General features: G+C 47.7%; 2 protein-coding genes and 1 non-coding gene across 4 annotated transcripts; 1 reads left to right on the top strand and 2 right to left on the bottom strand.

The window, feature by feature from the left end:
• The first annotated feature begins 3,900 nt into the window (after positions 1-3,900).
• Tbc1d2b (TBC1 domain family member 2B) lies at positions 3,901-71,073 on the top strand. 2 transcript variants are annotated; one of them, XM_051207308.1, is made up of 13 exons: positions 3,901-4,278; positions 28,413-28,566; positions 38,149-38,317; positions 47,251-47,414; positions 48,754-48,989; positions 49,968-50,351; positions 54,734-54,844; positions 55,789-55,982; positions 58,246-58,740; positions 61,066-61,183; positions 65,676-65,861; positions 67,713-67,834; positions 70,578-71,073. In XM_051207308.1, the coding sequence occupies exons 1-13, from the start codon at positions 3,919-3,921 to the stop codon at positions 70,771-70,773; spliced, it is 2,889 nt and encodes a 962-aa protein (XP_051063265.1). In that variant the 5' UTR covers positions 3,901-3,918; the 3' UTR covers positions 70,774-71,073. The 2 variants fall into 2 exon arrangements, with proteins under 2 accessions (XP_051063265.1, XP_051063273.1); XM_051207316.1 differs by lacking the exon at positions 3,901-4,278 and adding an exon at positions 5,343-5,427.
• LOC127213558 (U6 spliceosomal RNA) lies at positions 16,678-16,781 on the bottom strand. The gene has a single exon (XR_007833651.1). It is a non-coding gene; the product is annotated as a U6 spliceosomal RNA (small nuclear RNA).
• Positions 71,074-75,552: 4,479 nt separating the features above from the next.
• Adamts7 (ADAM metallopeptidase with thrombospondin type 1 motif 7) lies at positions 75,553-114,169 on the bottom strand. Its single transcript, XM_051207366.1, has 24 exons — positions 113,843-114,169; positions 106,069-106,424; positions 104,062-104,227; positions 103,435-103,604; positions 101,225-101,308; positions 100,804-100,928; positions 99,725-99,874; positions 98,431-98,577; positions 89,309-89,453; positions 88,689-88,781; positions 88,192-88,337; positions 86,904-87,073; positions 86,467-86,600; positions 85,562-85,682; positions 84,302-84,546; positions 83,921-84,056; positions 83,466-83,592; positions 82,842-83,055; positions 81,206-82,543; positions 80,130-80,282; positions 79,579-79,752; positions 79,349-79,495; positions 78,320-78,482; positions 75,553-75,962 (listed from the first exon to the last, which is right to left on the bottom strand). The coding sequence occupies exons 1-24, from the start codon at positions 113,910-113,912 to the stop codon at positions 75,805-75,807; spliced, it is 4,932 nt and encodes a 1,643-aa protein (XP_051063323.1). The 5' UTR covers positions 113,913-114,169; the 3' UTR covers positions 75,553-75,804.
• Between the last annotated feature and the right edge of the window lie 28,729 nt (positions 114,170-142,898).

Below are 142,898 nucleotides of genomic sequence, written 5' to 3' on the forward strand. Positions count from 1 at the left end.
GCAGGGAATAGGCTCAAGCCAGCACAGGAGCCGCCCCACCCTAGCCAGAGGCACAAAACAGAGACTGGGAAGATTTGCAGAATATCTTAGCCATTATGTTGACATTTAACTGGGTGTCAGGGACCTGCCCATGTTTGCATTCATTAACTCAGGTAACCTCAGGACAGCTCACTTCAGGAGGGCCACTGAACTTACTCTGCTCCATTGTTCAGATGAAGAAGCTAAAGCACCAGGAGATACCTTATTTTGGTACCACCCTCCACCCATCTTTCTCAGTTTCTCTACCAACCTCCTAGTTGGGCTACAGGCTTGTAGAATGCTCCTTCAGAACAATGCAGATAGCATGGAAAGTCTGGGAGCCACTTAACTGCAGCCAAAGAGCTGTTACATTGAGAAAGGCTTTCCCCACCCTACCACACATCCAGTCTCCCAGCCTTCTGCTCCATCTCTGAGAGCTAAGCCATCTCTGCCTCTCCCTGTTTCAAGAACAGAGGCCTTAACTATGCCCCAGTGGGGTGAGAGTAAGGATGACTTCACAAGAAGAGCACAGGGACAATGCCAGTCTGTTACCACAAAGTAGTTGTGGTTGTCCTGACCAGTGGGCAGCGAGGTCAGGGGAAGCCAAGAAGGCTTTAAGCACAAAGACTTGAACTGGCCTGGAGAGCTGCAGAAGGATAACCAGAGCTTCCTGACAATGTTAGGTTGCAGAGCAGGGAAAGTAAGTCCTGGAAGAGTATTTATCCATCTATTTCCAGAATATGGGAACTGTGGCCCTATGCGGGGGACTTGCTATACAAGTGAGAACTGGGATCCTATATAGGGGACTTACTATATAGGTGGGAACTGGGATTCTGTGCAGGGGATTTGCTATATAGGTAGGAATTGGGATGCTATATAGGTGATTCCTATGCAGGTGGGAACTCAGGTTCTATTCAGAGGACGTGCTTATATAGGAGGGAGTTGGGGTCCTATTCAGGGAACTTGCTGTGCACATGGGAACTGGGGGCCTGTGCGGGGGATGCACACATGATTGAGAACTCCTTGTGGCAGGTGAACACCTTGAGCAGCTCAGGGACTTGACAGGTACAAAGGCAGTATGTAGTTTATTTACTGCTTCCCTGGAGCCTCTGGGCATGCTGTACGTTCGCTGGAGAAATTGACTGGGGATGAGCCCCGGGTGTATATTCCCTGGGGTTTGCCCGGGCACTAGCCTTATGTGAGTAAGTTCATTTCCCAAATTTCCTCTTTTTGGTAAGAGTGGCTACTTCCTTCTGGGCAGCCACTTCCTCCTGGTCACTGGGTCCAAGAAGCTGGCCAGGGTAGAGACTCACATGGCACAGATGAGAGGCTGAATCTACTTTGTTTGGTTGCACTTTACATAAACTATAAAAAGGTCCAAATTGAAGGTAAAAGGCAGTGCAGGGACGAAATAAACCTAGTTTTGCAGAGGAGACAAGGAAATAATGAAATCAGCAGCAGCCTGGGGTGGCCTTACCAAATAGGTGGAGGTCAAGTTGAATTCAGAGTTGATCACCTCCCATGGTTCAGGGGGATGCTGACTTTGAAACTTTTTTATATAACAATTCTGTTGCTATCTACTATGGGACATGAGAGCACTTCAGTATGTTTACTGTGACATAAGGTGTGGCCTCCAAAAGGAAGAAGGCAGGGCCCTGCAAGCATTACCGTGGGCCCTGGTCATCAATGCAAGTGTTCAGGGAATTCAGGTGCAGCAGGGTCAGGCCAGGACCAGCTTGGGGTCCCTTGTCCAGTACTGTCTATCTACCTACTCCAGCCTGCCAGCCCAGACTTGCTACCAGGGAGGAGGCTTTCTGCCTCTGCCCAAAAAGGATGGCATCTTTATTTTCACCAGACATCTATTTCCAAGTGATGTCTACAAAGCTTGAACTATTGGCCAGCCCCACTCTCTGGAAGCTCACTGACTGAGCTGAGGTGGGCTGTATCCTTCTGTCTGTCACATCTCCGCTGAACAGAGCCACTTCTCCCAGCAGCTCTTCCCTTTCCTACAGTATTTCAGGGTCACACCCCATCCTGACTGCCTTCTCCACAGCCAATTAGTCACAGGCCCTTGTATCCACAGAGTGAGGCTCAAATTGAACTTGGTTCTCCTCACTCCCCACGGAAGTCCAGCTGGCACGCAGCTCAGAAGCCTCTACTCACCTGCTGTCCCTCTCAGAATCTGCTTACTGAAGGGGCGGAGCTAATGGCACAGCAATAATAACAGCAATGGAGTAAACAAAAGACTGAAGCAAAGGGGGTTAAATAGCCTGACATAAGCTCTGAATAAGCTCTCTCTCTCTCTCTCTCTCTCTCTCTCTCTCTCTCTCTCTCTCTCTCTGTCTGTCTCGTGTGTGTGTGTGTGTGTGTGTGTGTGTGTGTGTGTGTGTGTGTGTGTGTAAAAGATGAGAAGGTAGACAGGGGCTGGAGGGATCGCTCAGTGGTTAAGAGCACTCACTGACTGCTCTTCCAGAGGACCCACATTCAATTCCCAGCACCTACATGATAGCTCACAACTGTCTGAAACTTCAGTTCCAGGGGACCTGACATGCTGTCACAGACATGCATGCAGGCAAAACACCAATGTACATAAAATAAAATAAATACCTTGTGAGGTTGTGATGGTTCAAATGATGTATTATAGAAAATACTGGGAAGCTGGGTGGGGTAGCATACTTCTGTAATCCTAGGACTTTGGAGGTGGAGGCAGGAAAATCTCTAGCCGAATACCAGCTTAGGCTACACAGTGAGGAACTGTCGCATTTCCACTCATCACTGGTGAGTGATATCTTAGTTCAGGTTTCTATGGCTGTAATAAAGCACCACGACCAGAAGCAATTTGGGAAGGAAAGGGTTTATTCCACCATACAGACTCTAGTCCATCATTGCAGGATTCAGGGCAGAAACTTGGAGCAGGAACCTGGGAGCAGGAACCGAAACAGGCCATGGAGGACCACTCCTCATGCTTGCTCCTCATGACTTGCCCTTATGGGTTTTCCGGGCCACTTTCTTATGCCATCAGGGAACACCTGGCCAGGGGAGACACCATCCAGAGTGGGTTGGGCCCTCCCACATCAATCATCAATCAAGAAATCCTATGGAGGCATTTTCTCAATTAAAATGTCTTCTTCCCTAAGGATCACAGCTTGTGTCAAGTAGACAAAACACTAACCAGCACAGTGATATTGTTTTAAACAGCAATCAATTTACAGGTCATGACATTCATGCAGCAAAGCAATTGTTCTACTTATCTTCTTTTTAAAATGTGTGCATTATTGTTCTGCTTTATTAGAATATAACATGCGACCAGGAAGTCATTGGCTTGTCACTGCTTAGTCTGCCAGTGTTTGAACCCTACACAGAACGCCCTCCATAAATATTTTTCTGATTCAGTGAACAAACCAGGATGTGGAGAGGCAGTAAATACTTTGGCTTCCATTCACAAACTCTGCAAATATTTACCAAACACCCACTCCCTACCAGGCAACACGTGTGCTCTAGACTGTGTGGTATCGCCTTCGACTACTGGCTGGGCATAGATTTTAAAATCAAAACTTTTTTGGAGTTCCGGGCAGTGTTAAGAGGACCCACCACAAGTTTTAAAAAAAAAAAAAAAAAACCCTCTCTTGGAATCTAACGCTTGCATAAAGAAACAGAACTTTCCTTCCCGGGATAGGGAGAACGTTGGAGTCCTAAAATGAGCTGAGCCCTGGCTTGAGCAATCTCTGGTCGCTGGGGAACCTCTTCTCCTCATGCAGCAGGGGGTGGGGGCGCGGCGGGGGCGGGACTACAACTCCCAGGCTGCTCAGCGCGCCGCGGCCCGGCGGAGGGCGCAGCGCGGGGAGGTGGGCGCTGCGGCGGCGGCCCGGAGGCGTGGGGCGCGGGCGCCAGCGGCGGGCTATGCCGGGGGCCGGGGCCCGCGTGGAGGAGGGCGGTGGCGGCGGCGAGGAAGCGGTGCCGGGAACTGGCTCGGAGGCCGGGGCGGTGGCGGGGCGGGAGCCTTCGCGGCTGTGCGGCTACCTGCAGAAGCTCTCGGGCAAGGGCCCGCTGCGTGGCTACCGCAGCCGCTGGTTCGTGTTTGACTCGCGCCGCTGCTACCTCTACTACTTCAAGAGCCCGCAGGACGCTCTGCCGCTCGGCCACCTGGACATCGCTGACGCCTGCTTCAGCTACCAGGACCGCGATGAGGCTGCGGAGCCGGGAAGCGACCCGCCCACGCACTTCCAGGTGCACAGCGCGGGTGCAGTCACAGTGCTCAAGGTGGGACAATCGCGCCCTGGCGCCCACTCGTGTCCCGCCTGCAGATTTTACTCCTTCCACCTTCCTTCCTTGCCCAAAGGGCCTCCTCCTATCCTGCCCAAGCCTTCCTTCGCATTTGCCCACTCTGATTCCTTACTCATTCTTATCTTTTGCCCTTTACCTGTGCTTAACTTTTGAGGCTGGGGCAGGGTTGGAGTTTTTTCTGTCTGACCTTTGACACTTTGACCCATTATCTCCCTCTATGCCTGTCCTCGGTTCCTTCCCGTGTCCACCCTCCCCGTCCAGTGGATGCTCTGGGAGTCCCTCCCACAGTTGTAGGCTTCCATCCTCCATCCTTCACCCCTGCCTTTACAACTCTGTCTGTGACCTTGGATAATTCCTTTGTGCCTCGGTTGCCTGCTCTGTAAAGTGGGGACAGCAGTTATAGATACCTCATAGGGGTTCTGGGATTAAGTGATATCCACTCTAAAGTACTCAGTAAGTGTGGTGCGTTTAGTTCTCTAGCCAAAGGCAAGTGATAGCAGCCCCTCCAGAGAGGTCGAGGATGCTCCAGCCATACTCACTCTGGCAGTGCCTCTTGCTCCTTATTTTGGCTGGGAGCGGTGGGAGGGATTGCTTCAGTTTATTGGGGGAGGGGGGGAGGGGGCGCCTTCCTTTGGCCCTGAGAGATGAGCGTTAGAGGCTTGACAGTAGTCACCAGTCCTGGGCTGCTTTTCTTGTTGCTGTGAGTTCTGGAGGCCAGGACCTTGACATTTCCTAGGGATTGCCCTGGCCTAGAGCTGGGCTGCCCCCCTCCCCTCCCCCCCCCCGCCCCCTCTCCCTATGCTTGGTTCCCTGAGTCTCCACCCTTTCTCTTTCTGGCTCCTCTTCCGTATTGCAAGCTGGGCTTTCTCCAGAGCTACAGGGCTGGGCTTGAAGCAGCAGCTCTCAAAGCTGGCCAAGTGTCGAGCAAAGTGGCCTTGTGAGCTGCAACTGTTCCTGAGATCTGCAGAATGTACAGCAGCTGGAGGTTCCTGGAGCCGTTTCTTGGAGCTTTGTCCACTCAGCAGAGTCTGAATCCTAGGGTCTCTTGGGTCTCAGTCTCTGACTGAGTAGGTGCATAAAATGTTTCTCTAAAGGAAGCCAAACAAGCCTGCAGTTCAACTTGAGGTAACTTAGTGTCTGTGTAGACTTGGGGCTGACTCCAGAGTGTCCACAGGGACTTTTGTCAGAGCAGATGCTTGTCCTCAGTGTACATGTGGACACTGGTGAATTTCCGGTGGAATTGTTTGTTAAGAAAGAAAACTGAGCTTCCTGTTTCAGATTTTCTCAGATAACTTTAGAACCCTTTCCCTACCAGCTCCTTCATTTAAAAAAATATATATATATATAAATACTGGCAGTGTCTTTGTAAATGGAGTTACAGTGCTTTAATGTTAGAAGTAGAGCTTTAGACTTGGATGGGTTTGAACTTGCAGCCTGAGTCATCATCAATCATGTGTATTGGACACATTTTATCACTTCTCTGTCTAGTTCCTGCTTTAGTATAATGTGAATTTTCCCTTCCTCCTTGAGTGGCTGTGAGGGTTCTAGAAAACATGGAAAATGCCCGGTACATTGTAAGCCCTACTGGCAGGCATTTAAAACACCAGGCACTCTCTTTGGCCAAATATGTGATACAGTCATTATATTCATATAATGGAATGTTATGGGTAGTGAATATAAGGGAATTAGAGTCGTATGGGTCACTCTGTGTGTATCCCAAATGTAAAATTGAGCAAGAAATAAAAAGTTCCAGAGTGATACCTTTTATGTGACAATTAAGAAGTGTGTGTGAAGTATTACATACTAAGAGGATCTCTGCCGTGCCCTGTAGGGAGTTGGGAAGGTATGTGACAGTGACAAGCCCTGGCTTCAGGGTGTTAGATAACTGATAGAAAGAGGGTTCTGGAAGGGGACGCATAGCCTAGGGTGTCTACTTCAGTTTTGCAGTGGTTTCCATTTTAGACTGGGGCTTAGCTGTACCAAGATTTGTTGTGTTCTGCTTATCTTGTAGCCCTGGCTGGCCTTAAACTCTGCCTCCTGGAAGCTGAGGTTAAGGGTGGGCACCACCATACCCAGCTCAGAGTTAAACATTTTTTTGATGTGTATGAGTATTACGTATATGTACCTGGTTCCTGCAGGGCCTGAAAAGGATACATGAAAATTGGAGTTACTTATGATTGTGAGCTGCCATATTGGTGCTGGGAACTGAGCCAGGGTCCTGTAAGAGCAAGTGTCCTTAAGTGATTAGCCACCTCTTTGGTCCCTGATATTGTTTTGTTTGGCATCTTTTTAAAAGGTGGGGGAAGGGCACACATTCACACCCACCTGATTTTTCATTCAGAATTTCACAGGCTTCATGAATATTCATGCGATTTTTTTTTATTTTATACCTGCATTTATGTAAGTATGCCGTATGTGTTCTGTGCCCCGTGGAGACCCAAAGAATTAATCAGATCTCCTGGAAGCAGAGTTAGTTGGGAAGCACCAGATAGTTGCTGAGAACTGATCCCAGGTCCTCTGCAAGAGCAACAAGTGCTCTTAATCACTGAGCCATTTCTCCAGCCCTTCTGCAAGGCCACTTTTTATGTAAAATTGGAGAACAGAGACAGGATAGCTGAGTGTTGACTTGGTAGAAATGATGTGGAAAAGGGAAGGGTTTCCAAAAGAAAAGATAATAGAGAGGTAGGGTTTCAGAATCAGGGTGTTTTTGTTTTATGTGAAATTTTAGGGGCTGGGAATATGGCTCAGTTAGACAGTGTTAGCTTGAGGGGAAGAGGACCTGAGTTTGATCCCCAGCACCCAAGCAAAAGCTGGGCATGGTACTAACCTACGTGTAATCCTGCTGAGCTCCCAGGCTAGCCAGCCAGTCTAGTCATTTGTTGAGGTCCAGGCTCAGTGAGAGACTGTGTGTGACTGTGTGTGTGTGTGTGTGTGTGTGTGTGTGTGTTTTCATATATACACAAGGGCACAAGGGCACAGTAATTCCCTTTGAGCTTCTGGAGTAAACTTGTTATGGACAAACTGGGAAGGAGCAAGCATCTTCTCATGAGACCTGATTCCCATAAGTATGGATGCTTCCCACAAGGGCCAACCCCAGGGCAGGATGCTTCTCAGGAGGGCCACCTACAAGGGAGACCCTGGCTTCCAAAGAGCTGGAGAGGATTTATACCTGCTTCAATTCAGGCATGACTGTCCAGATGCCATTTCTCCTGAAAAAGATGGGTTAAAAGGAAGAAAAGTGGCGGTTTGCTTTTTATATTATCATGTGTTTCTTATTTTAAGCGTCTTTCAGCCTTCTCCAGAGAAGCTGTGGCTTTGTGGGGCTTTTTCAGAATGCCTTACTGCTTAAGTCTTAATGAAAGCTGATACAGGAATTTCTTGGTAAACTCCTCTATTCTTAAAGTCAGGGATCTGGTCCAGAGCCCTATTTTACAGATGAGGGAAAAGAGGCCCAAGAAGGGGTTGTGATTTGCCTGAGATCACGGGGCTAGACTCAGACCATCTGAAAGCAGCGTTAGTCTCCGGGAACAGGGAGTGTCCGCAATGCATTATCAGTTTTGGCAAATCTCTCTCTCCAGACTCTGGGCACTGTTTGTTTTGGATTAGGTAAGGTGTAATGGCCTTTCCTCCTTTACTGCATTTCGGTCTGTTGTAAGTACCTGGAACGTGGACCTGCCTTATTCTACTAGGATGGATGCACATTACTTTTGAGTAGACATTTGGAAACCGCTGCAAAGGCCCAGAGGAGGCATATGCTCCCTATGCAGTATATCCTGTGTGCTGCTAGAGGCTTCTTTCCCAGCTTTCCTGGGACCAGAGGCATGGAGTTATTTCTGGATTGAGTTGTTACTTGGGGATAAGAAAGCATGTGACTGAATGTGGGTAAAGTTTGGATGACCGTGTCCCAGCTGATCTCTACAGTTCTCGGAGCAAGATATATCATCAGACTGCCCCACAAATGAATTCCCCTCCCTCTCCTCCTCCCCCCCTTTCTGGGAGGCATGTGGTGCTCACATGAACGTGTGTGTTGCATTTTGGTTTCCAAATCACACGTAACTGAACAACTATGCATCCCTAGTCTTAACCCTGTTTTGTGGGGGAAATGCCCATTCCCTCATGTTCAGCGGCTCTCAGCTTAATGACAAACATTTGTTATGATAATAATAGTGTTCTAGACACAGAATAGATGTGGTAAACCAGCCTGTCTTGGAGAGTGGCTCTGCTAAGCTGTTCTGCACTAAGGCTTCTGTGTAGGGTCTCGAAGCATTATTTAAATCTTCAGTTGTGGGGACGTGGCTTTTCATAGATTTGTTAAGTTTTCTCCAGCAGTCAGTTCCTTGAAGTTCAAGTTTATATTTGCTTTCTGCCCCACTGCCTTTCACATACTCCTGTGTTGGGGTATCTCTACCATGCAGTATCCAGTCTAGCTCCCTGAGAACTTCTCAGTACAGTCCCTGGCATAGAGTAGTTGTGCTTGTAGCCTGAGTATTCAGTCATTGTCTTCCTCAAAATTTCTATATCAAAACCCTGCCTCCAGAGTGTCATGGATTTGGGAGGTGGAGCCTTCAGGAATAAGACTAAGCTCCATAAAAACAGATTCCAGAGAGATTACCTGTTTCTGTAAAATCATAGCTTAAAAGTTCCCTTCCTCAAACAATTAGTGAAAACTAGTTGTATGTTAGACTCAGGCAGTACCAGATCTTAGATTCATGGACCCTTGCCAGGAACCAGATTGGCCAGCAATTTGATTTTGGATGCCTTAGCATTCAGAACTGTGAAAAGTAAGTTTCTGTTTAAGCCACTCAGTCTATGAGAACATCATTGTTGTTATCGTTTGTATGTGGTGTATATGTGTGAATGCCACATGCATATGAGTGTTTATGTAAACAGCAGCCAGAGGACATTGGGCATCTTCCTTTATTGCACTCTGCCTATTCCCTTGAGACAGGGTTGCTCACAAAAGCCAGCCAGTAAGTTTCTGGAATGGGCCTTTTTGTGCCACCCCACCCTGCCCCAGCATACATGCATGCATGCATACACTCGCACACACACACACACACACACACACACACACACACACACACGGGGTACAGACATATACAGCCATGCCTGTGCCCACCTTTTTATGTGGGTTCTGGGAACTGCATGCACAGCAAGCACTGGGCCATCTCCACAGTCCCAGTTTTTTTTTGGTACCTAAACTAAGACAAGGAGCCCAAGCAAAACGAAAGAATGGAGAGTCATCGCTTGTAAACGAATTGTATGAGAGTCCGTGAGAGACCAAAATAAAGGAATAGCAAATATTTATTTGGGGAATACTCACCAGTGACAATAAGGAAGAGAGCTACCACAGTCTTCTGTCCAGACACATAGCACCTCAGACCACTCCCAAAAGGGCCAGCATTCCAAAAGCTACTGGCTGAATGAATTCCCACAACAATCACCAGTCAGCAAGATTTTAGTGTGACCTCTGGCCCCTTAGAAATGACTAGCACTCTCAAATGTACAGATATTATGAAATTTTTTTGCCAAATGTCATAAAAGTGGCTGCCATTCAATAGAAGGCCAGTAAATTTCAGAGCCATCAGGAGTCCAAAAGAAGGCTTTGATTCAGCCTCCTCCGGAGGAGAGAGTTTGCTGTCAGCCCTGTATGTGAGAGTTTATGAAGTGCTTCTTGCCCAGAGTTTGGACTCTGAGGGCCGTGTTCTAGCAGGGGCTAAGTTTTTATGGAAAGGGCCACATAATAAATACTTGAAGTAGCCAGACCATGCCCTCTCTATCACTACTTTATTCTGCTGTAGTAGTTTAAAAGGAATTATTTGCCGAGTACAGCTGGATTCCCAAATTTGAATTTCGTATAATCTTATGTCACAAAAGATTTCTCTCCTGATTTTTCTCAACCATTTAAAAATGTTAAATTTATACTTTTCATTGCTCTTAGGCAATACAAAACTACAGGTCTATATTGAGACCCAGCCATGTCTCCTTAACTTGAACCTGTGGTCCTTGGGTTTATGGCAGGATTTTGGTCTTTGTTCCTAAGAGCTGAAGGAATCAGTGAATAAGGAAGAGATGAGCTGATTATCTTAGTCCGTTTGGACTGCTGCAACAACATGCCATAGACCGAGTGGCTTATAAATTCAAGAAATGTGTTGCTCACAGTTCTAGAGGCTGGGAAATCAGAGTCCAAGGTATCAGCAGATTTAGTCAGCTTTGTGGATGATGCCATCTGGCTGGGTCGTCACATGGTAGAATTTACTAATTTACTAACCCCTACAGAGTTTCAAAACAGTCCCATTTAACCCACCTTCTTCGGTTTTTCCTCGAGATTGGTCCCCCACCCCCAGTGGTGGTGGTGGTAGTGGGTGTCTCATGTAGCCCAGGCTGTCCTTGAGCTTCTGTGTGGTCCTGAACTTCTGATCCTCCTGCCTCCTTTTCCAAGTGGTAGGATCGTGAATGCACACGTCTGGTTTATGTGATGCTAGAGACTGAACACCAGGCTTCGTGCATACTAGGTAAGCTCTCAGCCAATTAAACCACATCCCCAGCCCTAATTGTCTTTTAAAGACAAGGAAATTCAATTCTTCAAAGTCTGCTTGGTGGATCTGGGGGGGGGGGGTAGGGCAGAACAGTACTAGGAGCAGGGAGATGTGTGATGTATGAAGATTCCATTCCCATGAGAAAGTACATTCTTGGCTCCATCAGAATGGGTGCACTCTTTCCAACATGGAGCTTACTTTGAAGGAATTCTTTATTCCAGAAAGGTAGACATGAACCCATGCCCAAAGGCATAATAACAGCAGCAAAGACAAAGTAATTCTTGAGCCCCTGAGACACAACTGAACTTTGAGATGGAACCAGGCACATCCTAGTACTTGGGGAGAGGGCATTTGCTGAACCTCACCATACATAGTATCGCTGTTGTGCCAGTGAAATGGTATTCACTTTTGAAACACAGTCTTCTGATTCCTCCTTCTGCCTCAGTCTGTAAACATAGGTGGAGGCTGGAGATACAGGACGTGAAGAAGGATGTTTCTAGGTAATAAAACCTCTCAACCCAGGAAGATGACAGTACTACCAACAAAACCCTGAGTGTTTCTCTTATGTGTGCCAATAGCATGACATGGGATCTTTTTTGATTATTTAAACTTGGTGTAGTCTGACTATGCAAAGGAGGGAATACAATAGATCAAGCATTTGGAAACCTGTGTTCTGGGCTCAATTCAGTTTGTTCTTTGATTCCCCCAGATCATTGGAGAAAAGGCAATTTTCCACATGCTGGATAAGTGAGCTTCTCTGATAACTGCTAGCCACAGGATACTTGGACTTTAGTTGTTGAGGAATTCTCCTAAGATAAGGAATCTGTTAAAGAGTCAGGCCTCCTCTGGGTAAATTCCTGCCTCACCTTGCTCTGTGATGTTGAGCAAGAGACTCAACTGATTCCTTCTTCATAAACTGTCGTTGAAGGTCAGATAAGTTAACTTTGGGAAGTGTTTGAACAGGACTTGGGGTATTACTGCCATCATCATAAAACAAAATGTTAAGTGTGTGTGAATGGATAAAGAAAATGTGTCACAGACTGTGAGCTTTTGTTCAGTCACGAAGGATTAAATTATGTCATTCATTTGCAGGAAAACGGGTTAAGAGAAAGAAAAATGTTGCATGTTCTCTTTCCTGTGGAATCTAGAGTTAAAGGATTGTGTGTGTGTGTGTGTGTGTGTGTGAGAGAGAGAGAGAGAGAGAGAGAGAGAGAGAGAGAGAGAGATGAAAAAGGAACCACTTGGGAAGAGGAAGGGAATCAATGAGAGGGGACAAAAAAGAGAAATGGATGATGAGAATACATGTTCTACATATATGAAACATCATATAATAAATCTCACTATTTTTATTATACAATAAATATGTGCTAATGTAGAAAATGTAATTTTTAAGTCGATAAATGCAGAGTTGGAGATAACCTCCAACAGTTCCCTTTGCTTTGTCGTGGCTAAGAGTGCTGACATCTGTTATGAAAGCTTTGGAGGGACCTGCCCTGCCCTGCGTTGCTAGACTTCCCCTCCTGAGGCATTCCTGAAGGCCACCTTCACTAGCTGGCTATTTCACATTTTATTTTCCTTCTGTGTACATTGCCAGTTCATTTTCCCTTCTAAAATAACAGTTTCCTGGGAGACGGAGGGGGATCTATGATGGTTTGAATGATCATGGCCTCCATTGGCTTAAATATGTTAATGCTTGGGCCCCAGTTGGTGGAACTCTTTGGGAAGGATTGGGAGGTATGGCCTCGTTGGAGGAGGTGTGCCCTTAGGAAACTTTGGGGTTTCAAAAGCCTGTGCCATTTCAGTTAGTGCTCTCTACGCCATGGTTGTTACCACAATGCGTTCATTCTCAATTACTGCTCCAGTGCCATGCCTTCCTGTCTGCTACCCTGCTGTCCTCCGCGATGGTCATGGCTATAGCTGCCTTCTGGAACCCCGAGCCCCAACTTAAATGCTCTCTGTTGTACCTTGCCTTGGTCGTCACGCTTTGTTACAGCAATAGAAAATTAAGGCAAGCACTAAGAGTGGTCAGTACTGATTCCCACCTGGCCAAGGGATCCGAGGGGAAAGACAGGTGTCTTGACTGGAGCCTTTAATGATCAGCCACTGGTTGCAGCCTTCCCATCTCTAGTCAGAACAGAATATAAATGGTAGTTCTCTCTTCCATCCAAAAGGCGAGAACAACCCTACTGTTGTAGAAATGGTTTTCAGACTGGGAAAGAGAAGGATTTTTTGATTATAAATTTGGGGTTCTGCTATCCAGGGACATCTGAGTGCGGGGTTTTCCCTCAATCTCATAGGCCAGGGCTCTGCTGGGTTTGCTTTGCTTTCAGAGTACCTACACTACAGTATGGGAATGGGGAGTTAGGGCGTGGCTATATATCTAACTAGTTTTCTGTAAATCCCCTCTGCAGTGGTACTCAGTTTAGTTAATGTCCTGGGACTGGTTGTATGAGGACTTCTGAGAACAAGCTGAGAAGGCCCAAGGGAGGCTCCAGTGTTCATGACCTAATTATAAGCACAAGAAACCACTGCTGTACTGGAGAGTCAGATGGTTTTACCCCTGATGCTATCAGATCCTTTCCTAGCCTCGGAAGCACCTGATACTGAGTCCTCCAGGAGCACAATAGTCTCCTGTGTAGTTCATCACTGTGTTTCTAATACTTTATGGGTTGTCCGGCACCCAGTAGCTGTCCAGGCTCTGTTTTTGTTAGCTACTGCAGTGCATTGAGCCCTCAGCTTCTCCTGTAGAGAGTGAGTATGGGTGTGATGGTAGGTGATATGCTCTCATGGCAAATGGAAGTTTAGTAGTGTCCATTTATTTAGCAAATGTTTTTGTATACATTACCATGTTCTAAGCATTGTGCATCCATTTTAAAATTTTCTTTATTTTATGTATGTGACTATTTTGCCTGCATTTATGTATGTGCTGAGACCAGAAGAGAGCACCAGATCACCTGGAATTAGAGATTCAGTTGTTTGTGAGCGGCCGGCGTGTGGGTGCTGGGAATTGAACTCAAGTCCTCTAGAAAAGCAGCCTGTGGTCTTAATCACTGAGTCATGTCTCCAGGCCCAGTGTTGTGCATCTTGATGCAAACATATCAGTGGAAACTTTCCATTGCTTTAAGAAAATATAGTGGCCAGGCAATGGTGGTGCACACCTTTAATCCCAACATTCAGGAGGCAGAGGCAGAGGCAGGTGGATCTCTGTGAGTTTGAGGCCAACTTGTTCTACAGCGTGAGTTCCAGGACAGGCTGCAGAGCTATACAGGGAAACCCTGTCTCGGGAAGGGGGAAAAAAAAGTATAGCATTAGAATTTAAAAAGTCATCTGTACCTGTTACGATCCAAGAATTGCAAGAATGTTGGAAAGAGGCCATATTTGTCTACATATGTCAGTACTGGGAGGTCAATTTTTTCTTTGGTTCTGACAGAATTCTGGCATTTCTCCATGATAAATGAGGGGAATCTGTGGGATCTTCCTGTGTCCGTCCCCCAGCACTAGGGTTACAGGCATCCATGTCACACCTGGGCTTTACTCAGGTGCTAGGGATCTAACTTGACACTGAGCCGTTTCCCCAGCCTCTGTCTCATTTCTCCAGGAAAAATCCCGGGAGAGGATGAGCCAGGAGAGGTAGGCTCTGGAGTGATTGTGGAGCTGTTCCAAGACATAATTAGTACCTCCTGGGTCTGCAAAAATGTCCCCAGCAAGATGTGAGTCTGCACCTTTTAATGAGTTTTCATCCTGTGTTTTGCTCAACTTCTGCTGGAATTGTGTGGAGAACTGGAGTTTGGCGGGGGAGGGGGGGGGGCTTCAGGACGTGGATCTTTTGGCAGCCTCCTCCTCTGTTGTCTCTGGGCCAGTCCCCTGGGAAGAGCAGCCTTTCTTCCAGCAGACTGCCCCAAACCAGACCTGCCAGGCTGTGTCCCCTGGCTAGAGGAAAGCAGGCCAGTCTTATCAGGATGTTGATCTTGGATTAAAGGAATTACTTCCAGGCAACCAGCCCAGTTTTATTTCCCTTTGCAGCTCTCTGATGTCCAGGAAGACTGCTTATAGGGAAGGTGACCTGACTTTTTGAATGTGAGGGCAGCCAGCCACTTACCCAGCTGGCCCTGTAGGGCAAGGCCATGATGGGTATCCAGCTGGAGTCAACTATCACTTCTGGCCTCAGGGAGATTGTCCTGTCCCTGGAGTGTGATCAGGGAACTGTCATTAAATAAATGGCTCTGTGATCTGGAGGAGGTCGGTCCTTGTTGGTGCTCTGCCCATTACCCCAAAATCAGAACTAGAGAGGTCTCCAGAGATCAGCCTGCCCTTCCCCTAATACAGCACATTAAAATGGAAACTGATTCCCACTCTTAGGCTTAGAACTAAAATCTCCTCCAAACACATGGTCCAAGCTTTTAAGACAATACTAGCGCTATATATATATATATATATATATATATATATATATATATATGGATATATATATGGATATATATATGGATATATATATGGATATATATGGATATATATATCCATTATTAGGAAAGCAGGCTTATGCTCTCATGGTTTTATACAGACACAACAGTTGTGCATGTTACCATTTTATGTTGGGCATAAGTTGAAGACGTTTGATTGCATAAAGTTTGGAAATGGACAGCGTAGATTATAAACTTCCACTGGGAGCTGACTAGACAGAAGCAGTGGTCTCTGTTTATCTCTGCCCTCATCCTCAGACTCCTTCATTGTAAAGTATTCATTCACCAAAGGAAGCAGGCCCTTGGCCGTGTGGTGGAGTGAGTCCTCTAGCCTTCCCTGAGGGGGGAAAAAAAAAAAAAACTTGACAGTTTACCCAGCCCTCACATGGGTTCTGTAACAGAGGTAACATGCTAGTAAGACTTTTCCTGTCCTCTGAAGAAATGTGTCTTCGTCAGAACAGTGGCTCTGGAAGTGACTGCACAGAAGTCTAGGTACTGTGAAAGTGCAGTGCAGGGGTCCCTGCCATGCTCAGGAGGCAGTGTGGGTCTCCAGAGTCTACATTTCCAGTGAGCATCACTGCCCTTCTGCTGTAGATCCTCTGGCCTCCTCTCTCTGCTCTTTGGTTCTGAGTGACTCTTCTTGTTGGTACTGTTTGATGGTGGCCATGATGCAAGTGTAGAGGTCACAGGAAAAGTATGGAGCATCGGTACTCTCCTTCTACATGTGAGTTCTGGGGATGGAACTTGGGTCCCCTATGGTTGGACAGAAATAACAGAATTACATGGGTGGGAACCAGAGAAGTACGAGCCATTTACGCTCAGGTTAGCACTCTGTGGTTTGTAGCTGCAATTGACTTTGCATTCTGGGTTTCTATGCTCTAGAAGGAGGCAGTGTTGGAGCAGATCTGTCTAGCAGACCCCTGGCTGAGGCCACAGTTCTATTTGCCCCGGTCCTGGATGACTTCGTGGTGGCAGACCCCCCTGGAATGTAGCTCTCTGGTCACTGGGAGGCCTCCAGTGCTCCCTTTCTCTAAAAGAGAAAGCATTTAACAGGCTTTGCCATTTCCTGAGAGGAAGAGCAGGCCCAGGGAGTGGCCTTGTCCTTCTTGCCTGCATCCTGATGAACCTTGCTGTGTGGGCAGCCTAGGCTTCGAGACTGCGGTTCGGCCAGCCCCTCACAGGCCGGCCATGTCCATCTCCAGCACTTGCCTCTACTCCCCACAGCAGGGTCCCACTGCAGCCCAGGCAGGCCTGAAACCCATGTTGGCCTCAGGCTCAAAGCAGTTTTCCTGAATGTTGGGATTACAGGTATGGCCCCTGATCCTGGTTGCCATCCCTTACAGAATTAAGAAATGGCTTCTCTCTCAGGGTTTTTTAGAAATATAGAATGTCTCACAGATAGACTTAGTTATCCTGTCACAGAGCCATACTATTCTTCTCTGTGTCTGTCCGGTTTTATTAGAGTTGCTTTAAAAAGTGACTGTCCCAGCGCTAGAGACAGCAGCACACACCAGCTGGCCACCAGAGCAGGTCAGAAGCATGGAAACCCTCCAGCCCCCCAAAAGGAATTGGGTTAGAGTTCAGGTGGTTATTTTCATAAGATATATGAAAATGCTAATTTAAGTAGCAATTTAAAGACTTAACAAGTGAGAGTTTTTAATGTTCCCTGGTTGTGTGGCGCTTGTGAAATTGCATTCAGTCTTCTGAGGAGCCAGAGGCCCCAGCATGAGTTGTCTTGGCCTCTCACATGGGCTCAAACAGATTTCTTAAAATCTTCCAAGAGAAAAACACTCCTTTTTTTTTCTTCAGTATGAAGCGCCATCCCTTGAGATTGTTTCTAGACCCGTGCATGACTTTGGAAAGGGAAAGTTTCTTAGATTTGGGGTGTAGTCTGCCATCCATCTGAACTTTGTTCTATATTGTCAGGCTGTGTACAGTTTTTATTGCTTATGGGCAGAGTACCTTAGACATTCCATGGAAATGAGTGTATCCTTTCTAAGTTTAAGAATTGAGCTGAGTTTTTCTGTGTCAAGGTTACCTCACTCAGGATGTTTTTTCTAGTTTCATCCATTTGCCTGCAGATTTCAAGATGTCATTGTTTTTTCCACTGAGTAGTACTGCATTGTATAAATGTGCCACATTTTCTCTATCCATTCTTCAGTTGAGGGACATCCAGGTTGTTTCCAGGTTTTGGCTATTACAAAGAATGCTGCTATGAACATGGTATATACTCACTCAAAGTCATTATTAGACATAAAGCAAAGGATAACCAGCCTACAACCCCAGAGAAGCTAGGTAACAAGGAGGACCCTAAGAGAGACACACATAGATTTCCCCTGGGAAGGGGAAACTGACAAGATCTCCTGAGCAGATTGGGAGCATGAGGGGAAGTGGGACAGGAGAAGGGGGAAGAGGGAGGGGGGGAGCACATGAGGGAAGGGAGTTGGGGGACAGAGGGGGAGAGTGAAGAAAGAGGTATCTTGATAGAGGGAGCCATTATGGGGTCATCGAGAAACCTGGCACTAGGGAATCTCCCAGGAATCCACAAGGTTGACCCCAGGTAAGACCCTAAGCAATAGTGGAGAAAGTGCTTGAACTGGCCTTCCCCTGTAATCAGATTGTCATCATAGAACCTTCATCCAGTAACTGATGGAAGCAGATTCAGAGATCCACAGCTAAGCACTGGGACGAGCTCCCAGAGTCCATTTCGAGAGAGGGAGGAGCAATAATATGAGCAAAGGGGTCAAGACCATGATGGGAAAACCCACAGAAACAGCTGACTCTGAACTGACAGCTGGAGAACCTGCAAAGGACCAAACTAGGCCCTCTGAATATGGGTGATAGTTGTGTGGCTTTCGCAGTCTGTGGAGCCACCACTGTCAGTGGGACCAGGATTTATCCCTAGTGCATGAACTGGCTTTTTGGAGCCCATTCCCTATGGAGGGATACCTTTCTCAGCCTCACAGTGGGGAGAGCCTTGGTACTACCTCAGGTAATACAACAGACTCACCATGAAAGGCCTTACTTTCTCTGAGGAGTAGTTGGGAGGGGGGATGGGGGAAGCAGGAGGGGAGGGATAGGGAACTGGGATTGGTATGTAAAATAAAAATAGATTGAGCTGGGCGATTATGATGTACCCTGTAATCCCAGCACTCCTTATGCAGAGGCAGGTAGATCTCTGTGAGTTTGAGGCAGCCTTGTCTACAAAGCAACTTCAGGACAGCCAGAGCTGTTACACAAAGAAAACCCTGTCTCGAAAAACTGGAGGAGAGAGAGAGAGACAGAGCAGCCATTATGACTTTTAAGAACTGTGGGTAAAACCTTTCATGTGGTTTATACAGCTTCCTATGGGGTGCGCAGACTTAACCCATCTGTATGTGTGTTCTGTCTGTGGCTCCTGTGTTACTGTTGGCTCTGCTGTTACAGCTGATAAATGTGGTGGGACTTGATGACCACCTGGGAAGGAAGTCAAAGTCCAATCTCTTAAGCAGATCCAAAGCCAGCATCTCTCTCTCTCTCTCTCTCTCTCTCTCTCTCTCTCTCACACACACACACACACACACACACACACACACACACACACACACACACACAGAGTTATTTGGAGAAATGAATGGTTGGCTCTTCAGCGGATGTGGAAGGCCTCCGTAGATGGGTGTCTCTGGAGGTAGTTAGGTAGGAGGTGTGTGGTGTGAGCAGAACCAGTCTTGCTCATCCATTGTGTGAGAAGAAGGTCATGGTCCTGTGGAGGGTGGCCATTGTGGGCCCTATACCCAGCCAGATGGCTTGGCATTTAAAAACATCCAAGGATTGTAGACACAGGGTGGGTATAACTTCACTGACTAGGGGTCAGAAGAGGGTTTGGAAAGGGAAGGCCAGGGATAGCTAGCTGTCCAGTCAGAGGGCTTGCTGCAGAGGCCTGGACAGAATGAGTTTGAGAGCTTGGTCAGGGCGCCAGCCCAAGTATGGCAGACCTGGTGGACCTGCTCTGCCTGGAAGCTGTTACATCTTCTGTGCATCTGTTTAAATGTGACCTTGTGAATGCTTACTGCTTTCCATTCCTTGCTATTTTATTTTTAAACATGTTTATTTTATGTATATGAGTATTTTGCCTGTTTGTATATCTTTGTACCACATACATGCCTCATACCCTAAGATATCAGAAGAGGGTGTGGGATTCCCTGGAGCTGGAACCATGAATGGGTTTGTGCTGCCATGTGGGTACTGGGAATGGAAACCATGTCCTCATTAACAACAATGAGCACTCTTAACCACAGCCCTACTCCCTGTTTTTTATTTCTAAACAATGTCCTTAGAGTAGAATTCTGGTTGTGAATGTCCAGTAAAAGCACATTGTGGACTGATAGATGATGGTCTTGCTCTCTCAGTCTCAGGGGACCACACTTGTACCCCAGAATTAAGGCCCTGTACACTGATAAGTGTGTGGTTTCTGGTGTTCCCCTAAAACCAGCACCCTCATGGGGTTTTTAATTGATCTTCAGCATTATATGAGGTCATCAGCCTTTCAACATTTTGGGGAAAGCCATAGAGGAACTTCTGTCTCCTGCTGAGGTACCAAGAGTGGAGTTTGTCTTGGGCATACTCTAACCCTCCTACTCGAGAGTGGGGTGTGCAGACTCGGCTTTGACCATGAAGCCAGCTGTGAGAGCTTGGTAAGCACAGTGCAGTAGAAAGTCAACTGAGAACACCAGCCTGAAGAGGGTCCTGGTGTGATGTCCATTCACCTAGGAGGCATCAAAGGCTTGGGTAAATGAGTTACTTGTCACACGCTGCTGTCATGTGGAAAAGCCAGGTGCTTAGGCTCCATGGCAGGTAGATGATTGTGTTTAGGGAAAGTATTGTGAGGGTTAGATGACTGTGGAACAAAAGCTCACTGCCTGGTCATTGTCTAATTGACAGTGTGTGAATATAGATGGCTGGAGAGCCTAAGCTTCATTCCAGTTTTGTAAAGAAAATTGGTGTATGTATTTGTGGGTAGAAAAATATTCAAAACTAAGTACACCAAGGCTTTGTGAGGGAGCATTTCTGGTGATGTGGTTATGTGCAGTTTATTTTCTTTTTTTGTTTTCCAAATCCTCACAGGAGTTGTTTATGTGTTGTCATTCTTGCTTGACATTCGAGTCTAAGATTGGGGACAGAGAGATGGTTTAGTGGCTAGGAGCACTTGTTGCTTTCCCAGAGAACCAGGTTTGGTTCCCAGCACACACACGGCAGTTCATAACCATCTATAACTCCAGTGCCAGGTGATCTGACACTCTCTTCTGACCTCCACAGGCACCAGGCACATACTCATACAAACAAACATAAATCTAAAATACTGAAGTCTAAATATGCTTTTAGGCTAAGACTTGGGAGGCAGAGGTAAGTAGATCTCTTAAGTTTGAGGCCAGACCAGCCTACATAAAGAGTTCCAGGCCAGCAAGGGCTACATGAGGAGACTCTGTCCTGGAGGATGGGGGTGGGGGTAAAATGTACTTGTATAAAGGTACAGAAGAACAAGGTCTTTTCTAGGTAAACAGGATGCCCTCCAGGATCCCCCTTTAAAGCTGAGGCAGCCCTAGGCCCCACATCAGACTCAGGTTAGGAAAATCCTCAGGCTTCTCCGGGCCTGGTTGCTTTTAATTTTATTTCTGGCATTTTTTAGTCATGCAGACTTTTTTTTTTTTTTTTTTTTTTTTTTTTTTTGCTTGCTTACATTCTAGCTTTAGAAAGACTTTCTGTTCCAAGAAAATAGAAATGCAAGGATATTTCTTCCGTGTGGCTAGGGGAGAGACTCAACCCTGACACTGTCAGCCTGGAGCTGGCCCTCTAGAGCTGTAGTGGGGAAGTGGCCGGTGGCTGGGATTTGAAGTCTGTCCTTCCAGTTGTCATTTCGGGGCTCAGTCCCAAAGCAGTGGCTTGTTTCCCTTAGGCCCTGTATCACACACAGCTCACATCTGGGCAGGATGGTGTCCTCACTATTTGCTATTCAAGATTTCTGCCAAGCCCTTCCCCATGAATTTCTGCTCTGCTGTGTATGTGGCTCTGTAAACCTAGCCATTCCCTCATCTCCTTAAAAATGCAGTAGAAAACTAAATGTATCTTGCCTCAAGAGGCAGAATGGGGACAAATAGTCTTATTAATTATATAGACATTTTCTTGTAACTTAGTGGAATTTATTCCATTCATTAATTTGTCATGTTCACTATCTTGTTTATCTAATTTGTATTCAGTTTATTAATCTTAAATCAGATTTGAAGTAATTTTCCACGGTGACAGGTTTCTCATGTAGGTAATAATTTGTGGTGATTTTATTTCTTTCCAGATGTTGACTGTTGTCAATGTCATTATTCAATAGTTAATCCTTTGTCCACTGGTTTGATTTGAAATATTAAATATTCTTTTATATATTTAACCATGTATTTTGATTTACTAGCAATATATTCTCGTTTTAATTATTGTGGCTTTCTAACATGCTTTACTATGGTAAGACAATTCTATCCCCATTATTTCAGACTGAACTTTAAATGAATTTTATTATCTCTTTGCCACACTTTGAATTTGGACTAGACTTTTTCAGACCATAAAATGAAGGTTGTCTTAGTTACATAGCTGGGCTGGCTTACTTGCTTGCTTTTTCCTTCCTTCCTTCCTTCCTTCCTTCCTTCCTTCATTCCTTCCTTCCTTTCTTTCCTCCCTCCCTTCCTCCTCCTCCTCCTTGTTTTTCCTCTTTAAACCTGCTTTATTCAGAGAGCCGACACTCTGAGAGGACAGTGGGTTTACATTGCTAAGGGAATCTGTCTTTTGTCTCACCTCCAAATAGCTGGGCATTTGTGTTGATTGCGGTGAACATGTGTCTCAATGTTGTTTGCTAAGCAGAAGAAAACATTTGCCTTCCCCAAGTCTCAGCAACAAGAATCAGCTGGTCTCCTTACAGCCTATGTCCCTACTGATGACTGCTAGCATGTAGTCCTTGCTAGTCTCCCATGTACATGCCATTGTCCCCTTTTCATCTTTAGCAATGCTTGGGGTCAACTTCTAGGAATGAGGTCATGGGTCAAGAATTATTATGGTTTCTAAATGTACTGAGTGAGTGAGTGCGTGCGTGCGTGCGTGCGTGTGTGTGTGTGTGTGTGTGTGTGTGTGCGCGTGTATGCGTGTGTGTGCGTGTGTGTGTGTGTGTGTGTGTGTGTGTGTGTGTGTGGAGATGGGCAGAAGAGGAAGGGAGGGTGGGGAGGAGAAGAAGGGAAGAAGAGGAACACAGGCATGTGAACCACTCTAACCCAGGTCCTCGCACTTTCCCAGCTGAGCCATCTTCCTAGCCCCCTGCACTGAGTTTGATAGGTGACCATTTTGGCCTGGAAGGCTGGAGTCCCAGGGAGTGAACAGCCCAGGCGAGGCAGTCCCAGTGGAGACTGTGCTAGCTGGTGAAGCCCAGCTCCCTGGCTTTGCTGCTAACCAGCCAGGCTCCCCTGAAAGGTCTGCTGAAAAGGTTTGCGCATTCGAGACATAAAAGTCTAAGACAGGCAAAGAGACCAGTAAGTGTTGTTTCATACAATATGCATTATATCTGGACTGCCAACATATAAAATGGCCAATACTTTTGACACTTCCTTTTTTTTAATTAAAAAAGGAAATTTCTGATGATACCAACAACCTTGGGTTAAATGATTTAGTGTAGTATTATTTTGAGCACTGCATTGAAAGCTGACTAGGTTGGAGGGAGGACAGTCCTTGGGTTCCAGAGAAGTAACAGAGGGCCAGGGCCTGACTCGTCTATGAGTTAGTGGGCTTCTGGATTTGATGTAATAGTGGCCTAGGCATAAGAACTTGTGACAGCAGCTGGAGCATCACATGGTACTTCTGAGGTAGCTGTCAAGAACAGTTCCTCCTCGACTGAATGCCAGACTCCATTCTCTGAATAGGTATTTCATATCATGGCTCTGAGAGCATTAGATAGCTACCATGTTAGGATTGTGCCCACACAGCCCTTGTCTGCCCCTACCTCTCACATCACATCCACTCTGGAGACAACCAGCTGGTTTCCAAGATGTTTGGTTTGGTCTTTTATGTGGGGCTCAGTGCTGTATATCAACTGGCATTTGAGCATTCTTAAGCCAGCATAACAACTTAACATAAGAAACCAGGCACATATTATCAAGGCACCAAATGCTTAGATCTGAGACCAACAAGTTAGCTTATGTCTTAGAGAACAATAGAAAAGTAACTCACACTTCGCCCCTTCTGGCTCTTACATTCTTTCTGCTCCTTCTTTTACATTATCCCCTGAGCCTTGGAAAGAGTAAGGTAGATGTTCCATGGATGGCTTTGCATCTTATAGTCATTTGTTTTCAGCACTTGGACTGGTTGTGAGTCTTTGAAGTTACCGCTGCACACTGCAGTTACCGCCGAACGCTGCAGTTACCGCTGCACATTGCAGTTACCGCCGCACACAGCAATTAGAGCTGAACGCTGCAGTTACGACTGTTCACTGAAGTTACGGCTGTTCACTGCAAGGGAAGAAGCCTCTGTGACCTCAGCTGCCAGCAGCACTGTGGACATAAGCAGACACATCATATCCACTTGCTTCCTAGATTGTTTGTGAATATGTGTATATGTACATGTGTATGCATATTCACATGTGTGTGTTTGTACATGTGTGAGCATATGGAAGCTCAGGGTTCAGTCGAATGTCTTCCTTGATCGCTCTACTTTTATTTATTGAGGCATGGTGTCTCACCGAACCCTGAGCTCACAGACTCCAGCTAGTCTGGTGAGCAAGCCTTCTCTGGGAAAGGGTCCTGTCTCTGCCTCCTAAGTGCTGGGATTACAGCAGCTGCCACACTTTACATGGTTTTTACCTGAGTTCTGGAGGCCCAAACCCAGGTCCTCTTGCTTACTTGTTTAATCCCTGAACCACCATCTCTCTGGCTCTTGATTTCTTTTTGAAAGGTAGCAAGCATTTGAAATTATTGCCTCAAGGTGGTTTTGATGCCTGATTGGCCAGAGTTCTGCAACCTGGTAATATGGCAAACACAAAGGGATGTAAGGTCTTTTGCCCCAGGCCTTCAGTGGGGGATGACCGAGATGTTACTGATTGTTCCTAGTTAGATTTAGTCTTCAGAGTTTGAGGGAGAAAGGTTTTCCTGAAGAAAAGCAGATTTCCCCTGATGCCTACAATGTAGGGGACACTGGAGAGGTCAGTGATGGGACACGGTGTGTCCCAAGCATGCTGAGCAGCCAGTGTATCTGAGCCCAGATCCACTCACAGTCAGTGTACAGGCTGGAGGAGGGACATCAAGCAGGTTCCTGTCCTGTCCCTGACTTGAGGTGCATTCCTGTCCTGGGTCTTTCCAGAGCCAGCTTGGTCTTAGGGAGGCTGGGCAGGCAGGGAGCAATTGGAGGGCCAGGTCACCTGTCTTAGGGTGTTGCTATGAAGAGACACCATGACAACAGCAACTTTTATAAAGGAACACATTTAATTGGGTGGCTTATAGTCCATTACTGTCATGGCTCCCAGGGAAGCAATGCAGCAGGCAGGCAGACATAGTGCTGGAGAAGGAGCTGAGGGTTCTCACTCCTTGACCAACAGTCAGCAGGAAGTGGTCTGAGACACTGGGCGTGGCTTGAGCATATATGAGACCTCAAAGCCCACCACCACATTGACACACTGACTCCAACAAAGCCATAACTCCAAATAGTGCCGTTCTCTGTGAGCTTGTGGAAGCCAATTGCGTTCAAACTACCACAGCCCCTAAGTGCATGCCTGTCAGTTGGAGTGACATATGGGGTCTCAGAGCTGACCCTGTCCTTGCCTCGCTGTGTGATTTGGCAAGTCACTTCCCTTCTAGATCCTGAGGGAAAAGGACTGGGGGCTTTAGGCTCTGACTCTGGCCACAGTTCTTTCTCCTAGTAGCTGACTTGCTCTGTGGTTCCTTTCTCTCTCCCATAGAGATTCTTGTGTTTTCTTGCCTCATGGTCAGGCCCAGCCCTCGACATCCAGCCTGAAACCAGCTTGCCACTCAGACCCCAGACTCCACCTGTTGGTCCCTCAAGTGGTCTCAGCTTCTGGCCTGATGAGTCACTTCCTTCTCCTACCCAGAACTGTTTCCTAGCGTACACAACTCCATTTTCACCAACAGTGTGTTGACTAATATCGCCATTGCCTCTGCCAAAGCCCCTTGTCCCGCTGCTCTAGGAAGTGAATGCGTGAGTGAGTGAGTGAGTGTGAGTGAGTGAGTGAGTGAGAGAGTGAGTAAGTGTGAGTGTGTGTGTGTGAGTGAGTGAGTGAGAGTGTGAGTGTATGAGTGCATGAGTGAATGAGAGAGTGAGTGTGTGTGAGTGAGTGAGAGTAAGTGTGAGTGTGTGTGTGTGAGTGAGTGCTTGTGTGTGTGAGTGTGAGTGAGTGAGTGAATGAGAGAGTGAGTGAGTGAGAGTGAGTGCAGGAGTGAGTGAGTGAGTGTATGTGTGAGTGAGTGTGTGTGAGTGAGTGTGTGTGTGTGTGTGAGTGAGTGAGAGTGAGAGAGAGTGTGTGTGAGTGTGTGTGTGAGTGCATGAGTGAGTGAGAGTGAGTGAGTGCGAGTGAGTAAGTGTGAGTGTGTGTGTGTGAGTGAGTGAGTGAGTGCTTGTGTGAGTGTGAGTGTATGAGTGCATGAGTGAATGAGAGAGAGTGAGAGTGAGTGAGTGAGTGAGTGTGAGTGAGTGCATGAGTGAGTGAGAGTGAGTGCATGAGTGAGTGGCCTGGCCTGGGCCATGCTGAGCTGCCTCCCCTGTCTGCCACCTCTGCTGGCCTGCCTGTAGGCTTTTACACATGCCCCTCTGCCTGGTGTCCCTTCTCCCTTCAAGACCAAGCTTCTGAGTCACCTCCGGCTTTGCTGCGTATTCCTTCACTTGGTACCTCTCCTGCTCAGGGTCTGTCACTGAAGGACAAAATGAACTGAAGGACAAAATGAACTGAAGGCGAGAGACAGTAGCCTGCTGCTGTGCGGGCTAGTAGTCTGCCTGCGACAAGCAGACATAAAACTAGAAAGACAGTTCCCAGCCAGACTGGCCAGTGGGCAAGCTTGTGGTGCATTTTACTGATTGATGATTAATGTGAGAGGGCCCAGCCTACTATGGACAGTCCCACCCCTAGGTGAGCAGCGCGCCTCCATGGCCTCTGCTTCATCCCTGCATCCAGGTTCCTGTCCTGTCTTTCCTCACTGATGGACTGTGATCAGAAACATGTAAGCTGAGGAGGTTCTTTCCTCCCACGTTGCCTTTGGTCATGGTGTTTTATCACTGTAGTCAAGACACTGCATTTGAAGCTCTCAAGCCTTTGGGGGATGTGTCCTAATCTTTGACTTCCTTTCCCCACACTTTACCTTTGCTGTTTGCCTGGGGTTCCTTCTGCAGAGCCGTTGCCTTACCCTGTTCCCTTTCTCAGAGCTCTCAACCTCTGGTAGAAGCATGTGATTTGTTTTCTTTCTAATGGGCCGGGCTCCGGGTTCCAATAGCTAACAGGTGCTCAGTAAAAGCTGCTGAATGGGAGGCTGAAATGAGTGCTTGGCCGATAGTGAAGCATTTTCCATAAATGCTCAGAGATCCTGCAGTACTCATTTTTCTTTACCTTGGGCCAGGTATGCAGATGTTAGCACAGAAGAGCCCAGGCCAGTCAGAGTGCCTGAAGGTTGTTCTAGATGTTAACATTTTGGTGTCTAAACCGATTACATGCTGTCAGACATGCATTGCCTGTGATCTGGGAAGCACTGTGTCTGAGGTCTGCACACTGCACTGTTTGCCAGCATTGACCAAGTCCCCACAGTTATGGCATAGCATTTGTCTTCTCGGAGGGGGGTGGCCTGGAGCTATGTGACCAATATTGTTTGTTTATTTGCAACTTGGTTCATAATTTGGTTCCCTTGTATCTTGGTTCATTGTATGTGCACATCTATATGTTTAATGTGTAGTATATGCATGTCTATGGTGTGTGTGTGTGTGTTCACATGCTTGTACATGTACCAGAGGAAGACACTGAATGTCTTCCTCTGTCATACTCTAACTTAATCACTTGAGAAGACAGGTATCTTGCTGAACTAGATTAGTAGCAAGCAAGCTCTCCTGGTTTTCTGTCCCCACTCTCACAACCCTGGGGTTATAGGCAATCCTAAGTGACTATTCCTGACTTTTTACATAGGTTCTAGGGTTTTGAACTCAGATCCTCATTTAATGAAGCAAGAACTCTTACCCACAGATCTCTCCCTGCTGCTCTTGGTTGATCTTTTCTTTCTCTCGCCCCCCCCCCCTTCAAATGTAGTTGTGTTACAGAATGAAATTCACTCTTTGGGTAAATAGTTCTGCATCTTTGCATCAGTGCTTAGAATCATGACTACCATAATGGTTGTGATAGGGGATAATCTCATCATCCCTGTCTGTCCAGTTTCGCCCTTTTGTCAGTTCCTGTTTCACCTTCAAGCCTAGAAACCCAACACTTGCTTCTGCCCTTGTAAGCTTTCCCTTTTGGGTTGTTTGAAGACATATAAAATGCTGCATTTGTGACGTGGCTTCTTCCACTTAGCATATGCACATAACCGTCATGGGTTCTATGAGTCCATAGTTGCTGCTTTTGTTGTGTGGGTACGCCAGACCATTTATCCATCTACCAGGTGGTGCATATTCTGGGTTACTGACTTTTTTAGCAGCTGTGAATAAAGTCCCTATAAATGTTCACGTACGAACCACACCTTCTAATAGTGCCACTCCCTTTGGGGGCCATTTTCTTTCAAACCTCCATAGTTACTCCCATCACAATCATGGCAACCACAGTACACATACTGTGGTTCGTGTTGTGTCTCTAAGGGCTCACATCTGGGTAATACTGTTGATGGCTTTTCTTCCCTAACAGCCAGATAACAAGGAGGATGCTTCAGCTCAGCTCAGCTTCATTTCTCTGTGTTCTGTGTCTGAAGTGTGTAGTTGGTTGGTCTTACCACCATGTTCCCCTGGGCAGCCAAGTTGCTCTTTTCTTAATGCTTCTCTCTTGCATATGCACAGACTGTACACAGACATTTTTTTTTTTTTAGCTCTTTATTTTACTGGTGGCTGTAACAAGGTTTCCCCTCCCTCATTCTAGGCCCCCAATCGTGAGCTCATGACTTACTGGCTGCAGGAACTTCAGCAGAAAAGATGGGAATACTGCAACAGCCTGGACATTGTAAAGTGGGACAGCAGGACTTCTCCCACCCCGGGGGATTTCCCTAAGGGCCTGGTAGCCAGAGATAACACAGGTAAGACCCAGGGAAGGGGTGGGGCTCCATGTCTGCTCTTTCAGGGCAGCCATTTGACAGAGCAACTCAAATTATCAGTAAGTGAAAATGAGTTCAGAATAAAAATGACGGCAATCCCTTATGATGGCAGTCAACAATGCCAGGTGAGGTGCTCCAGGGACAGAGCCATTTTCAAGCTAGCACCGGCCTGGGTGTCAGGCAAGGCTGATGCCAAGCATATGGCAGAGATGACAGAGGAGAACACCTGTGTATAACTGAAATCACGACCCACAGTATATACCTTCTGATCTGGCTCCAAGGCTAGCCTGCCCTCCACCATAATTAAAGATGAAGTCTACTCACTTATGTATCCATGCTTGTGCCAACTTACTGACGGGTTGCATTTTTAATGTGCCAGAAAAGTAACAGCATTGCACTGAATATTTTCTTCCTATTTCTTAGGAAGGCCTTAAAAGTCATGGCATTTTCATAGATCCTAGTGAGTCCTGGCTGTTTGCACCTTAAAGAGAATGTGCTTTTGTACTTGAAAAGCAAACTGAAGCCCCATGATCTTCTTGTGATTGTTGATTGTACTGAGCACTGGAAAGAGTGGGCTAGTTACTTGCAGACCATCTTGCGGATACCTCTCCCCCTCTAAAGGCTATAGGGTGAGGCTGTTTCTCATGGCTCCCCTTTTCAGCCTGTTAGAATAAACCTGGAGCTCTTCAACTCTGAAGTGAGCTCAAAAATAGCAAAAATATTTGCGCGGGCATATGTGTGTGTGTGTGTGTGTGTGTGTGTGTGTGTGTGTGTGTGCGCGCGCGCAGCTGTATGTACTACAGTAAGTATGTGGAGGTCAGAGGACACTTTCTCTCCTTCTACCATGTGCCTCCTGGAGATGGATTTGAACCAGGTCATCAGCCTCAGCAACAAGCTCCTTTACCCACTGAGCTCTCTTGCCAGCCCTGTCCTAGCATTCTTAGTTAGGTATTTTCAGATAGGGTCTTACTGTGTAGCCTTGGTTAGTCTGGAACTCACTATGTAGACCAAGCTGACCTTAAATCCTAGAGATCTACCTACCTCTGCATCAGGTTCAGTAGTTAAAGGATATGACACCATGCCTGGGCTATACTAGCTCTTCAAAGGAGTGCACATTAAAATTGAAACCAGTACAGGTTTATCATGCACTTCCTCGAAGAGCTATGGTCTGCGCTCTGTAAAGCATATGGGACCCTCTGCTCAGCAGAGCAAGGGCAATGGCATCTGAGATCTGTCCACAGATTGGCTGTCTTTTTCTGGAATCACCATCTTAAGACAGGGACTTTCCAGCCTGGCTTTTCCTGGTTGGGCGATTTTCAACAGACTGTCCATGCTAATCAATGAGAGGACCCGCCTATGTTTGTACCTGCGGATGATTTTCTAGGAGCCTTGTCGTGGGGTCTTAGAACTTTGAGTCTCCTCAGCAGATGGGAAAGCCTTTCTGTTCAAGTGCATGCCCATCTCTAGTTTAGAAGTGGCTGCCTGTCACCTGAGGCTTAGTTTTGTTTAGTTTGATTTGATTTTATTATTTAATTTTTATTTTCATTGTTTTGAGTCAGACTCTGTAATCTAGGCTAACCTTGAACTACTGACCTCCTGCCTCGACCTCCCCACACTGGATTACGTGTTTGCACCACCGTATGAGTTTATAGGGTCCTGGGGTGTGGTAGGCAAGCACTTCTCGTTGAGCTGCTTCTTTATCTTTTTGGTTTTTGTTTTTTTGAGACAGGGGCTCATGTAGCCCAGGCTGGCTTCAAACTCATTCTGTAGCTAAGGATAGCATTTTACTCCTAATCCTCCTGCCTCTGCTCCTAACCCATAGACAGAGGTATTCGGAAGCCACCATTATCAGTCTTTTCCATGACAAGAAGCTCTATATCAGTTTCAGGGTCACTCCGGACACTGGGAAAAACTATAGGGGCATGGGTAGCCTGCATACTAGTGGCCTTTGGCACTGAAGACACTCCCTTTGCCTCCACCCTGGGGACACTGATCAGTCCTCTCTAGCCAGAACCCGGGGGTGTAGCTAAGGGCAAAGGAGTAGTGCCTCGTCCTGGAGTCCCTCTGTCACGTCTGTCCTGCCTCCTTGCCGACCAGATGGTGAGGTTGGGAAGCAGAGCAGTCATCTCCAGCTCACATCCAGTTCCTCTTCTCTGCTTTGAACATTCCAGGTATGGGAAATAAGAGTTTGTTCACTCAGCAAGTGCCTGACATGAGCGCCAGTCTCGCCCCTCAAGCAAGAAGTGCAAATGAGGGAAGTGCAGGGCAGCCTGGGCCCTCGTGGGCTGAGCTCAGCATTGGGTCGTGGGGCCTCTCTAAGGGCAGGACGGCCAGCACTCACCCAGAAAAGAGACAGACAGGATGGCGGAGAGCCAGAGAAGGGTCCTTCCGCATTACCACAGGCCAGTAGGGCTGCAGGAGCCAGCAAAACTCAGCCTGGAAACCCACCCAGACCTAGAACAGACTGGGAAAGCCTTAAAAACTGAGGTGGTTAGCTAAAGCGCAGTGAAGTTTTGAAAACACTATGTATAGAAATAACTAACGTTAAATGTCTTATAAATTCTAGATAGAAATTACAAGGAAGGACAGATATTGAAACCTTGAACCACTGATCCATTGTCAAAACCATAGCTCTCCAGGAAGAAAAACATTCTGTCTAGAGGAGAAAGTCGCGAAGACCAGGGATGGGAAAGATGGCTCAGTTGGTTGAGAATGCTTGTTCCTTTTTAGAGGACCTCAGCCTGTAACACCAGTTCCAGAGAATCCAGTGCCCTTTCCTGGATGTACATGGCACATACACACATGGGCATATACACATAAGAAATTTAAGGAGAACTGTATTTCAGACCCATTAGTTTCATCATCAGAGGGAAAAACTGGTTAACAGATAAAATTTTGGATATACGGCAATATCCTTTAATATTCTGTAGTCATGCTATGGCAGCCCACCTTAACCGAACTGTGCTAACTCTAACTTGACTAGAAGATGACTGTTTTTCATAACACTGGTTTGCATGAAAAATAAAACTTGCCCTATGTTGTTTCCTAGTCATCCAGTCACCTCCCCCAGTTGAACCTTGTAGTCTGGAGTGCCCACCCATCATGACTCTCCAGGGACCTAAAGACTGTGGAGAAAGACAGTCAGAATTGATACTTTGCATGGAGAGCCATGTGTTTGTCTTGGAAGGCAGTCCTGTCCGGAAGCCTTGTGGGCCTGACTTAATGTCTTCACTCTAATATTTACTGGTCATCAGGCTCTGAGCAGGTCACTTACCCACGACTACAGGAGTACACACTGAGTTGTGAAAACAGTTTGTCCTCTCTCCTTCACAAGGATTAAAAGGAAAAGCACATTGAATAATTCCACACCTGTGCGTGCATGCACTCGTATGTATGTGTATACACACATACACACATGCACGCACACACAGGCATATACAGCACACAGCCCTTCTAATGTGATCGTGAGTGGGTGAGGAATTTATTGCATTTACTAGGAAACTGGATTAATAAGAACATTATTCCCTTTTCTCACTTATGGGCAATTCAAAGCTGGAGAACCGACTCCTCAGCCACATCTTGTGGGTGCTATATTATTTATGATTTAATAAAGCTTGCCTGAGGGTTCAGAATGCAGAGCTAAAGTAGCCACAAGCCACAGAGACCAGGCAAAGGTGGTACACACCTTTAATTCCAGGGAGATATAAACAGATGGATCTCTGTTAGTTCAAGGCCACACTGAACTACACGAAATTGATCCAGTGTAAAAGAGAAACAGCTCACACAATGGAGATCTCAACACTTGGGATCATGCGCCTTTAATCCCACTTCTGGGGGGGGGGGTATATAAGATAGGAACAGGGCATTTAGTATTCAGTCTCAGAGATTTATTCTCCAGGCATGTTGAAGAGTGCATAGCAGTCTAGGATTGCAGTCTGAGGTTTTCTGGAGATCATTGCACTCTGGGGATTCATGGAGACAGAATACACCCATTTCAGTCTGAGGTAGAGGTAAGAGCTACTGACTTGGCTGTTTCGGTTCTCTGATCTTCAGCTTGAACCCTGATATCTGTCTGTTGGCTTTTATTATTCATGTTGCAAGTCTAACTGTTCCATGATTAGCAATAAGTTCCTGACTCATGCTTACTGTCTCTGGGATGGCACTCATATATCACAGAACTCTTTCACAGAGACTTTCCCCTTCTCTTCAGCAGTGACTCTCTTATGGCCATTCCTCATGGCTACATCAAATGGTTAGAAGGAAATGTGGGGAGCCAAGTAGTTTGGCTGAATGTATGGCTGTCAAGACCACAGACTCTTAAGAGAAATGGGGATGGACAGTTGGTTGTGAACTATCACTGTCCCATAATTAATTGCCTGTGTTTCTGTGTTCTGTGTCTTCTCTGGAGTAAGAGACTATTACCTGTGTGGATGTTCAGTTTTTCAGTCAGGAATTAGAAAGGGGGTGATTTTGTGCCTCTTTGTGTGTTCCGTCTGTTATTCCTTCCCAGCCTGGCTTCTTAGGTGTGTGCCTCAGACACCATCCCCCACTCTGCTGAATTTGGTTGGATAAGGACCTCGTTTCAAATTATTACTTCAGAAAGATTAAAAAAAATCAACTGTCTACATGTTGAGATCTTTTAGCTATTAAGAATCAAGGGTATACCGCAGGTTTCCATATTTGAGAGTCCACATACTGAGTACAGCTTTAAGGTAGATGTCCAGGCCGCCTGTTCATTCTTCACAAGACCTGAAGAGAAAGAGCAGAGTTACTAGGACCTTGTTCTTGGCGAGGCTTCCTGAGAGTCAGGCATATGGAAGTACTCATTGCCCTACCCTGCCCTCCCTCCTTCCCAGTCCCATGCATTACTTCAGGGCCAGGGGCTCTTATCTCAGGCTGGAGGTTTTAGTGGGCTGAGTGCTTCTACATGGTTGGTATTTCTTAAGAAAATTGTATTGTGAAAACAACTTGAAGTAACCACATTTCCTCCTCTACAGAAGTGTATCACCTCCTTCAACGGTCACACCTTCTGCAGTTTCCGTATGAGTGTGGGCAGGGGACCCTCTAGACCAGTAGTTCTCCACCTTCCCAATGCTGTGACCCTTTAATACAGGTCCTCATGTTGTGGTGACCCCTAATCATAAAGTTATTTTCATTGCCACTTCCTAACTAATTTTGCTACCATTATAAATTGTAATGTAAATATCTGCTATACAGGATCCTGTCCCCCAGGTTGAAAACCACTGCTCTAGGACTTTAGGCTGCAAGGAGGCCTGTGGGTGGAGCACAGAGCTGGCACTAGTGCCACAATAGTCACGTGCCATCTTTGAATGCCACAGTCCTGTGCAGTGATCACAGTGTGTGTGGTACCCTGTTTGTGAAATGCTGTGAAACCCCGTGCAGCCATGGTTAATAGCAGTGTTGTCCCTGAGAGGCTGTGTCACTGTGATTCGGCATATCTCAGCATCCCCTTCTGAGAAACAAGATGTCTTTGGAAGTCAGGCTGTGGGAGAGAGGACATGGGGGAGACGATAATGTGGAGTGAAAATTGAGCTCTGTGTGGCCGAGCCTCTAGCAGCTATGGAGGTGTTCTGACCCTGGCTCTAGGCTTGAGTCTGTACAGGTGAAGAGGGGTTGCTGTGACTATAAATGACAGCTGGACCTGAGATTGCTGAAGATCAGGGATGAATGGGAGAGCGGAGTGGGGAGCTGACTCTGGTGAACCCCTGCTAATCCAGGGAACTTAGCAGGGAACGGCAAGAAGAGGAAAGTCGAGAGGAACCATGAGTGTCAGTCCATTGAGAACTGTGGAGGCCTCTGTCACCTCCTGCATCATTTCCTCAGGCTACAGGAAGCCCTTCTTGCCTCATAGCCACATGCGGTCATTAGCCGTTCAGCCAGCCATGTTACCCATTTCAGTTAAGCCCTTCTGCTGCTCCGTGTTTGCTGTTAGTGAATCAGTCAGAGCCCCAGGTCTCAGGCTGAGTTCTTCGTGTGAATCATGAACAGATAGACCAGCCTTAACTTAGGCACATAGGCTGGTCCGCCCTCGGGGCTCTTAGAACCCTGTGGCTGCTTGGCTCCCTATGGGAACTACAAGCCTCATGAAGGTATCCCTGCTCCTTCTGACCACTCACTCCTATACAGTCTGGATTGAAACTCAGTTGGATGCCTTTTGGAGGCAGGAATTGTAGCTCCATAGTGGAGTACTGGTCTGTCAAGCACAAGAGCTTGATCCTCATTAAGCAAGTGTATCCAATCCTCCCCCACCTATATGGAGATGCCAGTTCCTTGCCCCTCACCCCCAACTGGCGTGGGGAGAATGGCCATCTTCCAAATCTCTGGGTCATGCATGATGCCCTTTGCTGTCTGTGGAGGTTTCTGGCAAGGTGAGAGCAGGAAGGGAGGGTACAGACTCACAGAGGCAGGCCAGTTGAGTGGAGGCACTTTTCTGGGACAGCTGTGACAGGAAATGGGCACTACAGGGAAGCTAAAACTATCTGAGTTGCTGAAATCCAGGGTTACCCTAGAACAAGCCCCTGGGAAGTGCAGATGTTGCAGTCTAAGCTCTCTTTAACGGTTCTTCAGCATTGGAAATGCCTAAAGAGAATGGAAGACATCTGGGGCAGATGTTTTCTTCCCACTGCAGTTGCAAGACAGAGGGCATGCTCAGAGCAGACCCAAACCCGGTTCTTCCATAGGTTCCCTGTCCCCTGCTGTCCTTCTAGAGGCTTCCTAAATGCTACTGTCAGGGCACACAATGAAGAGAAGCCAGCAGCTCTACTTTTGGGTGAAGGGTTTTAGAGATCAAACCAAACCAAAAACAGGCAAAAGTCAACTGAAACTGCACTAACCATAAAAATGTACTCAGGGCTGGAGAGGTGGCTCAGCAGTGAAGAACACTTGCTTGAGTTCTTTTCCCAACACCCACATGGTAGTCTACAACCATCCATAACTCCAGGTCCAAGGGATCTCACACCCTTTTCTGACCTCCATGATAAACATATACATATACACATACACATACATATAGCACAATGCTCAAACATGCAAAAGTTAATAAGCAAATAAGTAAATAAGCAAGCCCAGCTGGGAAGGTGCTTCTTTTCCAGGTAAAGTGATGAGCCTTGAAGATCATTTCCACACAAGACCCCAATAGAAACCATTTCTGCAGCATGGTCTTCCATGGTCTCCCTGAAGACCCTTTGTGTCCCTGCACCCTCCAGTTCTAAAGCCCTTCTTGGGTGGACAGTGGTTTGCGGCAAGCCCTAGGGTTTTCATGGTAATAAGATACCTTGCCACACTGGAGAGTGACAGCCTTTTCTACCTGAGGGGCCTCACCACCTCGCTGCCAGCCCACACAGGAAAGAGTATTGCACTTGCTGATAGTAGGGGTGGATACAGCTGGTTGCTTGTTTCCTGGCTAGGCTTAGAAGTGCCATGCTCTTACTCAGGTTGGGTCTGTGAGAGGCCAGCCTTCAGGAAGGCTGTAGGACAGCTCTGCCTTTCTCTGAGGTGAAGAGTAGAACCTCCATCCCTGTGTGCCCATGGACTAACGCAGGAACTCACAGGTGGTAAGTGCCTGCTATATTTTGGCTGTCAGGTCAGAACAATGTCTTCTTTGCTTCCTAGCCATGTGTGTTACTGCCAAAGCAGGTGACTGTTTTATCCCTGGCTCAGGCTTTTAGTGTCCTGTCACAGTAGCTAGTGACTGGGCTGAATTAGTGGTGCCTGAACTTTTTTCCTTTGCTCATTAGATCCTCTTTCCAAATGAAATCTTGAGGGGAACCCCAACATTTAAGTGAAGAGAGCAGCCACAATGCTTACCCTCGTCTCCCTCCCACAGTCCCCAGGCATCTCCTGGAACCCTAAGACCCAGGACTCCTTGTGTTCTGTGGTGACTGGGAGCTTGCCATGTTAACCTTTAAAGAATTCGCCTTTAGGATAACAGCTCTGTGTCACTGGTGCTTAAGACATGATAACATATGCATAAGTTGTGGGTTGTTCCCTCTGACAGCCATCCCTTATTCCTGTCACACTCAAGACACTTTTACAGGGCGTTCTTGGAGCCTTTCCCACTGACACTGACAGTAGTCAACTTAGTGAGCTGCCTACAAAGTGCAAGCCTGCAAGAAGACATTCCCAGCTAGGACATCCGTCTCCAAGAGTTGTTGCTGCCCAGGATTCCTGAGCCCTGCTGTCTTGACCAGCTTTTTTGTAGAGACCAATCCTAAGCAGCCCTGGGGGATGCTGGTCCAATTAGAAACTAATTTTCTTCTTGGCTGTCTGTGGTTAACAGTTCTATTCTAATTGTGTTTTTACATTAATATTGTGAACACTTTATTTAAAAGACATGTAGTCAAAACTGATAATTATGAAATTACATGAAGTTCTATTTATAAACATTCCTCATTCTAAGCGTTACCACTAAAAAATAAGTACAAAATGTTTGGATTGTTAGGTTTGTTTCTTTAAACATGATACAAAACAAGTAACAGTATTGTCTTTGTGTTTATTAGATGGCTTCATCTGTTACTATTTTTGTCATTTTTTTGACACTTTTTATTTCCTAGCCCTACCTGTTTCTAATTTTGAGACAATTAGCAGGTTGCTTGAAGCAAATATTATTCAAGCTATAAATATTATTTTCAAGTAATCTTGGGCATCATATTATTTTAAGCTGGAACATCTCCAGAGATTACATTTTTTTAAGTTGTTTTATTGTATTTATATGTATGAGTGTTTGGCTCTGTGTGTGTGTGTGTGTGTGTGTGTGTGTGTGTGTGTGTGTGTGTGTGTTGTTTGTAAATGCTCCACATGACGGCAGTACCTTTAGAGGCCAGAAGAGGGCATCACATCTCCTGAAACTGGAATTATACCCTGAGCTGCCACATACATAGGTGCCAGGGAACTGAACTTGGATCCTTCACAAAAGCAGCTAGTGCTCTTAATCCCTGAGCCAGCTCTCCAGTCCTCAAAGCTTACATTATAAAGAAAAGTTTTGAACCTGAACCATGTCTGGGCATCATTGTTTTTGCCTGTGAGCTTGCTGAGCCCCTATACGGTGAGAAAACTTATTTTTTCACTGTCACAATTTACAGATACTAGAAAACATGTTCATATCTGTAATCTCCGTTTTCCTAGAAGAAACAGAATAAATAAGTGTACAAAGCTGATCCTTGCTTTGCTATTTTCAAATAACAGTTTAATCCTGGAAATTGTTCCTTGTCGATACAGGTAAGTAGACCATGTCACACGGTTACTGATCTCAAAGACTAGACGGGAATTCTAGCCTTTTCTCTCTCCCTGAACAAGCAGTTAATTTTGGTGGCCCTGAAACACTTCGTAACCTTTCTATGAGAAGTGTGACTCTACTTTAGGTGAAAGTAGCTCATGAGCACAAAAGCCACCTACAGACTATGTTTTTATTCAGCATGTATCAAAATGTGCTACCCCACATATGGTCGATATTCTTATGTAGTGTAGCAAGTCAGTGTTTGATCTGGGATGACAGGTTCCCTGTGAAAGTTTGGGGTAACTGACAATTGTTTACCTTTCTTTCAGATATAATTTTCCAGCACCCAAATCCTTCTGCAGAAAAAGCCAGAACTGTGCTCGCCGTGGAAGCTGCCCCCGGAGAGCTGGTGGGAGACCGAGCTGCTCGCCAGCCAGCCCCGGGGCATCCAAATTCCATTAACTTTTACTCTCTGAAGCAGTGGGGTAATGAGCTCAAGTAAGTCTGGGAAGTAGCATATGCTATTGAAGATGGATTCTCTTGGATAATGAGTTATAATGTGGGTTATATGTTTATATGTGACATTATAAAGCCACTTTACATTTATGAAGGGTCTTTGTGCTCTGCAGCTCTTTCACATAGGTCATGTTTTAAAAGCTTTAAACAGTATGCCTGTTCTGTTTTTGGGGCCATGCCAAGAATCATCACATGGTTTCTTCTGATTGCCTGGCTCTGTGTGGTAGATCAGATGGCTGACATTTTAGAGACTGAAACTGGCTGAAGGGGGTGGGGCGGTCTGAGATGACAAGGCTTCCAGATGCGGGGCCAGGTTTCTTGCCTCCCCAGCTTCACCCTCTTCCCAAACCTCAGGGCTGGCCCAGAGTCTCTGCTGTGGGCTTTTGTGCTCTGTCTGTGCATGAGAATGGAGGTGGGTTTTTGTTTGTTTGTTTCATTTGTTTTATTTGATTAGTTTTTAAGGAAGGCCTTGTTGAGATATATGTATGTGTGTGTATATATATATATATATATACACACACATACATACATATGTATATACATACATACACACACACACACACACATACATATAATTCACCCATTTACAATATAGTATTTTGTGGGTTTTGGTATGTCCAGAGTTATATAATCAAATTTAGACCGTTTTGTTGTTATTGTCTGTTTGTTTAGCCAGGGTCTTGCTAAATGGCCAAGGCTAGTCTTGAACTTGCAACTTTCCTACATGTATGAGCCTGACTCATTTTAGAATATTTTCATCACCCCCAAAAGTTAAGCAGTCCTCTCCAGCCTCCCTTGCCTTCTTCCCTCTCTCTCTTCAGTCATAGGCAACCACTAATCTGCTGTCGGTTTGTATGGGTTTGTTTACCCTGAACTTTTCATGTAGCTGGGATTGCACAATATGAGCCCTCTGATATGTGGCTTTCTTCACTTAGCATAATGTTTTCAAGACTTAGCAAGGTAGTAGTATATAAGTATCTCATTTTCTTTAGGACTAAATACTGTCTATCCCCTTATATACGATCCTAGTTCCATTTCCTGTTGCTGAGGTAAAGTGCTCTGACAAAAGCAACAATTGTAGAAAAGTCAAGGTGGCAAGAACCTGAGAGAGCTAGGCAAATCCAGACAAGAGCAGAGAGGAAAGAATCTGTGCATGTTGTGCTCAGCTCACTTTCTCCCCATATATATATATATATATAGTCAGTCCAAGGCACACGCAGCTCTTCCCATATCAATTAATGTCATCGAGAGAGTCCCCCACGAGAGAGTAAGCACTCTTACCTACCATCATATCTCCCCAGCCCCAACTGTCATCTGTTTGATCCTAGCCACCCTACCTAGTGCAAATCGGCTGGTGTCTTATTGTGGAATTGGTTTGTATTTCCGTGATGACTAACAATACTGAGCATCTTTTTTGGCCATTTGTGCATCCTCTTTGAAGCAGCATTATGTTGGATCAGTTCAGATCCTTTGCCTGTTTTAAATAGTATTGGCTTGTTATTATTGAGTTGTGTGTGTTATTTGAATGAAGGAGATTCATCGATGTTGGCAGCAATACACTACACTTAAGAGACTTGGCTTGTTAGGAATGGGAGTTAGCAGGACAGTTTGTATTCTGCATTTGTGGAGCACCTGGAAGCTTTCTGCTCTACTGTAGGACCCAAGTACTGCCAGCCAGCTGTGCTCCACTGGACATTCAGGATGCCCTAGAAGCCACCACCTAAGGGCTCACTGCTGCAGCAAGTGTCCTCCCATATCTCTTTCTATATGTGCCTTTGTGATTGGTTACATATAATAAAGTCATTTTTGTGAGTGTGTTTTCTGTTCTTCAGACATAACTTTGTATTGAAACTGAGTAGACTGTGGCAGGGGTCTCCAGACCTCAGAAGACCAGCACATGAGAAAGAGGTCACTATGAGGCCTGGCCACTCTGCCTCTGGCCTGAACAGTGGCCCTGCCCTCCTGGTCCTGCTCTACTCCATTCCATCCACATTCTGTCCCCTTGCTTCCAACTACATGCTGGCCCTGCACCAAAGAGTTACACGGATAGCAGCTGCACCAGATCTCTTCATTTGACACTCTAGTCTGTCTCCTGGGTAACTGTTTTCCAAAACTCCCTTTGTCTGGGCCTCTGCATGCCGGCCATTTGCTTCCTTCCTCTCCATCTGAGAGCCCCTGCCTCACCGTGTAACATCTTTCTGCCAGGGACCCTGTTTCATCTCTTGGAGCCCCACTTGCCTTGTGGGTGTCTGATGGAGCCCCACCTTTTATCTCCCAACCCCCAAGGGAAGGGGGTGGAGGAGGCAAGGGCAGGGCTGGTTCCCCACACCCTGCACCATATCATACTTCTCAGTAAAGAGAGCGCTCTGTGTTCCTAAAAGTGTCAGGAAACCACAAAGAAGACTCTTGCTTCATTTTTCAGGTTAAAAAGCTGAGGCTTAGCGAATTAAAGTGACTTGTTCAGGGCTGTGTTACATGAGTGTGTGACAGAACTGAAAGGCACACCCAGCCTGGGTTGCCCGGCACGATAGTGTCGATAAAATAACAAGAATGTGATGGAGGACTGTTAATTAGCCAGGTGTTTACACTTGTGCAGCCCCATCTGCCCTCGGAGTTAGACAGAATGAGGTGGAAACAGGCCTACAGCATTGGGTACTTCCCATTTCCTTGAGCTCAGAGTGACTGTTTAACGTCTCTGCCTGGAAAAGAGAACACATGTCACTTCTTGTACGTGACAACTCTCCAAGCAAGATCGGAGTTAATGTCGGCAGGAACAGTGCCAGCTGCGCTCTGTTGTAGTATTGCGGGGTGTAAGAGGCAGATTCCTTGAAAGGGTTCTCAGCCGTGCCTCTGCATAATTGGCTGTCTCCAGCAAGTAACAAGTCCCTTACCATTTCTCATTTGTGAGTAATTATGCATACCACATGTGATGGACTGGGTGATGATAAGTTAATATGAACAGACACTGTAGAACAGAGCCAGGGACTCCATTTTAAGGAAAGTGAATGTTCACCATGTTGGGTCTTGTGACAAAGCTCTCTCTATGGAATTCCAGAGTGTTCTCTGTATAAGTGAGACGTTCACAGAAGTGGGATACTCAGACAGATCTCAAGTGTTTATTTCTTTCGTTTCTTTTGGCTTGTGGGCATGCTTTAGGAAGTTGAGATTATCTGGGTGGAAGGAGAACCTTTGTATATAGTTCCAGGGGCTGGAACATGCTAAGCAGGCTGGTGCCCTCTGAGCTACAACCCCAACCTGGAGAGAGCATAATGACCTTAGAAACAGTAAAGCTATTTTTCCCTAAAGGGAATGGCTCAAATGCTGTATTTTTGAAATGGATTCAAATTAGTGCTAAACTTGAGTGTGATCAGGATGTGAGGACACCATGTGCTGTGTGTGCATGTTGTACTCGTCAGTTCAGTTGGGGCCTTCGATAAGGCTCACCTGGTGAACTGAGAATTTAAATTCCACACTGTTGTACAAGACTTGAGGGCCCATGCTCTGCTCCCACAGCTGAGCTATCGATTTGCCAGTGTCTGATGGCTGATGCTGTTTTAGTTACTGTTCAGTTGCCGTGACAGTACCATGACCAAGGCAACTTAGAAAAGACAATGTTTGATTTGGGGATCATAGTTGCAGACATTTAGAGTCCCCCATCATAGTGGGAACTTGATAGCAGGCAGGCAGGCAGGCAAGCAGGCACTAGAGCAGTAGCTAGGAGCTTGCATCCTTATCTCCAAGTTGAAAGCAGGAGAACTAACCGGGAATGACCTGGGCTTCTGAAATTTCAATGTCCATCCCAATGACACCTCTTCCAATAAGACCACTCTCCTAATCCTTCCCAAAGAGTTCCACTCACTGGGGACTAATATTGTAATATCTGAAGGACAGTCTCCTTCAAACCACCACAGATACTCATTGTGTTATGTGATTGAATCACTTAGTAATCCCTTAAAATATAGATATATTTTCTATTAAAAAAAGTTAGATGCTTAGTGAGGAAATTGATAAAGGTGATCATGCCATTAGAATATTGTTGAGAAAATGTGGATAACATGGTGAGGAATCAGGAAAAAAAAAAAAAAAAAAAAAAAAAAAAAAAACTTGTTAAAAGCCTGTAAGATTCTAGGCCTACATTGCAAGTGTATGTCTTTTATTCCATTGCAGCAGGAAAACAGGATTGGAAAAGTCAGGTGACATCTTGCAAGTGTGGTTTATCCAGGCAGGACAGACTGCAGCCAGCAGCCCTGGCAGTCGAGTCCACACTCACTCGTGCATACGTACCTCTGTCGTAGGTGTAGTTATTTTTACTTGGTTTCCTGCTATAATGACTTTCTCCTTTAACCTGACCCTATCCAGATCACACCAGGTAACAGAGCTAGACCCCATATGAACTTCCAGGTGGTGTGAATAATCACTGCCTCATAGAGCTGGCTGTTAGTGCTCAGCCAGTGGTGGCTAGAGGATGTAGAGCCGTAGGCATTGCTCTAACTCTTTGGGGCCATAGACGTAGAGGGTCTTCCCTTCATGTCAGGAGAGCACCCCTCCCCCACCCCCATGCATGGGAAGGCGGAGCTTGCTGGGAAGGTGTGCTCACCTTTCACAGTTGTCTCTGCTGGGTCTTCTACTGGTTCTGCTGCTGCTGCTGCTGCTGCTGGTTGTGTCCTGGGCCCTTTGTTTCTGCTTTTCTCGTGACCACTCAAGCCTGGCAGCAATGTCACTTGTATATATGACTCAAGTTCCCAGGAATCCACTGGTTTTGCCATCTAGGGCTTTGCCTGGTGACTCATCTCTTTCAGAGTCCCATTTCAAAGAGAAGGCCACCCCAACCCAAACCAGTGCCCAGTTATCTGGTGCATTTGGGGAAGTCATCCGTGTCTGGGCTATGTGCTCCTTGCTCATATTTTCCTTGTTTGAAGGCATAGCTCAGTCTTTGCAGTGAAGTATGAGGATTGTAGTCATGGTGCTACCTTGTGGGTGTTTTCAGAACTTGGCCTTCTGGAGGGGAAGCACAGGGATGGTGGCTGAAGGAGTTGGCCAGGCTATGTGTGTTGCTGTGTCGATACCCAGTCTCTGCTAAGAGCTTCCTGAAGCATGAGATTGTTTGTACTTACCACTTCTTGCCAGCCATCCTTCCCATCTTGATTGGAACCATGCACTTCCAGGGCCTTATTCATTAGCAGGACTACTGTAGCTTTAGAGCAATCATGTTTATGGCCTGCAGACTGAAAGACCTTAGCCATGGCTGGGATGACACATGACTCAATATAGGAAACCAGACCCCAGAGAATATCAGTCTGTTCCTTACCCAAGACCATCAAGCAGTTAACCAGAATCTCCTATTTTAGTAGAGTTGGGGAGTAAGCGGGGAGGAACAGTTGGTGTCTTCTGCTGAGCCAGCTGGATCCACTTGTTGCAGGAGCCTGGCTCAATTCATTCTGCTGTTAGCCTTGCAGAGGCATCTCATGGACTCAGATAACCCAGCATGACCTCTCCAACTTAAGATCCTTCCTGTAATTACAACAGAGTCCCTTTCCTACAATTTAGATGTGGACATCGTAGGCAGTCGGCACTATTTTTCCCATCGTGATGGCTTTCCCCTGGTTCCTACTTTCTCTGTCTCTAGCCTCCTCAGCACTTCTCCATCTCCTGTTGGAGCCCTGCATTGTGATGGGGGCCATCGGGTAGACCCAGTGGTGGAAAGCACAGCCTGGGCCCTCGATCTTCTCTGAAATACTCAGAATTTAGACCCTCTGGCCTACATAAGACAAGAGCTGCCTGGCTTGCATGCTGCCACCCACCAGCTTCATTCAACCTGTCCTTTTTCTTAGTCACATGTTTCTACTTGATAGTGAAAGGCATGCTTGCTTATAAGAAAAGAGGCCTGCTCATGCTGAAGAGCTCAGAGCAAAAACTGAGGCCTTTCTAAATCCACATTCCAGAAGTAGCTACTAGAAATGGAATTATATATGTAAGCACTCTGGAATTTTCTCTGCCTGTTAAAGGAGACCCTGCAGTACACATTGTCCCGGCACCTTGGTGCTCTGACTTTTCCTCTAGACGTGCTTTCTCTGTGACAACCAAGCCATGAGGCCCACTTAACCAGAGCTGTGCTCTCCCTTGTAGAGTGAGAGCCTTGGCAGTGATAAGCAGTGATAGGATATGGGTGACAGCTTCAGGATTCTTGGAGTAGAGTCTGGAATGGCCCAACTCAATAGCTCTGCCGGGGCCGTTGTCCTACAGTTTGGGTGTACAGTTTGCATGTGCCCTTTAGTTAACCTGTTCCCTGCTTGTGGGTATCTGCTCATCAATTCAGAGGAAGAAATGCTGAGTCACCTGCAGTGAGAGGAGACCTTCTGTATTGTTTTCTTCTGACCACGGTCTGAGAGAAGAGAGCTGAGTGCTACCCCTTGGGGTAGCCTGCTTCCTGCTGCCCCCCCCCCAGCCTTCTATAAGTCCAAACCTCCATCTTAGCCCACTTGTCATCACTGAAAGAGGTTGGGGTGCTGGCCACAGTGGCTGTGCAGGCAGTATTCCAACTGTAGGCTCAGGAGAGATTTGATGGGACATTTCCAAACCTGTCTCTCAATTTCTGAGATTACAGTGAGTATTAAGTATATAATTACTGTGCTGTTTGAGTATCTTTAAATTATATTTATTTATTTGAGAAAGTATGACACAGTGTGTTGCACAATAACAGATTAGGTTCTGCCAAAGCACACTTGCCTAGAGTTTGGTTAAATGGTACTTCAGCTAAAAGAGACTCGGCTTTGAAGCCAGTCTCGTTTCTCATTACACAAGCCTTGGCAGTTGTCACAGCACTCCAAAGCTGTCCCTCCGCTACAGGACTTTGCGACGGCCTGGAAACAAACCCTGGGAGGGAGACAGAGTACATGGAAGTTAGTTCTTGAAACTGCCTTTCTTCCTGCCCAGGCTGGGTTTGGGTCTTCTCCGCTCTCGTTTCCCCTTTTCCTGTGGACTTTAAGAACGAGAGCGGCAGGCAGAGCTTGTTACTACTCTGCTTGCCACTCATCAGCAGTGAGCCCTGCACACCACTCTTCAAGAAAAGAACAACGACCACACATTGTGAAGCTGTGGCAAATGGCAAGGAGGTTTTGTGGGAGAGCAGGACACAAGGAGTTTGGGGCCTGGAAAATGTCACCAAACTGTTGAGGCAGGATCACAGGTTCTGGGAATGTACAAGGGTAGAAAAAAGCATTTGTGGGACTTCCTTTTCTTCCAGAGCAACTATTTTGAAATCATTTTCTCTCCAGTTCCGGGGTGTTAAGAAGCCAGAGTTGACCATGACAATAGTGTGATCATTAGGCTGCCCTGAGTGTTGACAGAGCCCCTCTGTGTATAGAGCCAGGGACCAGAAGAGATTAGGCTTGGGTACCATGCAATGTGCTTACTTTGTATTTACCTCTGGTCTCAGTCCTTAGTAAGGAAAGGAAAAAAAAACAAAACAAAAACAAAAACCACTGCCAGGACTTAGTGTAATCACCAGGTTTTAGGGACTCCATCTTAAAACTCTGTGTGTGTGTGTGTGTGTGTGTGTGTGTGTGTGTGTGTGTGTGTGTGTGTACTACAAGGCCAGTTCCAGGTGTTCCACACTCTCCTGAATACTGGAAATTACTTTTGTTCTTAACTTTAGCTGTTGTGGCTGTGATACATTTTTTAAACTAGTATATGCTAACTAACAATGCTTTTTTTAAATTATTTTATGTGTGTTTTGCCTACATTTATATCTATGTACCACATGGATGCCTGTGGGCAGCCAAAAGTAATTGTATGCCTTGTAACTGAGAGTTATATATGGATGTGAGCTGCCATTGTGTGCTGGGAACCAAACCAGGGTCATCTGTAAGACCAACAAGTGCTCCTAATCACTGAGCTACCTCTCCAAGCCCAGTGTTTTCTTTTTAAGCACTTACTGGCCATTCATAAACAGATGCTTCTGGGCTTAGGATGGGTTACATGATAGGGCTATACCCTAATAAGCCTAACAGACATTGAAAATGCCAAAAGGCAAGCGTGCATTTTATATACCTCACCCAGCAAACATTGTAACTTACCTACATGTACTCTGTAGAGTACCTGTTGTGTACCCTTGAAGTCATGTGGTTCCCTGGAAGCTACTCCTGGCTTGAGAGCATCTTACTGCGTATCACTAGCCCAGGAAAAGTCAAGCTTCAAAGTCTGGTTTGCAATGTATGTATATTGCTTTGGAACCATCATTAAGTTTAAAAAAAAAAAAAAAAAAAAATCTTAAACCCAACATCAGAAGTTAGGAAACTGCCTGTATTTTTCTTTTTTCTTTTTTAATTTGCTTTTCTCCTTTCTTGATCAATTTTAAATTGAGTTGTTTATCCATCTTATTGGGCTTTAAGGGTTCTTAAATAGTCTAGACATGAGCTGGTGAATCTTTTTACGCCTTCGTGGAAGATTGGTTCACCGTAAGTGTGAGGAGCGGCTGACATGAATAATGCCTTGTGTGTTTTAGTTTCTCCCTGTATTTGTGCGTAGGAATTTCATTTAGGAAATGCTGTCACTTTAATGAAAATATATTTGTTGATGAAAGTATAAAATCCAGTGTGAAGCTCTACAACTTCAGAATAGCTCATCTAACGGTACAGAAATTCACTGAGATGGATAGACTTTGGATCTGGCTAATTATGGTGTGTGACTTTTCTTTAAGTAAGGTTTTTTGTTGTTGTGTGTTTTAAAGAAAAAGAAAGGTTCTTCTTCAGTTTAACTTTGCTCTCCGTGACACTGCTGTCAGTGGGTACTCACTAGCAATGTATGTTTTCTAGTTGTCCATACTCTCAACATCACTTGGTGTTATCGAGTCTTCATTTTTATCAGTCCTGTATGCAATTGCATTTTGTTTTTTGTGTTTTCTTGTTTTTAAACAGAAATTCAATGACATCCTTCCGTCCTGGGAGAGGGCACAGTGAGAGTCGCAGGACTGTGTTTTACACCAATGAAGAGTGGGAACTTTTAGACCCACCACCTAAGGACCTAGAGGAGTCCCTGATACAGGAAGAAAGGAAGAAGCAGACGCCTGAGGGGAGCAAAGGTAACGAATGCACCTGTGCTCTGCTGCTCTCTGCACTGCCACTTGTCTCCTCCAGGGACATAGTAGACGTGTGTTAATGGCCAATTCATAAAGGTTTGTAAAGTGCTTCAAGGAATAAATGTCCGTCTAGCCCAGTGACTGCAAACCGTTCCCAGGAGATAGAATACCTGCCATGCCTCTATGCACAGAAATGCTGCCTGAAGAAACTTTGTACTTAAGCCAGGTGTTGTCAATGTAGTTCTGGGGCCTGAGAGGCTGAAGCAGGGGGATTGTACATTTAAGAGCAGACTGGGCTGTGTAACAAGACTCTGTCTCAGAAGTTCTCTCTCTCTCTCTCACTCTCTCTCTCTCTCTCTCTCACATACACACACATACCACTTTTATATACATACTTGAGGTGTATTTTAAAAGAACAGAACATACTGTCACAGATTCTAGAGAACTGGTTACATTATTTATTCCCATTACTGTAATACATAACCTGAGGTAAACTTACTTACATAGAGAAAAGGTTTACTTTGGTTCACAGTTGTAGAGATTTTAGTCTATGACCAATTGAACCCATAGCTTTAGGCCTATGAAGGTGCATCATGATGGGAACATGTGGCCAGGAAGCAAAAACGGGAGAAGGAAGACTGGGTACCACTATCTAAAAGACTTCACATTAACCCCCAGTTCTCATCACCTTCCAGAATCACTACCTTAAGCTGGTGACTTAAGGCTTTGGGGAGACATGCTAAACCCGAGCAAGTCCCCAAGCCAGAAACCTGCCCCTCTGAGTTGTCATGAAGCAGGCACACTAGGTATCCAGCGCCACTTAGGTGCCAGATGCTGGTGCCCCTTCCAGTCTCTGCCTGACCGACCACAGAGGGCCACTCTGTGCTCCTAACAGCATAGATGCCTTTGTCTCCCATAGCTTTAAACAATCAAAATTCCATAGTACTTTTGTGTCTCCTGTTTATATTTTTTAATATACTTAACATATATTTGGATCATTTAATATGTAAAGTCACACTTTAAAAATGTATTTATACTTAAAAAAAAATTCATTTTAGTTTTGTTTTTATCCAAAAACAAATGAGTAAAAATAAGAAGCCAACAACTGTCGAGTGCATCTTTAAAGTGTTCATGTTATATAGTCTTCTGTAAAGAGTACCCCAGCAAGGACTCCCTGCTGGCTCTAGATCTATTGGGTGTTCTCTACAATGAGGTGGGACAAAGTGACATCCAACTGCCCTGCTTTCTTCATGGGTTGAAGAGTTCACACCCCCTCAGAGGGTGATCTGTAAGGATACCAGAAGGTTTGACTTGCTCAGAAACTTTTTTTTTTTAAATATAGGAATCACTAGTTCAGGATTCCCCTTCGAGTTTGGACGGAACCCTTACAAAGGAAAGCGCCCCTTGAAAGACATAATTGGATCATATAAAAATCGCCACAGCAGTGGTGATCCTTCAGTTGAGGGAACATCACTGGGTGGTGGAAGCCTCACTAAGCCCGTCTCTGAGATGCAGCTGCAGATTCAAAGCCAGCAGGAGGAACTAGAGCAACTCAAGAAAGATCTGTCCAGTCAGAAGGTAACTGTGTCTTGATTTCTGTGCATCCCTTGAGCAGGGCAAAGACCAGGGAGTAAAGTGCTTGCTCTGCATGGGCCCTTTCTTGAAGCCCATGCTGCTGGGGCCTCCATCCTGTGCACTGAGCTATGCCCATCATTAATTCAAAGACCCTAGACCATGTGGAGGGAAGGAAAGCGAGGTTGCAGGTTACTGCTGTCGGCACTCACACCCAGTTCTTCAGCCTAGAGGTCTCTGAAGTTTCCATATCCTGTCAGACAGTACTATTTTTCTAAGCTGTTCAGACATTCTTCTACCTAATTGCTGGACAATTCAGTGAATCCCAGTGCCTGGATTTTTTTCCTCCCCCCCCACCCTGTTTTATTCATAATTATGTGTGTGGGTATGTGAATACAGGCATCCATGGAGATCAGAAAGGGTGTCAAATCCAGTAGGCCGCCCAGCATAGGCTCTAGGAATGACACTAAAGACTCTCTGCAAGAGCGGTATATGCTTTTAACTGCTGAGTCACCTTTGTAGCTTACACACACACACACACACACACACACACACACACACACACACACACACACACACACACAATGTTATTTATTATTTTTGAGACAGCATCTCGCTGAGTAGCCTAGAACAATTGCTCCTTCTCCAACACTGGGATAACAGGCATGTGCCACACGGTACTTCACAGATCCCTTAGTACTGATAAACATGTGCCAGGGACCAATGCTAATCACAGCACGCACATCCTTTATTTCCAGCTTCCTGCTATTGTTCTCTGCAGGCTGTATTTGTGGAGGAAATTTTTTTCCTGTCTATTTTTGAGATCTTTCAAGAGGAAGTTCAGTATTAAATGTTTCCAACAAAGTTTGTTTCTGCGTTTCCTCAAATTCCAGTGATTACTTATGTAACACTGTTCTGATTTCTGTCTTTGTCCCCCACACCGTGGTTCTCTTACCCTTCACCTCATCATCTTCTTGGCTCTAGGAGCTCATTCGGCTGCTCCAGCAGACAGTCCGGTCGTCTCAATATGACAAGTATTTTACGAGCCACCAAATCAGCCAGGGGGTCCCCAGGGACACCCTGGAGCTTCTCCATCAGAAGGACGAGCAGATCCTGGGCCTCAGTGGCCAGCTGGAGAGGTTCGGCCTGGAAAAGGAGAGTCTGCAGCAAGAAGTGAGGACGCTGAAGAGCAAAGTGGGCGAGCTCAATGAGCGGCTGGGGATGCTGATGGAGACCATCCAGGCCAAGGACGAGGTCATCATCAAGCTCAGCGAGTGTGAGGGCGGTGTGTCTTCGCCCACCATGGGACCCACCTCTCCTTTGGCCACCCCAACCAGCAGAGACCAGCTGGAGCTGGACAGGCTAAAAGTAAGGGCAGGGTGTGGGCTGGCTTTTTAAACAGAAATCTCAAACTCCGTTAGCTCCATCAGTTTTGATCCCTAGAGGTGTTGTCATCGAGCTAATCTGGTAAGGAGCAGAGCTGGGGGCAGGGCACGCGGCTCTATAGTCAGTTTAAGGAACTTCCAACACTGTTGCCACTGCTGCTCTTGCCTGCCTGGGACACTTTTGGCTCTCCTGTCCCTTGTTTAGGAGTATTTGAAACACCCCTCCCCTCTTATTTATCTCAGTGTCAAGACTTCATTATGCCATGGAACATATGGAGGTTGTCAGTTTCCCCTTCTGTGTACATGAATGCAAACACAGACTTAATTTGCACAGCCTCCCATGGGTAGTCAGAGTAGGGCAAGCTGGAAAAATGGACACAGCTCCAGGAGTCCAGAAAAGAAGCCTGGTCCGCCGATCCGGTCAGTGCCGCCCTTTGAGATGGTCCAGGGATGGGAGGCTGGCTCCTGAGTAGAAGGGAACTGGGATGAGAAGCAGCAGATGAGGCGGGGGGGGGGGGGGGGAGCACTCCCCCTCTGGGAAGCAGGGGCAGCCTGCCTCTTATGCCTGTAGAGAACCCTGCTGGTCTAGACTGTTTGGGCTACTGAGGAAAGCTGTAGAAAAGACCAGTACATCTTTGCTGCCAAGCAGCTCCTGAGACTCTACTGGAAACATTGTAGATAGACAAACGTCCCCAGGGATGTGGAACATTAGGTAGAGCCCAACTGACTCCAGCAGATCCCAAGTAGGCTATAACTACTGAGCTATTGTCTTCTTGCAAATAATGTGGTTCCCTGTGTTCAAGTTCCAAATGGAGTTTCTCCTTGAAGGGTCCAGGTGTGTTACTGTTGAGATTGTTACAGTGTGTGAGCATCATGGCTTCCAGCATCTTCATTTGCCAGCTGTGAGCTGAGTGAGTGCCGGGCAGGCTAGGGACTTCAGAGTGAGGAACACTGAAACAGAGGCAGCATTGTTGGAACGTGTGGGTAGTCTCTTTAGTGACAACACCCTTTGGATACACAAAGGCCAGCATGGTTTATTTTGTTTGGCGTGTGTGTGGGTTATGTTGAGTGCACATGTATGTATATGCAGGTACACATGCACAGATGTGCTCATACCTGTGGACCTGGATATTGATACTCCTCCATATCTCTCCTCCTTATTTTTTGAGATGAAGACTGAACCCAGAGCTTGCCAGTTGGCCTGGAAGCTACAGGGATCCTCCTATCTCCACATTCGCTACTCTAGGGTTATAGAAGCACTGTCCATCACACAGGCTTCTATGTAGTAATGGAAATCCAAATGTAGGTCCTCATACTTGTGCAGTGGGCCTTTACTGCCTAAGCCCTCTCCACAGCTCCCAGTAGGATTTACTAATGAGGAACCAAAACACCTCTTATTCTATTTACATCTACTATAAAGCAGCCTTTATTATTTTATTTATTTATATTTTGAGACAAGGCTTCATTCTGTAGCTCAGGCTGACCCAGAACTCACTGTAGCCCAGGTTTGCCTCAAACTCAAGGTAATTAATTCTTTTGTGTCCATGTCCACACCTGGAATTTCCAGGTGTGAGCTACCATGCTTGGCTGTTTTTCATTTGTTTCTGTTTTATTTTTCTTTTTACAAGGAGTCTTAGTGTTGCCTGTAGAAGTCAGTTTTGTTTATATGTTCAACCTTAAATGTCCTGTTCCTTCCTAGGCACGGTAGTGACACACTTAGTGGCTGCACTTATAGCATGGGTTTTCCAGGTGGTTTTGTTCTTGGAAGGAGAGAAGTGTATGGCACTCAGTTCCCCCAGGGAGCTGAGCCGCAGTATGAGAATGGGCCCTGTAGCTGCTATGACCGCTGAACCTTTGGAGACTGCTAACTTACCTCATCCAAAGTGGGCCATCCTCGTGTCCTTGTGTAGCTGGGGTGACTTTGAATGAGTCATGAGGATCTTTTCCTCAACATTTCTCAACAACTTTAAAGCTGTGGCTCCAGACTTCCCAGTGAAGCTTAGTGGGGAAGCTCTGTAAGTGACCAGTGGTTGTCAGGCGCTTCCTAGCGGGCAGGGGCCTGCCTAGGTCAGGACCTCATATTGCTGATGTTGCTCTGCATGAGCCTGTTACTGCAGTGAGAGCCAGTCCTTCCTCCTGGAAGAGTGTAGGGACCTCGCACCGAGCTCAAGCCTTCCACGGTGTTCTCTGACTATACCAGTGACTTCAGGTCTTTGCCTCATCTGTCAAAAAGTGCTGCTACCCGTGGGGTATTATGAGAGCTGAAGGAAGTGGTCCACATCTGGACCCAGCACCTGGTGGAGTATTTACTGCCAGATGTTATTATTACTTCAACATTCTCAAGAAAGCATATTGTTGATAAATTGTCGGTAGATTGGAGCACAAATTTTACACTAAACTACACAGCCAGTGGGGACCACATGCCTGTCACTTAGTCTTTCTCCTCACAGTTCAGTGTCTTGAGGTTCTCTCGTGCCAAACTTCCTTTACCTGACCTGCCTTTTAATAATGTATTTGTTCACTGTTTTCAAATACAGTATTTTTAAGACACTAGAAGAGAGAAGAAAATGCCATCTTTGGGCAAGAAAGGGACACATTAACCTTCTTTGGGGACTAACATTTTCACTTAAGTACTTGGGTTGCCAAGGCTAAGTCAGTATGGTGCAAGGGTTGGGTTGTAGATGAAGAGGCTCAGGACCCCAGCCTGGCCCCCAGAGCTCCGAAGCTGGCTTCCCAGCATAGCAATCAGTGAATGCATAGTCTCCCTGGCCCAGGTCTGCTGGGAAATAATGTCAAGAACAGCTCCTGGGACTCAGGAGGTCTAAGTGAGATCAAGACGTTCACATGCTTTGCCCAGGGTTCTGTGACCCATAATGTGTTCCATGAGTGCCAGCAAGTTGTGGGCACCAGGAAAACCTTTCCGGTTCTTCTGTATCTTAGAAGAACAGTGTATACCCTAAGGAAAGTCCAGTCATGAGTGCCAGCAAGTTGTGGGTACCAGGGAAACATTTCTGGTTCTTTTGTGTCTTAGACAAACAGTGTATACCCTAAGGAAAGTCCAGTCTGGAGACTGGGGAATATCTGGAGAAATATTTAGAAATGGTTGGAGCAGAAGGGGTGTGGTTGCAAAAGGTGTCATTTATAAGTAGTCTTTAGAAACCAGTCTTTTTTTTTTTACTCTTTTTTTATTTTATTTTATATAACCAAGTCCATCCAAATGAAAACAAACATTTATAGACAATATTTGGGAATTTGGGCGCCGTTCTTTCCAAACTACTTCCTGCTGGTAAGGGGCGCTGTCATGGGGGATTCGAAGAAGATTCAGAAATCCTGGCTGTAGTCCCGTCAGGCTGCTTTGTCCAGCTGTTTTGAATGTAGGATCACCTGGTACTCTGTAGAAACCACAGTCTTAAAGATGGTTCTAATTCATCTTCACTTAGAAGCTTCCTTGGTTATCATGAGGATGGTCTAAAGGAGTCAAGTTCCAGAGCATTTTACATGAATATTCTTCCCTGCCGAGCCACAGCTGTACTTCAGTAGAACAGGACAGAACTTGTGACCATAGGAGGCAGAAGCAGGCCAGATCTCTGAGTTTGAAGCCAGACTAGTCTACTTAGTGACTTCTAGGACAACCAAGGACACATAGTAGAGAAACCCTGTCTTTACAAAAAAAAAAAAAACTTTGTCTCCAACTTGTTATGTTCTCTCAAATACAAAATAAATATTGGAGAAGTAAACAGTTGGTCAGACTACTGAAGGGCCTGTTTTGTTCTTGGTAATTTGTGGAGTTGGTTCTGGAAATTAGACCCAGGGCCTTGTGCCTTAAAGGCAAGTGCTTTACTACTGAGCTCACCCTCTGCCCTACTGTATTTTTCCTTTAGCTTTCCCACAGTTTGAAACTTTGCAGTATACAAAAGTGAGTACTAGATTGTAATGTTCACCTTCACATGCCGTTCTTAGTTAAGGGCTTTTATACATTTTCACTTTTTTAAAATAGAAGCTACAAAGAATATGCTCAGTTTCTCTGGTCTAAAGGAATGTTAAATTATTGCTTTTTTTTTTCCTCATCACCATTTTAATGGGTATGAATAGATTTAGAAAATACATCCTGTTTATTTCTTCTGCCATCAATTGAGAGAAATCTCCACTACTCAGTAAATGTCCTGTCCACTTCGTTAAACAGCCATTCCCACCTCCTTCTGCCACCACTAATGGCCAAAAAGATTCGTCAGAACACTCCTTCTAACATCTTCCAGTTCGTTTTTAGAACTTGTTCTCACTTAGCAGGACTCCAATATGCTAATTATATAGCATAATTAGCCAACATACAACCCACATGAATTGATAAATATTTTCCCCCAACAGGATAGTCTGCAAGGGTACAAAACCCAAAATAAATTCCTAAATAAGGAAATTTTGGAACTCTCCGCTCTACGAAGAAATGCAGAAAGGAGAGAGAGGGATCTGATGGCAAAGGTAAGTCAGGGTGGGTACATTTTACCACTGACGGGAGGGAGGAAAGTGTGTTTAAGTGAATGTGCTTTCCCAACCACCATGTTGGGGAAACCGTGTCTGCTGGTATCGAAACATATGTTAGGTATGTCCCGTACATTTTGTTTGTGGATGACAAAGAGATACTCTCACACGTGGCTTTTTCCATACAGTTTTAAGGTGTTTATAGAGGTGAAAATGAACTGAATTACAGGATTCTCCCAAATTAGAATTATCTAGGTTTTTGTTTATGCTGTTGAGATTTAGTTTCACATTTGAAACAGGAATGGTGAGTATATTACCATCTTCATAGATCCAGCAGGGTTGGTTTGAGAGGGTTGGTATAAGTATAAGGGGACCACAAGCATCCAGCTGTGTGTTAGTGAGTTATAAACATCTGACATTTGTCCAAAGCTGTTTTATGTGTATGCTATTTCTGAGCAGCCTTCTGAGCACACTTCTAAAGCATATTCCTGCATATTTGCCAGGGTGAAGTTGATTTTTCTGATCAGGTAGCAGATGGGAACTAGTCCTTCCTGGACAGTTGGTGTCCTAACAGTTGGTATGCATGGTGGGGGTTGGGGGGGGGGAATCATGGCCCTTGTAACCAAGTAGGATTAGGCTTGAGCTCAGTAATTGGCTCGTGATGAGTTTTGTTGCTCATTCTAACCATGTTGAAGAGTGTTACCAATGCTTATCAGCATCCCTTCTGTGCCAAACTCATAAAAAAGAGAGGGGAGCCATAGCAGGCCATTTTAACCCTGAAAGGGTCTGTGGCATGAATTAACCTTTCACCTGTGTTAGTTTGTGGCAGGCTCACTTCCTAATCTTTTTGGGCTTGCTGGTTTGGGCTCACTGGTTGCCTAAGGTACCTAAGGGTGTTTATCTCTGAGTGGAGGTAACACCTTACCACCTTACATTCTCTGCAGTATTCTAGCCTGGAAGCCAAGCTCTGCCAAGTAGAAAGTAAGTACTTGATACTGCTTCAAGAAATGAAGACACCAGTTTGCTCAGAAGAACAGGGGCCTACCAGGGATGTCATAGCCCAGTTGCTGGAGGATGCTCTGCAGGTTGAGAGTCAAGAACAGCCGGAGCAGGCATTCATTAAACCTCATCTGGTCAGGTAAATATACTTGACTCTGTTGGGGCATTTTACCCATTTATAAAATTCCCTTTCCACAGCAGTAGACACTCATAAGGCACTTAACACTGTGTCTTATCTGATGTCTGTGACAAGTGCTGTAAGGCCAGCAAAACACAGCTTCTTCTGCGTCTGGCTGGTGACTCTGTGTCTGCCTTTCCTCTTCCCAGAGTTCTCCCTGTCTGGTAGCCCCTGCCTATACTGCCTTTGTGGCTACTGGCCAGTCGGCGTTTTATTAAACCAGTACAAGTGACAAATCTCAAAGTGAACCAGAGCATCACCCCACATTGTGTTGGGACTAGGAAAACTGCAGGTTGGCCTGGTGTACCCTCCTCTTTGGTCTCTGTCACTGAGACACAGCCTTTCCTCCAGCTTCAGACATGCTGGGACCGTTCCCCAAACTGACAGAGCCTATCAGCATTGGCTGTGCTGTTCAAATGACGGAAATACTTTAAGAATATAACCAGCACCATTATCACAGGACACTTTTTGTGTGCTGGGTACAGAAGCGACTAAGTGGTTCATGTGCAGTATTATATGAAATGCTCAATGCAGGTGGGTTTGCCCTCACTTTGTAAGTGAGGTGGCTGAGTTAGGAGGTGGCATGGCATATCCGGGTTATACAACCTATGGGACATGGATGAGACCCCAGTCCAGGCAGTCAGTGTTGCAAGTTCAAGGGTGCTTCCCCCACATCATACGTGGCTGCTTTGTTCATAGCTGTTGGGAGCTGTTCTGAAGTGTGTGCATTCTTCCCATGTGCGTTTAGGAAGTTCTATGCATTCTTTCCTGCTTTACAGAACTTTGTTACATAAGTAGACCACAGAGGCATTATTGCATCCACTCATGAAAGGCACTTAGGACCTTTCTAGTTTTCTTAGTTGCAAACACCATGGTATATGTTCTGTGTGCCCAAGCAAGAGTTTCTCCGGGATGTAGAAAAGAAACGAGATTCCTGATGTGGAGGAAGTGCACGTCTTCAGCTCCACTAAATTCAGAGTTCCTAAGACTTACACAAAGCTGTGTCAGAGCTTTGTACTAGATTCTGGCTCTGCCTCAACTCATCACAGACTTAGCAGCAACTTCCCTCTCATAGAGTTCATAGGTCAGAAGGCAATATAAGGTCTTACTGGTTTGAAATCACAGTTTAATCAAGGACTGGGCTCCTTTTTGGATCTTCTGGGGAATAGTTCATTTCCGTCATTAAAAATGTTGGTAGACACAGCTCTGGTAGATATAAAGTGAGACCCTGTTTCCTAGCCTCTAGAGACCACCTGCACTTCATGGCTCATAGCCCCTTTCATCTTTGAAGTGTCAATAGCTGCTCCAGTCCCTGCACACACACACATCTTTCCTGCCTCTTCTATTGTCGTTTTCATTCTGATCTGTTCGTCAGCTTTTCCTTTACCTTTTTGAAGGGTTCGTGTAGCTATCCGGTCGCCTGGTAACCCAGACAATCTCTCTTAATTCTGTAACCATCTTTTCCTTGTATATAGTCACAGATTTCAGGAGTAGGATGCTGACAGCTGAGGCCATATCCATTCCACCAAAGCCTTGATTGATGTTCACATCCAACGTCTTACAAATACCCCTTCCTTGACTTTTTACCTTTTAAAATGATGCCTTGTGGACAGGGATGGAAGCATACGCCTGTGATTCCAGCTACTTGGAAGGCTAAGCCAGAAGGATCACTTGAGCCTAGGCCTTTGAGGCTAGGCTGGTAACATAGAAAGATACTTTTTATTATTATTAAAACAATACCTTTTAAAGCATGACTTTGTTGCGGATATATAAAGACACAGACATGTGCAATGACATAATCATACAGATGGATCTCTTTTTTTTTCTCTCTCTCTCTCCTTTCTTTCTTTCTTTTGAGATAGTGTCTTTCTCTCTACACCCTGACTGGCCTTGAACTTTCACTCCTCCCTCTTCAGCCTCCTGAACACTGAGGTCAGTGGTGTACACCACCCTGCCCCATTTGGGTCAGTCTTGTTCGGTGATAATACCTGTATTTCTTTTTGGTTCCATCTGCAGAGTTTTAATCCTTCTGAAATTGATTTCCCCCTATATGCTATGGAGAGTCGATCTCATTTGGCATTTGCCATATAAACAGCCAGTTGCCCCAGCCCTACTCATTGAGAAACTTATGTGCTTGATGGTCTGAAATATGTCCCGTTTGACTGTACCCTTTGCCAAACAAAGCCGTGCCATTTCTCCTGTCCCTCTTGTTATTTATCCACAGTGAGTTTGACATCTACGGGTTTAGGACTGTTCCTGATGATGATGAAGAAGAGAAGTTGGTCGCCAAGGTCCGAGCATTGGACCTGAAGACTCTGTACCTCACAGAAAACCAGGAAGTTTCCACTGGGGTCAAATGGGAAAACTATTTTGCAAGCACAATGAACAGGGAGATGGTATGCTCTCCGGAACTCAAGAACCTGATCCGAGCAGGCATTCCGCACGAGCACCGCTCCAAGGTGTGGAAGTGGTGTGTGGACCGTCACACCAGGAAGTTCAAGGACAGCATGGAGCCTGGCTACTTCCAGAGCTTGCTCCAGAAGGCACTGGAGAAACAGAACCCCGCCTCCAAGCAGATTGAGCTGGACCTGTTGCGGACTCTGCCCAACAACAAGCATTACTCAAGCCCCACATCAGAGGGCATCCAGAAGCTTCGCAGTGTCTTGCTGGCCTTCTCCTGGCGAAATCCGGATATTGGCTACTGCCAAGGCCTCAACAGGTGGGTGTCAGACTACTGCCGCCTGTGGTTTAGAAACCCTGCAGGCAGCAGGTGTTACCTGGCAGGTCCCTCTCCTCCCAGCTAAGAGAAGCCTGTATTCCAGGGGGAAAGACCCTGGGATGACAGCGTTTTCATGATGCAGTACCCCCACTTCTGTAGCTGGCTTCCTTGTCGGACTGTCTTTTAAATGCCAGCCTGCAAATAGTGACCCGGAGGCTTACTCTTAATTATGAAAGTTTAGCTTTTACTAGGCTTGTCCCCAGCTAGCTCCTATAACTCAAATTAGCTTATTTCTGTTAATCTACATTCTGCCATGTGGCTCGGTTACCTCAGTTCTGTACGACATGTCCAACTTCTTCGGAGTCTCATTGGCATCTCTCTGGCATAATCCAAGTGTCCTACTCCTCTTCCTTTTTCTCCCCAGAAATCCTGCCTATCTCTCCTGCCTAGCTATTGTCCATTCAGCTTGTTATTACACCAATCATAACACCATATCTTCACACAGTGTACAAGTTTCCCACAACACAGTTCTAGAGTAACTCAGGCAGATTCTGCTTCAGAAAGTCTAAGGAGTCAAAAGCTGGCTGGGCTGTGGCTTCATGGTAGTGTGTGTTCTTGGCACAAGTGAGACCCTTGGTCCACACAGGAGTCAGGCTCACTGGAAACATCTCAGAGTCACACTTTTTTCCTTCTTTGTTTTTCTCTTCACACTTAGTTTTAATCATAAGAACATGATTGCATTATTTGATAATTAATGGAGTAAAAGCTTGTGCAGGATCCTGAATGTTTTTTCTTTTTTCTGCTAATTAAAACTCGGCCCTTGTGCTGGGCGGTTGTGGTGCATGTCTTAATCCCAGCACTTGGGAGGCAGAGGCAGGCAGGTCTCTGTGAGTTTGAGACTCCCTTGGTCTATATAGCAAGTTCTAGGCCAGTAAAGGCTACACAGTGAGACCCTGCCTCGAGAAGGAAGGGAAAGGGGGATTAAATAAGAGGGAAGATGTTGTGTGCTTGAGCAGTGCTCCCGTGAGCAGAGTGCGCTTGAGTTTTCATGCTGGTATTAGGCTGTCTGCCTAGAGGCTTTATTGCTGTTGACCTCCAGGTAAGCTGACTGTGTCTACATGTGAGTATTATGGGAGGGAAGGTGGATACCTGGACTACCACTTACTTATAACCCGGAAGAAACCCAATGGCTACCAGGAAACTGTGACTTCTGTCAACAAAGAAAGGGTAGTTCTCTCTACACTTGGGAGGTTAAAGATGACTTCGGTTTCTCTCAAGTCTCTGTTTCAAAACCAAAACCTGCCTAAAGCAGTCTTGGCTTTACTTAAAGCCACAGCTCACACTGAACTGAGTCTGAAACCCGAGGCCAGGGCTCCACAGTGGAGGCCTGCTGGTGCTCTCCTGGAACCATTGTGTGATCTTCGAGGTACCAAGAGCACTGACTCACCTCCACATCTGTCCTGTTAGAGCCTGTGGATTTTAATTGGTGGGTGGGGTAGATTGTTTTTCTTTAGAATACTTGGTATATGGCCCTGCCTTCCGAGAACCTAGCACTTGAATATGAGAACACTACCTCTTTCTGGATTTGTGCTTACCGTGCTCAGCCTCAGTTAAATGATGTCCGGGCCCTTCTGCTTTGGACTCTTGGATGCCTCTCCTGGCATCCTGGGAGCCCCGCCTCTGGTTATTTGTTTTGGGATGTCAGGAACTTTTCTCTGTAACTGCCCTCCAGTTGTCCTCTTCCCGCTCTCCATCCCTTGTAGGGAAGCTGGAGTCACCCTCTTGCCTCTTTAGACCCCTCATGCAGCTCCAAGGGCCCCTGGTGGGGATTCTGTGCAACCCCATTTCTTCCCTCCAGAGAGGCAGCTGGATAATGGAGGAAATCAGATTCTTAAACCATCTCATACTCTGTTACATTCACATTAAACACCAAAACATTTTAAGCAGTGAACTCAAAAGAACTAGTTGCATTCACAAAATATTAGAGTAGAACAGTTCTTTTGTTTGTGAGCCTAGTCTTTATTGGCTGAGCCATCTCTACAGCCCAAGTGAAACATTTTTTACACAAGGCTTGTGGATCATGGGGAGGCAATTTCACTGGGAAATAATTGCAACTTTAAACAAAAACCAAATGACAGAACCAGAAGAATGTGGCTTTTCTCTTCAAGTTTTAGAGAATTTGTCACTTACCCAGAAATCCTCATTTGTCCTTCATTAGAGAAATAGACATTGTGCTGGCTGTTAGAGAAAATGGCTTCAGCAGACATCTTGGTGAAGGCAGGGACAGGAGCCCACACTGACCTTGTTGTCCCTGTCTGCCCATAGGTTGGTGGCAGTGGCCCTCCTTTACCTGGAACAGGAAGATGCTTTCTGGTGTCTTGTCACCATCGTGGAAGTCTTCATGCCTCGAGACTATTACACAAAGACTCTGCTGGGGTCCCAGGTACTTCTAAAATACTCCAGATGTCATCTGACCTGAGTCAGATGGGGTGGCTTGTGCACATGAGTATAATGACTCATCTCTGTGTGTGGACAAGGTTGGTTCCTTCAACCCCCTAGGCTCCTCAGAGAGACAGCCCTTCCTGGCAGTCTATCACAGATCAGAGACTCAGGGAGCAGGCTGGAGGAAATGTAGGGAGACAACGGCCTGCTGATGAGGCGGAGAGCCTCCAGCCAGGGGAAGGGACCCGAGTCGAGAGCAGAGTCTTGGCTGTTAAAGGTACCATAGGAGTAGCTTCCTTGGTGCCCTACCCTGCCTTTCCTTAATTTCTGGAAACAGACAAGCAATGCTCGGTCTCCACATGAGAGGATCTGGTACATGTCCATGGCATGTCCATTTCACACCGGGATCTTGACAGCAGGGGCCAGAATAGAGTGACTGGGCGGGAACAGGCCAGATCATCTGTCTCCACCTGCTCTTGCCTTGGACCTCTCAGGGGGTAGGGCTACCCTAGTGTTCCCCGCTCTCTGCTGTCCTGGCCCTTTTCTCTGTTTCCTGGCTCCCTTGCGCTCAGGTTCCTCCTGTCTCTCAACCACGGCTGTGGCTGCTCCACAGCTGCCTCCCCAGGGCATGCCTGCTCATACAACCTGTCCTTGCTTTCCTTTCTGCTCCATTTAGGCTAGCCCCAGGGGCTAGTGAACACTTCCCACCCTCCGGTAAAGCTGCTGGATACAGTTCACCCTCTAATGGGATACTGGTTCTCTGAGGGAGTCCTCTATTAGAACACATCCCCTGTTCATCTAGAAAGTTCCAAGTCAGTTCCAGTATACACTCCCTTTCACATTGTTACCCTGCAATCCCAGGGCATCTGTAAGGGGTGCTTCAGTCCCTGCCACCCCTGTGATGACTGGTACCTGCTTATCCTCCAGCTAATCAGTGGTACCATCTGCCATCTTAGGATGCCCAGCACCATCCAAACAAATGTCAACACCTGAGAGAGCTACTGTTTGACCAGAAAAAGGAACTGGTATTTAATGAGCCTGGGCTTGTTCTACCAGCTACACTCTCAAATCATACCATGTAGTAACCTTATTGTCCCTCATTTGGCTCCAGAGAAAAGGTCAAAGACATTGGTCTAGGGCCAGTTAGGTTGCCCAGGGGCCAGCAAGGTGGCTCACTGGGTAAAATCACTTTCACCAAGCTTGATGATTTAAGTTTATCTCTGGAACCCACATGGTGGGAGGAGAGAACCTGATCCTTCGTGTTCTCATACCATACTGTGGTATATGTATACACCCCAAAGATGAATATGTTTTAAAAAGGTGCAGCTGCTCTGGGGCTGAGCTGGGGATCGCTCTCAGTCCTTGCAGCCCCCTGCCTAAGCTTGTGCCCTCTGTGCTGGACGTTGGTGCAAAGCTGAGCTCTGGCCTTCCCACAGTTGCCAAATCCAGGTCCTGTCCCAGCTGCACTGATGTCCGTGGACACTTAGAGAAGCTTGCCTGTTCTTGCAATCTCTTCACTTGCTAATTAACTGTGAACTGTTTCCCTGTCAACATGAATTTGTAAACTAGGACATGGACAGCAAGGGGATGAGGCGGTGGTCTCAGACAGGTGGGACCTTAAAAATCGGTAACTAATGCTTTCACGGCGCCTGAAAACATCCCCGCAAGCTCAAATTCAGAGATGATGAATAGGAAGAGTGGAGCATTGCTGTCCCAGCCACTCTAGCTGGGGTGTCATCAGGTTCTTTATACCCTGATGTCTGTGCCGGTTTCATCTCTCAGATGTTCATAACACATGCACTTCTCTACATTACCTCTGAGTATAATGTGTAAAACTGCTCTTAAAGTGAGTGTGCCATCAGTCCCTGTCCTAGCTTTGCCAGAACCCACATCCCCAAGCCTGTCGCCTGCTGCCACTGTGACCCAACTGCTGGCCAGGTTTCCCTTTCTTGCCATCCTTGAAATGCATGTTGTGTGCCAGGACCTCACCAGGCATTGCAGACACCGATGAATGACATACTTATCCCATGTCCTCCAGTGCTGAGTGGAGGAGGGCTGAAACAGGCCTCAGCAAGCATTCCTGGCAGCCTGCGCTATGCCCAGCCCTCTGCCAACCCCTGGACAGCCTCAAGTGAGGCACTGCCATTCAGTTGTAAGAAGAGACGTGTACACACATTTTTCTCTCAATTCAAAGTCACATAGCTGTCCTGTCCATGCAGACGTCTTCCGCTGACCCCACCCGGATGGAATGAACCCTGTGTCATCACTTGGTCTCATGCTCAGATGTCCACCTCTTTTGTTACTTTCCAGCTTCTTCAGTGTGACCCCGGGTCCCCATTGCCAGGGACTTGAAGTGTTGGCAAAAGTGTCATTGCTTGATTGTTGACAGATGAAGTAATTAGTAGAAGTGTGTGATCTGACTGTCAAGGATGGCACTTCCAGGGTAGGGAGGGGAGCAATGCTTCCTGGTGGATAGACACCAGCCCCAGCTTGACCTCTTAGGCAACTGTGGTGCCATAGCTACTGCCAGCTTTTCAAATGTTTTCAGATAATTACGTCTAACAGGGGCAAGTAGATGGGTGAAAGGTGAAGCTGGTTCTCGGGTTCTGCAGCTTTCTGTGTGTAAGTGTGTGTGCACGGTTCTCGGGTTCTGCAGCTTTCTGTGTGTAAGTGTGTGTGCACGGTTCTCGGGTTCTGCAGCTTTCTGTGTGTGTGTGTGTGTGTATGTGTGTGTGTGTGTGTGTGTGTGTGCACGGTTCTCGGGTTCTGCAGCTTTCTGTGTGTAAGTGTGTGTGCACGGTTCTCGGGTTCTGCAGCTTTCTGTGTGTGTGTGTGTGTGTGTGCACGGTTCTCAGGTTCTGAAGCTTTCTGTGTGTATGTGCGCACAGTTCTCGGGTTCTGCAGCTTTCTGTGTGTGTGTGCACGGTTCTCAGGTTCTGCAGCTTTCTGTGTGTATGTGTGTGTGCGCACAGTTCTCAGGTTCTGCAGCTTTCTGTGTGTGTGTGTGTGTGCACTTTTGTTTTTGTTTTTTTTAAGTATTCAAGAAAATTACGTTCATTTTAGCAGTTTATACCTTTGATTTTGTCTCTTGTGTTTGTCAGAGAGCAAATGTGCATTTTTAATCCCCCTATTTTGTTGTTCTTCATCCACTCTAGGGTACATTTATAATGTGTAGAATTAGTTTATAAACAGCACTGTTTTAGCTATTTATTTACTCATTTGTTTTTTGGATTTTGAGAAAGCGTCTTGCTTGGTAGCTGCCCTAGAACTCCAGACCCTCCTGCCTCAGCTTCCAGTACAAGGAGTGTAGGTGTTCCCCACCATGCCTGCTGGGTTTTTTTTTTTTTTTTTTTTAATAATTTAGGTTTTATTTTAGAATACAAAATTGGTGTTTGGCCAGTATTTATGTCTGTGTGAGGGTTTCATATCTCGGAGTTACAGACAGCTGTTAGCTGCCATGTGGGTGCTGGGAATTGAATCTGCTTCCCCTTTCTTCCCTGCTGTTTGCAGACTCTGGAGAAGCTGGTTTTGTAGATCTTGTCATGTGTCAAATAAAATTGATTAGACTGTAACCAAATGCACCTGAGTCCCACTCGATGAGCTGAGCATTGTTCTTTGAAGCTTGTTTCTGTTTTACACACACACACACACACACACACACACACACACACGTTAGATGTTTGTGTGTGGGGAGTCACACACAAAGCAGGGAAAGCCCCTTGGCGTGCTCTCTCAACCCTTTCCTAGAAGCCTGATCCCCGGCCACGGTTACCCTCATCCACTTGTCTAGCTGCTCTGCTCAGCCCTTCCATCCTGTAGGCCATCCTTGACCATTATTCAGCCTTCTGCCCAGCACCAGTGGCTATAGCCACCTGTGGCTTGCCTGTCTTGCAACACTTTACATGTCTCTTAATGCTCGGAGCAGCACAGTGGGCAAGTCAGCTCCCACTGTCTTCCAGACTACAGAGCCGTTTAGAACATCTTTGTAGGAGGGTGGCCCCGGCTCATAAGCAGGATCTGAGATCCACCTGCGATCCTCTGACTCTACTGTTCCTTCTACCCACCCTGCCCTGTTAAGCATGCTCATAGCCATGCCCACTATGTCATATTTCATGTTCAGTGACTCACTGTCCCTGGATTCTTGGGAGTATTAGCAAGCTGGCACCAACCCACCAGCTCTCCTCCATAGCCTGCTTTCACATGACAGGTTGAGCACGAGCCGCTTTTAGGCTGCAGACTACACTTCTTCCCATCCCCTGAGGAGAGAACAACTTAGTGTTCCTGCTGCATTTGAGGTCAGCTGGCCCTGGGCCACAGAGCAGCCTGGTTCTATAATGTGTCTCACCTTGCTCTGAAACAGCTGCGCTGTTGCCTGTCCCCATGGGCTGCACCCTCTGCTCTCTGTGGAGCGGGTGTTGCGGTTTGCAGACCCCAGATCTTTGCTGTTGTGGTTTGCAGACCCCGGATCTTTCTCCCTTTTGTTTCCTCTCCAGGTGGACCAGCGGGTGTTCAGAGACCTCATGAACGAGAAGCTGCCTCGATTGCACGCCCATTTTGAACAGTACAAAGTGGACTACACCCTTATCACCTTCAACTGGTTTCTGGTGGTATTTGTGGACAGCGTCGTCAGCGACATACTTTTCAAAATATGGGACTCATTTCTTTATGAGGGACCAAAGGTGAGTGTACTCTTTCCAGATATACATGCTTGACAGGCTGCGACAGACCATGTCATTAGTGGCTGAGTGGCTGGTTCACCTGGAATGTGTGACATGACCACTGCATCGAAGTTACCTCGGGGCGCTGTGCTCCTACAGGCCTTGTAAAACAGCAGTTACTTGCTCATCTACCAGAAACCTCAGTGTGAAGCTGGACATGGTAGCTCATAGGGAGGTCCTGTCTCTGAATAACTAGCTAAATGCTCGAAGCACTCGCTTTGATCGTGTGAGGCCTCTGGGTTCAGTCCCTACCCTCCTCCTACCCCCCACCACAGTGCACAATAAATAAAACAAACAAACAAACAAATGGCTGGTGGATCAGCACAACAAAAAGCCTCACAGCCTGAGTTTAATTCCTGGAATTGAATGGTAACACTATACACAAGCATATGCCTACACACACACACACACACACACACACACACACACACACACACACACACACAAATAAATACATACATTTAATTAAGTAAAAATAAAAGCAAAACATAACTAAGGATATATAATAGGTGTGCGATCTCTCTCCCAATATTCTGTAGCTTCTCCTCAATTTCTATATTCTCTTCTGTGTTTCTTAGCCCTGTCCTAGAGTGTGGTGTTTTACCTTACTGCATCTTAGAGCTAGTTCCGTCAGCACATACAGGAGCTGTGTTGTAACATGATGGCAGCCCCTGATGGTGGCCACTTTGGTTGTTTGCAGTCTCCTGCCACTTCAGAACAGGCCACACACAGCTCTTCTGAGACTTTCTGCCCATATGCACATACATTTTAGATTTAGCCAGAACTGTGGGATCAAAGGTTAGTGCTGGGGTAACACCAGATTGCCCCCAAAAAAGAGCTTTATGAGGACTGAATCATGGTGGTGCACGCCCTTAATCCCAGCACTCAGGAGGCAGAGGCAGGTGGATCTCTGAGTTTGAGGCCAGCCTGGTCTATACATTGAGTTCCAGGACAGCCAGGGCTACAAAGAGAAGCCCTGTCTCAAAAAATAAATAACAAAATAAAAAGCCTTATGAGTTTACACTCCCAAAGCAGTTGAGTATATATATTATCCCCTATACAGATTCAGTGTCCTTCGTAGAGTGTTACCACTCTTATAGTCTTAATTTGTCATTAATACAAAGAATTCTCAACTGGGATTGTCAGCACTGTCCCTGCTGGGTTGTAGATGAGTATGTGGAGAAAATCATGAACAATTCGACTCTATAAATACCACTTTCTAAGTATGATACAGTGGTGGCTGACATAGGCCTTCAAGGCTCTTAGATGTGGAAAAGAAAGCAGTTTGTTCCAAAGCTTCCTGGACTTGTAAGATCACCAGGAGTTCATCCCCCACAGCCTTGCCCAGAGTACCCCAAAAACAAATCAGCACAATCGATTGATGACTTCACTGTATTGAAAAGTTGGTCAGACTTCTGCTCACCAGCCAAGGCTGTGACTGCCTCTGGAGTTGCAGCTTTACATTTTCAGTCAAAAAAGCCTGGATTTGGTCTTACGTAGAACTGGTTCCTAGATCAGTATTCTTTGTTGAATACAAAGGTTAGCCAAATGTGAAAGGATTCCACAAGTCTCACTTCTTAGGAATATTTGTGATTTTGCCTGAACTGTTGGAAACCACAAGCATTTGTTTTTCTATACCAGAGGTCTTTGTCTAGTCCTGGAAGTCACCCCTCAATTCAGATGTCTGCCTGAGGACAGGGCCCTTGGGATACTTGCTCCAGCCAGCCCCCAGCTCCAGAGTCCAGCCTCATACCTGGACTCATGCCTAGCCACAGTGTGTCTTCAATTACAATTTCCCTGTCTTTCCCGTAGGTTATTTTCCGTTTTGCCCTGGCACTTTTTAAATACAAGGAAGAGGAGATACTGAAACTGCAAGATTCCATGTCCATCTTCAAGTATCTCCGTTACTTCACTCGGACTATCCTTGATGCCAGGTGAGTCGTCAGGAATCCTTGGACTCAGAGATGTCCAGGGTGCCATGTGCGAGAGGTAAGTTCCTTTTTAGAGAAAGAAATGGGAAGGGCTATGGCCTTCCAGCCATTTGAGGAAACAGAAATGAATACGGTTTTGTTCTTTATTCAATAAATAAGTTCCAGTAACTGAAAACAGTGGTTCCACACCTAAAGCTGTTCTGTCTCTGTGATAGTATAGAACCAGGACAGGAGGAATGGTAGACACAAAACAGCCCTGGAGTTGACACCTCCCAGCTGGAAGAAGCCTCTCTTAGAACACAGTGATGGAGAAACTAGGCTGGAAGAGAATGAGGCTAGGAGGAAATAGCAAGAGTTGTGCTTCACAGGATGCCTCCGGGCACAGGGGTGGGAACAAGTGTATTTAGGGACAGTGGGAGGGGGCACTCAGCTACAGCCTAGCCTGTCTCCTGTAGACTATGCTCAGGACTTGCTTCCTTCTAAACACAATGGAATATGGCTGGAGGCATGACGGACCACTAGGAGAGTAGACGGTGACAGAGAGATCTAGGAAAGACAGATGGTAACATGCGTCCTGGGAGATGGAGGAAGGTGGGACAGATTGAAGAGATTCAGGATTTTGAACTTGGAAGAGCCCTAGGTTTCTAGCTTGGACAGCTGGAATATTTGAGAATCAACACACACACACACACACACACACACACACACACACACCACACCTCACCTCACCTCAAGCCACATAGTTACTTCATGTCTGGGCTGCCATTTTTCCGTAGGCCACACTTGGTGATTGCTCTGGCCCTGGCAGCTGGGAGTGGTGGCAGAAGCTACTCCAGACCTCTGGGAGGCAGTCTCTGCTTCGCTTGAGGAGTATGTTTTCAAGAAAGGCGTAGGCTCGGTACTAACACTAAAAATACCTGATTTGTGCCCAATGGGAAGGGGTATCTAAGTGATTGCTGTGAAAGACTGACAAAAGGTTTAGAATGAGGATTCTGTGCGTCTCACAGTGGTCAAGATTAAGAGTGACCGAAGGGATTCCCACATGACAGCTGACACTGTTGAGAGCATTATTTTGCTTCCAGAGACAGATTCTGCCTTACCCTGACAGCCTTTTGTCTTAAGGGGACTTTTGTCTCAGGGCTGCCTGGAGATACATCCCAGTCCTCTCCTTCCTGTCACCCAGGACAGAACTGGCCACTCCCATCTTGCCTGATCCTACAGCGCCACCTTGTGAACGGCTCTTGAAACAATTTCCCCTTTGCTGTCAGGGTCATTGGACTAAGAGCTCCCAATGTGTGCGTCACTTCCAGTTGGGGCTGGCCCCTGCTCCCGCACCTCCCCACCCCCAGGGAGGTTGCTGAGGCTGCAGGTGCCTTGGCCTCACCTCCACACTGGAGTTCCAGTACTTGAAGGAGCTGCCCACGCTTGTGCTCTGGGGAGAGGCAGTTCTGCAGAGCTGATAAGAAAGTCTTACATACATGGGCAGGGGTTTCTGTAGCCAGGTGCATTAGGGAGACTTGGGATGATGTAAGATTGGACTAGTCGGGATCTGTGCGAGGACTTCTGGGGGTTCATGACAGGCTGAACATCCAAGGGCAGTATCTGAGTTCCCTTGTACTGCAGCCTGGGCCCTGTTGCAGTTGCCTCTTTCCAACTAGAGGTACGTTAATAATTTAGTAACCCTGTTTTCACTTCAGTAAAGGATGACTTTCTGGCTTACGGAGCCTGTGTCTCGCGAAGAGAAAGGACAGTGGTGGGCTCCTGCTTCACAGTCTCAATGATGTACCCCAGAGAGATCACAAAGCTGGGCCTGAAACAACACCTGGGCATGGTCAGGCCTGCCTTAACCTCTGGTGTTTGCCCATCCTAGAACATATGGGTAACTTGGCCAGCGAAGAGAGCCAGTCAGTCCAGGCTTTTCACCCCCTTGCAAGAGAAGCTGTTTAAGTATTAAAAAGGAGAAATCTTGGCGGCTTGCATATCCTCTGTACACCTGTGCTAACCACAGCTCACTAAGGATACTAAGGACACTAAGGTATAAAACCAGGGGGGTGGGCAGTTCTGGTAACATGCTGTTCCCAGTTTTAGGCCCCATGGCCAACAAGGTAAGACTGCTGTCAGGAAGCAAGGCCATGTCCCTGGCAAAATAAAGGCAGTGAACCTGACCCATGAATGCTGGAGAACAAAAGCAGGCATCCAGATGATCCTTACTCAGTCTTTATTAAACACTGACCAGTGGCTAACGTTACAAACTTAAGACGTTTTCAGTTGGTGCCTTGACACACTGTGTGCCTCTGTGAACTGTGTCTTGGCACAGGTCACACTGCAGACAGGGTCTGATGTCAGGATAAGATGTCATCACCATCCATGCCTAGTCCACTGGTGTCAGGACAGTTGTCCTGAGCACTTAGTATGCCCTGTCTGACGCTGGCCCTGAAGAGTCACACTCATAGACATCTGCTACCAACAAGTGAGCACCAGGTTATTAGTGCCGCCACATGGCAACCCTGTGGGGTGATGCCTCTGTTGCTCCCAGTGTGCAGATCAAGACTCGCGCCTAAAGGGTTCTTGACTTAGGGTCATGCCCTTAGCCACTGCACCTTCTTGCCTCTGGGCATAAGATAAGGCAGGGCTCCCAGGGTGACATTCCTCCATCAGACCCTCAGCACGGTACTTGCTCCCTTCCCTGCTCTCCAGACAGTGCTCTGAGCTCTCTTGATGCTTGCTTCTGCCCTTGTCCCACCAGGAAACTCATCAGCATCTCCTTCGGGGATCTGAACCCCTTCCCCCTGCGCCAGATTCGGAACCGGCGAGCCTACCACTTAGAGAAGGTCCGTCTGGAGCTGACAGAGCTGGAGGCCATCCGAGAGGATTTCCTGCGTGAGCGGGACACTAGTCCCGACAAAGGCGAGCTGGTCAGCGATGAGGAGGAAGACACTTGAATGAACCTCTACCCTAGGATGCTGCTCTTCTTGCCTTCACAACCAAAAGTAGCAAAGAGGACTCCAGGCACATCTCTGTTCATTCAGCTACCAGAATGTAACATCTGTGGCCTCTGGGTATCTGCTGGGCAGATGTCCCAAACTAAGCTGCACTTTCCCATCTCCCGTTTGGGGGCAGGGGTCTGATGGCCTTACAGCCATCTCCACGTCATAGCATTCGATCCCGTGCATCACAGTCATGCTTGCTGCCTGATTGGTGCCTTGCCGGTTGACTGTTTCCAAGGGCCTGTTTACAGTGTCTGCCAGTTGTGAGAGTGTTTGACCCTGCAAAACCTACTATGCTCCACATCTTCCCAAGCTCTCTTTATTCAAGGACAGCCAGCCCTGTGGAAGAATGCATACAGGGCTTCAGCGTGGCTGCTTCCGGGGCAAAAAGTCATCGTAAGAAGAGGGACCTCTTAAAAAACCAAGGGCAATCCTAGAGAGCCTGGGAGCCCTCTGCTAGTGGCTTCACACTGCCAGCCACAGCCCCTTCTGGACACAGCCTTTCAGACTGTAGCACTCACCTGCCCTGCCTGCAGCCACCCCCCCCCCCCATACTTCTCATTGCCAGCTGGTGCACCTCCAAGAGCCACTGTGGAAAGCCCTTCTAGCTGGGAGGTGACTTGGAGATGCCACTCTCCCAAATAAGCCTTGCAATAGACCCACCCCTGCGCGAAGAAACATGGGAAGCTTTCAGATGTGGCAGGGCTGTGGCTTGTGGGCTCCTGGATGGCTGTGGCCAGGGCTCTGATGTCTCGTGCTCAGTGGCTGGGTGGGGAGTGAGGCCGACTGCTGGCTTCCTAGGTCCATGAGCACCGTTGCTTGAGGATGAGAGTGATGGGCTTTCCCAGTCTCTGTTTCGCCTGGATCATTCTTGTTCTCAACAGGGAGTTGGGGTCACTGTGGCCTCGTGCACAATGGACTCTGGGGACTTGGAACACTTCCTTCTTGAAGCCCAGAGAGGGTCTGAACGAGGGAGGTTATTTTTGCTCAATCCTAAACATCCCTGATGGGTGTCTGTCATGAGAACACATTGCCTAACAGTATTAATCAGAACACAAGGGAAACAGCCTTAAGTGGACCATCGTACACTACCTGGGGAAAAAATGGAAACAGTCCTTAGTTAGTATAAACACAGTCTGACTAAGAAATGGAGCGAGGCAGTTGTGAAAGATCTTTTCCCATGGCTGGCCTTCCTGTTTTCGCTGTCCGCTTTCTAGCACTTGAATGGCTGAGTCGGTTTCTCAGCATCTAGACAGTGCTCAGCTTCTCTGAAGTCGCTTCATTTATTACCATGTAAAAGGAGCTGGTCTCTATATTTAGCCAATAGCCTTTGTCTCTTTCCAGGTATTGAAAATGTCATCATGGTGTCTTTAGGATGCTGGTTTAAGGCCCGGCTTCTTCTGGAAGCTGTCTGAACTAGACCGTGGTCTCGCTGCTGTTCTCGGGGCCTCCCTGACACCAAATGCTGGAAGAACCTCCACCCCCTGTGAAATGGTGGCTGTCAGCCTTGGGGACAGCTGCTAGGGAGGTGCAGTAGAATGGGCTTAGAGCCCCATTGCTCAGCTGCAGTTGCCCTGAGTCACATTCCCACTGGGAGATGCCAGTCAGCCCAAATACATGTATTCAGCGTAAGTGCTCTTTTAGCAGTGGGCTTTTTTTTTTTTTTTTTTTTTTTTTTTTTTTCTTTTTTCCTGTGGGCCCAGTAGAGGCATCTTAAAAGTATCCAGTGATGTTGGGGACATGGCTCAGTGGTAGTATGTGTGCCTGGCATGTGAGGCCGAGTTTCATCTCAGAAAAACTAAGTCCCCAGTGTGCTATTCTGCCATTCCCTGAGAGGCAGCATTAGTTTCCCAGGCAGTTAGCATTGGTGTCAGATAAGTCTCTAGAGCTCTCAGGAAATGCATGCCTGGAGGCTCTCCTCCCTGAAGCCGAGGATTGGTGTCTGCATAGCTGAGAAGGCCTGGTTGCCCTCCTTCCAGTTTGGGGACAGAATGACACAGGCTCCTCCCAGTGGCATAACTCCAGTGATTTGAGACCCCCATCCCCTCCTCACTGAGACCTGTCCTTGCCCTCCAGTGCCCCTGAGGTTCCAGACTTAAGCCGGACCACCATGACAGGTCCCACTAACGTCAGGGGCTGCCTCATGCTGCTGTTCATTTGAACCTTTACCCAGCATGCAATCAGTGGCTCCTGTGGGCTGAGACACCCAAAGCCTCCAGCTTGTGGGTCCAAATGCACGTGCCATGGTGGGGGAACACCCTGCCCTCGGTGCCCATCTGGTGGGACTTAACCATATTTCAGCTGTTAATACTTTTATATTTTCACTACATTTTATATTTTTATAGACTATTTTATTAAGTTTTTTCTAGATCCTGTAAGACTTTTATATAACAAGTTCTATTTTGTGTGTACAACTCCCTTGTATGTATTTATATCAACCTGAGCCTCCCAAATTGCAGTTCCGTCCTCTCCACCTTCACCCCTTCGCCTCGACCATCACTCACTTCTGCTCCCCCAGGTAGCCTCGAGTGCTACTTCTAGCCATGCTGACAGCTCAACAGTAGCCGGTTGCTGTTTACTTCTCTGGCGTTAGCCATGTTATGTTGATACAGGAAGTCCTCCAGGCAGTACCCAGCCAGGTTTTGTTATCTGTGTCACTGCACACGCCCCTCTCACTCTGCACAGTGCTGTCTTCCTGACCCACCCACCTCTGGGTGGGCCTGTTCAGGGAGGTCCTTGAAGATAGAGGCTGGATGCTCGCCCAGGGTATGAGGTTCTTCTCCTGTGGGCAACTGGAGGACTTGAGGGCACATTTCCAAGTGACTGTCCTTTGTCCCACAGCAGCTTTTGTGCCAATCTTTGAGTTAAATGTTAGACTCGTAAAGGGAGAAATAAACTAATTTGTATTACACTCTGACTTTAAAAGTAATTGCAGTCATTTGTGATGGAGCCCTCTGCGTGGTCTTAGAGCGTAGGGTGTGCATTATGGTGGCCTCTCCGCTGACTGTTATGTCCCTGCCCTTGGTTCCATTGGAAGGGGAGGGGCAGGATGCCCTTCTCAGCACTGGTAGACCCGAGGGCCATGGCTGAACTATGGGCAGGGGCTGAGGACAGAGGCTGAAGCCATAAGTGAGATGCTGCCTATGTCTGGAGCAGTCCTTACCACCCCCTCAGCCTTCCCCTTGGGAGACAGGTACCCTCTTGCACAGCTGTGCATGCCCAGCCTGAGTCATGGTTTGTTTGCCTCCTGTCTGGGCAGACAGCTCAGGCCCAGCTGTCACTAGGGACTCCCCCAGCCATCTCTGGAAAAACACAAGAATGATTAGGACCAAATGTCTTTCCACAAGGGGGGGGGAGGGGCAGGGCTCATCAGTGTAGGTCTGGACCTGGTAAACTGCTGCTCTTGGGGATACATGGATTTATTCAGCAAGGCTGGTGGGTGCAGGGGCTCCTGGGGCCCTACAGCACTATAGTAATGGCAAATGCTAAAGCTGGCTCAGGGACCCTAGTCTCTGCCACAGTGCCAACCCCTGATATGTATGGCTCTGGGGCAAGGAAATGAATGTCTCTGTTCCCATCTTTGTCGGGAGTTGCCATGGGGAGTAGATTGGGCAAAGTTGTAGGAAGCCATTACTCAGTGTGGGTCCCCAGGGCCTCTTTGGGTCCACAGGCCTGCTGCAGACATAGGCAGGAAGCAAACCCAAGGCTTCTCCACCCTCAGCATGGTAGTGCTTGGATGCACACAAGCCACCAGTGACTTGCTTTCCTGAGTAACCTTGCCTGTATTTGGCCAAGCCACATACAGGGCTCCCTGAAGCCTGGAACAGGAGGTAGGGGCTCAGGGACTAGACTGGGTCTGTACTCCTAGTCACGTCCTTCCACTGGGAATTTCTCACCTGCTCGTGTTCAGGATGAGATGGGAGAGTAGGGAAGCCAGAGCCAGACAAAAACTAGCAACAGTCCCCGCTCCACCCTCTGTACTCTCAGGGACCGGCGAGACACTGACCAGGTCCATGCTGTGATCCTGTGCCTCAGTCTTAGGGGGTGATTACCAGTGTACCCACACTCTCAGTGATCCAAACACATACCCCTCGCTCTGGAGAATGAAATGTGACAAGTGCCCTCTCTGAGGACCCCAGTGCCACAAACTTGGCAGAGGGGCATAATGCCTGCCAGAAGCCGTCAGATGATGACTCGGAGCCAGAAGGAAGAGTCAGATGAGGACCAAGCCTGAGAGGAAGGCCTAGTTCTCCCTGGCACTGACCAGGGTCCAGGAACCTCTTCAAAGTACCTACACACCCAGCTGCTTTCAAGTAGCAGATTTGCCAGGTGCCTAAGTGGGACAGCCTCAGTTGCATGAGGACATGTGGCTCCGTGCGTGTGAAACCCAGGTCTCTGGGGACCTTAAAGGAAGATAGCAGGCATGGGTGTGGAATGAGTGGAGACAGGTGAAGAGGGCTCCCTGGGCCACTGCCAACCTGTACCCCTGCAAAGAAGACCTTCACCCTCCCCCTATGTAGCCCCTGGAAGATGCCCTCCTAGAAGCCATCTCCACCCACTTCAGGCATCTTTGTGTGGCCTCTGTGCTGGCCATGCTGGTCCGCCCCCACAGGAAGAAGAGAAGCTGCTGTCTGCTGAGGATTCAACAAGGGACAGGGTAGTAGCCATTTGATAAGAGAGGTAGGTGGGCTGGGGTCATGTTGGAAAGTCTCCAAATCCGAGACAAGGCCAAACTGCTTTGAAAGGGTAGATACTCATTTATGTAAAACATAACAAATGTGCAAACCATTAGAATAAAAAAATACCTTTTCTGAGAGGAAGGGAGGGTCCCCAGCCTGCCAGTGCACAGGAATGGGGTTAGCACCGTTAGGGCATGAGGAGCCGGGCTCCACCGCAGCCCGTGGTGGGGCGCTGAGGTCTGTGTGTCATGGGTCAGTTTGTTTGTCTGTGCATTCTGATGTGCATTGGTGGAGGTCAGGCCTCTGTTCAGCGTCTGGCCACCCGCTGATGGCCTCGGGAAGGGACACCACGGCTGAGTGGAGGACATGAGCGACAGCACTGAGCGCGGATAGTGGGTAGCTGACAGCGGCCCAGTAGGCGCAGTGTCTCACAGAAACTGAAGGACAGGCGATCCCGCTCACAACCTAGGAATGGGAAGAGACGAGGAGGGGTACGGTGGGATGGTTAGAATTAGTGGGCATGGCACTCAGAACCACACATCATCACCTAGCAGCGAAGACCCTTCACTTTGGCAGCATTAAGAAGACCCGGTTTCTGAAGGAGGTTCCTAGAATCAGAATCCCAAGTCCTTAGCTATTGTACCTGCCTCACCTGCCCTTGGACTACTGACACCACTGGACTTAACTTTGTGGAAGAAAGGTTTTGAAACCCTATCCTTGACCACCTCTGGAGGCCATGAGATGCCCAAGAGCCTCCCCAGGAGTGATACAAGCCTTCTAGCACCATCTTTATCCTTGCTCAGTCATGGTACCTGACAGGACCAGGAGGCCCACAACGTGTGTCCACCCATATACATCCCTCCACATCCCCGCCACCTTTGTCCCACATGACCCTGCTGCCACCACTGCTCCATGCCACCCTGCCCTCCAGCCTCAACTTCTGTATGGCAGGACAGCCACCCCCATTTCATTGGGTCATGAAGCCCCGAAAACCAGTCTTGGCCAGGGCCACAAAGGCACCTAAGGCTTGGGTGCAGGCCCCTGGTGACAGGACACAGAAGAGGGTGACTCTTCAAGCCCTGAGTGTCAGCAGCTGAGGCTTGGCTGTCTCTCCTGGGAAAGCTATTTGGGGAAGTGGCTTGCTTCCAGACCCTTGGCCTCCCTCCCAATGCTACTGCTTTCCTGTTGCTGCTGCTGAAGCCACAGCTGCCCAGAACCCTGCTTACTTCAGCTGTCTCCCTGGGGAGGGGGAACGGGCGGGCAGCCTTAAGCTGTAGTCTTGGACATCCCCGGGTGCAGCAAAGGGCACAAGCCAACAGCAAGTTTCTCTGCCCTACCTTTTAGGTAGTAACTACCAAACTGTCAACCCGTACACTTGTTCCCCTGGGTAACCTCAGGCAGCCTAACCACTGGGTGAAGGTTTCCTCTTGATAACAGCCCCCACCTCCACGGGGAAGGCCACATGACTAGGCTTGTCAGCCCCTTTGCCATGGTGACCACACACCCTGGAGTTTCCAGGATTTCCAAATGTCCCGTCACACAATCCCACAGGCCATCAAAACATCCTGGAAGCTCCAGGAGCTTGGGATCCAAGAGTATTCCCTGGTTGGCTCCCCACTAGGGGCAAGATATTAGTCATGTGGGTGAGCATTGTGTAGAAACCTTGCCACTTCGACAAGTCCCTGCTGAGCCCACACTCCCTATCCCCTGGAAGGCACTGCAAGGCCACACAGCCCCCTAAGCCGGGCTATCTCTGGTAAAGCTTCAGTTCCTGCCTTCTCCATATGTGCACCACCTGGGATCATAGCTACCCCAGAGCCTACCAACCCTGAGCTTGGTGTGAGAGACAGAAGAGCCATGGACACCATCAGCCCCAAAGGCAAGCACCGTGGTAGAGTGCCCCGGCTTAGCTGTGCTCGAGTGTCTTGGAGGTTTGTGGGATACATTTGGGGAAATGATGAAAGCAAGACAAACAAAGAAAGCTTGACAAACCCAGGCTGGCATTTCCTCAGCATTTCCCACAGGCCATCAAGTGTCAGAGGTGGCCTCAGACTCTTCTGCCTTTGCAATGGAGGACAATAATGGCTACCGAAAGGGAGAGAGTAAAGTAGCCTAGCCTGTGCTAAGCAGGAGCCCTGGCACTACTGAGCCCTTTGCCCTCAGACCCCACTAATACAAGAATAAGGGTTGCCAGCCCCTTTATGCATGAGGAAATGACAATCTATACGGGGAAATAGAGCCCAAGACTATACAGCTGGTGAGCGAGTGCCCAGATGTGACTCAAGGGCCACACTGTTTCCTGGGTTCAGCATTGCTGGGGACAGCTGGAGCCTTAGGAAGGAGGTGATTTCCAGAGCCACGTCTGGCTCAGCTCTTTGCTCCATAATGGCCCAGCTGGCCTGGAAGCCCACTGTCCACAGCAGCAGCAGGGCCCTGGGAGGGAGCCCTTTCTGTCTCCACCTGCTTACCACAGCAGTTACCCTCCTAGGAATAGGCAGCTCCCAGAGCCCAAGGAAATCCTCGTCTCACTGTGGGGACTAAGACCCCAAGGGATTGAGAGCTCAGGGGGCTCCTTCAGCTCCCAAGGCTACAGAAACTTTCTGTAGGATGCCTGAGCGGCTGGGCTTCCCCTTGGCTGGCTCCCAATTTTGGACCTTGGCACCCTGTGTCCTCCCAGTACTCCCTGTTACGGTGACCACGTGGTCTGAGTGAACTGTAACTAGAACAGCAGCTGTTATGAGAATAACATCTGGATGATTCTGTAGGTCCCAGCCATTCTTCTCCCCCTACCTCACCATCCCCAGGGATAGGGAGACACTCACGCGGTGGCTCAACCAGCTCACAGTCCTCCGTGGCACACGGCCTTGAGCTCTCAGGCCAAGCCTCATGGCCACATTGTTCACTGTCTTCCTCTGCCAAACCCGTCTGAGTGTTCACGCATTTGACCAGACGCCGCTGAACACCACCGCCACAGGGAGCTGAGCACTGCATAGGAGAGAGGACAGGGTGTCTCCGGGACCAGCCATCGCAGTCAGGGACTGGCTGTCACTGGAAAGTGTCCACCTTCTCCAGGAAGCCATCTCTGACCCAGTAGAGCCTAATGCTGAACCTCATTGTCACTGAAGGCACCTGCCCTTGCAGCGAGGACAAGATGAGAGTAAGAAGAAATACAAAACTCACCCCAGAGCCCTGGACAGAGAAGACGGACACTGGGGTGAGGCCACAGTGCCCGAAAGAACAGAAGATGCTCTGCAAGCAGAGGCTCTCAGCCAGGGTCCCCACCCTGAGTCACCCTGTGCCCAGGCTTATCTCTGGCACAATACAGGACTCCTGCTCTTCATTTAATTCTTCCACTCCTCCATGCTGCCCCCAATTTAACGGTAAAGAAAAAACAGCCCGGCAGGGCAAAGCTCCTGCCCAGTCATTCAGCAGCCAGTAGACTAAGGAAGGAATCACTGAGACTCCTGAACCAATCCGCTCCCAACAGACCCAGCAGAGAGCTGTCCTGCCCTTAGGGACCCCTCTCCTCCCCGCTTCTGCCACACTTGTCTTTATGCCATCCCCTGACTGCCCCCATCATTCCTGCTCAGCACTTGTCATTCTCTTTATCCCTCTCTGGGCATCACTGACTCCTATAGGTATCAGTCCAAAGTCTCCTCAGAGGGGCCCACACACAGCCATTTTCTCTCTGTGTGATTTTCCCGGGCCAAGTACAAGGACTTCATCTGGTCCCCGCTGTATATTTAGTGGCCGCAGAGAGATCAACGGACAGCACACACCCTTAAAGCCTAAGGAGCAGGGGCTATCTGCCGAGGATTGCTCCCAGTCCCTCCCCAGGGAACTCTGCTCACCTGACCCCAAGGCCCCACTACCCACTGCGTGCAGGGGTGGGTGTTGCAGGACCGGGTGCTATTGGGTCTCAGAGACTCCTCACAGAGGCCTGGCTCTGGGCATGTCACCAGACGCTGCTGTTCACCACCACCACAGGCCTCAGAACACTGCAAGGACAGGGAGGCATCAAGCACAGCCAGGATCTGAGGACGTCCCCAGTCTCTACCCCCCCCCCAGACCCAGACCTCACCTCTCTCCAGGAAGAGGTGTACCAGCTGAGACAGGGCTGGGTTCCACAAAGCTGACTGGTGGGTGGCTTGGTAGGCACAAGCTGGCAGTGGAATGGGCGCAATGGCCGGAGGTCCCGTGTGTCCACACACTGTACATCCCTTGTGGAGGAACCTCCACCACAATTGCGAGAGCACTAGAGACCAAGGAACACATATGTAGACACATTCTAAACCCATGCGTGCAATATGACCCAGGGAGGTTTATGGTACGTCAAGGTTAGACCTTCCAGCCTGGGCCAAAAAGCCTATAAGACCTGGACACCGAGTGACAACCCTAGTGGACAGGACAGATGATGACCTTAGGGTGAGCTGGTGAAAAAAGAAGTCCAGTGGTGGGTGGTGGGGATACAGGGGGTAGACGGCAGCATGAGCAGGGCCGGCCAGGGTCGTGCTGAATGAAGAGTTCCCAGAGAGATGAGGATCAGAGTGTAGATGGTGGCACGGTGCTCACCCTGCCCAGCTGGTCTCCGAACCACAGCCATGAGACCCAGGGCTCCCTCCTCGCACTCACCTTACTCCAGTTGCCTATGCGCCAGCCAGCACAGGGCCTCAGGTGACAATGTCGAGCTGGCTGGGGGCGACTAGAAAGAGTGCAATCCTCATCACGGCCAGAGCTGCAGCGCACCAGCCTCCAGGTGGCGCCCAGACCACAAGTGGTGGAGCACTGTGGGTCACAGATGTTCTCTGTAAAGCCAGAAGACCCTCACCCTGCCAGCCCTGCCTCAGATGGCCACACATCGTTATCTGTAAAGCAGATCCTCCACCCACCTCCCGAGGAGACAGTGAAAGAAAAAGTCAAGTGTCACCAGCGTTAAACCGTCCCTGCTCCTAAGGGCCCTGTAGGCCCACTACCTACTCTGCCACCCTGTAGCTTCTCATTCACCGGGGAACTCCGGTGGGCTAAATGAGTAGGAATTAAACCCATCCCTCTCCCCCACAAGTTTATGGATCCCTTACAGTGACAACCTAGAGAAGGGACACAGGCCATCTTTTTTCCATACAACTCAGACTATTATGGGATTCCTAGCAAAAGAGGGGGAGACTTGGAAGGGTGACAAAGGGTGATGCATCCGGAGGAGTCTGGCTGTGTCTCGGCTAATCCTACCGAGCCCTCCCAGGCAGTGCTGGTCTGGGAGCCATGGGAGGAGGTCTTGCTTCCCGTTACAGCTGGCTAAGGTGAGAGCCCCATTTCTGGGGCATTCGGGTCAGTATGAGACCATTCTTCCCAGCTGCACTTAATTTGTAGCTGCTTCAGACTTTCCTGAAACACTACATGTGGTCTAAGAATGGCCCTCTAAAGACTCAAAACTCAAGCAGATGGGGCCCCTGGCTTCACTTCTACTTCACAGTTGGGAAACTGAGGCCCAGTGGGACAGACTAGCCTCAAGGCTGCACAAGAGCTGGGCTAATACTCTCTCTGCTTCATGGAGCCTTGGCCCACCGTGGCTGTCAGTCAGTTAATCCTGGGAACCATTATGCTAGTCTCCAAGGGAGGCGGGATGAACACAGCAGGATCTTTCTCCACTTAAAGCTGAGTCCCAGGGTCCTGCTCCAACTTCCCACCATCCCTGGTACCGTACAACTCACCTGGCTCCAGTTACCCACTTGCCAACTGGCATTCTTGGCAGGCAGTGGATCTGTAGGAAAGCCCTCCTCCACTAGGCTGGGCTGTAAAGGCTGGACCTCGGGGTCCTTGCTACTGTTGGTATGAGTCTCCTGAGCTGGCCTAGGCAGTGACACAGGGCTCAGGGTCCCTTCAGGGTTAGTGAGCTGTGGCTGGCCCATCCGTCCAGGGTTACTTAGATCAGTTGGTGCTGTCAAAAAGAAGGTCCCTGGCAATGCCAGAGTTTTCAGGTTCTGTGAATCCAGTCCTGGGGTTGGAAAGGTAGGAGTTCCTGACTCCAAGGGGCTGTCCCTGCCCCAGATGCCTGGTACAGAGGCCATGGGAGGAAGGAGAGGAGGTGCCACCTCCACAGTGGGCCACTGCTCACCATGCCCAGGCTTCAGGTCTCCCGCTAACACTGAGTCCCAGGCCCCAGGCCCTCCTGTCCACACCTGCACCACATCAGAACCAGATGCCTGAGTGGTGCTGATGGAGGCTGAAGATGGCTGTGTGGGGACAGGGCTTTGGGGCAGGGCTGGGTCTTTGGAAACCTTGTTCCTGTCAGACCATGGAGTGGGCAGCTGGCCCTGCCTGTCTTCTCTCACTAGTAACTCATAGCGGGTTCCAGGGTCAACAGGTGTCACCATGTCATCAGTTGAAGCAGAGAACCAGGGTAAGCTAGGGAGCCCAACTTCAGGGGTCTCCAGGGGCATATCTTTCTCAGAGAAGAAATTGGCCAAGGGGTTCACAGGGGTCTGCTCTAAGAACACAGGTGGGGAATGGCTGGCTTCGCTGAGTGAAGGACTAGGAGACCAAGATCCCTGAACCCCCTCTTCCTTAACTCCAGGAGTCGCTGCAGCAGGCACTGGAGTATCTGAGGGTAGTTCAGTGGGTGCTGTCTGATCCCCTGTATCAACCATATCTGGATGGGGTTCCTCAAAGGGTTCATAAGATAGGTCTTCATGGAAGTTAATGAAATTGTAGTCATAATAGAAGTCATCCACAAACACAGGCCCTGGCGGATCCAGTTCCAGCTCCTCCTCGTCAATAGCGTTGCTGATGCTGACTGGCTTGGGTGAGGATGCTGGCGAAGGGCGTGCGGCATGCCAATGTGGGATGAAATCAACCTCATTGAAGAGCTCAGGGCTGGAGGAACCACTGCCAGAGCCATCTGTGCCCATCATGTACATGGGGCGTGGGCAGGGAGGCAGAAGACAAATGGCCTCAGTCACTGGTCTCTCGACTTCTTTGCAGGGGATATCAGTATCATTGATGCAGAGGACAGTTCGCTGCCGAATGCCAGCTCCACATGTCACAGAGCACTGCAAAGGAGGCCACAGCTTAGGCCAGGGTGGGGCTTCTGGGGGAAGTGGGGCATGGTGGCAGAACCTGCCTATTGCTAGTTATCATAGTGACAAAGTTCTTAGCCAGCTCTCTGTGGCCATGCTTAATTCAAGATGGCAGTCAGCATACCAGGGAATTCCTGACCCCCAAAGCTTTGTGAACAGTGTTGTTCCAAGAATGCCTCAGGCTCCCTCCGTCCCAGGTAACAACCAGTAAGGATCCTGTGCAGATTATCTGAGGTACCAGAGTCAGGTCCCCTTCCCTCCTTACACTTACCTGAGACCAGTTCCCCACACCCCAAGTGGCAGGACAGGGTACATGACGGTTGCACGTGGTTTCAGCCAAGGGACGAGGAAGATGTTCACAGGCAAGTGGGTCCAGGGCTCTCTGCTCATCCAGCCCTACACTGCGTATGCAGAGCACAGCCCGGCGAGAGAGACCTCCAGGTCCACAGGATCGGGAACACAGCTGCCACTCCCCTGCCCACCACCTGGTAAGGGGCACATAGTGGTGACGGTGTGACATTAGCACCCATCATGAGCAAGGTTCATGAGCAGAGGTAGCCACTGCTTGGCTCCAAGCCATTGGGGTATAGACAGGGTAGAATGGAGAAGTATCCCCAGAGAGCAAAGTCCCAAGTTGGTGCCTTGCCCCTGAAGCTCAGTAGCAGAGCATCCTTCACTCCTGCCACCCCAACCGCAGGGACCTGGCAAGGTACCCACACACTGAAAGAGGGGTGATCAAGGGCTTCTATGCCGGCACTGGCTGTCCAAGTGCACTCCACGGACTGATGCCTCTGACTTGGGGAAAGAGGCCACAAGCTTCATGCTCTCTTCCCCATAGCTACGGGGGTCCTGATGCTAAGGCAGGAGCAAGTCTGGTGGGGGACAGTAAGCTCACCTGGCAGGACAAGGCTCCTCACTGCATTTCCTCTGGCGGTCATCGGGCCGATTCAGATGATCACAGTGTGCCTCATCCACAAGTCCAGCCTGTCTCTCCATGCAATACAAGCTCTGTCTCTGCACACCTGGAAGCCATAGGGATTCAGCTTGGGCCTGGCACCAGGGTGCCCCAAAAGACATAAACACAGTCTCTCTGCCCAGGCCCTCACAGAACAGGGCTCCCCTCACTCTGCCCTCCCAGCCTTCCCTCCATATACAGGGAGGCAACAGAGGGGGTAGTAGGCTAGGTGGCCCACCCCACTGCTTCTTGGTGGTGGGTTAGGACTTTCAGCTCCATAAAGTGGAAATAAATTCACAAGACTCACTTCAAAGCTCTGGGGTGACCGACCATTGCATGTGACCCCCATACACATAAGCAAGCTCAGTGAAGGGTTCAGCAAATGTGAGTCTCACCTGTGCCGCAAGTGACAGTGCACTTGCTCCAGGGCCCATAGTGCCACGAGAACTCAGGTGGCTGCACTTCATCACGGCTGTCCCTGTGGATGGTATACTCATAGTGCACCCCAGGGTTGCTCTCCTGGAACAGCAGCTGGAACAAGCAAATGGGGGCCTGTGAACCCGGGGGCCCTTCTCCATCTGCCCAGAACCTGTGTCTGGGATCATCCCCAGCCACCTCTGTGAACTGATCTGTACTGGCGACCTACTCTAGAGATGGGAAAACTGAGGCTGAGGTTCAAAGGCCCCATCAGCTGAGCCTGCCCCAGAACCATACCCTGCGACTGCCCTATGTTTGCCCCGTTTATTCCTCCCACCCTGGCCTTGAAAGGCAGGTACCTGGATCCAGACAGGCTCAGTGGTGGGGCCTGGGGATGTGAGGTTCTCCCAGTTGCCGGTACGTGCATAGGTGAAGGTAGTGCCTGCTACCTGGTAATCCCCGTTCCACTGGATGGTCCAGCCGCCATTGAGGAAGTACTTATCAGGGTCCTCACTCCGCAGAGCCAGAAAGTTGGCAGCCTCAGCCACCTCCTCAATGAGGATCTCTCGGGCTCCGGCTGGGATCAGCCCTATATCCACGTACCCTGTTGGCAGGGGTTGTACAGTTTGGCCCCCTGATAAGCAGTCAGCTGTCTCCCACCTTCTTGCTTCCTCTCCACCATCAGCTCAGGATTCTGAGCCCCCTCCCCGTGAAAAAGGCAGATATTATGTCTACTCCAGGTCACCCAGGCCTCAGAAAGGGCCCATAGATCTTTCCCCTCTGACCCATGGCCCAGCATCACTCTCCTGGAAGACTGAATTGGTCTTTTTTCACAGTTTTGTCCATCACCTCTCCCAACCTGGAAAGCCAAAATTCTTATGCCTTTCTCTTCTCTAGTCGGCCTGACTTCTCTCAGTAGCATAACATTGCTCTCGGGTGTGCCCAGCGCTACTCCGTGCCATAACATAGGCACTACTGTTGCCCCATTTTACAATAAGGAAACGAAGCACTGATGTTGGGTGCTCTGCACAGGCTCCTATGGGGATATGAATCAGCTCTGGGAAAGAAATGCAAGCTGTGGAGCCCTGTAGCCTCACCCCGCCTGCCAGCCTTACAGGCCCAGGCTCAACCACAGGCTCTAGCTGGGGTTCTCCTCACCCAGTCTCCTGAGTCCATCGTTACCCAGCTCAGTAGCTACCTCCTATAAGCAGTCTGCCCTGACTTCCTAGGTCAAGACATTCTAGCTCGGTGTTTCCTGCCCTCCCTGAAATACATAACCTACTGCATTTGTCACTGTGAAGGTTCTGTCACCTTATGAGCTCTTCACCTAGGTGTCCCCCATAGTTGAGCACTCAGTTGGCACTTGAGTCCTATGTGAAACTCAGACCCTAAGGCTGAGGCATGGTTCTAGAAAGGTCTCTGAAGCGTAAGAAGACAGTATCCCTCTGAAAGGGCTATAGACACTCACGGTCCCTAGAATAGAAGGATCCCTAGTACAGGTCTCACTTGAGACAGGGTCTCACTGAGTTCTGTTTGTTATGTCTAGTCCAGGCAAGGACCACAGGGGCAGAGACTAGGATTAAAGACATACATTCACAGCCCAGCAGTCCCAACCATACCCAGGCCCTCGGCCTCCTTGAAGGTCCTGCTCACGGTGTGGCAAGTAGAGCCATTGCCCTGGCATACACCACAGCGGTCCTCCCTGGCACCAGAGTCGATCTCAAAGTCGCAGCCCACATTCTGTAACAGAGAGCAGGCCCTTTGTACTGGCTGCCAGCCTCCTTTGGGTATCCACCAGGGTGCAGTAGAGACCCTAGTTGGAGGTCAAGAGCCCTTGCTTGGATCCAGCTCCATTACATTCATCCTTCCTGACACACATGCGCTCCACTCTCTGATGGAAAAGGGGGACATCTGTCCATGCCTTAAAAGAGTATTGAGAGCATCACATGAGACAAAAGGCAGGAGTCTAGCACATGGTGGAATTTTCCAGAAATAGGATTCAATATCAAAGACCCTGGGTCAGCACCTTTTTCCTAGGCCTCCTCTAAAGCCAGGTCTTTAGCATAGTAGCTTTTAAGGCAAAAGGCAGGGTAAGGCAGGCATCTGGGGCCCTAGGCATGGAAAAGCAGTCAGTACTAGAAACCAGAACTGTTACCAAACACAGTGCTTTGTGCAGCCCAGAGCCTGGCACACCACCAATACCACCTAGTCAGCCCCTTCCTATCAGAGAGGAGGCAGTTGCCTGCCTCCATCCAGGCTCTGGCGTCTGTCATGGTTGGGGATGTATAGACAGGTGCACTAGGATGAGCAGGAGGCAGCTGGTAGAGACAGCAGTGGCTGAGAATATGGGGCCAACTATGGGATGTCCAATGCCAGAGACAGTGGGGCATAGAGGCTTTTGCATCTTAGCGTCAGTAGGCAGGGGAAGAGGCTGATATGCAGCCTAGAGAAAGCCAGAGAAGACCTAGAGATGGGTCCATTGCCTGCCAGTACGGCTAGGAGAGCCTCTTGCTATCCCACACACCTTGCAGATGCCATTGATGCAGATGTCACGGCTGAGCCGACCTTGGTAGCAAGGGGTGCCATCCACCACGGCATCCCTCAGCTTCTCTGAACTGGAGTGGTTGGAGGGACGGCAGTGCAGCTCACAGGGGTTCTCTGAGGGGACAAGTAGAGGACTCGTGGAGCGAAAGCAAAACAGCAGGCATTACAAGAGGCCATCATGAAAACCCCTTCATCCTCCATGACATATCAGTAAAATGCCAAGGCCACCTGGCAGGACTGATAGCTGTCTGCAGAGCCTCAGACGAGGAGCTGGGAATGAACAACTACCCCAAACAACAGTAGGGAGCAGCCAAGGGCTGAGGGTGATATTTGGACTTCTGTATGTGGGCCTGTATCAGTGGGGTCCATATATCTCCCACCCCTGGCCTCAGTGTCCACATGGGCAGCAGGACTCACCATCATTGACCACGGGCACCCATGTGTGCAGCTGGCCCTTGTAGAGCATGGCATCAAACTGGCTACACTGGGTGTGGCGGAAAGAGGGACGGCCAGCAGGGCAGGCTGGCAGGTTGCAGAGCCGGAACCGCTTCCGCTCCCCCACACAGTACTTGCCTCTGTGCTTAGGCCTATGAGGAAATTGTGGGGCTATGAGCATGCTATTAGTACCCACTGAAGCATCCAGAGTCCCCTGCCATCCTCAGTCATACTGCTCAGCCCTCAGGGGCTGCCACTCTCTGACCCATACACATCCTTCCTGCTTCCAAGGATATACGGAAGATGCCTAGGTTTGGCCCAGACCCACTGTATGAGCATGGGCAAATGCCCTGCCATCCTCCAGGCCTCAGACTCCTCATCTCTAAAATAGAATTGGACTGCCTCTAAGCAGGGTGCTGAGAGGCTGGATGGAGCATGTGGTGAGCTGATGGGCCAGCCCTGTGTCACAAGAGTTGTTCCTGGGGGCAGCACCCTGAGTCAGGTCAAAGGAAGCCTCCAGGTCCCACCCGGGTGAGATGTGCCTTGGCTTGGCATCTAACCTGAACCCCATCTAAGCCAGGCGAGCTCCACCCCGGCTGGGCTGGAGGAGTAGAGACAGCAGCCCTGAGATGGAGCTGGCTGTGAACCCTGCCTCCTTGGCAGTCAAGCAAAGGAATTTGCTCAAGGGGGCCAGAGATGAAAAAGCTCACTCCAGGCCACAACCACCCCACCAGAGCTGTCCAGTTCTCCCAGTCTCCTGGGATGCCTGAAGTAGCTTGTTCTGGGCGTTTCCCACAGCACTGGGAGGATTCAGTGCCTTACCCACGCTGCCTGACTTTACTCAACGGCAACTTAACCAGGTGGGCTCTGCTAGCACCCCATTACAGAGTGGCACACTCAGTGGCACACTGAGGTCCAGAGGAACAGTGGAGAAGGAAGGCCCTTTGTGTGAGGGTGGAGGACCCAAACCCTGAGCACTCCAGGGCCCAGAGTCTAGGCATTCACCTGTACCCCCTCCCCACACCACTGCCTTTGTTGCAAGGTCTTTGGAGCATCTCCTCAGGCTCTTGGAGAACACTCCCCTCTCTGCAATGGTGTCAGCTCTGGGGGAAGGCTCCCAGAACACTCCCCAGAAATGGCCCGTGGTGACTTAGACACTGGACTTGGCCATTCCAGGGATACTTCTGAGAGCCGGATGCTGGAACAGAGGTAGTCTCTGCAATCAGCTGGCTCTTCAGGTCCTTGATCCCAGCCTGGGCCCCGCACTCACACAGGCTGTGTGCACTGTCGTTCAGCACTCCGTACACCCACGCCACAGCTCCTCGAGCAGACAGACCAGGCACTCCAGCCGGACCAGCCACCGTCTACCGCCTCGGGCTGGAAGCCCTCAGGGACGCACTCTCCATTGAGACACCACTACTGAGACAGACGGGAGCAGAGCAACCCCACCCCAACACCTGTCAGTCATCCTCACCCCAGTGACAACCAAGTGGGCAAGACGGTTTCAAAGGGCAGGAGGAGGGAAGCTGTCAGAAAGCCTTTATGGTCACCCACAACCCAGGCACCACGGTGAAGGTGAACGAATAAAAAGATAAACTGAGCGTGAGAATCATACCCACATTAGTGATGGCAATTTGGGCCAGAGAAGGCTGAGGGTCAATTAAGAACAGCACAAGGTGATAAGCTAAAGTGGACCCCAGGGAAGTCAGAGGAAAGAGGCAGCCTCCCCCACCCCAGATTCAGCCAGGATTGACATTTCCCACTTACCTTATTCTTCCCACATCGCGTGCCGTCCACAGCTGCATCTAGCTTGGAGTGACAGGTGGTCCCCACAGAACACCACAGTGTGTGGCAGACATTCTGCAAAGAGGCACGTACATTATATGCAAACTCTCCCCAGTGAAACCACACAATCTGCCCCTATTGTCCCCCAAGAACCCCTGAACAACTTTCCATAGAGACAGTACATCATGTGAGTGAGTGTGCAAGTGTGAGGGTCATCCTCTGTCTACTTCTCTGGCCCCTCCCTCAACGTCATGATATCATGGGGCCCTTGGGAGGGGCTGCCCTCCAAGCTGGGTTGGTGCTGAGCTCTGTCTCTGTGTCTGAGCTCTGGCCACCTATTTCAGCCTCTGGCTGCACCTCCTGAAGCACCCAAGGTAGAAACTTATATCATGCCTTTACAAGACCCTCTGTGGGACCCTGAAGGACAGATATCTTTTTATTCTTCTAAGCCAAATACAGAGGACTAACAACTTGTCCAAAGTCCCCTAGGGATTGATAATCCAGACCCAGGCCTGTGGCCACTCAAACCCAGGCCTCTGCCACAGGTCATGTTAGCAGAGTTTCTCAGAATCTGGCATTCTCAGGCTGTCTTGCATACTCACATCCATGTCCTTACAGAAGACAGAGTAAGCCCCATACTGAAGGCGACACTGGTGGTCCACATCATACAGGACACCGGGCAGCACCGAGGGGAAGCCAATGACATCCTTGGCTGGAGAGTCATCCAAGCACAGGCCCCACCCGCGGCTGCAGAAGATGGGATGGGAGGGTAAAGTGAGGTCCCCGGGGCAAGCGTGCAGCCTGAGACCCATGAGTGGAAGAGCGGAGCAGGTGGGACTTAGGCAAATGGTAGGAAAATGACATTCTTCCACCTGGCCAGCGGGTCACGTGACCCCAGCCTAGCAAAGCAGCCCTGTAGACCTCTCCCAGCTGCCTGGAGCTCCAGTCAGCTAACAAATACCCCACCCCTATTGCAGGCCTTGGCACAAGCCACTGTCCCATTCTGGTACCCTTCTTCCAAAGGTCAGGTCCACCAAGCTCTCAAATGGTTATGCTTTTAGCTCCTTCAGCCTCTACCCCTGCTGGACTGGGCCAGGCTCTGGAAACCATCACGTCACAGCTGATAAAACAAAAGGCCTCTGGGGGAACAGCTGCCCAGCAACCTCCCACTGTGACCTGAGGGCCTGGCCCCTGCTCCTTACTCCCCATTCCTTCCCGCCTTCCTCTAGCCAGCATTCCAGGACAAAGAGAATGGACCGATATGAGCAGGTACAGCCCTGTCCATCACATACATACTCCTTCTGATGTGGTACCCAGAAAGGTGGCCAAGCACCATTACCAGCAGGCAGGGGCAGGGAGGCAACAGGGCTCTGGGAGGGGCATCCCAAGTCCCATGCAACCACCTCTGCCTTGATTAACTGTGAATGTTTTATGAGGTTGTCTGGAAGCAGGAGGGTGTGACCATGCTGCCAGCCCCCTAGGGCTCACTTTGGTGCTTCAGGGATGGGAGGAGGGTCCAGGGCCCAAAGCCTAGAGAGAACTAAGCCACAAAGATAGGCAACGAGGTCACTAGACAGACTTAGTTTGGAAATAACAGGTCCAGTCAGTGGGAGGTGAGTACAAGTCAGGTAGACTTGAGGACAGAAGGTATCAGGCCAGGGAGCCAGGATAAATATGGATCTGGTTGGAGCAGGCAGAGGGAGAAGCCTGAGGAGGGAGGGAAGAAATAGAATCTGGCAGAGGAAGGGAGAGGGGACACTTGTCCCCTGTGGCAATGTGCCAACTTCCTGGGGGCGGGGCACCGATGGGCTTGATGCTGGACAGCTAGAGAGATGGCCACCTACGTCTCTGACAGGCTGTTATGTGGCCTCAGTTTTCCTCTGGTCCTCTCTGAACTATCACAGCCTCATGTCTAAGTGGCCAATCCCAAACTGTAGAGGTACCCACAGCAGCGTCTGCTTGGGAAGTCACAGAAGCAGCTGGAAGCTGGCCTTCCCTTCCTCTGTGGATGTTGTATGACCTTGGGCTACCACCCACCCACCCTCTCTGGACCTTCTCACCTTCATGGGTAAGAGGCTGGCCCCAAGCACAGTGCCTGCTTGGGAAAAGTCGGAGGCAGCCTTTCCTTCCTCTGGCTGGCTCACGGCCGAGCTGCTCACACAGCCAGACATACACCAAGGTCCCCACACCCAGCCATCCCTAGGGGCTGCTCCTTGTGCTAGTTATGGCAGGGCCCGGCCACCCCACATGGGGTCACAGTAGACCAGGGATGACTCCAGTAGGAAGACATACTGTCACCTCAATATTGGGAAGAGCTGTCAACTACCCGTGTGCCAGTTTCCCTCGTTGGCCCTAATTTCTGGCCAAAGAGTCACTGCACAGGAAATTGGTGGAGAGGAGATAAAGAACCCCACACTCCCCCAGGCCTGCCTCCCACTCTGTAAAACCCTGACTTTAAGAACAGGCATGAGCAGGGTCTCCCTGGATTGAACAGGAGAGGCTTGTGAATGCTGCAACCTCTCCACCACACCTAACCACTTCTTAGTCCAGACTCCTGGGGTTCTTCGGGTAGTCCGTCTTGGACTAGCTGCAGACGCCCCTTCACCACACAAACACCCCATCAGGTTCCCTAGGTTCTGCCCCTGCCAGTCTTCCCATGCGCCCAGCTTTAGTGTCAGCTCTATAAGCCCTCAGAGTGTGTCCCTGATTCCAAGAGAGGTCTTTGTCCCTCTCCACCTTCCTACACCCCACACACACCCAGGACTGCTACCGTGCCCTCATCACTTTGAGTTATTGTGCCTTCATCTTTGTATGTGTGACCTTGGCCTCTGTTACAAGTGCTCCTGTGGACCCAGCAAGGAGAAGCTGTGTCTAGGGCTACTGGCTTAGGAAACAGATAGGCAATGGGAACCGAGGGGCGTGGCTATATGGGGACAGTGGGTGGTCTGTACATGATACTGAAAGTTCTCCAAGCTGTGGAAAGACTGCCGCACCACCCTTTCAGCACCCACTCGTTCAGATCCCCACCCTGTTTGGGCAGAAACGCCTCCTGTCCCACCCCAGCAAGGAGCTAGTGGGTGGGAGATGGAGCAGCCACTCTGCCTGTTGTGGAGGATCCCTCTGCTTTTCCCTTCTCCTGGACTTTGCACCCCTTGCCTGCTCACTCATGGATGGAGCATAGAAGTGTCCCCGGTGGGTGACTGCCCCCCCCCAAGCACCCTCAGGTGGTAGGTTCCGTTTCCATCTGCAACACAGACCTCAGGCTCAGGCGCTCTGCCTCTCCTCCTACCCTGAGCCCAGGCCCCCAGCCAAGGCTCTCTACATTCCAGCAGCTAAAAGAACACAGAGACTTGCCTGTTCAGCTCTCTGTCCCTGAGCCAGGGTGCAGGGTGGCACTCTGGGTGGGGAAGCTGGGAACAAGCCCTGGGGGTGTTTCAGGGTACCCACTATTCTGATTTCCTAAGAAACCCCATCCTCTGCCCCTCTTTGGGGGAGGCTCACCTCCTCCCCAGCCCAGGCTGCTTCCCTAGTTCAAACCCTCGGGTCAACCACTTGGTAGCTATAGAAAGAGTAATAGCAACCATGGCCATGTACTGTGTACTACGAGGTAGGCACTGTGCTAAGTGTGCCTCTTGCTTTCTTGGTTAATCCTCGCAACGAACACTGAGCTTATCCATCATGATCCCCATTTTTCAGAGGCTTAAGGGCTAATGTAACTCATCTGCCAACACAAGGAGACTGGGCCAGAGTCCAAATTTTAAACACCAAACTGAACTCTTCAGTTTCCAGTTGTCATCCCTCACCCAAATCCCTCTTCCAGGGGACAACCGGGTCCATGACCTCAGCAGCCTAAAGACCCTGGGCATGCACCAGCCTCCTACTATAGGGAGTGAGTGGGACCGGCCTCCTGCCATAGGGAGTGGGTGGGCTTCCAGAGAACCACAGCACACGGAGCAAGCCCACCTATCTCCTCTGCTCTCTGCTGAAGCTCCTCTACATAGACAGGAGGCATAAACAAAGCGTAGCTCCACCCAGGCAGAGGGTAAGAGGGATGTGATGACAGCAAGTGAACGATGTCAACGGAATTTCTGGAAGCTGCAAAGCAGACAGTCAATCAGTAGCTGACTTGGTAAAGTGACAGAGGCTGAGAACTAAAAGCCTATGGGAAGAAACAGAACCCTAGAAGACACAGATCTCAGGGACTCTTAGCTTTCCGGAGGCTAGTAGAGCTGAGGACAGAGCTAATTTGAAGGTATCTATTCCAACCCGTGTGGACCAGGGTGATTATCAGAACCCGGCCCAGGAGAAAAGAGACCCAGGAGGTTCTGGGCCAGGAATGCCAGCCATGGACAAAGACCCACAGCAGAGAAACCTATAGAGAAAGAGCCACTAATACTCTGCACAGTGAAGGCTGAGAAACCAGCAAGCCCTGCCCTATCAGATGCCAACAGACAGATATGACAGGCTCCCGGGAGGCGAGAGCCTTCTCTCGGTATTCCGAGCCACTCAGAAACATGACCTCAGTTTCTGGCATTTAAGGATGACCTCCCCCCCCCCCCACACACACACAAATAAGTCCCAATAAGCCCTTCATCAAGGACTCAGAAAGTTATAGCCAAGGCTAAAGATCTCCCAGTAGGCAGCTGTTTCTCCTTCTCTATATAAAATATACCAACACATTTTAAGAAAAATCTTTAAAGTGAAAGAAATATGTTCAGGAAGAATAAAGCAGGCCCTGGAAAGATGGCTCATTGGTTAAGAGCACTTATTGCTCTTGCAGAGGACCAGCATTCAGTCCGCAGCATCCAGTCAGTTCCCAGCATCCAAATCACATGGCTTACAGCAGCTTCTAACCTAGTGGCAGGGGAGCCAATGCCTTCTCTGCAGGTACTATACTCACATGTGTGTACAGAGACACATAAATATAAATAGACTCAATCTTAAGAAATAAAACCAAAAAACATAATCCAAAGAAAAAAGATTTCAGGCCAGGCAGTGGTGGTGCATGCCTTTAATCCCAGCACTAGGGAGGCAGAGGCAAGAGGATCTCTGAGTTTGAGGACAGCCTAGTCTACAGAGTGAGTTTCAGGACAGCCAGGTCTACACAGCAAAACCCTGTCATGAGACATTTGTACACTGTGTGAAGATGTGTTGCTGTGATTGCTGTAATAAAAAACTGAACATCCAATTGCTAGGTATAGATAGGACTTCCAGGGAGAGAAAGAAAGGAAGGAAGGAAGGAAGGAAGGAAGGAAGGAAGGAAGGAAGGAAGAAGAGATGAATTATGGTGGGCAGGAAACACCATGGAGATGTGGGAAGTCAGACATACAGAATAAAAGAAAGGTAAAAAGCCACATGGCCAAACATAGATTAATAAAAGATTAATTTAAGTTATAAGAGCTAGTGGGACAAGCCTAAGCTAAGGCCGAGCTTTCACAATTAATAATAAGTCTCTGTGTCATTATTTGTGAGCTAGCAGCCCAAAGAAAAAACTAAATACAAAACCCTGTCTCTAAATAACTAAGAAGAAAAGAGTTAGAGGAGAGAAAAAGATTTCCTAAATTCATGTAAATCTGAACCTTAGAAAGAGCAGACAATGCATGTATGAAGTAAGACAACATAAAAACAAGTATTGAGAGATTATTGAAGCTAAGAAAATAAAAAGTACAATAAACAAAATGTTAAATTTTTAACAGTACCAAGGGTGAAGACACACATGTATAATACCATGGATGGAGACAGGAGGATCAGGAGTTCAAAGTCAACCTTGGCTAGACACCAAGTTAGAGGCTAGTTTGGCTGCATGGGACAGTCATCTCTAAGCAGACAAACAAAACCTTTAACAAAAGAAATATATGCAAGACAAAGCAACGCCTCTCAGAAAAGAAAAGATAGAAAAAGCCTAAAAATTAAGGAAAGAACAGCTCAATATCATAAGGGTCCCAGAAAGAAAAAAATAGATTATCAAAAATAAATAATACAAGAACATCTCCAGTAACTGGAAAACATGGGTTTCTAGATGAAGATAGCCACATGAATGCCCCCAAAATAAAGAGACCAAGGCACATAGTTATGAATTTTAAACTTGCCATAAAAGAAGAAACAGATTCCTAAAAGCTTCCAGATTGTTTAAAAGGTCACATTGAAAGACATAAGGATAAGAATGGTATGGGGTGTCTGGTAGATAATGGAAAAAAATGCCTCCCACATTCCAAGGGTGACTGGGTACCAAATCACACCATCAAGCTTATGTTAAGAAAGAATAAAGACATGCTCAGACAGACAGCTTATCTCTATGTGCCCACTTTGGAAAGACTCTTGAAGGCGTGATCCATCAAAACAACAACAAAAGATAATCCCTCCTCAGAAAGTAGCATGGACTCCAGGAAGCAGGAAGCCTCTTTATGGCAGCTTTAGGGGGAGCCTAGGGAAGTATCCAGTCTATGGAGAAGCTGGGGGTGGTAGACTGGCTGCTTTTGGGTGTCAACTTGACACAAGCTAGAATCATCAGAGGAAGGAGCCTTCCTTGAGGGAATGCCTCCATGAAACCCATTTCTCAATTAGCGACCAATGTGGGGGGTGGGGGAGCAGCCCATGGTGGGTGGTGTCATCCCTAGGTTGGTATCCTGGGTTCTATAAGAAAGCAGGCTGAGCAAGCAGGAGAGTGAGGGAGGGGAAAGCAAACCAGTAAGCAGCACCCCTCCATGGCCTCTGCATCAGCTCCTACCTCCAGGTTCCTGCCCTGTGTGAGTTCCTGTCCTGACTTCCTTCAATAATGAACAGCAATGTGGAAGTGTAAGACAAATAAATCCTTCCCTCCCCAACTTGCCTTTTGGTCATGGTGTTTCATCACAGCAATAGGAACCCTAACTAAGGCAGGCGGGGAGGTTACAGACCTGGAAAAGGATGAAAATAATAAATTATGTGACAGGGATAAGCTTCAGAAAAGCCATATTCTAGAAAGTAGCATGGTTAGATGTGGAAGGCTTAAAAGGGAAAGAAAACCAGGCAAATCAAAAAACTTGTTATATGGGGCTAGAGAGATGGCTTAGTGGGTAAGAGCACTGATTGTTCTTCCAGACGACCTAGGTTCAATTCCTCATGCACACACATGGAAACTCATACCATCTATAACTCCAGTTCCAGGGGCTCCAATGCCTTCTGACCTCCACAGGCACCAGACCACTCATGATAAAGATAGGCATGCAGTGAGCTGGCTTTTTTAAACCCATTCCATATGGTGGGATACCTTGTTCAACCTTGACATGGGGGAGACTTGGTCCAGCCTCAACTTAATGTGCCAGGCTTTGTTGACTCTGAATGGGAGGCCTTTTCCTTTCTGAGGAGTGGATGGGGGTGGATTGGGGAGGGAGACAGAGGGAGTGTGAGGAGGGGAGGGAGGAGGAACTATAGCTCGTATGTAAAATGAATTTTAAAAAATTATAAAGATATACATGCAAATACACCCTTATACACATAAAATCATTAAATTTTTATTTAAAAATGTTCACTTTGTTGTAATACTTGGTTCAGAAGAAAACTAAGCACAAAACCTTAATAATGAAAGCATTTAATATGTACTTGCTATGGTTTGAACGTGAACTGTCCCCCCATGGGCTCATGGGTTTGAACACCTGGTCCCCAGCAGGTGGCTCTGCTTAGAGATGTTAGGGAACCTTTGAGATGCTGGATCTACAGAGTGCCTGCAGCCCACTAGGTGAGGGTACTGAGGGTTATCATCTGTTCAACTCTCAGGCCCTCACCTACATGGACAAAGCCAATCCAGCCGCCACCCCTTACCACCTGTGATGGACTGCATCCCTAAACAGCAAGTCAGAATCAGTCCTTCCTCCCGTAAGTTGTTTCATCAGGGATCTGGTCACAGTAATGAAACAAGTAATACAATACTTAATCAAAATGTGTTAGAGCTATTTGGGGCTGACATAGGAGAAATAAGTATGAATACAGGAATTAATGCAAGAGGGCTAATTCTCAAACTTCCAGCTAAGATCCAGAATGCAAAAGTGAGAAATAGCAGTCTAGGGGTGCTTTTATGGAAGTATAGCGGGAAGGAAGCTACATAACTTAGGGTCGCAAGCAGTTGTCTCGAGAGAAAGGAATACTGTTGACATTTTTAATTTTTCAATGTCTTTGAACCTCAGCTCTGCAAGCAAGTTCTGAAAGGACACAGGAGCATGTGTACGAGCAGGAGAGATACACAGTGTCTGCCTCCAGTGTCCTTTGTCACCCTATTTGTATGTAGCATTCACTCTTCATGAGCACAGAATCCTGAGAGACCCACTGCATGTCTAGAAGCTCACTAAAAGGAAAGGTGAATCCATGCAGATACGTTTGCCATGCCTACAACGGAGAGAGGCACTTGGACAGCCCGAGAGGCTATACTGTCACTCAAGCCCAAACGTGCTTCAATGAAGAAAGAAGCATTGGTTCTGCAAATGATGCTAACAAAGGAGCAGCCGTGTCTTAGCCTTTTTGCTCAGGTTGCATCCCTGCGTGAGCCAATGACTGTGCTGACAATGACACATAAGAGGAAAGGACAAGATAGGCCCCATAGCGGTCTCTTCTTTGGGGTCATTCCTTATCAGTAAGCAGAAGGTGAACCATCAAGAATGAATGAGCGTGTGGAGGAAAGAACTCAGAAAACAACAGTTTAAGTAGTTTGAATAGTTTCATTCACTATTTCCACTCACTCAGAAAGGCCAGTGTGCAGCTATGATCATTCTGCATATTAAAAGCTCACACTGGCACTTAAGCACCCACACACAGGCAGCAGTGGGTGGACATGTAGCAAAGTTTCCAAGAGCATGCCGGCCATATTTGAGGTGCTGGGATTGAGCAGCAGTACCACACGCCTGATCTGTACAAAGTGAAAGCAAGGGTAGAATGTGTGCTCAGAAGTCAGTTAGGGGCCCGTGAGGTGGCTCAACAGGTTAAGTGGCTGCCATGCAAGCCTGGCAGCCTAAATTTGATGCCCAGAACTCACATAAAGGTGCAAGGAGAGAACTGACTACACACAGTTGTCCTTTGACCTCCATAAATGCACTGTGGTGTGTGCACACATGAACTTTAAAAAGTAAGAGGAAGAAGAGAAAAGGGGAAAAAAAGAATTTACAGCCAGTAAGATGGCTCAGTAGGTAAAGACATTTGTCTGACAACCTGAGTTAGAACCTCAGAACACACATGATGAATCTAGAAAACCCATGCCCACAAGCCCATAAGTTGTCCTCTGACTTCCACACATGTGTACCCCAATAAATAAATAAGTATAAAAAATTAGATTTAACCCTTTTACTTACTTAGAATATTAAGTAGGAATACAAAATAGCTCAGCAAAGTAAGAGAATGCCTCCTATTTTTGTTCCTCTTTGCCTGGTCTCACTAGGCTGTGAAGCTGGCCACCCATCCTCCAGTATCACTCCTTGCCAGGCTTGGCTACCAGCATCTCCCTGACTCCACACAGTGATAACCTTCCCTGTCTGCAGCAGGCTCTCCTCCCTGCCCTGGAGCCTGGCACTTCTAGCTGGGCCACCACGAGCTCCTGCCCATCCTCCAAGACACAGCACAGATGCACTGTGCAAGATGACCCTTACAGCCCCTCATCTGCCAGGTGTCCCACACATCCCACTACCTGGCACCGCATCCCCGCCATGAGACAATGACCGCAGAGACAGGGCCTGACCAGCAGGCCCAGGGAAGGACTTACTCAAGGAACCTGGTGATGTACTCGCGGCTGCAGCGGGACCAGGTGAGCGGAATGCCTCCATCGTACAGGAGCTGTGGAGACATGATGAAAGGCCGTTTCCCAATGGACTCACAGTCATTGCCGTTGCCGTCATGCTGAATGCCAAAACTGCGTGAGAGCACAGGCCCCAGGGGCAGGTGAGCAGCAGGAGGCAACCAGGCCTCCTTCCCATGGAGGCCTGTAAGGGGTACAGTCCCCAATTCCCAGGGCTAGCTCTGTCACCTTAATGTCTGTGTGTCCTTGAGAAAGTCACACACCTTCCCTACCCTGTTTCTTTAATACGGGGATGACAGTGGTATTCCCTGGGTTTCCCATCTCCAGGGACCAGGCTGAGCCTGAGATGAACCTGTGTTGCGACCCTCAGAGCCCCATCCTTGCCTCCAGAGCTAGCCAAGAGTGGCAATCCAGGAGACACGGATGGAAGTCTATTGTAGCCCTACATCCTCACTGGCCCCAAGATGACTTCAGGCTGTGAACTTGAGTTAGGAAACCTGGGCCACCACTTTCCAGGAAGGTCTCAAAAGGCCACCCTTAGAAAGGGCCCAGGAAAAAGTTCCTGAGCACCAGCTATGAAAAAGGAACCATGCCAGCCACTAACTCACTCAGCCCTCATCACCCTAGAGAGCCTCAGAGAGGGCAAAGAACTAGCCAGAGTAACACAGCCAGGACACAGAAGGACTGATGCCACCAACACAGGCATGGCTGTCACCCGGTCCAAACCCTCTGGCTCACAGAACTCTCTGGGAGCCTGCCATGAAACCACCAGCTAGCCAATCCTGGCACAGGTAGCAAAGGGCACAGGCCATGCTACACCAGAGCCACAGATAGAAGTGACATTACTATGTCCAGCTCCCTCTGTCTATGGGGAGAACAGAGAGGCCCAGAAAAGGCATGGCACTCGCCCAGGGTCACAGCCAGGACAGAAATGGAAGCAGAGTGACAAGAGTCAGAGATGCCAACACTGAGGACAATAAAGGGATTGGCCACGGCTCCACACACTGACTGGCCATCCCCACTCCTCTCGCGTGAAACGCTGCACGTGAGTGTCAGTGATGCTCGCACAGGCCTCCCCCTGCTTACAGGAGGGCAGTCTTGTTGAGGAAAACAGGGTCAGTGCTGAGGCTTTGTCGTTGGGACTGCCATCTCAGACAGTATTATTCCCTGGCGTTTTGTGACCCATGATCCTTCCTGGCTGGTGCCCAAGAGTGGAAAGGTAGTGTTGGGTTCCTAACTGGCAGTGAGGGCAGTGACTTACCTGTGTCCCAGCTCGTGGGCCACAGTGAAGGCCAGTGGCAGGCCAGTGTCCTCGCTGACACTACAGCTGAGGTGAGGGTGGCACATGCCAGCCACGTGAGACAGGCCCAGAGTTTCACAGGGGTGGTTCATGGCTGCACACAAGTCTTTCCTGCAAAGAAACAAGTGGTCCCAGGCAGGCTTAGTCCAATGCCAAGGGGGCAGGGAGGAACCCGGCCCAGCCCAGATCAGGGAGCAAGGGTGCCACTTCTCATTGCTGACATCCAGCCCACATATGTGGCCATTTGAGAAGCAGGTGTCTTTGCTCAGATACAACCTTCCCACACCAGTGGGACCTCAGAAAGTGATGTTCAAACAATGTTGGTAACATTACGGCCACCATACCCCAGTAGAGGGAATATAATTCCAGGTGGAACATAATACAGACTCTGAGCCAAAGGTACTTGCGGCCAGCCTGATGTCCTGAGTTACATCCCTGGAATCTACATGATGGAAAGCAAGAAACAATGTCTGCAAGTTGTCCTCTGAGTTCCACGTATTGCTATGGCACATATGTATATGCATGTGCGCACACGCACACGTACACACGCACACACAAATAAGTATAAGTTTTAAAAGTTGGAAAAAATAAAATAAAATATAGGCCCAGAACATCGGTGAGAGGTAGGGAATCGAAAACAAATAGCACGAGAGTGACTTTGAAAGCCAGAGCTCTGTAAACAGATTCTTAGCCACCAACCCACACAACTGAATAGCACAACACGCACACACACTCTCCACATACCATATACACCATGCATACTTCACACACATCACGTATACACAGATAGACCACATACATACAGCACAAACACAATTACCACACACCATTCACACACACACACACACACACATATACACACACACACACATTTTTGGATTGCATCTCTGTTCACTTCCTCCTTGTGTTATCTAAACTTCCTTGGGCAAGACATTATTATGACGGGAGCTTGAGTGGCTGCAGGGTGTTTCCTTATTGCTTATGACAATAACATGAGATTCCTCAATTCTAAGGCCCTCCCACCCTTCCTGGCCTGGTACCTGGTGAGCAGGATAGCAGTGTCATGGTGCTGTGGATGAGCGTCCCCCTTCGTGTTGATGCTCTTCTGCCACTTGCAGAAGCTCCTCAGAGTGTTGTCTGCATGGTGTGTGACCTTTAAGTCCTTCTGGGGACAGAAAGAGTGGTGTCTCATGCCTCATACGGAGCTCTGAGGGGCAAGCCCGATTTGCCTCCACACCAAGACAGGAGTCAGAAATCTAAGGGGCAGAGCAACCAGGCCCTCGAACCTCCACCCCTCTGCCTGCGACCTGACAGAAAGTGTCTCAATGTCCAGAAGTGTCAGAGGATACTGTCAAGACCAAAGAGGCCTATGCTTGTCCTTCCACACAGGGTACTCGAGGCACAGGCCAGAAGAGCTCTAGCCATTGCTACAGACAAGCTTAGGACTATATAACTTCTCACCTCCTCGTCTTCCAGTAGGATAAGGCGCACAATGGTGATGTGAATGGGGTTCCCAATGCTGGGGTCGTGAAACAGTCCAGCTACCTATCAAGAGGATGCGAGAGGGGATCAGGCTACAACTAGGGTGTAGGATACGGAACCCAGTGCCCACCGCAGCCACCCAGGAACATGCACATCTAATCACACACAAGATCACCCCCAGGTGCACGCACACCCGCTGCTCACGCTACCGCGGACATGTAAGCATTGTGCCGCACATCACCCCACCTGCACTCACACCGCCCCCACCCAGCAGTGACAGATCTCACACACAGAATCCTTCCGGTGGCTTCCTAGGGCTCTGGCCTGTTCTGAGCAATAGCTTGACCCCGGGCTCACCCCGCCCCCAACAATGGCCCAGAGCGCTGAATGTCAGCTGCTTAACACCTGGCTCTGACTCTTCTTCTGTTGAGGGCAAACCTGGGCCAGCCTTCCCAAGGAGTAGATATGAATGGATCCTGAGAGGACCCACCATCCTACTCCCCCCCCCCTTTCTGAGGGTGGTAGCTCTGGAGTGATGAGGGCAGGTATGTGGTATGTCCCTCTGTCAGGGCCTTCCCTAAAGATAAAAGATGTACCAGGGTGCAGAGAACCAAATACCAAGAGCCACCAGCCCTGTGAAAACCCCCACAGGAAAGAAGAGGCAAGGTCACAAGTAGGGTCAATTGTCAGGTCCCCAGGGGACAGATGGCAGGTTGGTTATGAATTCTAACAATAGCTAAAGAAAAATAGAATCTAAATAGGAAGAGAAACTTGGGAGGAGTGTGCATGTGCGTGGAGGTCAGAGGTCAAGCTTGGCTATCATGTCCTAGAAGCTATCTTGATTGTTTGATTTGACTTATTAGCCTGCCTATATACAATGTATGCATGTGGACACATGTGAGGAGATCAGAGGCCAACCTCAGAGGTCTACCCCTCTCCCTCCTCCATGGGTTCTGGGGATCAAACTCAGATGCCCAGGGTTTCCAGGCAAGTGCCTTCACCTGCTAAGTTCTCTCTCCAGCACCCACCTTGTCTGAGACCGTTTTTTCTTTGACCTGAAGCTTGCTGATTAGGCTAGGCTGGCTAGCTGGTGAGTCCTGGAGATCCACCTGTCTCTGCTTTCTAGCACTAGAATTACAAGCACTTGTCAGCTTCTCTGGCTTTTTGTGTGAGTTTGGGGATTAAAAGCACTTTGCCAACTGGGCTATCTCTTAGACATTTTTCTTTAAGGGAAAGGGGGGACCGATGAGAGTAGATGGCCTTGAGGTCAGAAATGATGTGGATGAAGTGATGCCAGGGGTTACCATCACCCCATATTCAGACTACATGTCAGCCCCTTAACCACCTGCAGGAGAATATGAAGGCCAAGCCCCTCTTCCCAATAGAACATGCTGAGCACTGAAGCAAAATGCCTGATCCTTGGTCACCCAAGGGTTTGTCATGGGAGCGTCTTACGTCTGGGTAGGTCACACTAGGCATAAGTCTTGACTCCCAAGAGACTCTCCTACTAACTGCAGGGGGTTCCAGCCAAGCTACAGCCTCTTTCAAGACAAGCCTGTAAGAGTTGACACTGGGAAAAACAGGACCTCGGGGCTGAGAACCCTACCCTGCCCTTCCTCGCCTGTCCAGAGGCCAAGGTCTGTTATCCAGCAATAGCCCCCCTATAGCCTGAACTTCAGTGGCCACCTCCCTGTGCAAACCAGATTCAGCAAAAGAGTCTGAGTAAGGCCCCTGAAGCAGATGGCCTTTGGTTCCCTCAAGAGCAAGGAGCCAATGATGGTATCCAAGAAGGCTACCTCAGAACTACACTCGATCTCCAGGACTTACTCACAGTGGGGCTGTGAGGTCAGCAGGTGGACAACAGCTATGGCTGCATTCCCTTTTTTTGAGCCCTGACTTCACAGCCATACATCCTAGCTGAACTCAGAGACACTCCTCTAAGGTGACAGCAAGTGAGCCCTGGTCTTTGGGACTGATAGAGCAGTATAGAGATCTTTTCTCCTAGGAAACTACAGGGATCAGCCAGAAGGTTCCTACCTGCACCCAAGGAGGGATGTGGGAAGGAGGCCCTGACTCTACAGCCAACCCAGGGGTGGGAGGATCCGCTACGCGTATCTCTCTTTGTGTCCCATTTCGATGCCCCTCCTATGCTATCCCTACCACCCTTATAGCATCTGTAGCAACCTCACCATGTTCATGATCGTCAGCACATAGCTCTCCACTTGGGGCTGCCCGTGGTACTCCACCATCTTGGCATCAGCCACTACCAAGGTCTCTACCCACTTCTCTTTGCTGACTGACCGCTGCCGCCTCCGCCTCTGCTGCCGCTGTTCCCAACGCTCTCGGCGGTGCTCTAGCTCTGGGGACAATGATGGGCAGAGATGGAGTGGGTGAGATTCCCCCAGGTTCTGAGCTGTGAGGCTCCTGATAACATAGGTTGGTTAGTCTAGAGTAGAAGAAGGAAAGAGGAGGAGGCTCTTCGACAGCATCCCTGCTGGGATTGGCTACGGACAGCCCAGCCACCTGAGGAAGAATGATTGATGGAGTCAGAGACACCACAAGCAATTTGTAGGGAGAACAAAGGAAGATGGAGCGTTAGCATGGGCAAAGGAAGTGAGCAGCAGGAGGGACAGTCCAGGGGAACTGTCGAGCCCATGCTACAGGTTAATGAGACAATAGGAGCTATGGTGGTATGACTGAATGTTGTGTCTCTCTAGTCCAAGGAAGCTGGGCATGAGGGTTTTTGCGAGAGGCTTGTAGAAAGAACGTGTGTCTCTGAGTCATCCCTAGCCACAACTCCATAGGGAGGTACATACCTTGCACCCCACAGGTGCCTGGAGTCCTTGAGTCCTCCTGCTGGGCCTGATGCTCAGGGCCTTGGTGCTTGTATACCACATGGGGCTGGGCATGTCCAGCCTGAGCTGGAACTCCATGGAGAGGCTCAATGAAGTAGTCCTCATTGGAGAGCTGGAACACACCTCTCTGGGAAAGATGCACCAGGGTCACAGGAGGAGGTCTGCTACCTGGCTGCCTTTCCACAAACTCCAGAGGCTGGCACTGCCCAGCCAAGCCTCAACTCCCCAATCTGAACCCACCACAGCCAGATAGGGCAGCTCCCTCCTGCTGGCCTAATGCTAATTCTTTTCTTGCTATGGCCTTTTCTTGCTATGGCGCTTACTAGAAGCCTCTAGAAAAATCTCCAAGGATTCTGCCCCACCACCACCATTAGAAGGGAGAAAGAGGTCAGCATCAGAATCTAACAGGATGACATTTTACACAGTCCCAGGCAGCCCTCCTGAGTCAGGTGGCCCATGGCCAGGCCCTCAGGATGTTTTTATCTTCTTTGCCAGCCAGGCTTCTCTGGCCACTATGTCCCCTCCCAGCTGATCATTGCTTCTCATCAGCCTCTCCAGTCTCCCTGAGGCAATGAATCACTCCAAAGGCATCTCTGTCATATCCAAGCCACCCAGTTGCCATGACTACCAAGACATCCTGCTTCTTGGGTCCATAGCTGGACAGAGAAGTGAAGCTGGCACATATGCCTGGCATAGAGTTCAGAGAATAGAGGGTCATGGAAAGCATCCAGGTAGCCCACCAGCTCTGGAGAAAGCCAGGGACTCCAATAGAGAAGAAGGTGTCACCTCCTTTAGACTTACCCACTAGCACCAATTAGATCCCTTGGGTCACACAGAGTCAAGAAGTCCAGAGTAGTAAAAATACAACAGCTTTAGGGACTACAGATGGGATTTTGAGTCAGCCTTCAAACTCCCTAAATGACTGGTGATCTCAGGCAATGTCTTCTTGGAGCCCGCTTTTGTTTGTTGTTGTTGTTTTGTTTTATTTTTTGAGACAGGGTTTCTCTATGGCTTTGGAGCCTGTCCTGGAACTAGCTTTGTAGACCAGGCTAGTCTCAACTCACAGAGATCCGCCTGCCCCTGCCTCCCGAGTGCTGGGACTAAAGGCGTGTACCACCACCACCCTGCTCGAAGCCTGCTTCTTAATCATTAGACTGGAAGGGAGATCTCTGCTCAGCTGCCATGCAGGCTCGATGAGAGGAACTGCATGCAGCTGAGAAGCAGGCCTGGGCTCCTGAACTGAAATAGGTTACTATACAGACAGGCCTCTCAGGCCTAGGCGCTCGGAAGCTCACAATGCATGCTGCTTGTTGCTGGTCCCATAGTTTTCACCTGAGCCATTTTGGCTGTGAACCCTTTGAAAGCAGTGCATGGCTGAGTGTGCACACCCCCGTTCCTGCTATACACCCTAGGGTGCTTGAAGTTGCAGACAGACGAACGCTGCCTGGAGTGAAAGCTGCTTTAGCCTTTGGTAGTGGAATCCCACAGGCTTCTGGCAGTTGGAGAACTGTCTTAGAGGCTGACGAAGGTAGGAAGAGAGGAACTTCAGGGAACCTCTGATCTGAGCTGCAAGGCTAAAGGCAAGGGGCACCTAAGTGAATCTGCAAAGAATAAGTCATAAGTGACACCCCACAGAAGTAAGCAGCCAACTGCTTACTTGGCCTCTGCAAACTGTCTTCAATGGGGAGGAAGGGGGTTCCTCTGAAGAAGCAGCTTCTAGCCTACCCAGGACATTTTCTGAAATTCAAGAATTGGGCCTACCCCTTGATAGAGACCAAGGCCAACAGGAATCTGGCTTACAGAAGACTTTCAAACTTTCTACCCTTCAGAACAAGGAGGCCTGTACTGGCATTCCTGTTTCCTTCATGAGCACAGTAGCTGGCAGAGGAAAGGTAGCCACCAGGCAGAGTCAAGGTCACACCAACCCCAGCACCACCCTCCCCACAGCATGCACCCCAGAGAACTCACTAGGCCATCACAGGCACTGATGGCTGCAAAGCCGCCTTCCAGCTCTGGGTCCTGCACATCACCAAGCAAATGGCAGGCGGGGGCACGGGTTCGGATGTGCATATGGCCTAGGCTGCCACGACGCCGGATCTCACTCACAAAGCCGGGTGCCAGAAGATAGGGGTTGGTGGTCAAGTTGAAGAGCAGCTCCCGCCCTTGGTACTGTAGCTGGTAGAAAGCAGATGAGGCCTGGGTGGCAGACACATCTCTCTTGCGCAGCACCCGTGGCCACAGCTCATAGGACAGGAAGGAGCCTCCGGCGTCCACTCGCACAGGATGCACGATGTCTAAAGCCGACCTGCCCTCGGTTACAAGACCTGCAAGAAAAAACAGCATTCAGGTCCAAGGCAGACTCAAGAGTTCTAGAGCAGTTGTCCTCAGCCTTCCTAACGCTGCATCCCTTGAATACAGTCCTCATGTAGTGGTGATCCCCAACCATAAAATTATTTTCATTGCTACTTTATAACTGTAATTTTGCTACTGTTATAAATCAGAATATAAGTATCGATGTTTTTCAATGGTCTTAGGCAATGCCTGTGAAAAGGTCGTTCACAACCCCAAAGGGATGTAACCCAGATTGAGAACAACTGTACTAATGACAGGAACTACACAAGGGGGCAGCTAAGAAATGGCGGCTGGAGTAAGAATGCCTAGACTTAAATCCCTACCGTGGCAAGGCAAGGCAGGCTTGTAATCCCAGCACTGCAGAGTTGCAGGAGACTTCGACCACATAGGAAGGAAGAGTGCAGCCCCCACTACCTAACACACCCAATCTCAGAAGAGCAAAGCTAAGCCCTTCCCATGCTTTCTACCAGCTTTGCTATCTCATCACTCCATGCCTCAGTTTCTCCATCTGAATTCCCAGTAACTCTTTTTTTTTTTTTTTTTTTTTTACAGGGTTTTTCTGTGCAACAGTTCTGGCTGTCGTGGAACTCACTCTGTAGACCAGGTTGGCTTTGAACTCACAGCCTCTACTCCCCACCCCACCTCCGCAGGTGCTAGGATTAAAGGCGTGCACCACCACTGCTCAGCTTCCTACAGTAACTTCTTAACTCATCTCTCTCCCTGCTTACACCTCAGGAGCCCTCTGCCGACTCATTTTCACCGTGGCAACCAGAAGGGCACATGATCTTCCTGTGCTCACCACACTTCAGCAACTCCCATCTCACTCAGACCATAACATAATGCTATGGCAGAGGCAAATGAGGCCCCAGGCAAGGAGACTTCTCCAATCTGGTCTCCAGCTTCCTTCTTCTGGGGCCTCCAGCCCCTTAAGTGTCCCCCTCAGCAGGCCAGATGTGTCCCCACCTCAGGATTTGGCATTGTTCCCTGTGTCTTCCACCTCTGTACTGAAGTACTATGTTGTCAGAACAGCAGCTTTCAAGCCAAACCTGGTCCTCCGTCCAACAGTCCTCAGCAAGAGTGACACGGTTCTGAGTACCAGTGTCAAGAGAGAATGACTCTACCCCCATTTATACAAGTGAGCAGTTGCTATTGCCAGTGCATCTGAGAACTAACGGATAACTAACTTATTTGTGACAACAAAGAAAGAAACATGTGACTATACCAAAACAATGCCAGAGACACCAGACCTGGGAGCTTGTCCGACAAGGTGGAACCTTCTCACTTTAAACTTTAAAGAAGCTCCAAGATCCAGATGTAGCCAGGTTGATCATGAGCCTTGTCTAGGAAGAGTGCCATGGTGAGGGACCTTCACGTGGTCCTGTGGCTTCAGTTCAAGAAGTTTTTTCTGCCAGGGACATATGACCCCTTTCAAACTGACACTCAAGACTGCCGCTGATGACCACGAGTGGCAAAGGGAATACTCAGTGAATTACAGCCACGAAACTTGATGCCCCCTCTTGCATTACGTCTGTTTCTGACATGGTTCACACATGACAGCCTTCTTTAAGCCCTTGCTCAAACATCTCTCTGCGAGGCCTCTCTTAGCCATTTTACTTTAATAATGTGACTCAGCGGGCTTCTCTGTCCCCTTTCCCTGCTTTATTTCCCCCCACAGCAATGATACACCCTATCACTTAACTTTTTTTATTATTATTATTACTATATGTCCCTTTGTTTTCTCTCTCCTTCCAATGTCATCACTTCTAGGAGAATAAGAATCTTTCTATTGTTTGCTGAAGAAGTTTTTTTCAAACTAAGTTTGGAACTTAGTTGTTTTTTAGGAAATATTTGTTGAATGAATGTGTAGACCAGAATAACAACAGGACTTACATGTCAGGGGCTCTTCTGAGGACTGAATGCACGGAGCCACCCTACACAAGGCAGGGCCTGGCCCACTGAACTCAGCCTCACGGATTAGAAAATATGTCCCCAGATGCCTGTGGGATATGCAAGTGTCTGCTGGCCTCCTGGGATGGGGACGGGGACCACCCAGATGGGGCTTTCTGGTGCCTTTGCCGCTGTCTTGGTGGAGCACCATGGACTTCCTCTCCCTTGGAAAGAGTGCACATGAGGCAAGGACTCCCGAGCTGCAGAGGCCAAAGACCTCCCTCGGCTCAAGTCCTCTGGCTTTGACGATCACTCTCTCTATCACTCTTGCATTGCCCAGAAAGGAAGAGGCCTCTTCATTCCCTTTGTTTGTCTGTTTGTTTGCTTCCCAAGCATCCCTTCTCAGAAAAACATCTGTAAACGCATAACATAGAAGAAAGACCAAGAAAGCCCGCTGTACAGAAATGACCTTGAAAATGGAGCACAGAATTACATGGTCATTCATTGGTTTGTTAAGCAAGGTCAAATAGCAGGCCATTTTGAAGCAGCAGTGAGCATCAAAGCTTATTTTAAAATAGCTGCATCGGTGAGACAAAACTGTGGGTTGGAGAGAAGGCTCCACAGTTAAGAGCATATACTGCTGTTGCGGAGTTCTCAGCACCCATGTGGCAGCTCACAACCACCTGTGACTCCAGTTCCAGGGGGCCCAACACCCTCTTCTGGCCCCCTCAGACTCCTAACCACATGTACCACACATATATACACTTAATATATACAAGCTAAAATAACTCTCTTGTTGTTACTTTGTTTTGTTTTTCAAGACAGGATTTCTAGCCCTGGCTGTCCTGGAACTCACTCTGCAGACAATGTTAGCCTAGAACTCACAGAGACCCACTGTCTCTGCCTCCGGAGTGTTGTGGAGACTGAGGAAGATAGCTCAGCTAGTAAAGTGCTTGCCCTGCAAACATGAGTTCAATTCCCAGAACCCACATTAGAAACCCTGGTAATGCACGCTTGTAATCCCAACACCAGAGAGGGAGAGACAGGAGGATCCCTGGGTCTTGCCAGCCAGCCAGCTTAGCTAAATTGGCAAGCTAAGCTAAAGCTTAGCTAAATTTGCTCTAGGCAAATGGTAAACACTGTCTCAATGGAGGTGAATGGCATTCCTAAAGATGACCTCCACACACATGTGCTAATATTGAACTCCACTGGTAATATTCATAATTAAATATTCATACTCTATAATTAAATATGTTGGTCATATTCATAATTAAAGAAAATGATAAATATCCCTTGAGGTTATAAAAGCTGTAGGTGTAATATTTTCCAATCCAGGTTCACAGCTTCCTAGGATTTGTGGTCCCTTGGACTGAAGAATCCAGTCTGACATACCAAGAATAAGGTATGTCAGACTACTTTCCAGGTAAGAAAGCACACAAGAGCTCAGAGTAGTAAAGTGGGCTAAAGCCACACACTGAGCATGAGAGAATTGGGACTTGACCCCATTTCCCAAAAGGCTTCTCTTCAGTAACTCTATACTCTCAGAGGAGAGGTCTGTCCCCCAAATATGAAGAAATTTGATTAGGTAAGTTTCCAAGATGTTCATAACTTCAAAAGAAATCTCAGAGGGCTGATATGGTTTGGATGGTAGAGTCATGAGTAGCATCCATACGACGCCCTGAGTGCAATCACCAACTTTGCCAGAAGTTTGTCATGGTGGCACACATAGATCCCAACATTCGGGAAGGGGAAGAATGAGGATCAGAAATCCAGGAACATCCCTAGCTGCATAAGGAGCTTGAGTCCAGACTGGGTTATTTAAGACTCTCAAAACTACAAAAAAAAACTATCGAGCATACCTGCCTACATCGGTGCTCTGAGTTCCCTGCTCTTTTTCTCCAGCCCTCTCCCCCACCCCCACCCCCACCCCCACCCCCGGAAGTTCCTAGACTCCAGGCACAGCTAGGAAACTTACTGCTCTGATTCACTGAGGTCTCATCCAGTCCAGGTGCTACTCCTTAGATATCTAGCTGTTTGCAGCAGTGACCCCTCAAGCCCACAGGGATATTCTGGTTCAAGTGTCCTGCAGATATACCCTGAGCGCTCTTTGCTGCCACCTGCCAAACTAGGAGGCTACACCTACTCAGAGACTCGACTGTGGCCATGTTACAGAACCAAACCCTCCCTCCATCTACTGCCAGAACTCATGCAGGGTGTCCCTCACATGCCAGTGGTGTGCCTCTGCTCAAGACATTGCCCTGTGCCCATGGCTGCCCTGCCAGCCAGTGCCTTCTCTGAGAGTCATGGGATGAGTGAGCTGGGAAGGATTGCTGGGTAGCTGAGCAAGTCTTTCCAATCAATGAACTTCAGGCAGTGCTAAGTGCAAAGAGTTCCCAGACTTCCTGGACAAGACTTTCTTAAAAACAAATTCCCAGGCCCCGTCCCACTCACTGAATCAGCATCTCCAAGAAAGAAGATGAGGAAGCTTCATTTTTTTTTTTTTTTTCAAGAGCTCCAGGGAACTGAACTTTGAGGAAGTGTGGAAATCTCCCACTGGGAGTGAACTTGGTTAACTGACTATCAGCGATACTTACAGAGCTTTGAAAAGCTCCAGACACTTAGGACCTAATCCACAGACTGCTTTTCTGAACATTTTGGGCTCTAGGGACCCATGATGCAGATGCTGTGTAATCATACCTTTTCAGGGGTTCTGGCTGCATCCTAATAAGGGTATTTGAGGCTATCACCCCATAATTATAAACTGCAGGCCTGTTTTTATTTATTGGCACAAATATTGAAAAAAATCGTCAGTTTCCAGTATTTAAGAGTTGTATGATCTTTACATGAAAATTTCAATTCCCAGCCTTCCTTTAAGTCTTGTCATCTACACACATGAGACCTAAATTCCCACCTGTCAAAAGTGGGCTGATGGAAAGCAGTAAGTCCTCTTTAGAGGCCCTCTGTTCTCCATCTGTCCCTGTCCTCCCTACTTATTACTGTTCCCAGCACTGAGACTGAGTATAGATAGATTGCCTGTTAGCATCACGTGTGTATTTTCTCTCAGTAAAAAAAACTTCATCTCTAACCAAATTGGGAAAGGCAATAAATGAGCCAAAAAAAGCCTTACCATGCCCTCAAAAAGAGGCATCCACAGACCCACCACCACCACCACCCACCCTGGCACAGAATAGAGGATGGCCAAGTAGGCTAAGCAGAGGAAGGCGATGCCCCTTGGCTTGTACTGGAATTGGCTTCAATGCAGAGATCTTCATCAGAGACAGCCCACTGAAAACCTCATGTCCTCAGGCTTGCTCAGCATCCATCTTATGAACTGAGCCATCTCCCCGGCCTTAAACCATCTCAAAAGATGAGCACAGTGAATGAAAAGATAAGTAAGTCTCAGTAATGGCTACCGGAATAACCTGGAAGAGACTCTGGTAGCTGAAACCATCAGCGCCTAGTGGCAGTAACGGATAATTGCAGGTTCAAATACATTCACCAACATGGACCTACACAGGAGCAGAGCACCAGAGCTGAGATTCCCTTGAAATGGCAGCTGTCACTAGCCAGCAGAGGGTGTCAGTGACTCATGGCCAAGTGTTCAGCCAGGTCAGAAGGTCTGTCTTTATGGGATTGAGTACCTGCCACACCACATGCACTCCCATGACAAAGATTCTTCATATCACTCTTAGGTGACAACTCTCACTGCAGAGATTCTGCCAGAGAAATGCCAATCTTGGACTAGCCATCACCTCCCTATCAAGAACCTAAATTATGATCCAGCCCTTCAAATGACCTGTAGCACAGAAGCATAAATGCCCAGGGCTCCCACAGCAATGCAGAGGGAAACACAGCTTGTGTGAGGGAATGAGACAGTCATGACTGAGCCTGGCAACCAAGAAGGGGGGGGGGGTCCTAGGAGATACTCTTAGAGGTACCATTCATTTAGTGGCAAGAGTCCAAGCTTAGGGGGTTAAAAAAAAAAAGAGAGAGAGAGAAAGAGGTATACAGCCTCAGAATCAGAAATCCTGAGAGCAGAAACAGGAGGGCCCCACACTCCATATCTAGAGGGATTCCAGAGACACAGGCTCAGCCCTGGTGGGAGAGTGGCTGGCCTGCCTGTATTCCAGGCAACAAGTCCAAATAGCAGGACTCATCAATGGCGCACGAAATCCTATGGAGTCTGTCTAGAAGAGTAATAAAGACAATGACCACTACATGGCAGTTACTGCCCAGTAAGAAGCCACTGACCTTCAGTATTTCGGTGCTCATAAAAATCCTAAAAGGCACACCTCTCCCTGGCCACACACACACACTTCCCAAGAGCCCAGACACGGGGGTCTGTTTCTGCCCTTTCCACTGCCCTCACCAGCAGTTTAGTCTTTGAACATGCTTCCTCCTAGACGATCAGCTTCATTGCAGGTTTAATAGGAGATGGCAAGAAGTAAAGCTGGGTCCTAGTAGGTGCTCACTAAATGTTTCTATACACAGACACACCTCACACCTAGCCTTTCTGAAGGTTACTGTCAACGATAGAACACTGCTCTCCCCAAGCCATTCCGCCCAGGGGTTTAAATGTTCCTGACATTCGGGCCCACAGCTCCAGTACCTACACGAGGAAGGCAAGTAGCCTAAACCCGCCCAGGGCAGATTTTCCTCGAGGTCACTTCTGCCCGCTCCATATTGGTCCAACCCACCCAGAGTTCATCCATCCCTCCAGTCCATCCACCCCGGCAATACCCTCGAACCCCTCACCTACCGATACATTCCCTAATACCTGACCAGCTCCCAGCCGACCTGGAGCTTCCTAACCACAAAGCCTGGGGTCTCCCACATCCCTGGTTCATATATTCCCAGGCCGGCTGCTCCGGACTCTCCAGAAGCACACTGCAACACAGGTCGCCGCCAAACAAGAGCCTGGACGCTCGCCAGAGGTTCGTCGGAGGCCGGACGGCCGGGCGGGGCTGGGAGAGTTAACCCAGGGCGTAGGAAGAAGCTCCAGCTCCTCATTCTCCTCCCTGTGCCTTCAACACTTGGGGGAGGGGGAGGCAGGAAATGCAAAGGCAGTGGGTACCAGGACCCCCGCGCCGCCAAGTTGGGAGGCACTGCGGCACACCCCAGTTGACCTGCCACCTGGCGCGGTCCGGACAGAGTCCTGGCCAGCTTGCTTTCCAGGAGAGTCACCCAAAGGACAGGGTGAGAAGCGGAGCCCCTCAGGATCCGTCCAGCCCCATCAGCGGAGCGCTCTCTCCGGAGAGATGCGCGCATCGCTGCTCGAGCAGCTAGGAAGCTGATCAGTGCAAGCTCACTCTAGGAGGGAAGTCCTGGACGCCAACTGAATCGAGGACTGAGGGATGGCTGCCGGTCTGTACAGCTTCGCTCAACTGCCTACCCGACCCCGGCCTGTTCCTGACCCTAGGAGAAGCCCGCCCTGCACCGGGTGCGACTGGGGATGCGGGGAGAGTGGCAGGGTCAGGCGGGTCCCAGAGGCTCAGCCACCCACCTGATGCAGGTCCCGGGACGTTGGACGCCAGGGCGCACAGGATCAAGAAGAGACTCGTACCACCTTTCATGGCCAGAGTCGGGTGGCCGCCGGACGACCCCTAGCGCACGCCTTCGTCTGTCGCGTTTGCGTCCCAGCCGGAGCCCGGTCCGACTCAGGACATGCCTGGCCTCAAGCAGCTCCTAAGGTTCAGGTCTGACTCTGGCCGGCGGGCAGCTGCACTCGCTCCTCCGGCAACAAAGACTGCAAGGACCGCCCCCTCGGCCAGCTGCCGAGGCAAAGAAAGAGAACGAGAAGCGGAGAAAGAAAGAAAAGGAAGGAGGGAGGGGGAGCAGGGCGCCCACCCCCGCCCCGCCCGGCGAGCTCCTACCCCCGCCCCCGCCAGCCTCGCCCCGCCCCCGCCAGGCCTCTGAACCCTTCGGGCCGGTCACCTCTTGCAAGGCCGAGTAGGGGACCGCGCCCGCAGTCCCCACCCCACCAATTTAGGCTCCCGACCGCCCGCAGGGCTGCCGGCGTCCCCTGGTGGTGGAGCAGGCCCAGACTGCCTGTCCCCTACAAGGTCCCCCATAGAGTCTGGAGTTACTGCAGTTTCTGCCTTGTCACTAATGTGAGCTTCAGGAGACGTCCTTGGGCATGCAGGACAAGCAGCCCTGTCCTTCTGAAAAGGGAATCTGGAAACCTCCCAAGGGACCGAGATCGCACAGGGAGGAGGCAGGGCCTGGGGGATCTAGATGTGGGTTCAAAGTCAACTCAGGAGAGAGGCCTAGGCCTCCTAGACTGGACAGCAGTTTTCCACTCAAGGTAGAGTCTTCTGATTCCTTGTCTCCAGACGTTTTTTCCATGTCTGTTCCCCTAGAATCAGCAAGGAGTTCTGCCAACAGCCTGGAGACTCCAGTGGGCCAAAATAGTACCCACACACTTTCAAAAAGGGTCCTGGGAGCCCAGAGACCACGCAACCCTGCCTTATATCCCCAAAACTAGACCTTCTCAAATGTCTGTCCCTGGTGGCCCCCATCCTGGTTCTGACTTCTACATCCCCCTTAGCCTGTATTTCCTTGAGCACACTCAGAACACACACACACACACACATACACACACACACACACACACACACACACACACACACACACCCTTACTTCCTGCCTTTACTAAGCCTGGTTTTTCCCTGTGAGTGATGGATTTGTATGGTACTTCTCCCCTTGGCCACTCTGTGTAGCCCCAAGGTACAAAAGTCTCAACACAGCTCATTTGCATTCTTTCTTATGCCAAAGAGCTACCTTCTACCTGCACTCCAGCTCTCTTGGCCTCCAGGGGGACCTGTGTAATGCAGAGCCACATACTCTCTAGTCATCCTCAGTGACTGCCTCAGGTCTTGGGACCACAAGAGGCAGTGCCATCCCTCAGGGCTGAACTCTGCAGATGAGAACCCTGCTGCTCACTCGCCTTCTGCACTGTGTGTGTGTGTGTGTGTGTGTGTGTGTGTGTGTGTGTGTGTGTGGAGGACAGATCAGTCAATACTGAAATGCCACAAGTTTATTTTTCACCACTCTTATATATGTCTTTATATGGTTTTTCCCTGTAGTCCCTTGTCATCTTCCTTCTCCCTGCCCTCTGACCTCTTCTGGCTCCACCTTCCATAGCTCCCCAGCTCTGATAGCTGCTGGTTTTACTGTTCAGTGGCAGGAAAAGCTAAGGCTACCCCATCTTCCGGAATACCTCCCATCCTGTGCGAAGCTGCCTATACCTGCCACCCAATGGCTTCCTCTTCCTCTGGACATGTGGAGCAGGCACTTTGTAGTGTTGGAAAATGGTGATTTCTCCAGAGCTCTGTGACCCTCTCCCTCCTTCCCCAAAGGATTCAGTCCAGCAGTCTCCTCTGTCCATGGTTTCCAAGAGCTACTGATGTTCAGTCTAAAACATTCTATTCCTGATAGACACTGATATACCCCTCTATGGATAAGTGTCCCCTGTAGCTCCTACTGCATGTCCTTTCAAACTTCTCCAGAGGGATTGTTTATATTAGTTCTCTTCATGCTCAGCCACTCATTTACCCTCACACAAGCCTCAACATTAGAGATCTCTAATTTGATAGTCTACTGCATCCTGGACATGCCCTTTTCTTAGCAAACAGTTCACTCCAGCTAGCAAGTACTAGGTTTCATGCAGGAGTAGGGGATGCAGAAGTAAAAAATAGAAAAGTCTAGACTTTGAAGGAGGGCACATGAACAAGCAAGTAGGGAAATATAGGAATAGAACCAACCACTGAGAAGCACATTGAAGAGAATAAACCGTTTTCTATGTAATGGTCATGGAAAGCTGTCACTGCATCATATCCATTTGATCTGTGTACCAGAATAACTAGATAGAGCCAACTGCATGAAAGGAAAAAGATGGGCACAAACTTGTCTAACTTTCGTGCCTATGCTTTATGTCATTTCTTCCAGAAAGTCTTTACAACCCCCTTTAGGGATTAGTAGTGTTGCATGCCTTTAGTCCCAGCATTTGGGAGGCAGAAGCAGAAGGATCTCAGTGAGTTCAAGACCAGCCTGGTCTACAAAGTGAGTTCCTGGACAGCCAAGACTATTGCACAGATAAACCCTATCTCAAAAAAAAAAAAAAAAAAAAAAAAAACTTTGGGTCCCCAGATACCTTATGCCACTTACCATACTAACCTGCCACTGCTTAGTTATGGGTCTGCCAGTCCCTCCACTGTGAACTAAGGCTGGGTTTACTACTTGATCTTTGTGATCCTTGCACCCAACATAGCAAAGCCTTTCCTGGCCAACATAACCTGCCTCCCTTATTTCTTTGGCCAGCTTCCAAGGCCAAGTAAATATTAGCGGCTTGGAGGAAATGCCACATTAAAGTTTGTATTTTCTTTCTTTCTTCCATCCTTTCTTTCTTCCCTTTCTTTCTTCCTTTTTGTGTCTGAGTGTTTTCTCTGCATGTGTGTCTGTGCACCAGTGGGGTACCTGATACTCACAGAGGCCAGAAGAGTCAGATCCTCGGGAACTGGAGCTACAGATGATTGCAACCCACCATATGAGTTCTGGGAATTGAACCTAGGACCTTTGAAAGAGCAGCCAGTGGTCTTAACCATTGAACCATCTATCCAGCCCCTAAAGTTTGTATTTTCAAAGTTTTTGGTTGTCTGCAGTACCCTTCTGTTTCCATCTGTACCCCAGGTCCTAGATTGCACTCTGCCCACATCTTCCTGAGTTCCTTCGTTGTAAATCTACTTGGGAACTACACTGGGCACAATGGGATACAAAAGAATGAGAAGGCTGTGTCATACCCTAATGATGAGTGATAATCCAACAGGAAAAGCAAGCTGAGACAACTCCAACTGTTGAAGGCCAAAGTGGATAATTGGAAAAAAGCAAGAGACTTGATAATCTAACATACTCCATGCATTGTTTAGACACCTTATATTTAGTGAATTTTCCATTTAATTCCTCTTAAGTTTAATCTATTTTATTTATTACTATTGTGTGTATACTGTGTTTGGGCATTTGAACACTACTTAGTCCCAGTTGGTAGCACTGTTTTGGGAGGTTTAGGTAGTGTGGGACTGTCTATAGACCAAGAGTTCATAATCTCACCCCACTTCCAGTTTGCTAATACTCGATTGCTCTCCATCTTCCCCTGCCCTTCTTCACTTCCTGCTTGCTGTGAAGGATGTGATCTCTCAGTTTCCTACTGTGTGTGGGCATCCACATGCAGCATGTGGATGTCAGAGGACAACTGTGTAGACTGGGAATCGATCTCAGGTTTGAGGGCTTGTGTAACAAAGCACTTTTCCCAGCTGAGCCATCTCCCCAGTCTCTCCTTCATGTCTTGAAAGAGGACTTTGCATTTATTCTCTTAAGTGATGGGTGTGCTGGCTAACCACTCAGTGGAGCTAAAGCATTAACAACAATTGATCAAGACTCAAGAGAAACCTACAAGTGTACAAACATTTGTATACTACTAAATTGTTGAAAGGTAGAAAATCACAGTGGACCACTGTGTATTTAACATTATGCATCAGTAAACTAAGTGTGATGGCACAAGCTTATGCGATGGTTTGAGTGAGAAAAGTCTCCCATGAGTTCAGGCATTTTAACAGTTGGTCCCCATTTGGGGCCATTGTTTAGGCATATTTAGGAGCTATGGCCTTGCTTCCCTGCCATGATGAGCTTGATACCTCTGGAGCCATAAGCCCAATTAAACTCTTTCTTCTATAAGTTGTGCTCATGGAGATGTATTACCACAACAACATAAAAGTAACTAAATCAGAAGTTCCTGCCAGAGGAGAGGCTGTTGCTATGAAGAACCTGACCATGTTACTTTTTGGAGAAAGGCAGAATATTTTGAAATTTTGAGCCAGAAAGTGATTGGAACTATAAGCAGAGTTTCTAAAGGACTATTCTAGTAGAACCCTGAAAGACAGTAGTACAGAGAACAATGTGAACTCTGGAGGCCCAAGCTCAATGGGTTTCATAGAGGAACAATATTAGATACTGAGCTAGAAGCTATCCCTGTGCAGTTATGACAAAAAATCTGGCAACCTTCTGCCAATGTCTTGAGAACTTGCCTGAGATTAAGTTAAACAGCAATGGACTAATTTCTTTGTTGGAGGAAATTTCAAGACTGTATAATGTTGAGTCTATGGTGTGCTTTTTTTTTTTTAATTGATAGTGCTTATGCAGGTATGCAGTGAACAAAAGGGCAATGGGGCAGAAAGAAATACAAATGTACAGTTTGGAGAGAAAAAGAACACTGGGAAGCTTAATATTACAGCCAAGATACATGCTGGAAGAGGCTGTGATTATATTAAAAAGGTTAGTATCATTGAGGAGGGGTCTGTTCTCCACCAGAAAAAAATGGAGGGCATACCTTCAGGCCAAGATACCACCCAGGTAAGCTTCCAGGTTCTGAAAGTCTGGGATGTCTTCTGCTTCTAGAAAACAACTGAATAAAAAAAAAGCTGCTGCTAATGTGATCCAAGTGGGTCAGAGTTCACCCCATGCTTGCAACTAAACTTGGCAGTGTCATTCACATGGTACTGGCTTTAGACATGAAGAAATGGGAGTGAAGGGGTCGTGGATTCTTCCTCTGTGGTTTTAGATACTGCTTAGGTCAGGCGATGTGTGGTAGGGTCCCTGCATGAGGGCTCTGAGAGGACAGGAGGGGCAGAGCCATCTAAGCCCTTTTACAGGGACATAGAGCTGCATGATTTAGAGTTTTTGGTCCAGTATTACCTCACTATGCCCTGATTCCTTCCTTTTGGAATGGTAATATATAGTTTTGCCACTGTATGTTAGAGGTGTGTAATTTGCCTTTTGATTTTACAGGGGGTTACAATTAAGAGATTATCTTGAGTCTCAGAAAAGACATTGCACTTTTAAGCAGGGTTTTAAAAAAATGTTAAAGACTATGAGGACTGCCAGGCAATGATGGTGCATGCCTTTAGTTCCAGAACTCAGGAGACAGAGGCAGGAGGATCTGTGAGTTCAAGGCCAGCCTGGTCTACAGAGTAAGTTTTAAGACAGGTTCCAAAGCTACACAGAGAAACCCTATCTCACAACACAAAACAAAAACAAAACACAAGACTATAAGGACTTTGTAGCTGGACTAAATGCATTATGTCACCATGAGCCTATAGGGCCAGGGAGTAGAATGTGGTGGTTTTAACGACAAATGTCCCCCCATAGGCTCAGGCATTTGAACGCCTGGTTTCCAGTTGGTGGCACTGTACAGGTAGATTTAGGAGGTATGGCCTTGGAGAAAGCATTTCACTGGGGACATATGAGGATATATAGCCTCTCCCACTCCCAGTTCACTCTCTCTCTCTGCTTCCTGATCATGTTGTTATGCCTACTGCTTGTTGTTACACCTTCCTGCCATGATGGACTCTTATCCCTCTGAAATCATAACCAGAATGATTTCTTCCTTCTATAAGTTGCATTAGTCATGGTGTTTTATCACAGCAAGAAAAAAGTAAATACTACAGCCAGTAATGCATATACTTGGGAGACCGCAGCAGAAGAATCTGAAGCTCAAGGTCATCCTTGGACAGCTACAGCTACACAGCAAGTTCTAGGCTAACTTGAGGTACAAAAAGACCCTGTTCAAAACAAACAAAAAACTAACAAAAAGACTAGAAACACGGCTCAGAGAATAAAATGTTTGCTGCACGAACATGAGGACCTGAGTTTGGATCCCCAACACACACATTTAAAAGCCATGTGTGGTGGTGCTTTCCTGTAAACCCAGTACCAGAGAGCAGAAGGAGATAAGATAGGCAGATACTTACTGGCCTGCCAATCTAGCCAAAAATGACAAGCTTTTACATCAGTGAGAGACCCTGTCTCAAAATGTAAGGTAGAGAGCAATAGAGTTTGATATCTAACATCAGTCTCTGGCCACCATATATATATATACACACAAAAACAAGAGTGTACACACACACACACACACACACACACACACACAAACCACCACCCTCAAAATGAAAAAGCAAACAAATAAATAATAAAATTAAATAACAATAAAAGGCAAAGCGTACAAACAGAAAAATATAGCCTCTTTGAACCTTGCTTGTTTTACCTGTCTAACAGGACAGTGGTCTGCACTCCCAGGGTCCCCGCTCTCCTAAAGCAGTGGCCTCTCCATTAGAGGTGCTTTTGCCTCCATGGAAATTTTACAGTGTCAGAAGATGGTTTGGGTTGCCAAAACCAGGGAGTGGTGTTACTGGCATCTAGTGGTAGAGGCCAGGGGTGCTGTTGAATGACAGCCAGCAACAACAAGAATTATCCAGTCCCAAATGTCCAAAGGATTGAGGTTGAGAAATCCTGATCTCCAGGGCTAAAGAGAGTTCGGAGGCAATTGGCAGAGCTTTGCATTTCATCATGTGTTTCTGTGATAAGACAAGACAGAAGAAATTTCAAACTCTGAAAAGTAACCCTTGGAGCTACAGAGATGATGGTTCCGCAGTTAAGAGCACTTCTTGCTCTTCCAGAGGACATGAGTTTGGTTCTTGTAATTCCAGCTCCTGGGTGATCGAATGCTTGGTCTCCATAGGCATGGAGACCAGAAGTATATCCAGATTATTAAAAAAATAATAAAATAAATCCTAAATTCTTAAAAATAATTCTTCCCTTCCTAACCTGACCCTTCATCTCTCTTTTCCAAGGGGCATCTTTAAATCAGTTTCTCATTACTACTTCCAGGAAATGAAAGTCCTATTCAAATATAAAGATACATTTTATGCATAGTGCCTGTCTGGTGTTGCTGTTATGATGGGTTCTCACTCTGTAGCTCTGACTGGCCTGGAATTTGCTATGTAGTCCAGGCTGAGCCCTCCTGCCTCTTCCTTCTGAGTGCCTCCACACTCACCTTCTCACTTTTGTTTTTAACAATATAGCTTTTGGGTGTGGGGAAAGCTAGGAGGGAGGGGAGCTGTTCAGTAGTAGAATGCTAATCTGGCATACGTGAGAGCTGAGGTTCAACCCTCAGCCAGGTGTGTGTGTGTGTGTGTGTGTGTGTGGTGTGGTGTGGTGTGTGTGTGTTTGTGTGTGGTGTGTGTATATGTGTCTGTGTGTGGTGTGTGTGTGTGGTGTGTGTGGTGTGTGTGGTGTGTGTGTGTGTGTGGTGTGTGTGTGTGTGTGTGGTGTGTGTGTGTGTGTGTGTGGTGTGTGTGGTGTGGTGTGTGTCTGTGTGTGTGTCTGTGTGTGGTGTGTGTGGTGTGTGTGTGTGTGTGGTGTATGTGGTGTGTGTGTGTGTTTGTGTGTGTGTGTGTGGTATGTGTGTGTGTGTGGTGTATGTGGTGTGTGTGTGGTGTGGTGTGTATGTGTCTGTGTGTGTGTCTGTGTGTGTGTCTGTGTGTGGTGTGTGTGTGGTGTATGTGGTGTGTGTGTGTGTGGTGTATGTGGTGTGTGTGTGTGTGGTGTGTGTGTGTTTGTGTGTGGTGTGTGTATATGTGTCTGTGTGTGGTGTGTATGTGTGTGTGGTGTGGTGTGTGTGTGGTGTGTGTGTGTTTGTGTGTGGTGTGTGTGTGGTGTGTGTGTGGTGTGTGTGTGTGTGTGTGGTGTGTGTGTGTGTGTGTGTGTGTGTGTGTGTGTGTGTGTCTTAGAAATGGCTCTGTTTCCTTACTTAAAGACTGCTACAATCTTTGAGCAACTTTGCCGCTTTTCTCATGTTTAGCAGACTAAGCTCCATGACAACAAGCTATCATTGTTTCATTCACTGATTTGTCCTAAGTACCTAGAACAATGGCTGGCTTATAGTATGTGCTTAAGAGATATTCTCAATAAGCAGATAAATGTGTGATTGACATTCCGTTATGGGTGCATGCCCTTATTCCTGCCTCCGACTAGTGAGTACTTGGGTTGTGAGTATACACTTCACATGAGTGCATGAGTAGGGTGAAATTCTTGATCTAGAATTGCTGGTAAGAATATGGGAATTTTTTTGTTTTGTGTTTTGAGACGGAATCTTATGTAACTCAGGCTAGCTTCAAACTTGAACCCTTGGACCTCTTGTCTCTGCTTTCTGGTGGCTGGGATTACAGGCACATGCCATCTGGCCAGATGGGTCATATGCATTTTTATATTTATTTTGTTTTATGTGTAAGGGTGTTTTACTTGCACTGGTGTCTCTGAACCACGCCTGTAGTGCCCATGAAGGTCAGAATAGGACATTTGATCCCCTGGAACTGGAGTTACAGGCAGTTTTGAGCCACCATGTAGATGCTGGGAATAGAAGAGCAGCCAATACTGTTAACTGCTGGACCATTTCTCCAGCCTTGGCCACAAGCATTTCTAACTTTGGTAGGCAGGTATGGATAAATAGCAGATACTATTTTTGTTAAACCTCTTTTACCCCAGCAAAATGCAAAATAATTGGAAATGTTGGTTCGGTTCCAATTGCTGAACAAATATGTCCAGAGAAAAGCCCTTACAGGAGAGGAACATGTGTGAGTAAGAGCTGGCCTTAGAGTTGTTTAGGATGACTAGCTAGGGACAGGATATGAGCCACCACCATGAGCCTAATTAGCTATTGTTCTGGAAGCCCTAGAGGCACAGGTGTTCTGCTAAATCTGCCCCCACTCTGTAGAAGGCTGTATGTAGTCTTACAATGCTAGGACAGCAGCCCCAGCTGCCACCGCAGAGTACAAGGATGGCCCACCTCCATACTGCGCAGGACAATGCCACAGAAAGGGCTTTATCTTCCTGTGCACATTGAACTGTTGAAGCAATCAGCCAGCCAAGGGGACAAAGACTGGAGATTGGCTTCCGCCTTTTCAGTTGCCACTTGAGCAACAAGGATGATGGGTGGATAAGATGTACCCCATGTGCCTGAATATGTCTTGCATGCAAGGCCAAGGGTAATATTTTTCTCAACATAAGGAAGATATTATTATCCTTGGCTTAGAGGTGCAAGAGTGTAAGGCATGGGGAGATTGGGTAATTTGTCTCATGCCCCATCTCTGATTGTCTCAAAGAGTGGACTGACCTAATCCCAGTGCCCAGATCCCAACTCCTCCACAATGCTACCCTTCAGGCTTCCACCACGGACTTGTCATTTAGAGATCTGTTTCTTGAAGGGTTTGCCTTTGAAAGCCTTTCACTTTGTGGGACAGCAAGGTTTGTGGGAGGTGGGTCATTTCTCCTTCACTAGGGATCAGTTAATGTCCTGGTGGATCATGTAAGTACCAACTGCCAAGTCATGCTGGTTCTCAAAGGGAACCTTAGTAATGGCTACCATGTTATTGCCTGCACTCAAACACTGTTCTCTCTGGCTAATGAATTCTCAGGAGCTGGGAGCTGTATCTGCTGGACTGCCACCCAGTGGGATCTCAGAAAACCATAGCTCAGATGGGAGGCTGAACGTCCTGTCTCAGAGCCTTACCCCAGTACAGATATGACTGCCCCTACTCCAATAGTGTAGTTATCACCTTGACTATTTTTCTTTTCTAAGCTATGTTTTTCTTCATGTTCATGCCATTGTTTCAGCAATGGATGTTCCATGGGCTCATATCTGGAAATAGATCGAAAACATTTTATGTTTTTCTATTGTACTATTTAGTGTTAAGGATAAATAATTGGTTTTAAAAAAAGAGCTCTGAAACAACAGTTTCATATATTGTATTAACATTTATAATGGCAGTGCTTGTTTTGACATTCAAAAGCCAGTTATTGCTTGTAAGAAAAGATTGTATAAATTGCATAGGTCATTTTTCTTTTTCTTTCTTTTATCACTAAGTCATTTCAGTCCATCATTTAGCTAACAAATACTCAAATGTTACGATTTCTAACATTTAAACTGGAGTTGTTTTTATAATTCGTGGTGAGGAAGAATATTTTAAATAAACAGTAAAATCTGTAGTGGGAAGCTCATGGATTTTTTTTAAAGAAATTTTTTCTCAGAGCCTTCAGAAAAGGAAGGAAATGTAATTAGAATGGCCCTAGAATTCTCTCCATCCATGATACAGATGCAAAACCAAAAAAAAAAAAAAAATGCCTTCCAAGTTCAGGGAGTCATGGTTTTCCATCTGCCAGGCTCTCACTCAAGTGTGGGAATGTGACATGAGGACACTTTAAGGCATGAAAGATTTCTGCACCCATTCTCAGAAACCTAAGGGATGATGAACTCCATCAAAATGAAGAAATAATTTTTTTAAAAAAAGTAACAAACAAAAGACCAAATTAACTAAAAAATGGATGATTCAGCTGGGTGGTGGTAACACATACCTTTAATACCAGCACTCTAGAGGCAAAGTCAGGCAGATCGCCAAGAGTTTGAGGCCAGCCTGGTCTACAGAGCTAGTTCTGCAACAACCAAGGCTACACAAAGAAACACTGTCTTGAAAAACCAAAAGAGAAAAAAGAAAAGGGAACTAAGTGGGTTATATGGGCTGGAGAGATGGCTCAGTGGGTAAGAGCACTGACTGCTCTTCCAGAGGACCTGGGTTCAATTCCCAGCACCCACATGGCAGCTCACAACTGCAATTCCAGTTCCAGAGGGCCCAACACTCGTGGCAAAACACCAATGTTTTTTTAAAAATTTTTTTAAACAAGAAGTGGATGACACAACACAATATAAGGTAAAAGGAGTGTCCAGAATAATTGTCAAGGGAAATTTTAGGGTTACAGCTATGAGAGCTACCAGTACAAATTGGAACAGGAAATCAGAGATCCATGGGGGTGTTTCAAAAATGAAAGAAATGGAGACTACTGATGTATATAGAGAAGTCCAATTATTCTCCATAATAACAACTTTATTGTAGAGAAAAGATTCCAAAGACTTGGCCTAGCTCCACTCCTTTCCTGAGATGGATTCATGATCCACATGTCTTAAGTGAACTCCATATAATGATGGGATGCATGGAAAACCTAAGTTGTGGTTACATTCAAGACCCAGGTCTGATTAGATGAGCATGGTGGTATGATGATTTGAATAAGATGTCCCCCAGCGTCCAGGCATTGAATGTTTGGCCCCCAGTTTGTGGTCCTGAGTGGGGAGACTTAGAAAGTGCAACCAAGGTGGAGGAAGTATATCAATTCGGGCAGGCTTTAAGGTTTCACACCATTTTGAGTTCACTGTGATTCTTGCTTGCAGTTCGAGATGTCCAGTGTTTGGTGCCATTTTCCCCTGCTGTGATGGTAACAGACTCTTATCCTTCTGGAATCATAAGCCCAAAATAAACCCTTCTGTTGTAGAATATTACCTTAATTATGTAAAGGTGTGCCGCATTTGTTTATGTTGTGGAATATTACTTTAAGTAGGCAAAGATGTGTTACATTTGTTTATGTTACATACGTTTAACCTTGTTTAGACCAATTAGGTGTCTGCCTAATGCACCTAATTGATCTAATAAAAAGCTGAATGGCCAATAGCCAGGCAGAGGAGGGATAGGCTGGTTGGCAGAGAGAATAAAGAGGGGGGGGATGGTTAGAGAGAAGGAGAGAGAAAGAGAGGGAGATGCCCAGGGGCCAGCCAGCCAAACATGGAGCAGAACATACAGAATGAAAGAAAGGTGAAAAGTCCTGAAGCAAAATGTAGATAAAGAGAAACAGGTTACATTAAGTTACAAGTGCCAGTGGGACAAGCATAAGCTAAGGCTGAGCCTGTGCTTATGCTTTAAGTCTCTGTGTCTTTATTTGGGAGCTGGTTGGTGACCCAAAAGAAAGCCTTCTTCACACTTAGGAATAGTAGTGGGCCTTTAGGTAAATTGCTGAAACCTGACTCTTAAATCCTTTGTTTAAAACAATAGGGCAGAGGAGCACATAAAGCAATGTCCTGTGTGAAATAAATGAGATGATACATGTGAGAAATGCTCTATGACTCTAATCACAGTGCAAGCTCTTAAGCAACCCCTGGCAACCCCGTTCACTGTAAGTTCACCATACTCCTGGTGAAATATCTGGTCCAGTATCCACAGTATGCTGACTTTCCCCTACTACTAGGACATACTCTCACTAGAAAGAGTGACCATTTGGTCCTGGTCTCAGGACATCACCTGAGAGAGAACTTTTTAAAATACAAGATGGTTCTTAAGGACCACTCAATCTACAGAATGGGAATCCGTATTTGCCCAGATCCAGGGGTGATTGATGAACATATTAAACAGCGGTGTTCTAGGCCCTGAACATCCCTTTCCACCAAAAGAATTGCAGACTTTCTAAGAGTCCCCTGGTTTGTTACCAAGCTGGTTTTTATGATGGTCCCTATTACCATAATTATAAAACTCAATTAAGTAAGTAAGCCCAAATCACAAAAGCAGAGTTATTGTTTCCATTAAGACCAAGTCAAGAGGGTGGAGAGATGGCCCAGCAGTTCAGAGCTCTTGGATGCTCTCCCAGAGGACCTGGGTTCAGTTAGCCAGAACCATATGACCCCTCACAACTGTTCTTTAACTCCAGTTCCAGGGCATCTGATGCCTTCTTCTGGCCTATGTGGGCACTGAATGCATGCAGGACATGTACATGCAGGCAAGCACTCTTGCCCATTAATAAAAATACTTAAAATAGCTTAGTGTTGGAACTACATGATCACAGCGATTTGCTGAAAAGTCATTTATTACTAGAATTCAGTCTGGGAAGACTTCCAAGGAAGTTCTGATACCTTGGGTTTTGTTTTGTTTTGTTTTGTTTTTAGACACTCTCGCTAAGTAGTCATAGCTGTTCTGGAACTTGCTTTGCAGACCAGGGTGGCCTTGAACTCAGAGGTCTGAATGCCTCTGCCTCCAGAGTTCTGGGATTAAAGTAACACACTACCACACCCGTCCTCAATGCCTTGGGGTTCTGGCTTCTGGAGCACTCTGTGGGTAGGCAGTCCTGGTGACAGATTGGGACAGCATACCCTTACTATTTAGCCCTGTCAGCCCTATAACACCTCTGTATATCCATGGCATTATAAAGTTATTCCAGGTCTAATTAGAGGGTTCGCCAGTCCTTCACTGACACTTGTCAGTGTCACCGTGTCAAGAAAATCACAGGGATTTTCTGACTCTGTGGGGGAAGCTGTTGCTGTTTCTACTTTATAGGTTTAAAAAAAAAAAGTCAAGGATTTGGTCAGTTGTTAATAAGCAGCAGGGCAGGCCTTAAATGTAGCTCTAACAGCCTGCAGGTGCTAAGCTCACATCCATTACTGTATTCTTTGGCTAGAGAGTTTCAAGAAAACACAGATGGTACAGAAACATTTGAGAAATGTATGTTCTTGCCAGAAATTAAAGAATGCAAAGCCTGGCAGTCAGGAAGCATTTCTCTTGTACTCTTGTATCTACTTTACAAAGGTTGTCTTCTTCTTCTCCTCCTCCTCCTCCTTCTCCTTCTCCTCCTCCTCCTTCTTCTCCTCCCCCTCCTTTTTCTTCTTCCTTTTCCTCTTCCTCTTCTCCTCCTCCTTCTGCTGCTGCTGCTATTTAACTTGGATTACATAAAATAATACATATTCATGTTTAAAAGCATCAGAGTGTAGCTAGGTGTAGTTCCACATGTTACAATCCCAGCCCAGCAGGATCAGATTTTCAGGGCCAGCCTCCACTATGTGAAGCTTTATCTCAAAACACTAAGAGGTTGGAGAGACGAATCAGTCAGTAACATGATTGCCTCACAAACATAAGGACCTAAACTGGATCCCCGGCACCCACTTGATCACAAGCACTTCTTTAAAAAATCCCATCATTGAGGAGGCAGAGATGGCAGGATCCTAAGGGCTTTCTGGCCAGCTATTCTAGCCTAACTGGTGAGTTCCAGGCCAATGAGAGACTGCGTCTCAAAAAAAGTGGATTGCGCTCTTAAGGATGACTACTGAGGTTGTTCTCTGGCCTACACACACACACACACACACACACACACACACACACACAATTAAAACAAGTGGACTGGGGAGATGGCCTAGCCTGTAAAGTGTTTGCTATGCAAACATGGGGTTTATATTTCTAGCACCAACACAAAAAGCCAGGCATAGTAGCATATGTCTATGATCCCAGCACTGGGGTAGGGGTAGGAGACAGGAAGATTCTTCCAGCTAGCCAACCTATGGTCTGTATGCACATATGAACATGTACCCGCACACATGAACTTGTACCTATATATGAGCACACATATACAATTTATATAGTATATTATTTATATAAATTTTTATTTATTTAATGTATATGAGTATTTGGCCTGGTGCCCACAGAGGTCAGAAGAGGACATTGGATCCCTTGGAATTATAGTTACGGGTAGTTATGAGCCACCATGTGGGTGCTGGGAACCGAGCCCAAGTCCTCTGCAAAAATGGTAATATCCATTAAGCCATCCCTCCATATATATATATATGAATGATATGTTTGTGTTTTAAATACACGCACATACTTAAAAAAAAAAAAAACAGGCCAGATTTCAATGTGATCCTTTTTTCTATTATTTTATGTAATGAAAGTTAAACAGGAAAAGAACAGTATGAGTTTTTGGGACATCTCAGCTGAAAAGAGGCAAACTCCACCCTAGCCCATCACACACACACACACACACACACACACACACACACACACATGCACGCACGCACGCACACAAAAATGCTCTGCAGGAAGACAGGACACCATGTGAAGAAGGCCTAGGCCAGTCCAGCTTCTTCATCATGGCCTTGGCCTACCATTCTTTGCCTTCCAACTCTTGTGTCCTTCAGGGCTTCTGGGAAATGTTTGTAACCATTCAAGGGCAGCAAAGCAAGGATCCGGCTCAGACTGGGCCAGGGAATGGGGAGTTGGGGCAGGGGGGGGTGGAGGCGGGAGGCGAATATATGCAGAATGAACTCAAAAGAACTTATTGCCCTTTGACACAGTCATCTGAAATCTCACAGTGGAGAGATTATCCCCAAGGGGAAACCCAGCACTGACTGCATGATGTACACAGGACTATTTGTTAAAGTGCTCTATGGTGTGTAATAATAAAAGCAAAGATTTAAAGCAAATTATTGGGCTGGGGATGTAGTTCAACGGTAGGACATTTTCCTTACAACCCCTACCCCCACATTCACACATGCACAATAAAAATAAAAATAAAAGCCTGCATCCCTGATGTATAACCGTCTCCCACCATTATCTACCTCCTTTTAGGTGAATCCCTTTGCTCAGCTTTGGGTGGCCAGAGCTAGGATCCCTAGGGGGAACTAACACATCACTGATATTTAGGGCAAATTCTCTCCTCTCTCTCTCTCTCTCTCTCTCTCTCTCTCTCTCTCTCTCTCTCTCTCTCTCTCTCTCTCTCTCTCAAACCCAAAGCCTTTTCTGCATAATAGGGGAATGTTTCACTACTGGATTACGTCCTCAGTAGGCACACTTTTTAAGCCTCGGTTTCCCATGTGTCCACGGGGATCACATTCTCTGCTCACTGTGTCCCTGAGCATTGGAAAAGGCGGTGACTCTGAGCAGCCTAGCACACACAGATGCTTTGCCTGCTGGGAGGGGCAGCCTTCCATTAGGCACCTCAGCACCTTGTTAGTTTCAGTGCTGCCCCCTCCCTTGGCTTCAACAACTGTCTCCATGACACCTCCTGGGCTCATCTGTCCTTTTGAGCCCCAGGGCCCTTCTCTAGCCTCCTGGGTCCCATCCAGGGCCTCTGTCTTCATAGCCAGGATTCACCCACAAGTGGTGCAGGACAAATCTTCAATGCCCAGCCCCAACCCCTCCCAGCTGGCCTCTGTCCCAGTACTGCCTGCTGATCTCTCTATAACCTGTCAAGTCCTGGGGCTAAGAACACAACTGGCCCAGCTTGGTCTCTGCCCTAGTTTCCTTCTCCATTGCGATAATAAATACCACAACCAAAAGCACCTTCAGGGAGAAGAGGATTTATTTGCTTATTTGGCTTAGAGATTTAAAAAAAAAAAAAGTAATCGAAGAAATTCAGTGCAGGAGACTGAAGCAGAAACTACAGAAAGGGAAGCTGCTTACTGACTCATTCCCATGCCTTCCTTATACAGTCTAGCACACCTGCCTTGTGAGAGACGAGGGAGATCCTCCCATATCAATTAGCAATCAAGGCTTCTGGGATCATAGCCACAAGCCAATGTGACAGAGGCAATACAGCAGTTGAGGTTCCGATTCTCAGGTGATTCTAGGTGGTGTCATGTTAGCAGCTGAAGCTATGACATTTTTACCTTTTATCCATTTTAACACACACACACACACACACACACATATCTTTAAACCATAATCTTTCTTGCTTATTCTCAAAATCCTATGTTAACATAATATAACCTTAAAAGTCCCACAGTCTTTAATAACTTCCAACAATGTAAAACTCCAAAGTCTTGGCAGTTAAGAGTAGCTGCTACCCTTCCAGAGGACCCAAGTTCAGTTCCCAGCATCCAGGTCATGTGGTTTACAACCTTCTATAAGTCCAGCTCTAAGGGAATCCAAGGTCTCCTCTGGTCTTCAAGGCCATCTGCATTTATGTGTAGGCATGCATAAGTACATATAACTTGAAATAATAAAAATCTTTTAAAATCATTCAAATTCTCTTAACTGTGACCTACTGTTAGAAGGGGGGGAAAAACCAAATAATATACTTTCATATTCCAAGAGGGAGAAATCAGGGCACAGTTACAATCAGAGAAAAGCAAAACCAAGATCCTTTGGTGTCTCTAGATCAATGCCTACCTCCAGGTTGTTTGTTCCAAAACAACTTGCATGTATATCACACCCCATTTCCTGGTACCAATTTCTATCCAGTTTGCTTCTGTTACCATGATAAACACCACAACCAAACGCAAATTCACAGAGAAAGGGTTTATTTGGCTTACAAAGTTATCGTTCATCATTGAGGGAAGTGAAGGCAGGAACTTAGGGCAGATGGAAGCAGGAACCATGGAAATGCTGCTTACTGGTTCACTTCCCCTGGCTTGCTTAGCTACTTTTCTTGTAGGGTCTACCGGCTTAGGGATGGTACCTTCCACACAGAACTGGGCCCTCATACATCAATCATTAGCAATTAAGAAAATGCCTCAAAGAAACAGTCATAGGCCAATTTGAGGGAGGCTATTTTCTTAATTGGTGGTCCCTCTTACCAGGTGACTCTAGGTTGTATAAGCTAAAGCCTCCAGATCTCATGTAGCTTTTTCATTTGATCTAGTGTTGAAAGAATTCACTAGCAATTGCTGAAAGTGTTAAAGAATAAGGGCCCATTTCCCTTTTAGAGTTTATATAAGTCATCATGATTACCATAAGGCTGTGTTTCCAGCTATCTGGAAAGTGAAAGCAAAACCCAACATGTACAGTGTTTCTTCCTTTTAATATTTATTAAATACCTTCTAGTATTTCCTCCTTATTTTACATTTATCAATTATAGACTTTTAGGTTAACTAACCATATAAATGTAGCTTTATGTACTAACATTTTTCTCCCCTTTTTATTGATAATAAGCCCTTTACTCCTTTTAATCCTTACTCCACCTCTTGAGTTTTGCCCAGATGCTTCACAAGTCATGTCCCCCATGAGATGTGAGGAGCCCACTCTTCTCAAGACTTTATCTGCCTTTCTGGTTCTGAGAGATGTGCATGCCCACTATCCCTGCTATTGTCAGAGTTACTAACTGTATCTGTATTGGGTATATAAACTGGAAGCCTTGTGGCATGCTGGTTTGTTTCCCTTCATTGAAGAATAAAGAGCCATGAGAGGAATGTGTGTGTGAGCTGGTTTGTTTCCCTTTACTCTCAGATTCCTTTTTCCCCAAGCCTTACCAGCTTTCTGTAAGAGAGTATCGAGGCTGGAACTTGAATGTTCTCATTAGTGGAGCTGCTTCCTACAGTCAGTCCTCTCCACACCTGGAGTCCCTGTAGCTAAGACACACCCCAGAAGTAGTAACAGGCACTAGTAGTCCCACTGCAGATCACTAGGGCCTAGGAGACCCTATGCATTGTTTAGCTGTTGGGCCACATGCTGATGCAGTCCCAGTAGCAGCGATGTCACTCACTGCTGGATTATTTCCTTCTCAGCTTGGCAGCCACCCCTGGGCGGTTCACACTGATGCCACCCTTTCTGATCTTCAGCTGTTCCTTCAGGAAATTCATTTACAAGGTTTTGCTTAGAATCACTGTATTCAATGTATGTGCCTGCAGCTTCTTCCTCGGTCCTGTGACTATGATTTGCTATTGCTCAGTAGCTGGTACACTGAACCCAAGCCACACACAGCTAGCCATTCCTGCCACAGCACCCACTGTGTTTACCACATTGGCTAAAGTGGGAAATGGGCCTTTGGATCTGTCATGCTCCCCCAGTGGTGTTACAAAATAGTTGGTAAAAAGATGCTGTCACCTGCAAAAGATGGCAACTGCCTTCCTGCTGCCTCTGGCTCTGCTTAGAGCCTGCTTACTGCTGCTGTTGTACCTCCTGCTAGCAGTCAAGAATCCCATCCTGATCCATTCCAAATCTCTCTGTGCTGGCTGCTGGCCTTTGTGTTCTGCTAGCTGCTTAACCAAGTGTCTGGGCAGGGAAGGAGAGGGTGCTCACCAACTAAATGTCAAACCCTGGGACTAAACCTACTTGGTAGCTCAGGCCTACCTCTTTCTTGTCTCTGTATGCCTGGTGCTCTCCAAGACCTCCCTCAAACAGGCCTGCTATGCCCAAGATTTGTGTGGGGTCCAGCGAGCCTCCTCAAGCCTATGAGCTGACTCTGACAATTGGGTCGCAGCACTGATGTTCTCCAACTAGGCCTAAGCAAGAAATGCAATGATACCTTCCAGTTGCTTGCCAATATCAGCGCGCTGAGCAGATCTGGCCATTTGGGGTTGGATAACTTCAGAACCAGCAATTCTGAGGTCTCTTGGAGAAATGTGAATGGCTAGTTTATGGAGATAACTTAAAATGGGTTTTTACCATCTGCCTTCTGTGTGATCCAGAGTGACTTCCTTCTTTTCTGGTCTTCTACAAGGAGCGGTGAGGATGAGAGAGCCAAGGGAGCCTGCCATGTGTGGTACCGTCATTTTCTGTTGAACCACTGGAAACTCTCAGCTTCCCTCACTGCCCTCGTAGTCCTGCTGCATACTTTACTGCTCCCCTTTAATCTCACAAAGGAGCTACAAAGCAGGAGGCCTCAGCCTTATTCGGAAACCTAGAGTGAGGGAGCCACGGGTCAAAAGGCCCTGTGAATGGCTGAAGATTTCTGAGATTTTATCTTTTTTTTTTAATTAATTTTTCCCCTGAACACTGTATTTTGACCATGTTATCTTTAAGGACTTCTGGCTTTGAATCTTCTCCAGATTCCTGGTGCATGGTTGAGCCCAAACAACTCTGAATCAGCAGAATTCTATCCCTGAGCATGCTAAATGTTTGCAGAAAAGGAAGCTGTGAAGGCAAGCAAAGACCCTGATGCCTTGAAGCTTGGAGAAAGGGGTGAATTGGTCATCTTGTCTCCAGGCTAAGTGGAGCAACAGTGGCTGAGCAAGCCACAGGGAACAGGAACTGGGAAAGGAGGTAAAAAGTCCTTAGAAACAGCCTTCAGCCCCTAGCTATAGTATTATGCAAGATCTTTCTGGATTTCCTACAACTGAGGCTTATGAGAAAGGAAGTTCCCTGTCCTAATTAATACGTATTTTATCAAAGACTGGTTGGTCACATGCATTGCTGAAGATTAAATTGATGCATCTGGCAGGATGTAGAACAGTGGTCCTCAACCTAGGGGTCACGATCCCTTTGAGAGTCAAATGACCCTTTCACAGGATCACCATTGGAAAACACAGATAGTTACATTACAATTTGTAACAGTAGCAAAATCACAGTAACAACCAAAATAACTTTATGGTTGGGGGTCACCACAACCTGAGGGGCTGTATTAAAGTGTGGAGAAAGTTGAGAACCACTGGTGTAGAATAACTGACCTTCAACCTGGAGGTCCTTGAAGCTGGCATGGAACACGGGAAGCATACCATTTGCACCTGCTCCCCAAATTCACCTTCAGCTAAACCTGAAGACAGCTAACTTCAGTCCTTTCTATGGCAGGAAAGGCTTGCTTCTCATATTAACACAGAACCTCCATTATTGTATGTTCTCAACACTTCGGGAGATTCAGTGGGCAAGCCAAAATCCACTTACAATTGCCTCTTTGCAAAGACCTGCTAACCAAGTCCATGTTTGATGCCTCTAGTGGACAAGACTCCATTCTTGAATGCAGAGGGAAGAGCCCATTCACCCATACAGGTGTACCCAACCAGGAACGCACGCAAGATCTTGCTTCTTCTCAAATGTCAGTCCAGAGCAGCCCAGAGTCTACTCAGCTCCCATAGCTGCTACAGGGCAGGATAAGATCCCCCAGACATTTTTGATAGGAATGATAATATTCCTCACAAATATCCAAGGTGGAAGAATTTTAGTTTCTTATAGTGCATAGACATTCAGAAAGAGACTTTTTTTTTTTTTAATGTATTACGTATATATCGTTCTGCCTGCATGTATGCATATAGGCCAGAAGAGGGAGCCAGATCTCATTATGGATGGTTGTCAGCCACCATATGGTTGATGGGAATTGAACTCAGGACCTCTGGAAGAGCAGCCAGTGCTCTCAACCACTGAGCATCTCTCCAGCTTCTAAGAACTTTATTTTTTAACATAGAAAAGTGAAGTGGTTTACACATATTCCCCACACCTTGTTTTCCTCTTGTTTGATTATGAGTCACTTGCTTCAGGAAGAAGAGGTCCCAACCAAACGTCTCTATCTTCCTGCAGCCCATCCTCTGAGTCAAGACCTGCCCTAAGCCCTAAAATCACTTGCTTCACTAGCTTGATGACCTGGATTCCACAGGGAAGGAAGAGAATTAACTCCTGAAAGTTGTCTTCTGATCCACACACCCATGCCCACACTGTCCCATACACATCAAACACCCAACGAAAATATATTTTAAATGTTTAAGAATATTGTGTCTAAAGAATAGAGTGGACTGAAAGTGTCTCAGTAATAGAGTACATTCACAAGACCCTGGCTGGATCTCCAGCACACGCACACACATACACGCACACATGCGCGCGCACGGGCACGCGCACGAAATATTACAGAAAATTGCAGGGATATTTCTATAAACAACATGTTGCGTGGGAGGCAAAGGCCCTCACTTGGAGTCAGCCTTGTCAGATGCTCTTGCATGTGCCTTTAAGCCGCTCTCAGCCTATTTCCTCACATGTAAGATGAGAGGATTGAGATTTCTTTGTGTATTTCCCAAGTCTGGGATTAAATTTTCACCCTCTGCATTCTTTGTGTAGCTAATTTATTTTTGGCAGTACTGGGGATTGAACCCAGTACCTTGTGCATTTTAGGTGTCTTAGTTTGGGTTACTATTGCCACAATGAAACACTATGCCAAAAGCAAGTTGGGGAGGGGAGGCTTTGTTTGATTTACACTTCCATATCGGTAGTCCATCACTACAGAAAGTCAAGACAGGAACTCAAACCAGGTAAGAACGTGGAGACAAGAGCTGATGCAGAGGCTATGGAGGAGTGATGCTTACAGGCTCTCTCTCCAGGGCTTTCTCGGCCTGCATTTTTATAGAACCAAGGGCCACCAATCCAGGAAGAACACCATCATTGATGGGCTGAGCCCTCCCACACCAATCACTAATTGAGAAAATGTTCTACAGGTTTGCCTACACCTCAGTCTTATAGAGGCATTTTCTCAAATAAGGCTCCCTCATCTCTGATGACTCTAGCTTGTGTCAAGTTGACACAAGACTAGCCAGAACACTAGGTAAGCACTCTATCACTGAGGTACATTCCTAGCTCTGTGTTCTTTTCTGATGGCTGTCTACATATCAATCATCACGGGGTTGTTTTCACCACATGCTGACATCCTTTGAAACATCCCAGCTTACTAAACTCTTAGTTCTTATGAATCATCTCCTTCTTTGAGGACTGGGGTGTCTCTTGTTATGAAAGCACCAGTATTGCCGGGCATGGCGGTGTATGCTTTTAATGCCAGCACTCAGCAGGCAGAGGCAGACAATCTCTTCAAGGCCAGCCTGCCTGCTCTTTGGTGTAGTTCAGCTCCAGTCTTCTTGAACAGCTCCTCCTTCCAGATGCTGGACTCCCAGGCAAAGAAATTCCCATTTTCTTCAGCTTTGTTTTCCTACTTAGCACCTGGGTTAATCATGGTTCTCTAGAGAAATGGAACTTATAGAATAAACCTACATATATATACAGAGGGGGATGTATTAGAATGGTTTACTTGCTGTGTTCCAGCTCATCCAACAATGGCTGTCTACCAACAGAAAGTCCAAGTATCCAGTAATTGTTCAGTCCACAAAGCTGGATATCTCAGCTGGTCTTCAGTATATGATGGAGTCCCAAAGAAATAGGCTCTAACGCCAGTGAAGAAATGGGTTTACTATCAGGAGCAAGCAAGGGAAGAGCAAAAGCTTCCTTCTCTGTGCCAGCAGAAGGTGTGGTCCAGATTAAAGGTTTGTCTTCCCAAAATCCAGATTAGGAGTGAGCTCCCCACTTCAAATGATTTAATTAAGAGAAAAGTCTATCATAGGTATACCAGTCATTTGGGCCTTACTTAGTTCCAGATGTAGTTAGGTTGACAAGCAAGAATAGACACCATGGCACCCCTGTCTGAACATATGCCTTGTTGCCTGCCATAAGCCTCTCTCTATGGCTCTCAATTGTCTATGTTCCTGACATCCTGTAGTCTCTCTGGCTCAGTACTATCCCCAACAATGCTCTGCCTGTACAATCCAGCAGTCTGTGTCTCCATGCCTTCTCTTCAGCCGATTTGTGTGTGTGTGTGTGTGTGTGTGTGTGTGTGTGTGTGTGTGTGTGTGTGTGCTGTGAATACTGTAGGCTCTCGATAGATGTTTGATGAGCAGCCATTGTTCTAGATGCCCTCACTCTCCAGTTTGATCCAGTATAGTGTGGTCTTATGGTAAAGCTTAGACTGAGATGTATCTTCCAAAGTCTCCCCTAGAATCAAGAAGATTGTTCCGGAAGTTTACATTCCTAGGGAAGTGTCTGCCTGTCTATTCCCTCAGCTGTTTGTTCTCCAAGGTCCCTTTATATTATCATCTCAGGTAATCTTCATATTGTCTTTGGGAAGCACATTGTTGCTGTCATTTCATAGGATGATGAACTGAGGCTTCGAGGATCAGTGCTACCTATGATGTCATGTCCCAGCTGGTATGTCCATGATACACAGATCAGAGTTAATCAAGATGGGGTTATATGCTAGGCAGTGGCAGCACACGCCCTTAATCCCAGCACTTGGGAGGCAGAGGTAGGTGTATCTCTGAGTTCTAGGCCAGCCTAATCTACAAAGTGAGTTCCAGGACTACTCAAAGAAACCCTGTCTGAAAAACAAAACAAAACAAAACAACAAAAAGATGGGATTATATAAATCAATGTAGAAGTGGTTTGCTATTTTCCACAGTTATGTTTTTGTTTTGTTTTGTGTCATATTGTTGTTCTCTTTGGATTTTGTGAGTTCTATTGTTTTTGAGACAAGATCCAAGTAGCTCAGGCTAGCCTTGAACTCACTATGCAACTGAGTTTAACCTTGTACTTCTCTCTCTCTCTCTCTCTCTCTCTCTCTGTGTGTGTGTGTGTGTGTGTGTGTGTGTGTGTGTGTGTGTGTGTTTTGTGGGTACATATGAATGTGGATGAGGTTGTTGATGTTGGAGATTCTTTGAGTCTCTCAGTCAAACCCAACACTCACCAGTATGGCTGGTGTTGTTAGCCAGCTTGCACTGGGAATCCTTTGCTGAAATTCTGGGAAGTGGGCCACACCCACCTAGAATTTAAGTGGTATCTGGAATTTCAAACTCTGGTCCTAGTTCATGCCCAGCCAATGCTTTAACTACTGAGCCATCTCCCTAACCCCATAGCTTTGAACTTCTGCTCTACTATCCAAGTGCTAAGATTCCATGTGTGTGTCACAAAGCCTAGTTTATGTGCTGTGGGGATGAATCCCAGGGCTCTGTGCATGATATGAAAGCACTCAGCCAATGACACTAAATCCCTAGTCCTTTGCTTTTTGTTTATTGTTTAAGGAGACAGGGTCTGGCTGTGTTGCCCAGGCTTGCCTAGACCTTCTGACTTTAAGCAATCCCCCTTCACAGCTCCCAAGTTGCTAGAATGGTAGGCATGTCACTTTTTGGCTAATATTTAAGTTCTATCTTCCAAAGTCATTTTGTTTGTAGTTGGCTCCATGAAACTATACTATAGGTCCCTATTTGTTTATAATGAAAACAACACCCCTTTTGCCATCCTCAAGCCACTGATAGTCTCAAGAAATGTTCCTCATATGCCCTGCCTTAGCAGCTTGATAACCAAGACCTTGCATGATAAATCCCAGAATCCTCAGCCTCTTCCATGCCTCTGTGTGGCTACAGTCTTCCTAGCCAATCTTCTCATGTCCTGTCCCTCAAACATGCTGCTCCATCTCTCTGGAGTGCCAGCCCCACATCCTGCTAGAGTGGCCACGCCTTGTACCTCCATGGCCTTTCACTTATTCTGTACCACAAGCTACCCCTGAGTACATCTTAGAATCCCTTCCCACTTTCCTGCCACTCCAAGCATGTTTTTCTCACTGAGTGAGGCTTTGGATGTAGCTCGGACACGAGAGTAGTTGCCTGGTGTGCCTGAAACTCTGGTTATGATCTCCAGCACTGCACAAAAGGGTGGTGTAGTGGTGAATGCCTGTGAGCCCCATCCTTGACTCATAGCAACTTCAGGGTCAACCCAAGACACATGAAATCCTGTCCCCAAAAATAAATCAGTAAATGAAACACTCAGAGGTCTGACTGAAAACAAAAAGTCCCAGCCCGTGATGTCTAGCTGTTGTTTGTCTGGACTCCCACACAAATAAAGCTTTTTTTTCCTTTAAGGTGCTGAGTGGTTCTGTCTCTCCCCATCCTTCGTTGAGCAGAAGCTTCTATTAGCCAGGGCTTCTCCGATCGGACTTGTTTGTCGCCCTTCCACAGCACCCTCTGGCCTGAAGCAGCAGCATCCGAGGTTCCTCACAGAAATGGAAATGTGTGTGGCCATGTCTCCTGACCTTTCCACATTTTGTCTCTGCTCTTCCTTTCCTGATTAAAATGTCAACTAAACAGGGACCGGTCAACCAGCTCTCAGCTCTCTGCAGTGGGGGCCAAGGAGGAGGTCCTTCTGCTGTGATCAACAAGGACCTCCTAAGTGACACACTTTATGAGTTGAAAAGTGTGTGTGTGTGTGTGATATGTGTGCTGGTGTATTTATGAGGTCACTTCCTCAGGGATCTGGTTGTCCCAAATGAATTTTCAGCACTTCCCCTGGGGAGGCAGCAACACAGGCAGGGGACCAAAAATGCCCTTAATTAGGTCAGCGAGACATGGACTCATAAACCATGGAATGTGTGAGCTCCTAAGCTCATGGCCTTGTCTTGGCGATGTCAACATTAAGGTCTAGAGAGAAGCACTAGATCATGCAAGCAGTTGATATCACAACCTACCTCCATCAGTCTAACAGGGTCCTAGGAGGGTGGCCAGCCCCCAGCCTCTGGTGCAGGAGAGCCAACCACCTAGTATTTCTGGCGCTGAGAGGTTCCTCGGCATCTCACACACTCAATGTTAAAACCCAGAGAGTCCCCTGCAAACTGTGGTGGCATCACCCTATTGCTGTGGGTCATGGTTTCTTTTCCTTCCTAGCTCTAAAGCCTCCAGCCAAGTTTCAGAAGCAAATGAAAAAATAAAAGCCTCCGAGGCCCAGATGTGAGTGTCAAATGAACCCATTGGGATCAATGGTGTGGCCTGGCCTGGCAGGGAACTGGGCTGCCAGCCACCACCCCACCGTGGGCACTTCCCCCTCTGCAGCTCTGCTTTCTTTACACCAAAGGCACAGTTTTCAAAGCTCTGTTGGGGTTGTTTGACTTTGATCTCTACAAACATTTCTTTTGATGAGTACCAGACCCTCACGAGATGTATGTTTTGAGTGTCTGTTTAGCAATGTGCTGGCTTGCCTCTTTGGTTGTTTTGCAGTTTAGAAAAGTCCAGTCATCTCTGTCCCTAGCTCTCTATGTGAGCATGAGCAAACATCTGCATACCTTGGAATCTTGGTTTACCCATGTGTGGCATGGGAAGTGCTAGAATCTGCATCATAGAACAGCTCTGAAATTGGAAGAGAAAGGACTGGAGGTTTTCCTGGCACACAGTGAGTGCTCAATAAAAAGTTGTCATGTGCCATCCCTCGTGGTTCTGGGTCTAGTCTGTGCCTTCTTCCAAAGGCTGACGGGTGTCAGCCAGGAGTTAGTGGGGACACAGATTTGCCAGTGGATGAAGATGTAAAATTCCTCCCTCCTGACCCTTGAAGATAACTCAACTGCACTCATAAATATGAGTGTGCTTATGTGTGGCATTGTTTTAGGGCCACTTGTCTCAGGAAATGGTGAGAACCTCGATGGAGCTCTGAAGGACTCGCAAGCTTTCCGTACCTGCTGTTCAGAAGTCTCACGGTAGGGGGCAGCACATGCAGGAGGAGATGGGAAATGAGACCAGAGCTGAAGTGCTGAGTGATGAAGTCTCTGTACCCCCCATCCCGACCCCCAACCTCCGCCCCCCTCTACCCCCGACCCTGGGTTGTGTTACTCTAGGAGCTAACGAAGGCAGATGGAGGTGGGATGTACGGAAAGGATTTGAGCTGATAGAAAAGCCACTGGTCCAGTCACTGTGAGACAGCTCCTCAAGCCAAGTCTGTTTCTTATTGTCACATAATATGAATTGAGGTTTTTGATCTCTAAGCCTCCCAGCTTCCTCTCTGTGAGATATCTCAGTCAGCATCAATGGTTTTCCAGACTCAACTTTGTTTTAATTCTATGCTAGATGTACAGTGAGGATACACTGCATCCGCATCATAGCCTTTGCATCATGGAAAGCCGTGGTGGCAGGAACCTGAGGCAGCTTGTCACATTGCAAGAATTCATGCGCGCGTGCATGCACATACACACACACACACACACACACACACACACACACACACACACACACACACTGGGGAGTAGGGTTATAGGGGGAAGAGGACTGTGGTATGGTTTCCTTTTACTCCCTGGCTCTAAAGACTCCAAACAATTTCAGGGTGAAAAAAATTCGGCACTTATTTTCAGAAGTACTGGGGATTGAACTCAGAGCCTTGAGCTTACCGAGCAAGTGTTCTACCAACCAGCCTGACTTGAAATTCATATTTCTGGCACCTTTCTAAATAAAAGGCTGAACCCAGCAGTGGCTGCGCCTCAGATCAGACTTAAAGAAGCCAATGTCATAGGCACCTCTGACCTGTTCAATTATCCGTCTGGCTGCCTAGTCCAGTCAAAGACAGACCTGAACACCAGAGTTCCTAGAATTATATTTAAATCCCTTTCAATCAACTTCATAATTTCTCCAAATTAAAAGGTTCCATTCGAAAATTTGTTACACCAGAGTGTAGAGATGGATGCCAAACTGCCTTACTGAATATGGGCTCTGCCATTCCTAAGCCAGGTGACCTTGAACAATTCACCTAACCAGTCTGCCCTAGACTTCCCTTCCCCTTCTAAGGATAACACAACCTTCCTCCCAGCACTGCAATGAGACTGCTTGCTAACACACTGTGCTTGAATTGATGACATGCTTGAGATGTGGATAACAAAATGTAGGTACAGGAGACAGGGCTGTGGCTAACTGGCGGGTTTGAATGGACCCAGGACTGTGTAGGAAGCCCAGTTCAGCCATTTGCTCACGGAAAGTAACTGGACCAGCCTTTGAATATCTGTGATAATCTATGAGGCCCTTGTAGTCCTTGAAATGCCTCTGTGTAATGGATACTCCCAAGAGTGATGGTCATTAAAGTGTGGCTCGATGCTCTTGGCTGGCTTCCAAGGCATTCTCAAGCTTGCTGCCCACCCCTTCTAAGACTGGGGGATGGATATTGATCTGAAAGACAAAGAGATTCTGCTAGGCACAGTGGCAGCATTGTGAGCCATGGGGCTCACAATTTCCTTTTTGACCTTTCAACCTGAAGGAATGTCATTCTGGGCCTGTGTGGTAAGGCGTGGGAGCCAGCCCAGAACTATCTGCCAGTTAATTCAGGCTGGACAGAGGAGAGACCAACCTGAAGCATCTGTGTACAGCAATCTTCTTGTTGAATAGAAGAATGAGGGGGCTCAGAATGGGAAAGAGACATGCCTGGTCCTCTAGAGCCCACTAAACATCAAACTTCTCACCAGGGCTCACATCCCCAAAGGATGTTTTCAACATGTACACTTCAGAAAATTGAACTTTTGTCCAAATGAAGTTGTGTATGTTAGCACTGAACATCCTGAAGAGGTGAAAAAGCAGACATTTATCTTGCAACTTAAATATATAAGGTACATCTGAATGTCTATAATATAGTTGTGGCCTTTTTTGTTTGTTTCTATGTTTTGAGACAGGGTTTCTTTTGTAAAGCCCTGGCTGTTCTAGAACTCACTCTGTAGACCAGGCTGACCCCAAAATAAGAGATCTGCCTGCCTCTGTTTTGGGGGTATTGGCATTAAAGGCCTGTGCCAAAACTGCACAGCCCTTTTTCTTTTAAAATAACAACATGGGGCTGGGGAGATAC

The sequence above is a fragment of the Phodopus roborovskii genome, unplaced genomic scaffold (genome assembly GCF_943737965.1).
Source record: "Phodopus roborovskii unplaced genomic scaffold, PHOROB, whole genome shotgun sequence".
NCBI lineage: Eukaryota > Metazoa > Chordata > Mammalia > Rodentia > Cricetidae > Phodopus > Phodopus roborovskii.

What these genes read in the sequence shown, in the direction of transcription:
- Tbc1d2b (XM_051207308.1), top strand. Translation starts at nt 3,919, where the DNA reads ATGCCGGGGGCCGGGGCCCGCGTGGAGGAGGGCGGTGGCGGCGGCGAG. An exon ending in AAGATCTGTCCAGTCAGAAG is followed by an intron (nt 48,990 to 49,967) that starts GTAACTGTGTCT and finishes TCTTGGCTCTAG; the next exon opens with GAGCTCATTCGGCTGCTCCA. An exon ending in AGAGGGATCTGATGGCAAAG is followed by an intron (nt 54,845 to 55,788) that starts GTAAGTCAGGGT and finishes CATTCTCTGCAG; the next exon opens with TATTCTAGCCTGGAAGCCAA.
- Adamts7 (XM_051207366.1), bottom strand. Translation starts at nt 113,912, where the DNA reads ATGAAAGGTGGTACGAGTCTCTTCTTGATCCTGTGCGCCCTGGCGTCC. An exon ending in TCAGTGCCTGTGATGGCCTA is followed by an intron (nt 104,228 to 106,068) that starts GTGAGTTCTCTG and finishes CATCTTTCCCAG; the next exon opens with AGAGGTGTGTTCCAGCTCTC. An exon ending in CGACAGTGCACACAGCCTGT is followed by an intron (nt 87,074 to 88,191) that starts GTGAGTGCGGGG and finishes ATTTCCTCATAG; the next exon opens with GCCTAAGCACAGAGGCAAGT.